Raw genomic sequence first — 144,179 nt, 5'->3', positions numbered from 1 at the left:
CCTCTTGCTATCAGTCAACAAACCTTCCACCCCGTACACCCCTCTGAGTATACAGAACAAAGAAGTAACTAATAGCAGATGTTTCCTCATATCAGTCAGGGCAGCTCATATGGGTAGGCACCAGCTTACTCTTTAGAAATGGGCCTGAGGCCACTGTGTAAACAATGCCTGATGCTCCTTTTCTATGATGCCAGAAACCATGTTGGTTGAAAATGAAAAATTCAGTCAATCATCTGGAGGCATCCCAAATATCCAGATGTTTGGCATCATGTAGACAAAACAGCCAGATGATTCTAAAATAAATTTTCACTTTTCCAGTTAGAATATGTTTTGGTCTCCGGTAGTTATCAAAGGAGCAAACATGCCCAAGTGACTTCCTTGACAAAATGAGTTCCAGGTGGAATTAAAAACTCCAAAAGTCTGAAGAGGACTAAGGATTGTGGTTATTGCACTTGTAAGACTCTAAAAACAATAAAATCATTTGTGAATTGTTGTGAACAATAATCTGTTTTGTTGTTGGTCGATGCTCCCAGCTTTAACTGTGCTATTGGCTTCCACATCAACAACTTCCCCGGATACTCTGACATTCATTAGGCATGAGTCTGCATACATTGCTCTGCAATGATTTGAATGCCTTTTGCATACAAACCAATTTAGTTACCTGGGAGAATAAACATTACATTAAGGGTTACTGTGATTGGAGCTAACATTTATAGACCTGTATCTCACAGCTAAGACAACCCGAAGAGCCAAAGAAAGGCTGATCCTCTGGCAAATAAGTGTGAGTCCTCATGATACTGCTTTCGAGTCACCTGAAGAAAAATAAGCAACAATTTAACTAACAAATTAATAGGGAAACAAGATGTGGCAACCTCTGTGAGTGCTGTAGGGAAGAGGCTTAAGAACTGAGTCAAGAGAGTTTATCTAGCCCAAGAAACACTGAGAAGTGAAATGTGAACAACCCCAAGGGGAATCAGTGAAGGTAGTTTAGAATTTGTGTCTGAATTTATTAAAATTAAGTTTATTTAAAATTTAAGTTTACAAAGCCTATTACTAAAGCCCTTCAACATTCTACAGATATTTGTTAGTGATTTAATGTTATCCAGACAAATAGACGCTGTTGAAGGAATCAGTTGTAACCATTTGTGACCTAGGGAACCCTTGATTAAAAAATGGCAGCTGTTTTAGGAGCGTGGTCTCCAGGCCATGTGTGTGCAATTACTCAATGTTTAAATATGAAAACGTTTCCATAAAATTATCACCAGTTGGTTGAAGTTCATGGCAAGATTATCTTCATCAAGCAGGAAATTGATGAGAAAATTTTTGAGGTAGGAGATTAGTGATGCATGCAATGTGGAAGACCAGCAAACACAAACAGAGGAGCCTATATTATAATTGAGCAGCGATGATAATATCAGCAACAACAACAACAAACTCATCTCAAAGTAGAATATAGTCTAAGCAGAGAAGGGGTAACTCATTAAATAGCTTTCTACAATATAAATGTTAGTTTGTGTAGGAAATCACAATATTGTGTTGTTTAAAAAAAGTAGTATTTCCTTCATAGGAAAATTGGTTGAATGAAAATATCTTGTGTGTTCACTGCACCAATTACATTTGTAGCACATACAGTCATATATCTCTTGGCATTCGCCTGGCTAGTAACGTAGGGACTGCAGCAAAGGACCTTCAGCTCTAGAATTGCCTGATTGCTTTGGAGAATTGGCAGGTCTGTCTTTTCTATGTATAGGAAAAAGCTGGTATTCATGGGAACGGAACCCTTGTTTTTTAAATCATTACAGTCCTAGGTCTTGAAGAATTTTGTAAATTCTAAGAAGCAACATGTGGCTCTGCTTCTCTGAGGCAGATAAGGATATTTTTTATTTTAGAGGGAAGGCAAAAGTTGATGGCTTCCTGTGGGTGTAAGTTATTCCTTGGGAATCAGGATATAGCTGGGAGACCTGCTAATTCCCATAGATATCCTGTCCATTCACACACATGCATAGGAGTAATTAAGGTTTTGTGTGGAAAATTCTTTACCACATGATGCTGAGACCAAGTATATGGAATACACACTCACATTTGGTTATGATTAGCTCCCCCTAGTATACCATAAAAATTCATTCAAAGAACTAGGGTGCGTGCTGAGCAGAAGACTGATAGTTCTTTAAAGTTCTGTTCTATTATTAAATTTCTTCTGCTTTCATATTAAACTTCAATTAAATAGTCTCATTGGTTCATTGGAGAAGGTTTCCATTCAAAATGAACATTTGTCAGCAGATGCCTTTATAAACAGCTGTGGTTTTCCTTGGGTATATACAGCGTCATTATCCAGACCATCTGGCCATTCTACTGATGGTGTTTCTTATTTGGGCGCTCTCTCTGACAAAATAATTTATTATCTTTAATCTGCTTGACTTCAGAGAGAACTTCTCTCACACCTCATAGAACAACAACAACAAAAACAACAACAAAGTAACCTGACAAATTAAAAAGGTTACAGGAGATGAGCAGACCTTTCTAAAGGTTACTGCACGGCCTGGTTGTTCTTCCCCACCCACCTCTTTTCATTATAAAAATGTAGTGTGATTATGGAGAAAGGTCAACTTAAACACAGAGCAAACTACATTAATATTTTTAAAAGAAATTGTTTCCAAATTTAAATATTTTCTGGAATTTATTTGTTTGATTTATTGTTTCTTTAATTTCAGAAACCTTGGCCGCTGCTCAAATGATTAAGAAACAACAGCTTTATTTTTTCAGCACTTATCATGCTAGCCCATGCTTTACTTACCAGCACTTTCATTCAGATTGGCCTAAGGGTGGCAGAGAAGAGAGGAGGGAGAAGGTGTTGGCTTTAAAACTTCATCCATGAGTAGATGGATGAACCTGGGTTCATCCAAGAGGAACCTAAGAGCATGTACCCTTTTTAAGTTCATGTAAAAGAAGTAAATTTTTTAAATGCAGGAAGGTATAAGGAAGTAGCATGTACCTTCATATGAGCCAATATACAACAAATAAAATGGTTGTCAAAGAAAAATGTGAGGGGAAAAATGTAAGTCACATCCTTATAATTCTCTTATTATGAATATACAAATTATTACACTTTTATATTAAAGTCATATTTAAAGTTTTTAGCAAAATTATATTCGAAAGCAAAATATTGAATATGAAATAGTAACTTTTTAATTTTTTTAAAATCATGTTTTTTCTATTACAGTTGTCTCAGTTTTTCCCCCTTGGTCCTCCTCCACCCAATCCCACCCCGCCCCTGACTCCCACAGTCAATTTCTACTCTGTTGTCCATGTTCATGGGTCATTCATACATGTTCTTTGTTTAGTCTCTTCTCCTTCTTTCCGCCATTGTCCTCCTCGCCCAACCCACCTGGTCACTTTCAATCTGCTTCATGTTTCCATACCTGTGGTTTATTTTTGTTTGTTTATTTTGTTGAATAGATTTCACTTATAGGTAAAATCATATGGTATGTGTCTTTCACCAACTGGTTTATTTCACTTAGCATAATATTCTCCAGTTCCATTCTTGTTGTCACAAAAGGCAGGAGTTCCTTCTTTCTTTTTTTTAAAATGCAGATTGATTTTTATTTATTTTTTAAATGTCAAAATCCATTATAAAATATTAAAAAATTTAAATCCATTATAAAGTCTCAGCACTTAAAACCACATGACACCAGCACAGAAATAATCAAGTAGATCAATGAAATAAAATGAGCATTCTAGAAACAAATATATATATCTGTCTAACAGTGTAATATATGATTGAATTGATATTTCAAATCAATGGGGAAAATAAAGCATATTCAACAAATAAGGTGCATGAACCACTACTACTTGAAAGAAAACAAATATAGAGCCCTATTTCACACATTATACAAAAAATATTCAGGTCAGTTAAAAATCAATATATAAAATCTAAGGAGTTTTAGGAGAAAATACAACATAATATTTTTCTTACCTTGAAGTAAAATATTCAAACCCAGAATCTATAAAGTAAAATATTAACAATATGACTATTATTAAACATTTAAGACTATACAGTAATATACATATAAAAAAATTAAAGGACAAGTAATAGGAAAGTATTTGCAACACAGCTAAAAAAGGGCTAATAGATTTGTTTTGTTTTATTTTTAGGGAAAGAAATTCTACAAACAATCAAAAAATGGATAAAGAATACCAAAAAGCCATATAAAGCTCTTTTAAAATAATAGAAATAGGCAAGAAATATACAAAAACAGGTTTAGAGTCAACAAATAATAAAGTAACAATTAAAATAACACATCACTGTCACAATCAGATTAATAAGTATTAAAAATATTGGTCATAGCAAGTATTGGTAAGTGTGAAAGGAATTAGGTATTCATAGACTCTTTTTCTTCATCTTCTTAAAGCAGTCCCTTTAGCATATCTTGCAATGCTGGTTTGGTGGAGGTGTATTCTTTTAGCCTTCTTTTGTCTAGGAAACTCCTCATTTTGCCTTCTATTTTCATTGAGAGCCTTCCTGGGTAGAACAGTCTCGGTTGCAGGCCTTTGCTTTTCATTACTTGGAATATTTCTTGCCATTCCCTTCTGACTTGCAGTGTTTCTGTTGAGAAGTCAGCTGCTAGCCCTACAGGGGCTCCCTTATATGTTACTACCTCTTTCTCCCTTGCTGCCTTTAGGATTCTGTTTGTCTTTGATATTGGTCATTTTGATTATGATGTATCTTGGAGTGAGCCTCATGGGGTTCCTCTTGAATGGGACCCTCTGTGATTCCTGGACTTTTGTGACTTTTTTCTCTCCTCAATTAGGAAAGTTTTCCATCATTATTTTTTCAAACAGGTTCTCTATCCCTTGCTCCTCTTCTTCTCCTTCTGGTATCCCTATTATATGGATATTGTTACATTTCAGGCTGTTGTGCATTTCCCTAAATGCCTCTTCATTCTTTTTGAGTCTTTTTTCATTTTCTTGCTCTTTCTGGGAGCTTTTTTTTACCTTATCCTCCAGATCGCTGATTCCTCTGCTCCACCTAGCCTGCTTTTGATACCGTCTACTGTGTTCTTCAATTCAGAAATTGTATTCTTCATTTCCTCTTGCCTCTTATTGATAGTTTATATGTGTATGTGTGTGTGTGTGTGTGTGTGTGTGTGTATACTGATATAGTTTGCAGTAAGTTCCTTGTAGTTTCCCTGAGTTTTGGTTCTCTCTGAGCTCACTGGGCTCATTGAGCTTCCTTAGAGCTGTTGTTTTGAACTCAATATCTGATAGTTTACTTGCCTCTATTTCATTTATTTCTCTTTCTGGGGATTCCTCCTTTCCCTTGGACTAGAGGTGTTTCTTTGTCTTCTCATTATTTGTGAGACTCTTCTCTTTTGCTTCTGCTTCTTAAATTGATCTGTCTTGATTTCCTGACTTTGTGGTGTGAACTTCTAGGGTATGAGACTGCTATTTTTTCTTTCTGGATCTGCCTCTGATGATGTCAGATGTTGACCTCATATGACCTTAGGAAGTCTGTTCAAGACTTCCAGGAATCTACTGTCTGTTGCTGTCTCCTTCAGCTGTTAATCCAGTCACGCTGCACTCAGCAGGCCAGCTTAGATGCCACAGGGTGGGGCAGAGACCCTCCTAGGGGTGGGGTTATTGTGTCCTCTCCTGCTACTTCCACTCAGAGGAGTGGCCTGCCTGAGCCAGATGGCTGCTGCCCTGTGGGGGAGGAGTCAGCAAACGGGATCCTGCCAGCTACTCTCTCCACTCTCTCCCTAAAGCCTCCATCTCCAGTCTCTCCTCAAGTGTCTCTAGATCACTCTGCGCCCCCTTTAGCCAGGAATTCACTATTTGTGGCTGCCACTCTTACTCAGCAGTCAGGCTTTAGCACTACCTGGTCAGGGTCAAGTCCCTCCTGGGGGCGGGGCTATTGTGTCCTTTCATGCTCTTGCCACTCAGGGGAGTGGTCTGCCTGAGCAAGATGGCTGCTGCCGTATGGGGATGAGTCAACACCGGGATCTCGCTGGCTACTCTCTCAATTCTCTCCCTAGAGCCTCCTTCCCCAGTCTCTCCTCAGGCGTCTCTAGTCCACTCTGCCCCCACCTTTGCTGGAGACCAGGGTAAGTGGCTGAAAATCAAAATGTATGCATTGGCCCTTTAAATGGCTCTTTGCATCTCCAGCCACCTGTCTCTGGCAGAGAGCAACCCTACCACTTTTTGCAGCTGGCTATTATCTGTGTAATTTTTGGGCTCTGGTGCTGTAGGCTGGAGATCCCTGCTGACGGCTTAGACCCTGCTCTTCTCAGGGGGGGATCCAACCGGCCATTTAAATATCCTTCTGGTGCTGCCACCCATGGGAACCCTGCCTGTCTTCTTGAGTCTCTACCACACTCCTTACCAGTTAGGTTGTGCTAAAGCTAATTCTTCTGTCTGTCCAAGGTTATAAGGCATCTCTCTCGCTATTATTCAGTTGTTTGTTCCAGGTTATTTCTCCACAACTTAGTTGTAATTCTAGATTGGTCCTGGGAGGAGGTCAGTGTGACTTCCACTCACTCCTCCACTATCTTGATTCCAATCTCTAAATAGTAACATTTCTAAAATGAGGACTGAATGTATCTATGACCTAAAAAACCCAGAGGGATCCCTTGACCATTATTTTAAAATGTAAATAAAAATGTTTATCCTCTATAATGTCAGTGAAAAAAGTGGGTTTCAAATTGGGGAAAAATAGAAAAAGTTCATTTAAAAGGATAAACTATTTTATAAAGTTGATGATGTGGAAAAAATAAAGGAATCAACATATTTAAAGTACTTTGTACTTTCTGTATATTCATTCAAATAACCAAACCCTCTCTTTATCCATAGATTATTTAAAATATACTTATTCTTAAGTTTCTTATTAAGTATTTTAGGAGGCAAAGATACATCATAAGAGATAAATAGAGGAGTGTTGAACTGCTTCTTGAGAGAAATTTAGGTGCTGAGAAGTTCTAACATTCTCTTGTGAATAATACATTGTATAAGAATTTACACTTATCAAATGATCAGCAATGACTATTAACATCACAGAAACAGAGACAACCACACATTATATACCTCCTAATGTGGCAGAATCCACCTATGAAGTAGTTTTGCTTAAAATATTATAAAATGATATCTAACACTGATTAAACCACTCTATCTAACACTTTAAGGAAATATAGAAGAAAGAGACACATGCAAAGTTACACCCATGAGGAAGCAATCAGAAAATTTTATGTGTGGGAAACTCTAAAAGAGAAAATACATTTTCTTTAACAAAAAGATAAATGGAAAATAATACAAGGTAGAAAAGGTACTTATAGATTAAAAGAAACTTAGGAAATATCTCAACCAAAATACCCCAACCAAACCAAAACTTTTCAATGAAGTTCTGTTCTGTATTCAAGCTCCACCCTTCAACCATGACCACTCTGTTCCCATAGACTGCCTCACATGATCCCTTGCCCTCAGACTCTGGGTTTGGCCAACAGGAAGCACTGTCAAGAGGTTTAGCATAAAAAAACTTGCCTTTAGAGTAAATCCCAAACAAATTTGGTTTTTCTCTATTGTAACCAGAATCACAGAAATTACACAGAATTTCAGAGTAAAAAGAGATCATAGAATTTATAGAATCCAGCTCTTCCAAAGCAAAGCATTCTTTAGAGGAGTCTCTACCTTATGTTTCCTTTTTTTCCAAAAATTTCCTTCCAGACTTCAGCAGGTTTCACTTTTAGAAAGTTCTTTTTTTATATGAAACTTTCTATCTTTTCAGAGTTCTATCCATTGATTCTATCTACTACTCTGGACCTTTAAAGATAAAAGCCCAATTTTCTCCTTATGATAGCACTTTAAACATTTTATGATATTACTTTGTCGTCTCTTCCCTACACTGGAAATGTTAAAAAACTGTGCCCGAAAAAAACACTTTTTTAAGCCCCACAGAGCATGCTGAGCAAGTCTTTCTCCTGGTGCTCATTCTGCATGAGAACTTTCTCTGGGAAGGCTACGTTACTGCACTACCATTTGTGACGCCTGAACCTTCTGTCACCTGTGAGCGCCTTAGAATCAGTGGCTGTATTATAGATCTTTGTATCCCCAGTGCCTGTCCTAGTTATTTCATTTTATTTATTTTTAGACAAATAAATCGATGAATCCAGTTACTCCTCTTTTAATGTTTTGAGTGTACATCTTTCTCTCCAAAATGAGCTCCACAGCTTGATGACATCTGACTAGTAAAGAAAAGATTGAAGCCATACTTGTTCAACATGGAATATCATATTCCCTGTAATGTAGCCTGAGATGACATTAGCATTTTCCAGCAACCATACCTACTATTGACTCCTATGAAATGTATTTTAACTTAAATCCAAGTTCTTTTTGTTATATATTATGTCCAAATGATACCTTCCTAGTGTGTATTGTTGCAGGAACACTGCTTGTTTTTAATCCAAATATGAGAATTGATGTTTATCTATGTTACTCATTTATTCTTGCTGAATCTATTGAACCATTCTTTGAAATCATCTTGGATTCAGATACTATTATCCAGTATATTTGTTATCCCTCCTCCTTTTTTCTTTACTAATTATAAGCAAGTCTTCATAATTCTTTCTCCAATGTATTGATAGAAGTATTAATTTATTCATTCATTTATTCAATGACTATTATTTCATAACCATAAGCACTATTCTAGGTGCTGAGGATTCAATGGTGAGCAAAAGAGACATGGTCTCGGTCCTCATGAAGCTAATATTCTAGGAAAGTGGCCTTCCAACTTTAGCATGAAACAGAATAAACTGGAAGGCTTGTTAAAATATAGATTATTATAATGGTGTTCACCCTCAAAGTTTCTGACTTAATAGGTGTGATGTATGTGGGGAGTGAGATTTTGTGTTTCTAATAAATTCTTAGATGATGCTGGTTTGGGGCCTACACTTTGAGAACCACTGTTCTAAAGAGAGAGATACTCTTTTTTTTAAGTGCTCTGACCAGGGATCAAACCCACAACGTTGGCATATTAGGACAACGCTCTAAGTAACTGAGGTGCCTGGCCAGGGCCAGGTGAGATATACTTTTAATTACTAATCACTTATAAGAAAATGAGGTCAAGGACTAAGGACAGATCCTTCCTTGTAGAATACCTCAAAGTTTATTTCATTTTACATGTTATTTGTAAATATAACAAAAACAACAGGTTGACAATTATGGTAAAAGCGATTATCCAATATATTGTGGAGGAGTCACGGGCATACTAATAAAAAAATCAGACTGCTCTTGGATAAATTAATCCATTAATTCAATTGAAATAAAATATTTAAATTTATACTCACATAGCTGGAGTGCTTTTTTAAAATGATGACTATTACATGAGATGAAATAATATGCTCTCAAGTGTTTTGTTCAGAAACTAGTAAATCTCAAACATTCTATTACTATGAATGAATAAACAAATGAGGATCAGAATGATAAGTGATCTTCAGATCAGCAATCCATAGATAAGTGATAGACCCTGGACTAAAACTCAGATTTCCAAAGGGGAACAGAGTCAACAGTGTATGTAGAGCTGTGACAGCTTGTTTCTGTCATTATCAGCCTCTGCGATGAATTTGTGAGTTGCCTGAAGGTGGAGCACGTATTTTCACAAGTGCAGTCAGGCTTAGGCACCTTGTGAGATACAGAGAATGCTGCATCTGAATCTCTTGGGAATTTCCCTTACACTCAGAGCCTTAACTATTTCTTGGCAGAAAGCCAAAGAATTGAACAAACTCTACTGGTAACAGCTGGGATCCGGCAGACTGATTTTAGAGAAAATTCAAGGGCTGGCCCACCCACATGGATCTATTTGGCCAAGCTAAAATGTACTCTGTGTGGACTTCCTACCTAGAGTAGGGCACTGAGGAGATACACAGTGATTTTTAAAGGTTGAAACACAGGGCCCTCCTTATAGCCTGTATGTGGGTGCCATGCTTCCAAAGTGACAACTACACATAGACCTACCACAATGGTTTCTTTGAACCATCCCATGTGCTGTCTGGGAATAAGTCTAATAATTTGTAAACAAGCTTACTTACTACTAGGCTAAAACCTGCCCACACGCTGTCAAAACTTCTAGCACTTATTAGCTCATCAGATGAACAGTTGAGTTCTCAAACACTCAAATGATTTGGCTTTCTTTATGTCAATGACTTGAATGTTTTGAAGTAGAAACATTTGTATTTTTTTATTTTTTGAGTCTTTGCCTATTTTGAGCCCACTAATAGCTCTTATTCTATTAGTTTACATGTATTTATCTACGTTAGTAGTCTCTAAGTCCTGTAAGGATGAAGGCTACTTTATATTGTTTAAATTAAAGTGAGGTGAAATCAATTTTATGTTGAAAATCTCATACCATTACCTAAACAATTGAAAGAGTTGGGGTGGTTCTCCACATTCAAAGGGGTGAGAAGTGGTTTATATGCACAATGATAAAGCAGGCTGCTACAGACTGAAATGTGTTCCCCACAGGTTCATGTATTGAACGTCCCCTCCCCAATGTGCCAGAGTTTAGAGATGGAACCTTTGGGGGAAAAGTCCATGAGGTAGGAACCCTCATGAGGACATTTGGCCCCTTACAAGTGTAGACACCAGAGAATTTGCTCTCTCTTCCTCTCACTCCCTGGCCTGTGAGGACTGGGCAAGAAGGTACCTGTCTACAAGCCAGAAAGAGAGCTCCCACCAGAAACTGACTATGCCAGCACCTTGATATTGGGCTTCCAGCCTCAAGAACTTTAAGAAAATAATTTTTGTTCTTTAAGCTGCTCAATCTCTGACATTTTGTTATGTTAGGCCAAGCATTTTCACTGAAACTTTTAGATGAATGAAACCATCTCAATGAATAACTCTTAGAATTTTTCTGCAAATGAAACAGACTCAATTTGATTTTTTAAAAAAGACTAATTGAACTTTGGATATTATGAAGACATGATCTGATTGTTCATTTTTATTTATATCATTGCAGATATGATCTTTAGAAAAAAAACATGATGACTCTAAATGACTTATCATGCAATGTCCAAAATCATCAGCAGTGAGAAAACAGTGGGAAAATATGCATTTTTTTCTCCTTTCTTCTGCAAGAGAATCATTGACATCCAAAACAACACCAAGAATCATAACTAATTAACTTGGACATGCCATTCTTGGAGTATATAATTGAAATGCCATACATACTTCCCTGAACTACAGCTGTATCTTAACAGAACATGATGGGAAACTAAGTTGTCTAAAAGATTCTGAGGGCTTAGAAGGATACTGATTGGCAGGGAACAAAACAAAGCCATCTTCTGAGTCAGTAAGATGTTCAGATTTCCAGTAAAGATCCCCCAAAAAACTACCCCAAGTGTATTGACAGTCAACTGCCAAAACAACAGCTTCTCTGTTTTCCAAAGCAGTACTTGTGTACAATCCGTAAACAAACTGTCGAAGACATTCTACATCTGGACAACACAGTTGCAAAGTTAATTTTTGTTGGGAGAAAACTATACCCCTGGTTTCAATTTGGGTCCAATTTTGATCAGGGAAGAATCCTATTGTGGGCATTTCTAATGTTTCTGTGGACATGTGCAACAGTACTACGAACTGCCAAACAGAGATGATTTTGATAAATAACATTGACACTTGAAGTCAAAGAGAGACTAAAGACTTTGCTTTACAGGCTGTTTAGCTACATGGACCAGTGATCTAGACATCCATCATCCCATTATAGATGGGGTTTTAAGGTTTATATTATAGAATTAACTTTTTTAAAAAATAGTTAATCCTTTTATTTATTGCGTGCACCCTGGGTTAATACTTGATTAACCTTGCTATCTTGGATACTATACTTCGAGGAGGAGAAAATTTTAGACTCATGGGTTTTGGTATCCATATTTGTCTCTGGGTGTGTGTACCTGGACCCCATTGTATTATATGCTGCCCAACTGTTTTGTCTTTTCATTTTCCCCTTTTCCAGTTTCTTTCTGTTATTTTTCAGTTTTTTTCCTCTCTGCTTAGATTTTAGCTTCACTTTATTTTGTATTACTATTTTGTCTTCAGTTCTTGGTCGATCATTTGAGATCAAGATTGCTTTTGACTTTCATATCCTCTGAATCATTCATTATTTTTTCTGTATGTTCCAGCAGATCTTGGAACTATAGAAAATTACTGGGTCAGCCATTCCTGTTTCACTCTTCAGTTAAATTTTCTCTCTTTTTGGGGGGTGGGGCATTTTTTTAATTGTTGTTTAAGTATAATTGTCTCCATTTTCCCACCACCACTTTCCCCCACCCCACTCACTCCCACCTCCCATCCTCAATCCTTCCCCCCTTTGCCTTTGTCCATGCAAGAAATAACTTTCTTCTTCTTATGTGTGCTCCTAAAATTTTGGCAGGCTCCTACCAAGGAGGTGATGCTAACCAGTCCATGAGGACCTCTGAGCTGGTTCTTCTGCCTCACAGAACAGCAGTGAGTTACTCACTGTTAGAAAGGGGTAACCATTATCATTGAAGAAGTCATGATCGTTCACTCATTCAGAGCATTTAAAGCATTAAAACTGTCTACCTAATCCTTCTCTTATTCCTGCTATTATTGAGGTCCATTTAAACCCAGTGTCTCCGAGGCAATGATATCAGTGAAGCAGATCTCTCTTTCTATTGCAATCCTTTTTAAGTGAAAAATAAGCACATTCATAATGACAGGTCTCACTAGAGGATACCTGTAATTGAGAAGAAAGTGAATAACTTTCATGATGTTGCATAAACGAACCCATCTAAAAATCAGATTCTTTCAACCATGCTCTTAATCTTTCCTATTTCTCCCCTGAGTAGGCTATGGTCAACTGCATAACACAGCACAGCTGCCTTCTGTTCTGTTGTTGCAAAGGACTCTTGATAGTTTCCATCTGCAGTTAGGACCACCTCTGAAGTCGTCAGTTCATATTAACTGTCCAAGGAAGAGTCAGAGGAGCCTTCACTACTCAACTATTAGGCATCACCCCTGTACACCTAGGTTAGCAGCTTTCATCACCATTCTCACGGAGGTGGCCTTCCCTTGACATGTAGCTAGGCTAAAATGTTTTAACAACGTGGGTTGAAGATGTTGGCTTTTTAAATTTGAGTAAAGCCAACACACAAAATTCAAAGTTATAAATAGATGCATTTGAGAAGCTATTTTTACAAGAGTTGAAATTTTGGCCAGAGACTTACCACAATTTCCCTAAATAGTGACAGCTCCCAACATTAAATGTACTAGTGCATAGAACCTGTTTTTACCTGCAACTGTACAGAAACATAAAAATATCACCTTTTATATTATATCAATATTTCATACTCTTGAAGTATATTGATTCATGTTATCTTAATAACAATTTTATAAACTATATAGAACAAGACTGGTGCCAATTTTGTAGTTGTAGAGTGTGAGATAAATTAAGTGACTAGTATCAGGTCTTACCAATTGGGAATTAAAATCAAGACTTGGATTTCAGTTTCAAGACCTTTGTGCGTTCTACTGTACAGTGTCTTCCTCTGAAACTCCCCACCTAAAACACACAGTGTCCACTGTTATTTAAAGATTAAGGATCAGGAATCCTATGTATTAAGGATTATGAATACTAACTCATAACCAACAATAATGGTGTTTCTATGACATGCATGTTTTTAAAATATCATCAAAACTGTCCTTTTTTTTAACCTCTGAATGACTAAGTTATACCTTAAATATATCCAGTGGACCCACTCCCATATGGGAAATATGAAGACCTATAGATTTTCTGGTGCATTATTAGGCAAAATTTGTTGTTAATCTCACATCAGCCTGTAATCCATTTCTAATAACTGGGCTTCTTAAGAAGTTATGATCCTAAACCCATGCGCTAAATCTCTCACCTCTTGCCCCAGTCATCATCTTGCTTTAATGCAGGGCACTTTAGCTCCTATAGATGGAGGGCCTTTTCTTGTCCTGATAGGCCCTGTATCTTCAAACAGCACTCCTCACCCCCTGCCCAAGCACTCTCACTGGTACAGCAAGATGCTATTGATGCAGATGTTAGTCGACTTGCAGGGATCAGGAGGGCTGGTTGGTGGAAATACCATGGATTCTGGAGTCTGGCCATCAGGTGTTTGAATCACTCACTCTTCACTTCTAGAGATTAGCTTTAATCTCTCCCACAACTCCATGAGGAAGGTTTTCAATTTCCATTTCACAAATTCTGAATCTAAGGTAAGTCACTAACTTCCTGAAGTCTCAGTTTCATAATTCATTAAATGCTACCATTACTACTGTTACCTAACCAGGGCTACTCTAATGTTGACCAGAAATTGAACTGCCTCCCCGTGATCATTGCTTTCTAGGCTTTGTAGATTTCCTGCAGGTCCTACAGCACCTGTCAAGTCTCGAGGTCCCCCTTCTTCTTGGTCAGCTCTCTTATATGACAATCTGGACTTCCAGATACCCTAGAGACAGATACAAATTTACAAATTTTTATTTGGGAAAATAGTTTAGATGAGCACTTTCTTGGCATAAGTCTAAAACAGCAAACACATGTTATATACTGTGAAATCTGAAACAATTCTCCACTTACATTCGGTTCAATATTCCATATATCATTGCCTCCTCTTTGTACTTGAAATGAGCACATGTTTACTTTACCTTGCTTTATTTTCTGTCATAGTACTTATCAGTCATTGCTCTCTAGCATTATGCTGTAGGTCTGTTTGTTTGTGGTCAGATTCCTTTTCATAAACAAAGGCTCCTCCTCATGCAAGGAACGGTGTCTGTTTTGTTCATCTCTTTTTCCCCAGCACATAGAGAAGTACTTAGAATACATAATTCCTCAATAAATAAAGAAGGAAGAAAAAAGAAAGGAAGGAAATAAGGGAGTGAGAGAGGCAGGGAGGGAAGGGGAGAGAGAGAGACCATGTACGGGGTAAGGATGGAAAGATAAAAATTTTAATAACTTTGATAGTAATGATTTTTAAGATTTATTGAGTACAGCTCTATTCTATTCTAAAATTGATATGTGTTAATTAATCTAGTGATGTAAATACATATTAAGAGGTAGGTCAGATTGGAAAGCTGAGACATAAAGTTTAAGTAACCTGTTTATGGTCACACAACTCTTAATAGGGGACTTAGCATTCAAACACAGGAAATCTAACTCCAGATTCTGTGCTCTTAATCTCTACAATGTTTTGCTTCTTCTTAGTAGGTTAGAATTCAGTAGTATAGAATTCATTCACAGAATATTGCTATTGCTATCAAAGCAAGTGGCTTTAAAAAGTGACTCTAAGAAGGTTCTCAATATTGTTACTGAATTCTGTAAACTCAAAAAAATCCTTTTTCTTTAGGCAAATTTACAGTGAACACTTGAGATAAGAGGACTTGGAGAGAGAGAGAGAAAGACCAGGCTGAATCACATATTTCTTGTCCAGATCTGATATAAACTAATAAATCACAAACAATTGAGAAGACATCCTCAAACAACTCTGAGGGTATTTCAAGGAACCTTCCCATCTGGAATCTGTGCTGATTCTTTTCATATTGTATTTCCCCAAGGATGACTCACAGGAAATTGAGGTTTCAGAAATATGTTGTGTTTTTTCTACCTTCACTGCAGAAGTTTTAAAGATAGTGATTTTGTGGTTGTGTATTTTCCCATTAAGTTTTAAGAAAAATTCACTTTTCAACTATTTTTTAAAGATTCTCAAATCATAAAAAACATTGATGCATATGTGACAATAACGATGATGGTGATGTTAATCTTATTGATTCTGGTAAAAATATTCCAGTAAGTGAAGGTAAAAAGAGGGTTAAAAAACTCAATAACTCATGGATAATAGATAAAATTGCAGTTAAAAAACAGTTGTTGAATAATTGTTTTGTTTTGAGCTATGCTATATATTGCGAGGAGTATAAAGATATATTGCTTCACCCCTGCCTTAAAGAATACACAGTCTGCTGGAAGAGATGGAGGTAGACCAGTTGTCTCCTGCAGGGTGTAAAGGTGGTGGGTAAGAAATAGATAGAAAGTGCAGTGATCACATATTCACTGGGATATTATTAATTCCAACTGGAGGCTCACTAGAGCCTTGTAGAAAGGTGGCATTTGAAATAGGTCTTAAGAGATTGTATCGACTCTTTTTAAAAACACCTTGAAGAGTAAAGAAATTTGTAAAGGTGGAGATGGTGGAGCAGAGTACATGGAGGAAGCAGTCAACTCATAGGTCTTTTTTTACTGCCCCCCTCTCTCACTCCCTCCTTCTCTTCTTCCCTTGTTCTCTCCCTTTTTGGGAATAAGGACACCTATGAGGACTGTGGTATGGGATGCATTTTCATGAGTGCATTGGCGTGCTTACAGAATGGAAATGATAACACAGGTCTTGAAACATTCACCTCAAGTCATGGTCAGAGAACCACACCACATGCAAATGGTACACCAATACTCCAACTGCACCCCCTAAGAGAGCCTGGAAGATAACCCCTCATTGAGCTATTGAGAAACACGTGCATATGAAAAGCACCTGCAACTTCGTAAAGCTCTGTGATGACTCTGTTCTCTAAGAGGATGCCTGAGAGACCAACACTCAGTATCATTAAAGCATCATTCCCCAGAGGCACTACCCAGCCACCCGCTAACAGACTCATGCCATTGGATTCCTTCCCACATGGCTACAGGTCTGTCCTCACAGGAACAAACACATGTTCTGGATGTGGGTTTTCTTTGTTGCATATCAGATATTTTCCAGAGCCACCATTCATGGACTTACAGAAGGATTTTTTAAAATTGTTTTTCATTTGTCATGGTATTCAGCACGTTTCTACAAAGAAAGAAAGGAAGAGAGAAAAAAAGAAAGAAAAAGAAGGAAAGAAAGAAAACTCATTTTATAGCAAAAAGGTAGCAGTAAACTCATACCTACTGGATTAATTGATTTTGCCTCATTCCCTATCATCCTGAAGCGTTGTCTTGATATGAAGCTGGAATAGCATACGAAAGTCTCAGCAATGGCATCAGTTGGAAGACACTGCTTTGAAAGGGCTGGGGTTCTATTTTACAGGGCACATTATATGATTTGTATCAGACTCATCTTATGGTGCTATTTCTCCCATACAGAAATCTGGGAATCAAGGAATGGAAGTTGAAGCAACTCCTCTCATTGTTACACTGAATAAACCACACACGGAATTTTTTGGTTCTTATTCCTATAACTTTGAGCACTGATGATTTAGAAATTTGGCTCCTAAACAAGATATTCTTCCACCAGAGGAACAACAGTGATTCCGCTAAATCGGAAAGCGAGACTGCCATCTCACCAATTTAGGCTCCTTGTGCCACTGAATCAACAGAAGAAAATGGGCCTTAGTCTGCTGGATAGCGTGATGGATCGCAACTTCTATGACGAGATTAGGCTGAAGTTATCACACGAGGCAGGAAGGGTTATGTCTGGGGCTTGGGAAATGCTTGTAACATTTCTTAGTACTTTTATGTCCAACCATAAAAGTTGATGGAAAACTACTGCAACAACGAAAGACAAACTCACTAAGGATTCAGATCCTTTTGGAAATGAATTTGTATCCCTTAACCAGGGATGGAGCCTTGACCAGCGAAGCTGAATCAGTGGAAATATGGAATGCGTATTAGAGGAAGGAAGAACAAAATATTTGGATCGAACTGTGACTGATTTCAAGAAGTTATATGTAGAGCCCCCAAATGAATACACTAGTTATTATACTTTGTATCTTTTCATCTTGGGTTGGGCGCAGGCCTTCATGAACCACTTTTCTGCTTTGTCATCTTGCTCTGTTAGTCTCTGCCAATAGAGGGCGCCAGAGGTAGACGCTAAACCTGGATAAAGACGTGCAAGAGAATTGCTCTTTCCTGTCAGGTTCCTGTGGGCTATTTATCCGCTTCTCATTTCTGTCACCTCAGCAAAACTTCTTTATCCTGGAGTAGGGGTTTCTTCATAGAGCAGTAGCTGAACTCAGATTGCAGTGTTTTTGAGACCTGCAGAACTAGCTCACTCATGCTTCCCCTCAGAAACTTCTCCTGCCAGAGCAGCACCTCCCACTCAGAGGTCAGGGTCTGAGCTACATGGAGATTGTTTTCAGGTTTCTAAGTTTTAAGAATTTCACCATCATCCTTTTCTGTGTCAGTGCTGCGGGTGGTAGTGACGTCTTGTGGTTGCTAGGTCTGTGATATTGTGAAGTTCTTTTTTTACATTTTCATTTTCCCTTTTTTACATGATTCTGAGAATAATTCACTATGTTAACTTCAACATACAACTACATTCCAATATAATTACATTGAACGTAAAGGAAACTTACAAAAGCAAAATAGCTCACAGGCTAGGAGGTTGGTTTTACTTTTTCCTGTTTGTTTGTTTGTTTATTTAAACAAATGTGCACTAGGATGGTTCAAAGTAAGGCAAATGCCATCAATATGAAAGCTGCAGTTTGCAATATCCCTCATCTAGAACGCAGAGAAGATGAATTAGACAGAAGTGGGAGTCATTCTAATTAAATAATCTGGACAAATTAGTTTGCAGCATCAAACCTGTTCATTTAAGTTTCCTTTCTCTTAATAATCAGAGGTTCCCACGTTGTCTCCAGTCTCTTTGTTGTGTTTTGTGTGAGCTCCATCACAGAATGGGAACTTTTTGGACCTCCAACAATGGTGAGACACAGCAGTATTTCCCAAATCCTCCATGCCAAAAGCACGCATGATCTTGGGGTAGTCTTTTTGAATGTGAAAGCTAACGATAGATTTGTTTCAATGACCTTTAACATAAAATCTTTTGTATACTAGATAACCAATTGCAGCAATGGTAACTTCTGCAATCTATTCAGCTCATAGGCTGGAGTCATACGCTGAACACAAACAGGCCAGCAGAGACAGAGTGAGTCAGGGTGCAAAAGCAGCCTTTCATTGTCTCAGTTATCAACTTTATTCCTGGATAAAAATTTGTTTTAAGTTTTCTTTGCCTTTTTTTTTTTTTTTTTTTTTTTTATGCTCTTGACTGGACCTCTGCTAATATGAAACCTTAGAAAGTGCATTGAATTCTGTAAAGAAGGGCAGGGAACCATAGATAGAAAGAAAGGAAAGGAAATATGACAAGAGAAGCAGAGAAAAAGGAAGAACCATACTGAGATAAATTAGGAGAGTTGGAAGAGAGAAAACAATTCTGGGGTCTGGGAGTCAGGGCTGGTGGTAAAGGCCTTTTAGGAAAGAGGTAGAAGGTGGTGACGTACATGGTTTTGCTGCATGACCTGACATGAAATTCCTCTCTGTGCCTTTTCATCCAAGGCTGTAGTGAAGATTATATTACAGTTCATTTTGGGTGCTTGGTTATGAATGTCTTCTCAATGCCACACTTAGCAGAGACTGAACAGATGGCACACCTTTACAGTGGTTATATTTTGCAACTACAAGTGGACATTGGACTCTTAAGTCTAGTATCTGGAGCTCCCCAGGCACGGTAATGACCCCAGAACTGAGCCAAAAGGGAACTACCGCTGTTGCTCCTTGGCTCCTCCATGTTAGTGCAGGGGAGTGGGAATCGGCTCCGCATGGAACAGGACGGTCCTCTAAATGTCACAGGCACCTCGCCAAGGCTGACTTACTTCGTCAGGGCTTTTGTGACCTGGTCACGGTGTACAGAAAATTTGACTTGTTTGGGGTTACGTGTGAGTTCAGTAAATTAACCAACTCTCAAAAGTCTGGTGTGTATTTCCTGGCTAGTTTTTCAACCAGATTTCAACAGATTTATCAGTTTCTTAAGAAATCAAGCCTCTCTAGAGGGCAACAGTTTCGTGGCAAACATGTTTCAATCACTTGATTTCAAGAATTTTCCCCTGTTCTACCAACTGAAACGGACCTCCATGAACATGCAGCGGGTCTAACCGAACTTTGGATTCCTGGTGGAGGATGCTTGTTATCAAAAACTGACAATTGTGGGAGGAATGCAGCAGAGGGTGCAAGTTGAGATTGAAAAATGATAATGGCAATTTGAGATTAGAAAAATACTGCAGCTTCAGTAGAGTGTTTCAGTGTCCAGCATTAGGAATTATTTGAGTGTTCAACATCAAAAAAATCTCAGTTTTGAGGTGGCTAGCATGGCTTTCTTTGGAACAGCCTATGACTGAGTAGAGGGTTCATAATTACACATGAAAAAAGACAGAAAAGGTCTACGAGTTTCTTCTGGCATAAAGGAATTGTGTGGAAGGACATGTCACAGGAAGTCCGTCACTGTGGCCAGCAGGATGGGACGTTCTGATTGGAGGCTTGAGGCAATCACGTAGAATGGAGGAGGAGCATTTCTCTGAAGAAAGCTGGGGTACTGTCTTGAGAGGAAGGGTGGAAAAGGTGCAAAACAGAAAAAAGTAATGGCTAGCTACTGAAAAATTGCATTAAAACAATCATAACCCTGGCCAGGTGATTCAGTTGGTCTCGTACACCCAAAGGTTATGGGTTCTACCCCTAGTCAGGGCACATACCTAGGTTGCGGGTTGGATCCCCAGTCCGGGTGCATATGAGAGGCAACCAATCGATGTTTTTCTCTCTCTCTCTCTTGAATCAATAAAAACATATAAAAAAAAAGCGTTATAAAAGACTCCCGGGTGATTTGCATCTAACTTATTCACACAAGGAGCAAAGAAAAGTATTTTATAGAGTTCCTAAGCCTATGTACAATGTTTCTTGTATGTTGTATCTTCCTCATAATATTTTTCATAGTGCATGGCTGGATACTTTCTGGACATGCCATAATAAAATGACATAATACTGAGCCACAAAAAGAATGAAATCTTACCATTTCTGACAGTATGGATGAGCCTAGATGGTTATTATGCTGTGTGAAATAAGTCAGACAGAGAAAGACAAATACCATATGATTTCTCTTATACATGGACTTTAAAGAACAAAATAAATGAACAAACAAAATTGAAACAGGTTCATAAATACAGAGAAGAGATTGATGGCTGCCAGAGGGGAGGTGGGTTGAGGGATTGGGTGAAAAAGGTGAAAGGATTAAAGAGTGAAAATTAGTAATTACAGAATAGGCACGGGGATGTGAAGTACAGCATAGAGAATACAGTCAATAATATTGTAGAAACTTGGGCCAGGTGGGAACTGAAAATATTGGGGGAACACTTTTTAAAGTACATCACTGTCTAACCACCATGCTGTACAACTGGAACTAATACAAAATAATATTGAATGTGAACTCTTATTGAAAAATAAAAAAAGAAAATGTACTTATTATACTGTATTCTCAGCTGTTCTGACATTTTTCTGAATAAATAGCATTCTGAATAAATAAATACCAAAGCAACCTTCCTAGACCAAATAAAAGCTAGCGTAGACTTAACTGTAACTAGTTATTCAGAGTTTTGGGTGTTACCTTCAGAATAAAAGAGAAGAAACTTAATTATTAGAATTTTGTTTATACATGCACTTAAAGTAATATTTTTTTAAAATTTACACCCTTCCAGACCTTACCAGAAAACAACCTCGTAAACAGAATTGTTAAAAATACCCTAACGTGAAGCAGGACATTTTGTAAGGCAGAAAATACACAGGAGCTAGTGATAACCCTCAAAGATCCAGAGAATAAATATAAAATAAGTGAGAGAGGAAACACAAGGACAGCAGCGGCCTCACTCTCCAGACTCCAACCTCAAGCTAAACATAATTTGGAAAAAAAAAAAAGGTCTGGAAACCTGGGTGCCTGAGCACATGCTAATCGTAAAACTGCTGAGGTCCTCCAGAGTGCTGAAAATAAGTGATTATTTGTAAACACAAAGAATTAGAGAACAATGTAATACTAATATCAGAATTTAGTGTTTTATCCTGAGTCTCTAATGTGTAACTTTGAAAGGTCTTAGATTCAGTTATACTCATATATTCAAACAGGTGATGTATATATAATAAATTTACATTCTCTTTGAAGTGGTATCTTAAGAAAACAACAATGGCCAAAATAACATTAAACTTCTAACATTGTCCACTGAGCTCAACCTGTGGCCTCCCCACCAAGAGGATATCCTTTTGACAAAGTCATTCAGTTCCTTAGAAATTACTCTTTTATGTAGGGACACGAGGATGACTGCGATCTATTCTTAACGAGGATGACTGCTATTTATTTTTAATTCCTTCTCTAATAAAAAGTTGGCAACATATTCTTCCTTAACTGAATGCCTTATTTGTAAAGAACAAAAAGAATCATGAGAAAGCAAGCTCCTATCTTCTGCACACATCGCCTGCCCTGCACACACCACACACAACTAGTCTCACAACTTGCACTTCATATAAGGTTGCCACTGTTGCCACAAACAGTGGTCACTAAGTGCAGCCCCAAGGAACAAAGTGATGATGACCTCCTGTGACACTCACAGAAGTTGAATAGCACTTCCCAGTGCTGTGGCCAACGGTGGCACGTGGCAACCCCAGCGTGGAGCACTAGGAGTACCTGCAACCCTGTGTCCCAAAAGTCACAAGTAAGTCACAAGTAGGTTGGTTCACAAAACCTGCTTTACCTCTGGGCTAGTTATAGCATTTAGATATGCAAAAATAGATTGGCTTGAGGGTGCTCAGCCAGGTGAGTTTGAAGTCACATACCTCAGTGTAATAAGGAAAACATGAGGACTGCCTATGGCAGGAAAACTGGCATCTTAATAGAAAGAGGAAAGGACTGGACCCTAAAAAAAATCTCATTAATGCTTCGTTCACTGTCTCTTCTTATAGATTGTGATACTTTTAAGTATAAATTTCAGATAAATCTATAAACAACATATATGTAATTAATGAGGACTAAAAACTGAGAAGTCTAATTCTTACTAGCCTGCGAGTAGTTAGCCTACATCAAGTTTATTCTTATCTCAACCAATGTTCTAACTCTGTTTTCTTTGGCACACAGGCAGTAGTGAAAGGGGCACACATTTTATAGTCCAAGGACATTCGGGATAGAATATCATCAGTTCTCTTGTTTATTCCATGTATTATCTGAGTAAATTATTTGGTGTAACTAAAAGACATAGTTTGTTTTTTTTTTTACTTGTAAAAGAAGAGCAATAAGATCCGATTTCTTGGAGTCTTGGAATGATTAAATGTCAATATTTATAAAGTCCCTAATAGTGCCTAAAATATAATAACTGCCCAACAAAACTCACTGCCTCCCCCTGGGTGCCAAAGGAAGCAGACAAATCAAACATATCCCAATCCATCCAGGCAGCGATTCAGAGATTTTTACAACTCGTCAAGAGAGTGAGATTGCATATTTCTGAAGCTTGGTATGAAAATTCTATGTGAATTTGAGTCTTGGCTATAATATTATTTTTTTATTACATGAGTCTTTTACTGTGAGTTTCCTCAATATTTTTGGAATATAATTTGAATTTGGAATATAAATTAAAAAAACTGGGAAAATGACAATCAAAATGCATTTTCTACAAAGATGTTAACCCACTTCCATGGAGTTGCTGACGCTAGTCTCTGCTGGAAATACAAGATCTCAGAATTCAAGCAACTTTCACAAAACAACTACAAGCCAAGCAACTGACTCGCTGTAGAGATTAAACAACATGTAGCTGTAATATATATATACTTGGGAAAAATTCTATTTTAATAATTAATAGCCAATTCATCATTCCACTACTATTTAGTACATGTTAATATCTCTCATCTGTTTTGTGCCTGCTCATATTTATGCTCTGACACCCAGGTGATCAGTCTTTCTTGACTCTAGATTTCTAATCTGCTTCTGAGACGTTGTGGTTAGAATTGCCTTGGAGACAGATAAATAGCTACTGTATGGGAAGTTAGAGGGACAGATATTCTACCTGGAAGCATGCCAGCATGCTTTCTAAAGATCTTCTCTGAAAAAGTGACAACTAAGACGTGCCAAACATGTTTACAATCTCCACTGAAGGGAATGCCACTCACAAGAGAACAAGTGTCACGACACCTTTTGTTCCAAATATTAATGACCAGCGTGCTCTGCATTTTTCTCTCGCAGCCTTGAATGGATCTCGGTAGCCTGAAATGAGGTTGAAAATGAAAGTAACTGAATTCTTCTCACGTCGGGACAAATGGAGCACTCATTCCTCCCACTGGTGATATGAGTCTGTGTTACTTTTCATCTCTGAATGGCTGAATCAGTCTGTCCTTAGTCCTTTTCTATTTCCATTTCTATTTCTCATTGTAATAGATAGATTTTAATGGCTCAGGAGATTACAAAAGAGGGCACTTGACCTTGAAGGCATGATGGTATTAGAAATTTTTTATCTTAAAGGGGTTATTCAGTTGCAGCCATGTATTTGTCATATGGGGAAAGTGAGGCTCACTGTGCTCGTCCTTGTCACCAGGCTGTCATCCAAAGATCCTAACATTTCTCAATACATGAACTATGTCACAAGCTATGCTCGCTTACAGGAACTGAAAAGAATTGCAGACTGCAAAGAACAAGGTGCCAAGTGCAAAGACCAAGAGGGCAATGGGCCATCGTGTGCAAAAAGGACCATGTGCAAAGGGGCTGAGTGCAACACAAGAATAACTATACGTGCCTGAAAGACTTTAATCATTCCACACCACAGGCTAGAGATACAGAGGGCTCCTCCCAGTCGGCAAGAAGCTGCTACTAGAGTGTGAGCTCACTCTTCTCCAATCTTTGAACAAAGAACGAAGGTTCTGCTCTGCTTTCCCGAGCTCAGTCTTGTTCTGTTGGTGAGAACGGCTCTGGGCAGAAGGACCTTGGTTCAGGTCCCCAGCTCAGAAGGGTCAGTAAAATCATCACACAATAGTGTGATCTTTAGGTATTAGCGGGATTAGGAGTAGAACCCTAGGATACTTTCCAATCCACCATGAATAGTTCTTCTCAAGTTCAATCTAACTCCCTGAGTTTTATTTTTTATGCTAAATGTCCAATGGGACAATTTTCAACCAAAATTATCATTAAACAAATTTCCTGAATTAAAAGAAATCGTGATTTTTTTTTTGAGTCCTTAATTCAATTCTATTTAATGAACAGTGTTTAAAGGTCAGTATTTCAGTCATAATATACATATTCTGGTTCAGAAAATGATCACCTTGATTACCTTTTGACTAGATCCATGTAATATAACAGGTCATCTCTGGCCAATGAAAAGGCCTGGTGGTTGGTTTATTGCATGGAAAGAGCCAAAACATATTCTAACTTCCATTCTGTGTCCTAAAATCTTGATGATATGACAATACAGTTGAATCCCTCAAGCAGTCGAAATACTTTCTAGGTTAGAAACCTCTTCTGACTCTGGCGTTCAGAAATATTCATTAGTCAAAAGCTATATAAGGCGTATTAAATCACTATGGATACACCTTTACTCGCATAAAATGAGGAGTTGGGACAACAGTGTAGCAAAGAAGAAACTGCTGTATAATTTACATGTTACTTCAGTAGCCTTTTAATTTGAGGAAAGAGAGAGCTCAGTCATATTTTTCCAGAAACTCAAGGATATACCTATTCTGGTCTCTAATATATTTGAAATCTAGAAGAGGTTTCATCTCTTCCCCATCGCAGTTGGCAGAATGCGTTTCTATGGGGGACGTTGGGTGAAGAATGACGGTGAGTTTATGGGAGGAAAGAGAGGACACTTTGCTGCTCCCCAAACACACCTCCTTCCCACGGCCACGTGTGGCTGCTCTGCCAGCACCCATGCTGATGACAGGTGAGGAGAGGAACCTAGGGAGAGGGAAGGATGGCCTTAGAGTTTAAGGCTGGGGTTGAAAACTGGGCTCCTTCTTGACCTAGGGAAGGATTAAGGAAGAAGCAGAAAGCTTCACCATGTGGTTTGTGGTGGGTGGGCCTTCGATGTTTGGAAGAGCCGGAGCTACCCTCCAACCTCAGATCTACACGAGATCGGCTGCAAGGGCAGGAATCTAGGCTCAGGAAAGGAGCTGGGTATTTCCCTGTGGGTGGTTCCCCTGAGGCATGTGTATAGAGAAAGCATCGCTGGCACCCGCTGAGACTCTGGCTTACCCCAGGGGTGCCAGGACTCAGCAGGAGGGCTCCCTGGGATAGAGCTTAGCATAGCAGGACAACCAGCAGCTGTGGCATCTGCTGATCTGACCTTGCCATGTGGTTCTCCTGGTGCATTTTAGGCATTTGTTGGTTATTACTATCATGATGGTGGCTATTAGAATGATGAGGACGTCATCCTGGGTAAGGAGATGCAAGACTCTACAGATACCCAGGCTACGGCTTAGCAAGGACTGTGACCTGCGGAATCTTATGCTCGTTTGTAAATAGGACTTCTGGAGAAAATATCGAGCCCAACAGGCATTTGGGGGACAGCCTACCTTGGAGCAGACCCCTTCCAAAGCCTCTCGAGCATAACAAAAGTTAAGAGCTTGTGATGACATCTTTCTGCCACACCATTTTTTATGTCTGCTCCATCAGTTCCTCCTTCCCTTGTCTACTTCGTCCACTTGCCTACCTCCGTTTTCTGCCACCGCCCCCAAGCACACATTCCATAAAAGCTTAAGCCACTGTGTGCTATGGATGAACAAAGCACCTGTCTTCAAGGAACTATAATTCAACACCATAAGAAAATACGTATTATATAAATTATATATGAACTCCCAACAAAAGAAAAATAGGTTCTCTGTGAGAAGATTAGAAGGTATTCCTATTTCAGAGCATCAAAAGATGTATACCAGTAAACCACTATAGTCTAAGATCTTTTTTCTTTTCTCTTTGTACCCTCAAATATTGATATAAAACATTTCTTATACCCAGTGACCAATGGTTTATACACACAACACTCCATCAATTTTGTCTCTCTTCTTTGGACAAGGTTTCAGGTGTCATTACTAAGTATACTAAACTCTTCAGGTTGACTCTAAAGCTGATAAAGCTTTAAGATGGAGTCATAAGTACTTAATCACTATAGCTATTTTTAGCTTGCCACTTTTCCATCTGACATCTGTGGATCAGCCTTAGGTTTCCCTCTAAATTTCGGGAAGATTTAAGAAAGCCTTGTTACTCTGGAACTCTATGAGTAAAGATGAGTTGTTTCAGTTAATCAGATGTACTTATTAGGGATTTGCCTCCTACTCTTACCTAAACATTGTGTGACTTAAGCCGAACCTTTGTGGTTGCTCTAATATCGTTTATTAAATATTAGTGCTTACCTGCCATATGCTGTTCAGCTGTGACAAACATACAGGGATTTGCTGGGAGAAGAGTTAAGCACTGAGAAGCTCTGAGAATTTAAGTGAGTTAGAGCAAGCACACACAAAAAAGTCAATGTTATTTTAAAAGTTTGCTTTTGTTTCTGAATAAGGCCCCTGGCCATGTCATTACTCTCTAGGAGGAAACAAATATTGAAGTCTGGGTCAGCCCAAGGCATGACCAAAGGGGGTTAATGTACCCTCGGCACCCTCGTTTCGAGATCAGATCCCCTTCCCTGTTGTCCCCCGCCCCTCCGTGAGTCAAGGTTCCTGCTGCCCCAAGGCCATGCCCGATGTGGTCTCCCACCTCTGCCGGCCCCCTTTCTCTGGACTGGAATTACTTTCCAGGCTCTGACAGGATTTTTGTCTGCTCAATGCCAAGATCAGAAAGAAATACCGATTTCAGTTCAGTCTGGTGGCTGTCACTCAAAACCTATACCTAATCCAGCCACGTGGGCTCATTTGTGTATATGGGAGCAAAGGGCTGTAGGTAAAACCTAACATGGTTTTTTAACAATTCAATTTCTCAGTAAACTATTGAAGTCTGGAAGCAAAATTGCTTTTGGGGCTATTCCCCATTTTGCCACCAACAGAGGCACAGCTTTAGCAATGGAGGAGTCGCAGATGCCACCGGCGGTGCTCCGCCGGAGCGACCCCGGTAAGTAAGGCTCGCGAGCAGGGGGCTGCCCGGAACGGGCCTGCCTTGGGCTGGCCTCTGGTCGTGGGTTCTGCGCTTCGTAGGGGAACGATTTCACAACCCGAGTCCAGGTGATTTTGAAGGTACGTGTATTAACGCTGGCGGCAGTGAAAACAACGAGGACTCAGGGTAAAAGACGCAGCTGGAGAGAGACCAGGCAGGGCTCTGCTTCGGCTCCCTACAGACGGACGTGGTAAGAAAGAAGTGAGCCAAGGCAGGGCAGCCTTTAGCTCACAGGGAAGGCAGAGAAAAGGGGCCCTTGGAGACTGGATCTTGTGGGGACCCTTAGAGGTTAGGAGAAAGCACAACTTTCGTGCCGGCAAGGGGCATGGGCATGCTCTAGAACGAGCCCCCCCCGGGGGTCCTTGTCCTGAGGGTTTTTATCTCTCTTCTTTGGATGAAAATCTTGGGGGAGAGTTTCAGCAGATTATTCATCAGCTTTCAGGTGTGTTTTTTATATGATGATGCATCAAGATGAGCATATGGGGGGAGGGCGTTGGGGATGATTCTTTGGTCTGCTTTACTGTTTTACTTTTATTTGGGGTCTGTTTGGCTCTAATGGGGCTTTGTTATTTGTTCCTCTGACTTCATCTGTCCTTGGGTTTAGCTGGCACAAATGGCATTAATTTGGTCTCTGCTCTCTATTTCCCGGACCAGGGTGATTTAAGCTATGTGGTCCGCGGTAGGGAGGAGAGGTGTAACCATTTGCTCTCAGTGTCCTTGGTTGGGGAAGATAAGGTCTTGCAATTCACTGGCTGGCTGTAAGCTGTTCAAAGGGTTCGGCCTTGTTTAATTTTCTTGTCTCAATTTCCCCATTCCACTTGCCCAGGGATTTTCCCAACTGCTTACCTTCCTACCGCAGTGACATTGAACGAGAGATGGCAGTGCCTCGTGAGAGACACAAAGCAGAGGAGACTGACCAGGACACTTGTTCGTGGGCACATGGCCGACACCTCTGGGTCGGGGAACAGTATTCACCAGAAAGCGAGGGAAAGATCCCAGAATGTAAGGTCTTACTAATGACGTGACCCCACTACCCCCATACGGTCTGACGACAACTGGGGAACCTGGTCACATAATCAACGCGTCTGAAGCATCTCTGTATATACAAAGTTTTTTTTCCTCCCTAAAATTATTTCCTTGGGCTAATATCCCAGAAGTGAGAAGAATATATAAACACTGGGGTATCATTTATGTCTCTTTTGGAAATACATTTACTTCTGGGGTTTTTAACAGACAGTTTCCTTTAGGAAACCAGTGGGAAATATGTTTTGGAGCAAATGAGATTTCTGAAACCACTAAAATTTCAGGCTATATCAGTCTTCATATTCTTCATTCTCAGAGGGCTGGCACTAATTAAAGTCTCCCTTTACTACTTTAATTGATCAAAGAAAGAGATATGGCTTCTGAATAGATGTAATTGGATATGCCGTAATTATACCAACTTATTTGAAATGATTGCATCTATTTTAGTTTCAGAGTCATTAGACATATAGGTTCATTTAAAAGGTAAGAGAAGATTCCTGATACATTTGGTTTATGGTCAGCATCACCCTTGGGCTATTCCAGAACCTTTCCTGCCCGTGGGTCAGACCTGACTTGTTCAGTTTTTTCTTTTTTCCTATTTAATAATGTAGTCCCTTTAGGATCTGAAAGGTAAATTATTCCTTTCTTGCAACTGGGCAGCAAGATTGAGTAGAATATGTTTACCTGCAGAAATTATTCTTAGCAGCAGAAGCAAACTTCTACAAATAACAACACGGAGATTTTTATCCAGATACCCTTTAAAAAACAGTGTAATGAAGAGATGCATATTTAGTGTCATATCTAATATTTTTAAAAATGAGAGACATTATTTCTACTTGTATTTCCATGGTGAGGTGCAGTTATGATTTCTTGCCTGTGGTACAACACTTCTTTTTCACTGAAACCATAATTAATATTCCATGACAATTTGTAAATAGAATGAAAGTCAAAAAACACAGACCCAGGGTGACTATGGCGTAGCCACAAATCATCTTTAAAATTTCCTCATCACTTTTTTCCATCAGTCACACCAAATTATTCCCTTTGTCACAAATACACTTTTGGTCATAAATGGCAAGATACAAGTCTATATGGGATCAGATCGATGGCCAGGCCAAAATAAAAGTGGGAGAATTCTGGGTTTCTGTAAGAATCTGAGCACAAGCGGCCATATTAACTACAGTCATTTTAATCAGTCAGTGGAGACCTGGACAAAACCAAGTTAACAGGAACCATCCAATACCTTTACTGGTGCTTGTCTTCGTGTCTACTCTGCCACCTCCTCACAGAGTTTGTGGGGTAAACTACCTGGGGCAGTCACGTGGGTGCCCCATTCAGAGATTCCTCCAAGAAAACCTGCTGCACAGCATAGCACTGATTGACAGCTTCCTGTGTGCACATTGTTTGGATTTACCATGTCATTTACCCCAAGCCTGACTTCACTCAGCCTGCTCCCAGTCAACAGCTGCAGGTGTGGGGATAATAAGACCAGACCATTGCTGCCTGATGTGGAGTCTCCCAATGACAGCCTTGGTCCAGGGCCTTCCACTTTTAAAAGCCAACCTGGCTTCTGCTGCTGAATGTCTAACTTGCCAGCAACCGAGACTGACACTGAACGCCCAATCAAAATGACCAACGGACTGCTTGGTGGCAAGTTGATTACGTTGGGCCCCTTCGACCCTGGAAGGGCCAGCAGCCTATCCTCACAGAGATAGATGACTACTATAGATCTAGATTTACCTTTCCTATTCACAAAACCTCATAATGCACCACAACCGTGGGGCCTATGGAATGCCTGATCCACAGGCACGGGGCACCACATAATATAACAGCTGACCAAGGGACCTACTCCACAGTGCAGCAGGGGCAAGAGGGAGCCCGTGACCATGACCACAAAACCCACTTGTATAACTCACCACACCATTCCAAAATAGCTGGCTTCCTCAGTGACAGGAAAAGCTCAGAGACTGAAAAATCTACTTCTGTACCTGGAAGGCAAGTCAAGACTGAAAAAAAGAGGCTGGCCACTCCAGTCTGGCAATTCATAGAGTTTATTAAGGTGACTTACTAACGAGGCACAACTCAGGCCTCCACAGGACAACATGGATATCCTCCATACTGCGTGGCAGGTGCTAAAGAATTATACAGAACAGAGCAGGATAGATAGGGGTACTAAGGCATGACTCACCCCAGATGAGGGGAAGATGCCTTACGTGCTCACCCAGGACCTAGTCCAGGAACCAGCATGCCTGGAACGTAAGGGAGGAGGGGAGTGTCTCCGGGGGAATATGTAGGAAGACATCTTTGTTCTGACCCAGATTAGCTGGCTCTAGCTCAAGGGTCCGGCAGTGATCACAACTCTCCTCCACAATGACTGTTGAAAAAACAATGTTGAAAATTAATTTTGAAAATACAGCACAAGCAGCAGCTTAGAAGCAACAGTCTTCAAGGATGAGGTGCTTTCCTTTGGGTGCAGTGTGTCCATTAAATCACAACCTCTATGTGTTACTGCGTCCTCACCGCAAGGGTACAAGAGCCTGAAAAGCAAGGGATGGAATCACTTGCAGCAATTCACTGGGAAACTTTCTGCTTCCTCTATCTGAGCTTTGCAAGGTTGCATATTTTGGTCCCCAAAGAAGGCACAGTGTTGTAAGGTACACAATAAGGATCCTACTGGAAGATAAACATTGGCTGCTGCCAGGCACTCCAGCCTCCTTGTGTCCAGGGTTCAGGAGGTGAGAAGAAGCACCATCTTGGTAGGAGTAATTAACCCGAATTAGCAGGAGAACGTAGGACATTTTCATACAATGGAGACATAGAGGACTGTGTGTGAAACTGATGTAATTCACTTTTGTGTCCCTTGGTGCTCACCCATCCAACTGTGACTCAAAATGGATGCGGGCAACAACCCTACCTGAGATGGATAGATTCTGAGCTTTCAAAAATAAAGGTTTGGATCAAACCATTAGGTAAGCCACCATGACCTCCTGAGAGTGAGGGAAATTTAATATGAATAATGGGTTTAAAAAAACCCCAACAAGTACCAGTTGCAACCCCAAGACCAACAGCATAAATGAAGGCTATAGGCTTCCCTTTCTATTGCCCTCTGTCTTAGAAGTTTTATATCCACAGAACCAGCTCAAAATGGCCCTATGCTATTAAACGAAATACTGAATTGCTTTTCAGAGACCACAGACCAAAACTGCAAGTCATGCAACTGAAGCATGCGCAGAGGAGAGAACTCTGACCTCCTGCTGCACCCACAATCAAAGTCTTGCTCCCCCACCAGAGACACATGGAACCAAAGGACTGGTACATACTCGGAAGCTGAACACCTGAACCCTTTCAGAAGTAAGGAGTCCATTGTCCAGGAAGATCCTGTGTTGATACCCCTTTACCATAAATGGCCAAGGTCCAGAGTGCTCCAATTAAGACGCCCTGCCAGCAGTTCTGCATACCTATTTCCCTATACTATTAAAAACCCTCCCAGAACCCTGGGTCTGGGAATTCAGGCTTTTGAGCATCAGGTTCCTGTTCTTGTGGCTGGCACCGCTCATGATAAAATAGCCCATCTCTCTCCACTGCAATTCTCAGTGTGTAGTGTTTGGCTCTGCTCTATAACAGTTTCCTCTTAGGAAGAGAAGCCCAGAGGAACCGCGGAGGAGGAGCTCTCCAAATACGCATGGGATAATGGACTATGGCCACGGGCGTGCCCTGCCCGGATCTCCCTTTGCAGAAGCTGCGGCAGGGCACGAGCTTATTGCCTCCAACTGCAACGTCTGGGTTCCATTCACACCTCTACCTGGCTGTTCCCAGCCAATCTCTGAACATAGTGGGTGTATTAGAAAAAGGTGATTTCTGCCTGAGGTAGAATTTCTTTAATGGCAAACTATGCCTGGGGATTGCTCATCAGCCTGGCCAGAACTTTTAAAAAACTACTATGATTTGAGATTCTTCTTGCCCAATCTTTCCTTCCTTCCTTTCTTCCTTCCTTCCTCCCTTTTACAGATACCAGACTAGCACTGCAATCAGTAGGCACTCCTTGAATACTCCTGTTCCCTCCCCATTTATACTTCATAACTGCCAACCCCCAGAAAGAGGAGACCTGCCAAGAAGGACTCCTGATGGCTAATCGGGCACAAATTTAAAAACAGAGCCTAGCAGCCATTCCTAAACAGAAGCCTCTCACACAAGCTGCACTTCAGGGAGAAGCCCTGTACTAAGCTTGCTGCCTCCTGCACTGTCTCCCTTTGTCTGGGCCTGCCTTTATATAGGAGTTCCTGAAACTGTATTTCAACCAATAGGATGAGACTTTCTCCATCCAATCAGCGCTATGCAGTTCTATTCCCTCCCACCTCCTGCTATTAACATTTTCACCCACCAATCAGAGCAGCTTCAGTCTGACCAATCAGGGCAGTGCTTCTTGGACCCATCAAACTATAAGGATTTGGAGTCCTCATTTCCATGAGGACAACCCAATCAGGGACCAGGGGCGGGAACTTCTCTCTATATAAGTTAGCTCCCCTCTGGCTCGAAGAGCACACTTTACCTTTCCATCAAAGAATGAAGACTGTGTTTCCAGGGTTAAAAGAGCAAAGACACCTCCCCAGAGCAGAGCTGTCTAGCAGGAGAGGGGCCTTGCGCCAGAGCTTCCTCACCCCAGGGCCACCTCACAGCCGTGCTGTGCCGCATCTCTGAGGTAACGTAGCTCTAGCTCTACCGAGCTGTTCTACAGCCATGGTGGTATCACAGTCGTGTTGTATCATAACTGAGCCGTTTGCACTGAATAAAGTTTCCGTCTTCATCGCCTCCCAAATTGTGTATTCCTGTTCGTGTTGAATTGGCACCACTGACCATCGGTAGTATTAGAGATTGAATTGTCTTCCCTCAGAATATACGTGGAAGTTCTAACCGCTGATACCTGTACAGGTGACTTTATTTAGAAATTGGGACTTTGCAGACGTAATAAGATGAGACCATGAGGGGAAATCCTTAATCCACTAGGATGCTGCTATCCTTTCTAAGAAGAGAGATTTGGAAGACACAGGGAAGGCAGTCAGATGAAGACAGAAGCAGAGATTAGCGTTGTGATACCCCACGCCAGGGGACGCCTGGGTGTACCAGAAACCGGAAGCGATGTGGAGGGGCTTTTCCCTAGAGGCCTTGGAGGGAGCATGGCCCAGCCAACACCTTGACGTCAGACTTCCAGCCTTGAGAACCCTGAGACAATAAATTTCTGTAGTTTTAAGCCACCAAGTTTGTAGTATGTTGTTATGGGAGCCTTAGGAAACTAATACAAGGCTTTTCCCTAGGTAATCGCTTGCGTATCTAACCGTTATCACACCTGATTGCAGGAAAGAGGAGGAGGAGTAAAAGGACTCCAAATAATTTTACTTCCTCCTTAATGTCAAAATCATACTACCCTCACTGGTTTTATCTAGTGTATTAGTTCTTCCATAAGGTCTTCTGTGAATCTCAAGACAAATGAGATTATATCTCCTTCAAATCTAGTAGTTTCTTTATAACTCTGATGACATGTACCATTTAATGCCTTGTATTCTTTTTTGTATATATCTTAATAAAATTCTAATTAAAAACTAGTATGTATCATTTTTAAAATGACATTAAACTAGACATGATTCTTTAAAATATTTTTTCCAGCGAGCTTAATGTGTGACATCCAGCAAAAGCCAGTTTTATGTTTTCAAATAAATGAGAATGGCATTAATATGAGGTTCTGAAATTCTGAGATGGTAAGTTGTGAGAGACAGGAGCAATCTGTTTAAATCTATGGTATAATGGGGTACATTAGATGTATTAGAACATGAGATGATGTATTTATAGAGTCTTTAAAATAAAGTTTAAATAACATATAAAGTTAATTCTTCTGTCGTATTTAATCCAGTTCTGACTTATTTTGACTTGTGGTTTTTACTGAGCTATCCACATACTCCACATGATTTCTTAATTATTTCAAGCATACATCTTTAAAATGACTGGTCAAGAACTCTCAACAGTGTCCAGCTCCTTGGCATTTACACTGTCGTCATCACTGTGCTTTGCTCAACTGAGAAATCGCACCCAAACAAGAAGTAAACATCATCCTTGATCTTTTTTCTCTGTGAAGAGCCATTGTCACCCTTTTATCTGAAAGCTGGAGGGCCACATAGCAAACTATAATATCAGAATCCACAGTAAACTTGTCCAAGTTCATGCTACAGTGCACACCGATCTCTTCTAGCTCTCAGAGGGCAATTGACACACCACTTGTTTCTTACGCTGGACAAAAAGGAGTTGTAGATCTGATTAGAAATGTTATTCATATGAAATAATTCCTGATGATAAAATATATGTAATGGCATGTAATAAATGCATACTTAAATACCAAGCAAAGTGAAATGTGTTTCACTTATTGAGAACTGATAATATTGTACCTATACCTTCAATGATCAGTTTTCCTTTCTTTTCTGAGAATTACATTTTTAAAGTATGCGTAATAGGTTATGAACTATCTGAGAAGATCTGTTCAAAAATTATTTTATTAGCTCACCTTGTGAAAACCAAAAATGATTTTCTTAAATATGTAATGAGGTTCAGTTGGTTTCATCATGAGTATTGGTGTCTAACAGATCTGTGCATAGATCGCATTCTGCTTCCATTTTTGAAGATTCGTAGACTTACAAATTCTCAACAACTGTCCACAGGGATGCTGCCAGAGGCCACATCCTTATCTTATCCTTCTTGCAGCTGTTACCGTTCTCTATCTAAGCTGGGGCAATACTATGGTCTAGAATGTTGTTTAACCATAAGTGCCTCCAACCATGACACACTATACATAGAATGAGTGTTATGTGAGGAATGAGTAAGATTTTAAAAAATATTTGGATATAGCCCCAGCTGGTGTGGCTCAGTGGGTTGAGTGCTGGCCTGTGAACCAATTCCCCGTCGGGGCACATCCTTTGGTTGAGGGCCAGGTCCCCAGTAGAGGATGCGCAAGAGGCAACACATTGATGTTTCTCTCCCTCTCCTTCTCCTTCTCCTTCTCTTCCCCTCTCTCTAAAAAGAAATAATCTTTAAAAAATATATTTGTATAATTTTTTCTCTCTAAAAGTGTGAGAGATATTTGCAAAATTGGGGTTAAAAAACAAAGATGATACTTGGTCAAATTACCAATTTATATACACAACCTATATTTTTTTCATTGTCTACATTTCCTTGAGTGAAAATAAAGAGTATAATACAGCATTTTCCCAATTATGTTCCATTCTACAGGATTATTAGCTATGGTAATAGGTATTATGGTCGAAGCTTCTGTGGTCAAGTAAAGAAAATGATGGGTTAAACCATTTGTGGGGTTTCAAAATATGTCCAAAAATAGCACTGTGGCTTCCTGCTTTCTCTCCTGCAATCACCCATTCTTTGAGGAGCCATTTGCCTTGCTATGAGGACCCTCAAAAGTACTGTGGGGAGGTAGGTGTATGTGCTGGAGACTGAGTCCTCCTGCCAACAGCCACATGATGGACAAATCATTGAAATAGACCCTCTTACCCCAGTCAAGCCTTCATGTAATTGCAACCCTGGCCAATGGCTTGACTGCAACCTCTTGAAAGACCACCCAGCTAAGTCATTCCCTGGTTCCTCATCTTTAGAAACTCTGTGAGAGAACAAATATCTGTTTTAGGTAGCTAAGTGGGGCTAATTAACACATACAAGTTCTTTGCTGTAGGACTTCTCAAAGCCTTTAGCTTGCTAATGTCAGTTGTATATCTTTAAGGCAGTTGTACATACTATGTGATGAGTATATCCTTTTTTTTTTTTTTTTTTTACTACGAAACATTCTTCCTTTTCCAAAGAATCCTGAAGGGTAGTGTTTCACTAAATATTTTTGGGAAAGACTTATACAAGGCTTTGATTCTTCACAGTCACGTTAACAAGAGATCCGATTCGCTTGGTTAAGTAACAATTTCAGAGCAGTCAATTTAGAGAAGTTTGGAAAAGCCCAGGCGCACTAAACTAAGGAGTGCACTGGAGTGAAAAGCATTCCAAACCTTTGATCTTCGGTGCATTTCCTGCAGCGTGCAGCGGGCAATGCTACACCTAATTGGCAGGAAATTATCAAGATCTGATTGAATAGACACTTTTCTGCAAAGAGCCATTGCCAAAATAATTCATGAAAATTAGAGTCCCTCATTGTGATGTTTGGTCACGTTTCATTGCCAACTAAGACATTTTCAAACTGCAAATGCTAAGCCTTTATAGTTCAGCTTTGCCATGTGGAGGGCATCCATAAATTAGTAGGAAATATACTTTTTAATTACTTCATGGAAATTCAACCTCCTTTTAGTGCAAGAAATTGCTACTTAGATGAGAATGAGACCTTTTCAAACTACCCTGTTGCAGGAGGCTTCTTCAGAGAGCCTAGGGGAGAAAGACTCAAAGAGGATCTACATGAATCTCAGTGTAAAAGGGTTTTCAGAAAGGCTTGTTCTTAGGCTGTTAACCTCACTAACGCAGGCTTGTGACAAGCATAGCACATGGAACTGCTTACTATCTGATCACTTCCGTTGGTTATGATGGTTGCCCACAGATGGACAATGTAAGAATTTCAGGCCACAATGTTAAAAATGGCTTTAATTCCACTTCATATAATCACGGGAGCTCTCTTTTTAGTGCTTACATTGAGTCAAGTCCCTTCAGAAGGAATTGCAGGCAACTTACCTACCTCCCCTCATTTGGTTTCATGCCCTGGGTTTGAACAAAGTTTGGAGCTGAACTGGAAAGGTTTCACTTTTCATTTTGGCTGCCTGGAAACCAGGAGTCATACAAATGGCTCAGTCATCACCTCTGTATATAATTTTTTTTTCTTCTATTTCTCTCCACCATGGACCTTTCTACTCCAATATATAATTTTTACAGCTACCTTCGAAACAGAGCTCGAGTGAGCGACTTGGTGCCTGCGATATTTGGAGGTGGATGCTCAGGAGCAAGGGAGCAAGGGAAACGGGTCTCCCGCTGGGCAGAGAACGAGCAAGGACGGGGTCTCAGCCGGGATCGAGCCTCAGCCTGGTCCCACAGAGACGTCTGGAGTGTAAGTTGCAGCACCTTAAAGAATACGTCTGCCTTTTGTTATCCCCCTGTTAATTATTGGCTGTTGGTTGCCCACATTGGGGTGGGGCTGGGGCTGGGTAACCTGCCAGGGAGGTGGCTTCTAACCTATAGAAGGGAGCTCCCCAGAAAAGGCGGTAGCTGGGAACTGTTAGCGTACAGCACTCAGAGCAGCTGGGGCGGGGTCCGCAGCCCAGTAAACTGGGATTCAGGTCAGACACCAACAGTATCCATGAGAGTTGTCATGTGCATTTTCATTTGTATTTTTCGATTTTAATGTGTGAATTAGTTAATTTTTTTTCCCAAGAAGAGAAGATGTCCTGCCAGCATATGGTAAAATTAATAGATCCAAATGAAGTAATGTAGGTAGGGCTCAAAAAAAAAGTGTACAAACAGTATATACACTCTGCTGATGAAAAGTGTTTGCCGCAAAGAGAATGTACACAGTCGTTACTATAGGACCAGCCGAGAAGTGATGCTTGACCAATGCTTAGGTTGAAAGTGTTCAAAGACCCTTCTTATTTAATCCATATGAGAGGGATTTTTGGCTTGCAATAAAACACACCTAACCTACATACAGTATTTAAAACTGGGATAACACTTAGATGATCATTATCAACATTGACTCTGGAGACTTCACCTTCTCATTATTAATGTGCAGACTTCTAATGTAAGGAATCCCCTCATTTCCTTCCCAACACGGGACTCCTGACTCGAGCTCATCTGAGTACTCTAACTGCCCATGGAGGGGTTCCACTTGTGTGACTCAAAACACCTGTCTCCCCCTCAAACCTCCTCCTTTTTTCCTGAAGCCCATGCCCCTCATGTACCAGGAGCCACCGGCATCCACCCGGCGCCCCTGGCATCGTTCCGACCCGAATCCCTCTCTCAGGGACCTCGCAGGTCCTCTGACCTTCTGCCATGTGGTCACATCTCTCCTCTCTGGATCTACACCACACTTTTGCCAGAGCAATCATTCTAACGGTAAGTTTTTATTTTTTTATTTTTTGAGAGAGAGAGGGAGAATCACTTATTTGCTGTTCCAGCTATTTCTGCATTCATGGGTTGATGCCAGATTGATCATTCTATAAGCACAGATCTGTTCACATTACTCCCTATTTTAAAGTTTGAGATTACTCCTAGCCAAGATTCTGTGTGTGATCTTTCCGGCCCAACTGTAGGCCGTTTCATGGGGGAAACTGGTATTATGGAGGAATCTGCCCTTCCTACAGTCAATGCACTGGAATTTTCTGGAAGGAAGTGCAGGCAAGAACTTACACACAGCTACCTCCTTACTGGGGCCTCAGTTGAAACACTTTTCTCCACCCTGACTCAGCAACTGTCCACTGCCAGCCTCTCCCCCTTTCCTTCTGCCTCAGCCTCTCCTGTCCATAAAAAAGCAACAAAGAGCCTTTTGTTCAGGGCCCCTCTGCATTGAGAGGCATCTCTCCATCGGTGCTGCCTGTCATTGTCCTACCCATTCCTGTGGTCTCCTAGACAGCAGATATTTGTTTGGATTCGTATTTCTAGTGATTGGCACATTAAAGGCCCTTGAAAAATGTTGACTTGGTAAACCATTTGTTTGCACAAACAATGTAATCATTGGAGAAATTCATACACTTGGCTAATCTACTTGTATATATCCAGACCTTGGCAATGTTAGAGTTGACTTTCTCAGTGCATGTGTAAACGCTGAATTGCTTCACCTGACCGAGAAACAAGATGGGTTAGTTAGATGTCTCGGCAGGATCCTGATGCTATTGTCTTTTCAACTCTCAAATACTTGGGCATTATAAAATTTGAATCTGAACCAGACATTGCCACTTCCTGATGCTTATTTAAAGTTTTTAATAAAAATACAGAAACATGCAATCTAATGTAATAATATTTAGAAGTCTAAAATGTTTTTAAAACAAAGGAGAGAGTAGGATAAAAACTGTCTACGTATTATTCTGTCTTAATTGGAATCATGTAAAGAGGATACCATCTACAAAGTCAGGCATCGACTGAATGTAAATCAATGTTTATTCTGAGTTAATTTCAAAATTATACCATGTAAGTGACTAACATTTTCTGTTGGATACAGTTCAAAATGTGCCTAGTAATGGATTTCTTCCCAGACTGTTTATAAATTTGTTTAAGCATGAAAAAGCTAAATTTTATTTGGCAAGGATAATAAATGAGCATTTTGCTTTCCACTAATAAAAGGCATCCATTTACTATTAGCAAATATGTTTTGCAATTAATTTCTAAGCAAATTTTAAAGATTAGATTATGATTGAGAAGCTTTGATAAGTATCTATTGTGAACCAAAATTTGGGAATAAAAATAATGAAGCCCTTGCACATAAGGAGTAAGAGTATATAATAATGACAAGTTATTATATACTGCAAGTCTGTCTAGTTAAAAAAAAGACTTTTTTATACACAATGGGTAACTAATACTAGCTTGTCAGCTGATAGGAGAAATACTTGCTGTTTGTATCCCATTTACTACTAAGCCAGTAGGAGAGGACAGATAAATGCTTGTGGAACTGAAAAAATTTAGTTTCCTCATACACAGAATCCTTCAGATGATTACAACAGTTAACTCTGTTTTCATCTTCATTCATCTGTTCATCGGGTATTTTTTGAGCATCTACTATATGTACTCTGCTAGTATCTGGAAATATCACAGTAAGTTAGAACCAATGAATTACATTCTAGTGGGAAAGGCAGATAATAATCAAAAAAGAAGAATGATGAATATCTAATCATGACCTATGGGAAATAGGGTTTTATAAAGTATATTATAAAGGTACCTGAATTGATACCAGGGAAGGCTTATCAGAGAGTGATACTTGAGCTGGGCTCTGAAGGATGAGTAGGAGTTTGTTAGGTGAAAATGGCCGAGAAGCAAAAGGAAAGCGAGTATTCCAGGCAAAGCAGACAGCATCAGTGTAACCTTGTGATCCAAGGGAGAAATCCAGTGAGGCTGGAATATAGAGCATCAGAGAGAATACAAGATGAACCTGGAAAGGAGGGCCCAAGGGAGACCAACAGAAGGCCATGTGAGGGACTGCAGTCTTACCCCTGAAAAAGTGAAAGACAATTAGTGGATATAAACTGGAGGATAACACAATCGGATTTGCGCACTAAAAAGACGCCCTTTCATCAATGACAAGAGCAGAGAATGATACAAAAGCGGTCAGAGCAGAAGGTGAGATGTGGTGGTGGCTTGGATTAAGATAATGGCTGTGGACGAATTCAAGACATTCAGGATGCAAGTCAGTAGGGCTTGGTGACAGGTGGGTGTGGAGTTGAAGGAACAAAGAAAACACAAAGGATGACTTGCCCAACCAGATAGATGGCGGTGTCATTTGCTGAAATAGGTGACCTCAAAGGAGAGCGAGGTCTGGGGAAATATTTTAAAGGTTTTGGATATGTTGAAGTGCCTTTGAGAAGAGGAGGTATCTCATGGGAGCTAGCTAAATGGAAGTGGCGCTCAGAGGGAAACCAAGTCTAAGAATGCAAAAGAAAAAGAACGATGAGTTTTTGGTGAAGGTACAGGAGAAATACTTTGGAAAGGAATGACAGATGAAAAGTGAAAAAACAGTTGTAAATTGAGAAGGACTTAACACAGTGAACATACTTTATAATGCTAATACTGGAAAATAACAATTTGTTTATGAATAGTAGAAATAGTAAATAAGAGTTTGGGCTTAGTGAACGAATGGCATTAAATCAAACAACATAGCAGAGTCAAAACTTCTGGTCATTGGCACTAATCCCTGTCTTTTAGGAAGGGGGTCATTGAGATCCAGTGGGGAGGAATCGTGTGTGAAACAAAAGCTGTATAAGGCTTTGAGGGGGGTGGGAAGAAGAAGGCACACGGAGCCTATGAAGCTCCCCATTATGAAGATGATCACAATGAGTTACTCTCAAGAGTTTCTGTCAAAAGGAATCATTTTACTCCTTGCCATTTTAGAACCAACACATGAGCATGTGCAAGACCAGGAAGTTTCACTATAAGAGGACGGTTAAGTAAACTCATGCTGAAGCCAAAATCATGTATGAATTTTAATGGAATTACGGGTATTCAAGTAGAGACAGTTTTTACTTCACACATATGCAAATTTATACTAACACTTTACTAAAGAATGCAAACCACAAATAAGTTTTGACTTTACTAGAACAGCAAACATTTGTTTAAAAAGGAAAACAAAAGTAAAAGTTGGTCTAGACCTCCGGTTCTTAGGCACAAAGAGCTATCTCGCGTCTTTAAAAATGTCTGTATTTTTTTGGTATTTCAGCTAAAATTTTCCTTACTCTGTTTAAACTTCTAACCTTAAGAATCAAAGAATTCTATAGATTTTCTTACACAAACCAAGGTGGGAGTTGGTCTTTTTATATGTTACATGTTCCTTAAAATATGAGAAACAAAGCCCTGTGCACTGCTTTCTCATTTTTTTTTTTTGAAGATATAAATTATTCAATCCCTTCTTGGCTTTAGAAGTTTCACTCTTTCCTGTATTGCAAGAGTGAAATATTACTGAAAAATAGGTTGTGTGACATGAGCTATGTAGCAAAGTATAGACTTATGTAATAAATGGAAAGAACTCCAAAATAATCACTTTTACATTTGATGCAAGGTGGACAGAGAGCCTTGTACAGAATTCATGTCAGATTTCACATCAGAGACTTCCTGATCTTTGCTGTTCTAGTACATAATTTTTTTTCAAATATCCTTTAGGGAAAAACTACTCATTCTTAAACTGGTCCAGCACAAAAAGATAATAAGCAGCAGCTCATTAGAGAACTCTATGTAAAAATCATTATCAGCATTCCCTATAAGAAGTAAACAAAATAAAGCTTGAGAAAACAAAATTGTTATTATATGTATGCTTTTTTAGATTTTCCCCCATACTAAGGATGATGTTGAGGGCCAGTTTTAGGATATTTACTGAGCATCAAGTTGCTTGGGAATGAATAAATAAATTTATGTAAGACACTGACAAAGTATATCTTCCAAATCTTTGGCATACAAGGTCTAGAAAGAAGACTGGTTGGCAACAACCTTTTTCAGACCTCAATGCTGCCAGTATGTTGGTTTTTTTCATACAAAAAGCACTCATCAGGTGCCTGTGTTCAGCATCCAGGCGACTTCAGTGTCAAGACAAGATCTAACAATGGTAAAATAAGATACTGATACATCATAACTTAATAAAAACAATCTTGAATTCATATGCTTTTTAAAATATTTCAGAATGAATTTCAGGATATTTTAATTAACAGCCGTCAAAAGGAACATTATGCACATATTTAACAAGGGTGATAATACTGCATCAAAAATATTTATTGAAAATTTTGAATGAAGGAGCCACAAAATAACTCAGCATGGAAAGAGACATCCTGGAGTTAGACTTAGTCAGAACCAGACCTAAATTCTCAGCAGCAAGCAGGAGACTCAGAAAATGCTGACTTTAATTACAAACTTTATTTGTCAGTACAATTCACAGCTTATACATGGTGCAATCCACCATACGATCTTTCAGAACAGTTATTGAGGAAATGGATGTAGCTTTCTTTCTAAAAGAGCCTGACCTTCTAAAATTTCAGTTAGAATTTTTTAAGTTTATAAAAGTACCTTTAACAAGTTAATTGAATATTTACATTTTTAGCTTAAATTTAAATTTTGGAAAATAAGCATCTATTGTTTCTTTCTTTTTTTCTTTAAGATCCTGGGCTTATTATTAAGACTCTAATATGAATGCCACCTATTTAGCTACCCCCCAACAGTAAAACAAATGTTTTGCAATTATGTTTAGGGAAACCATTTTCTTTCTGCATTTTCAAAATTATATATACAATGTACAGCAGATCTATGTATGAAAATAAAAGAAAGAGTAGCAATCTATTAGGTGCCTTTACTGAATTTCCTCTGAATTTTGGAAACATCCAAAGAGTTACAGGCTATAAAATTAAACTAAAAAGGATTATCAGCCTTTTCTATAAAAAAAAAAAAAGAGAAACAAACATCTCTCAAGATTTAAATTGTGCTATAACAGCTTTTTCTCTAATGCCAGAGATGAGTTATGCCTGCAGTCTGCACTTTCCTTGGGCAAAAATCACAGTGGTCCCAGCTCCCACTTCAATAACAAGGCCAGAGGCACACCCGCGGGAGGTTAGGCCCGTGCCCAGCCCTGCCTGTGAGCCCCTCGCCCTGCCCCCGCCTGGCAAAAGTCACCCAAGGAAAAAAAATCATATAAGCCTTTCATACAACAAAAAGCAAATCGATGCTGGCAGTATAATATTTATTAGCAAATGCTTGTAACACACTGTTTTGCTACCTTCTTTTCATCAGAATGGTAATTCACACCAATTTTCTTGTTGCCTCCAATAATATCCATTTGTTACCGTTTTCTTCTTTCCGCTTTCATTCATATATATATATATATATATATATATATATATATATATATATTTTCTTCTTCCACCTTTAAAAATGTATAGTTATTAATAAATGATAACTTCCAAATACTGCCAGGGAAAAAGAGACCAGGAGCAGCCAATTTTACCGACTGGGTAATCATTACACTGTATAAATGTACCGCTGGTACCTGAGTCAAATAAATAACTCAGAGGGGCCATCTGGGCACCTCCTTCCTCTGCAGTGCCTTTTACGCTAGGGTTTCTGAGTGTTGCTTCAAATTTGGCATCTACTCCTTCTTCGGGAATCATCACTTCAGTCATTTACACACTGTTTCCAGCAAGGTATGGTATTCAAATAGGATTCCTGGGGTAAAGGACTGCAGGTGAGCCTAGGGGTGGGGCGGGGAAGGAGAAACCACACATTAGCTAGAGAGGTTCTGTTTCTTCCTAAGATAAGGCACTGACAGAAAATTTCTTAGGTAAAAGGCTGCATAAGAATCCCTTGCCATTTACAAAAAGAAATGTTGTCTTCCATAAGTGGTCCATATCTAGGCTCAGTTAGGTAGACCCTGAAAAGTTAAGGGCTGATCCCTCGAAGCTACATTATTACCAGGAACAATTATAATTCATTCTGAAGCCTTGTGGCACATTAGGGGAAAAAGAAGAAAAACAGTCTGGGCACAAAAAGGCATCAGACATCGCTTGTTTTATTCCACTGGTCAAAGAAAGTGGACCGTTCAACAAGCATCATCAAAAAGATAGTGCTGGCTCAGAATTCCAGATTCTCTCGGTGGTAGATGGCCATGATGGGTGTATCTCTTTTTCCCCCCTTTGGAGTTCATGCACAATTTTAAAAATGCTACCAGCAACAGTCTTAAAGAGCATATAGAAGTCCTCACCTATGGCTATGCCTAAGGCTCTTCAAAGAGAAGGCTACTTAATATTCTCAATAACAGCAATCTCCTCGCCTGCACAGTGTGGCGTCAATCCATTCAAATAGATACTTTCAGTTTTCAGTAAAGGAGGCAAGACATCCCTCTCGCTGGCTAGGTGGTTCACGGACAGGGTCCTCCTACAAGGTGTCAGCTCCTGGTTGTGGTTCCCGGCCAGTTCTGCGGAGAGCTTCCGCTTAATGGAGGTGGCGCGCTGAAACTTGTCATAAATCTCCACGCTCAGCCGCCTCCTGGTTTCCTTGAACTCGGCCGTGACGTTGGCTGTCCACTCAGCAGCATGGGCTCTGAACTCTCCCACCTGGAGCATACAGGCAGAGACAAGGCAAAGAGAAACCAACAGGACAGTCAACGTGTGTGCTTGGCCTCCTGATCTGGTTGGATTTGCCGGGGGGATGGTTTAAAAGAAGACTAGCCTGTTGTCATACTGGAGGCCTGAGAATTATGTAATGAGGTCAGGTGTGCAGAGCCAAATAGCATTTTACTTAGATACAGCTCTAGAAAGGAATCTGTGAACTTACACTCTTTCAATCAAATTATATTAGAAGTATGAAATGCGCTTGTTTTTTTGCACACAAATCCTGCTGTTGAAACTTCTAAAGCTGTTCTCTAAAAAAAGAAGCATTCTCTAACCTTTTAAAACTTTGTGCTATTTTTTTCATCTGTAATTTCAAGAAGTCTTTGGGTACAGACAAGGCAATAGAAACAGCAGGGCTGAAGAAAAGCCTGGACTATGACCCCAAGTGACCCCGCTGGTTCTGACAGCACTGAAGCTGCTTGCATGGGATGTAAATTCACATTTTAGAGGCCAGAATTGGTGTGCGCGGCAACTTCGGACCCAACCCCGTGGGGCTCAGTTAGGGAAGCTCTGTTTACTAAACAAGCACTAGAATATCTTGGTTTTGCCTTCAGGGGAAGCAAATGAGAACCAGCAAGTCCACTGTGAGACCCGTTTTGGAGAACAAGTAAGTCCAAGGAACTGTTTCTCAGCACAGGCCTGGGGAACTGGTACAGTGGGTCACTCAGCCTGTCTGGGCTCTCATTCCCTCAGCTGCATTTAGAACAGGCATCTTCGCAGCACACACCTACCAGCACAACTGGGCTAAAGGGCTTCATCCCCCGCTGCCCCCACCCCCGCCCCCCTGTAAGAGCCTGTGGAGTTATCGTTGCGCACTTGCCTTTTAAGGGTTAAAGAAAAAATATTGCCAAGGCTTAAACATGTGCATAGTGTTTTCTCTGACCTCTATAAACTTATGTCTGCACTCTCGGGGCTTAAATAGAACAATGACTAACCCCCTGGAAAATGCTATAATCCTTTCCTTAACCACCTAGGCTTCAACAATCTAGACTTGCTGCTAAAGCATCTCCACTCTGGAACAACTCCCCCATTCCCTCTGTGCTGGCCTTTCTGCTTTCAGCCTAGGGAGTCCCACTGAATTCATTTTTTAAATTTTTTAAATTGATTGTACTTACTTATTTCTTGAGAGAGGGGAAGGGATGGAGAAAGAAATGGAGAGAAATATCAGTGTATGGTTGCCTCTCATGCGCCCCCTACCAGGGACCTGGCCCTCAACCCAGGCATGGGCCCTGACTGGGAATTGAACTGGCAACCCTTTGATTCACAGGTCGGCACTCAATCCACTGAGCCACACCAGCCAGCGCTGAACTCATTTTTTAAGCAAATAGCTATAGCTGTTTCCTTTTTGTTATTTTAATCTGTTGATTTTTTTGCTTTAAACTTTGATATGAGGAGTGTAACTGTTGGTTTCCGCTGCAGCCTGACTGTTAGTGCCCTAGCCCCCTAAAATCCATATGCTGAAATCCAAACCCCAAAGGTTGGATGGTTTGAGGAGGTGGGGGCCTCTGAGAGGTGATTAACTCATGAGGGTGGAGCCCTCATGAGTGGGATGAGTGCCCTAATGAAAGAGGCTCCAGAGAGCTCCCTCGCTCCTTCCTCTGTGTGAGGACACAGCTCAAAGGCTCCAGCAGCTCAGCCATGCCGGTGCTGCGATCCTGGACTCCTAGCCTCCAAACTGTGAGAAATAAATGTTTGCTCTTCATAGGCTACCCAGTCGGTGGTATTTTGCTACAGCAGCCTGATCAGACTAGATCAGTTTCTAAATATTTATGCTGAAGATTTAAATTATGAGAGGGGATATCTGTGTACATATATTTCAATGTGACATGTACACATATATACTTGGATAATCATAGATGGGAATGTGTGTGTGCACAACAAAATGGAAACCGTTCCAATATCTCTGGGAGGTAGCACAGAGCAGATCAGCTCTTTCTCATCCATCCATAATTACATATACACACACATCTGATCTCCTTTTTTTATTTTAAAGAGGCCTTTTATTTTCTGCTTGTATTCTCCTAACAAGAAAAAACTGCTTGTTATCTGCATCTGGTTTTGAAAAAAGCAAAGCTGGAAAAATGGAAACTTTGTGGTACATGTAATTGGCAACATCAAGCATTCCTTAATCACTGAGGCAACTGCAAGGGAACCTGCAGAAGAGAGAGCAATTTCACACAGACAATAGCTTGGTGGCCACCAGAGGGAAGGGGATGGCAAAGGACAGCCAAGGGCAAAGGGCGCCAAATAGATGGTGATTTGACTTTGGGGGGTGGGCACATAGTGAAACATACAGATCATGTATCACAGAAATGTGCGCTTGAAACCTATATGGCCCCATGAACTAATGTCGCTCCAATAAATTTAATAAAATAAAAATAATAAAAATATAAAATATCAAAAAAATAAATTTATAGCAATTTAGCCTGAAGCATCTCACTGCTCCTGTAAGGGACCCTGTCCCACTATACTTAGGAATGGGAGAGGTTATTGAATGTTTAATTCTGCGTTTCAGGGACTCTCTGGCTAGAAAAGTATAGGCCATATCACTCAGAGTAAGAAACACCTAATCATCCCAAACACATTTATCAATAACTTCCCCCCACAACCATTTGTGTTCTTTTCCTGTTTACCACTCTGCCTTTCAATTTGGATTACGGGTTCTGGAGTTCAGAGCCTGTACTTATTCACTGGTGTGTCTGGTGCAGAGAGAACCCTCAGTAGAAACTTGCTGAAGTGCACTGAATTCACAAATGAACACTACCTATAAAGTTTTGAAATATTATTTGTAATACACAAAGTTAAGAGAATCAGTTGCTTCTCTACCAGTTTCAGTTTAATTTTAAAGATGTATAATTCCAGCCATCTTAAAGATTGTGCTCAGATACATACAGAAAACCTAACTGATAAGGTCGTGAATAAAAGTTATTTTCAAACATGTTATTAAATGCTCCTAGTTTACACTGCAAGCAGATAATCCTAAATGGTGTGATATTTGTACTTTACAATAAAACAATAATTATTAATGAAAAAGTTAAATATCCCACTGACTTTTATTTTCACCTTACCAATGATTTTATAAGAAAGGAATTACCCTGTTTTACTTGAGAATTCAGATATTTCTAAATGTAAAAAGAACAAAGGTTCATATACTCTTTTCTAATGTGAGGTTTTCCTAGTAGTGAGGTTAAAGGGAACAGGAGAGGATCTACATTTTTTGTTTAAATAAGAGCCTGGGAGAAGAACAAGAACCAGCTACTACATTCAGTTTCTTCCCACATAGAAGTGATTACCAAAAACAGTCGCCACCGGCCCAGAAGACAGTCATCTGAGGAAGCCCCTCCACCACATCTCCAGTCTTGGGCGCTGTTAGAGCTGATGGACCTAAAACGAGCTCTACTCCATGGGTTATATTCTAGTTACCAGCCTTTACCACCATGACCGGAAAGGCTACTGACATTTCCTAGCTTTGCCTCCCCTTTTCTTTGGAAATGGTCTCTTTTTTTTTTTTTTAACCTTAAAAACGTCTTCTTAGTAGTCATAGTAATAGACTTTGCTTATCCAAAATTCAAATGTTCATCTACTTACTTGCAGATTTTCTATCTCCTCTACCTAGAATTGAAGTTCTATGTGTCTCCTCAGCACCTAGAATGTACCTGGTGCGCAAAAGACTTCTAACAAAATAGCTGTTAAATGAATAAACATATTGCTGACGATGCATGTTCTCTGTAATTTCGCACCTCAATGATACAATTAGCAATAGTGTGGCACATACCGCCAAATGGTTTTCTTCTCTGTATACTAATTCTCTTCCTCCTTCATTTGATTATTGTTAATATTTTTCAAAAGTTGTCTTATAACCAACACACTGTTTTGCAAATGGCTCTCCCCTCAACCAACTTGAGTCTTTTTCTGCCTGTTGGCACCCATTATCCTACCTTGCAGTCATGCCAGCTGCCTAGCATTCCACAGGATGGACACCACATGCTACTACTGAAGGGCTTTTGGGTGGTTTTTGTTGTTGTCATTGGGTGTTTGTTTTGTTTTGTTGGCTATTGATACTAAAACTTCAGTGAATATTCTTGGATCCATGTCTTTGCTAATGCGTCCAAGTGTTGCTAGAAGTAGAAATGCTGGTTCAAAAGACTAATACTTTCAGATTTTGAGGACCCTGAAATTTCTAATTCTGACTGGTTTCAAACTCAGGGTTTTCAGTAGCCCCAGTATTTCTCCCTTCTGGACACTCAGGTGACCTCTGTCTTTTCACAGACAAAGAGCATCTGATTATAGGTGCCTGCCTAGAAAATTCTTTAAATATTTTAATCATTGCAATTTTAAATTTAAGTGGTCAAGATAAACTGGGCAAAGAATAAAAATCTTCCTTAGACTTGATTTGAATTTTCTCGAAAAGCAAGTTTCACAAAGCCACCACGATCCCTTGGGTCGCACTAATGACACACACACAAAGCTTTCTGTAGAGCCACGTGCTTCTACAAATTAGTGATTCCTGCAAATTAGGAAAAGGCTGAATGCAAGGGAAGCTCAGACTTGTCTGAGTCCATAAACTTCTTTAATTTCTTATCTTTAATTGCGCTCACTCTCTGGAAGTGTCTGGTATTCTTACCCACTTTGGGGGACGTGTTTTTTCTAATTTCTCTAGCATTCCCAAGGGTGGAAAGGTAAGCTCTGTAAGTCATGAGGGTTGTAGCTGAAAAAGTCAGGAACCAGGAAGGGAGGAGGTCAGCAGAGGTGGGGAGGAGGGGCGAGAGCCTCCAGTTCCAGCTCTATTGCTCACATTCTGGGTGACCACGGGCAAGCAGTTGTGCCTTTTTTGAGCTTCAGATTCCTTATCTATGAAATAAGGATGATAATAATCTATCTTACCGAAGAAACAAGTGATGTATGTGTACATCAAAATGTAAAAAGCTATACAATGACTAATTATGATAATAAGATTGTTGGTGATGTTATGGCTTGCCACAGGTATTTTTAAGAGCCTAAAGGAGAGGGCCAGATACGGAATAAGTGATATAAAATTGCAAAAAGGGGACCCGCCACCGTGGGATATAATTCATAGGCTCGAAGATTCCAGTGGCAGCATGGCCTGAGGTCTCCTTGCAGGTCACACGAGAAATGCAATGGATTGCCTAACCCTTGAGTTACGCAGCGGGTGATGTATTTTATCAGACAAAGGAAGGCCATGGCAAAAGAAAGTTTATATTTACCTTATACTCATTACATAACTGGAATAATAGTGAAAAATATAATAATGAATTATACATACAACTCAATAAACATTTACTCATAATAAAAAGGACCCTCGTTTTTAAAACAGGCCTATGCCAAATGAGGATGGTTTTGCAAAATGTGCTAGACATACTGGATGGTACACAAAGTGATTTTAACTAGTACATGAACACATTTGTCTTAATAGGTTGAATATTTAACATTTAAAAATACATATGTAAGAAAACAAGCAAACAAACAGGTTTATGTCATGGGATCGCATAAAATTTTCTATGTAAATGATGAGGTCTGTCTGGAAAAAGTCTAGCCATTGTTAATATAACAAGAATGGTTTGCATGACGTTGATGTAACCTGGCAGCCAAGGAGAGTGGACTGGAATGGGCATGCATGAACAATGACGACTTCATTGTACTGGTCAGTAGGGGTGGTAGACACTGTTGAGTGAGCATGTGTACTGTGTGGTTGTCCCATTCAAAATGACACAGTAGAGCAATGAATCAGCATCACGTTTTTCATTAAGCTTGAACATTCCTCCACAGAAACTATTCGGATGATTCAACAAGGTCACAGCTCTGGGCAGCTGGTGACTGGCAGCTTCATCACAAAAATGGGCCCACTCATGCATCCCATCTCATGCAGAGTTTTTTGGTGAAACATTGAATCACCCAGGTGACTCAGCCCCGCTAGAGCCTAGATTTGGCACCCTGTGACCCCTGGTTTTTCCCAAAACTAAAATCACCTTTGAAAGGGATAAGGTTTCAGACTGTTGGTGAGATTCAGGAAAACACGGTAGGGCAACTGATGGCGATTGGAACTGTGTGAGGTCCCTAGGTGTCTACTTTGAAAGGGGCTGAGGCATCATTGTCCTGTAAATAATGTTTCTTGTACCTTGTATCTTCTTTAATAAATGTTTCTATTTTTTATAAGTACATGGCTGGATACCTTCCGGACAGACCTCATATATAGTACCTACTGTGTGCTGGTCATTGCTCTTTTAAAAAAAAAGTTAGCTAATTTAATTGTAATAACAACTCTGTGGGGAGAATTCTATTATGTTCCTCCATTTCACAGAAGAAGAAACTGAAGCTAGAGAGGTTAAAAAACCTAAGACACCCAATGTATATATAGCAAAGCCTGGATTCAAACTGGGAGGTTTAACTCTCGCATAGTGTTCTGTCTCACCAGTAAAGATTTACTAATTCTAAGGACGAAATATCTTTTGGTGAGTAGAAGGAAAATTTACACGATATGGAAATGCATCCTATAGCAGGTAATATTAGGGTGAGGATAACTGCTATATTAATCCAAAGAAACCGGGAAAAACAAAAATTGACACATAACAGTATGCACTAGGGCTACTTAACTAAACCACTAATGGTATCTGTTCCCTCTCTATTGTGCCCTTATTTTCTACTGTTCTTTATGATACTAGATTTAAGAAACATAGTGCTCAAACTCAAAGCTTAAAAATAAGGAAAAAAAAGAGAAAAAGGTTTTAAAAACCAAACCAAGACCATCAAAATAAACATAAATTTCTTATTCCTATTCCTTAAAGAGAAATCCTGACCTTACTGAATAGTGATGTGTTCATTACTGGTCAAATAACACAATGTCCTAAAAAACAAATTCATATCCCTTAATGATGATAAAATTGTATGTTCAAACCCTGAAGGTGCTCTTTCCTGTCTTCAAAGAAATTTAGAATTCATCCTTATGCATTAAAATACTTTTTCATTGGATTTTTATTTTTAAAAAATTTTTCAATTACTTAAAAGTATCTCATTTCCCTAATGCTAATCAATCTACACCACTTCACTGAGGACCCAAATTGAGCAAAAATAGCTCCTTGAAGGATTACAATGAATGTTCCTGCAGATCATGCACTTGAGTCAAAGAAGAGACCTCCCCCTGGACTCCATGTACAGTTGACTTTCAGAGCCCCAGGCGATCTGAAAGGGAGAGAATGGAGTGCTACCGTCGCTTGCCCTCTAAACTCTACTGGAACTGCTCTCATCTGTGTCATTAAACTCAGTGGATCATTCTCTGTCCTTATCCCTGCTGACCTTTACAGCAGCAAATAGCATCTCTCTCCGGCTACACCCTCCCTCCCAATCAGTTTTCGCTCTTAGTTTCCAAATCAGCACACTCTCATGGTGTTCTCTTACCAATCAGGTTAATTCTTCTCATCAACTTTGCGAGCTCATTTCCTTTTACTCTCCTCTTAACTACCTTTGTTCCTCATTTCCCCTGGATGATCATATCTTCCAATTGTTTCAATTGTCATCTATTGGCTGATGACTCCCAAATCCATAGTCTAGGTCTTATCTCTCTATTGAATTCTGAGTCTGTATAAGTGACTTCTTATTAAGCATCTTCACTTTAGATGACTTCCAGGCATCTCAAAGTCAGCATATCTCCAAGTTAAAACATTTAACTTCTCAAAACTGTTCTTACTTTATTTCTTGTAACAGTGATTAGCACCATTAACCACTAACTTTTTCATGTTGAAATTCAATATCATCCTTTATTCTTCCTCTCACTCAATCTCTCATCAAATCAACCCCGAGTCTTGCTGATTTACCTCTTCTCTCAATTCCTTCACTACTCTCCATTCCCATTGTCACCAGTGTGGTCTTGTCCACCATTCGGTCTCATGTGTATCACAGCAGCAGCCTCCTCACCAGACTTGGGGACTTAATGACATCCATCTCCCTCAAATGTAGTCTCCACACAACAGGTGGTATGCCCCCATAATAAAAACGAATCGATCAAGTACTTTTCTGGCATAAAGCTGTTCAATAGACTCCCATTTTATTTAGAATAAAGTCCAAACTCTTTAAAGGGTTCCTATGTGCTACCTACTCGTTCAGTCTCAATTCTAACTGCTATCCCTCTCAGAGCCTACTCTTGGGAGCCATCCTGAACATGTCTTAATTCTTACTAAATGCCACTCTTTTGCCTTCACTCATTCATTACTTATTACCCTCTCTGCCCAGAACACTGCTTCCCAGTCTGTCCCTAGTATGCTTCCTACTCCTGCTATACGAGACATCCTCTAGGAGACATTCTATAACCCACTAGGCTGCACCAGGGTCTTTTGCTATTTGCACTGACAGTGATGTACTTCCCTTGCACAATTTATGTCATCTACTAGTTTAATTGCTTTGCTGGTTTCCTGGCAGAAGAGAGGATATGCCTGCTATATCCTATTCAGTATTTCCAGAACCTAAAAGAGCGTATGCAGTGAAAATGTGGTACTTGTGGGATGAATGAATGAATGACAAGCAAAACAAACATGTTTTGGATACACGTGTCAGTAAAATGAGTGTTTCTAGGTGACTCTGATGGAATAATTCTGTTTCTCTTGGGAGACAGATGCAGCCACGTCAATTCATAGTAAAAGTCTGAAGTAGTTTCTTCAAACATTTTAGTCTTTGTGGAGCCTCCTCACCATTTTAAGAAGACTATGATGCTGCTATTATTTGATCCTCAAAATGAAGAACATCATGTCTGTTGCCTACATCTTTCAAACCAAATTCCCTTTTCTTTCCCTTCTCCCTACCAGCCCCTAACCTGCTTCCTCATTCCCACCATTGTGCATGACAATGCTTGATTAGGCTGTCTGGAACCTGGGCGTCCTATGGAACGTGACTTTTAAAGAAGCATTAACACTGTCAGTTTAGAAGAACCACTAACGTATATGTCAGCAATCATGAACACTTATTAAGCATCTAATAGCTTTTCAAAGTAGCAAAGTCTCATAATGACAGAGGTGTAGTATTTGCCCACCCGATAGTGGGTTCAAATCCTACAGTCCTCAGGTTCTCTAGGTATCTCAGATAATACAAAAGGCCCTGAAAATCATAGCAAGATAAGTTAAAAACAAGTGCTTTCCGTATACTGACTCTTTTGGGGCAAGTTTCCTATCACATAAAGTTGATAGGATGGCCTAAGAAAGATAAAAGTTCACTATTCGAGAAACTTGTAATTTATTAAGTTTCTAGGGAGCTCTTTTGTATCCAGACAGAGTATTTATCCCTCCATTGACTCCAATCAACCAACAACTTGGCAGGTTTCTTAAGGGTGACGATCACCGTCCTATTTCCTATCAAGTTTACCCTTCCTTCCCACCCACTCACATCTGAGCATCTTGGGCAGTAATGTCAGCAAGAGTAATTTAATAAAGAGTGTAGTTTTCCCAAGTAGATGGTAAACTTAATGACAGAGCCTGTGCAGCCTGTTTATTTTTCCTCCTCATAAAGGTACTCAACATGGTAATGGGAATAAACTAGAGTCCTGGTACTTTCCGACTGACCAGTAAGAAGTCTGGGTCCGCTGCTGACAGAGCCCCTTCCTGTGCAAACGCGCTCAGGAGCCCTCATATGAGGCTATTTGCATATGTTCTATATCAGGGAGAAGATTTATAAACCAATTTTTAAAATCACTAAAATGTTCATACCCTTTGAAAAAAGTAAGTAATTCATAGAAATTTATTCTGAGCAAGAATTTCCACCAAGGGAAACAGTAAGAATATGGGAAGATATTCTCGGAATCACATTTTCAATAGCATAATATTGAAATTAATAAATATCATTTAAGAAATCAGTGTTTAGAGGAGTCAATCAGCTATAGAAACTATTTTCTACTATTCTGATTGTGATAAGTAAAGTGATAAAAAATAAAATTATATTTTTATTCTGATAACTATATAAATAAATGAATGCATACGGGCAAGGATATTAAAAGTAAAATATGTAAAAACATAAAGTTTGGATTTCAAAACTCACCTACTGACTATCTCTTATGTACCAAACCTGGGGATTAATGCTGACTTTTCTTGAGTTGCAGAAATTTTTGAGGAGTTTTTTTTTTCCTTTTGAACCTCCCCTTACTGACATTATAACATTACCCATGCAGATTTGGTACGTGGCATATCCAGCCCTGAATCAGCCTTATGAGGGCACAGTTCTCTATGGAATGCTATTTACTCGCTCAACACACATGTCAGAATTAGACTGCAATTTCCACTGACGGTGTTTCTTATCCAGATACCTAAGTAAAAAATAATACCTTGAAAGAGTCTTTAATTTTTAGTGACATTAAAAAAATGACAAAAATTGTGAGTCTACAAAATGAAAAAGGCAACCTGTGGAATAGGAGAAAATATTTGCAAATCATATATCTGGTTAGTAGTTCATATCCTCAATATCAAAAAAAGAAGAAGGAGGAGGAAAGGGAGGGGGAGGAGGAGGAGGAGGAGGAAGAAGTAAGAAGAAGAAAGAAGAAAACAAACAATCCAATGTAAAAATGAGCAGAGAATCTGAATAGACATTTTGCCAAAGACATACAGAGAGCCAATAGGTACATGAAAAGGTGCTCAGCATCACTAAACTTCAGAGAAATGTAAATCAAAACCACAATGAGATGTCACCTCACACCCGTTAGAATGGCTATTATTAAAAAATAAGAAATAACAAGTGTTGGCAAAGATGTGAAAAATAGAGAACCCTTATGCACCGTTGGTGGGAATTTAAATCGGTGCAGCCACTATGGAAAACAGTACAGAAGTTTCTCAAATAATTAAAAATAGAACTACCACATGACTTGGCAATTCCTTCTCTGGGTATTTATGCAAAAAATAAAAACCCTAACTCAAAAAGATATATGCACCCCCATTTTCATTGCAGCATTATTTACAATAGTCAAGACACAGATACCATCTAAGTATCTACCAATGGATGAAAGCATAAAGAAAATGTTATACACACACACACACACACACACACACACGCGCGCGCGAATGGAATTTTAGTCAGCCATAAAAAGAATAAGATCTTGCCATTTGCAACAACATGGTTGGACCATGACGACATTAATTGAAATGAGTTGGATACAAAAAGACAAATACAATATGATCTCATTTATATGTGGAATCTAAAAAAAAAAAGCAAGAAAGCTCATAGATACAGAGAACAGATTGGCGGTTACCCGAGATGGGGGATGAAGACAAGGTGAGCAAAATAGATGCAGGTAGTCAGGGAGTCAAAAGATACAAACTTCCAGTTATAAAATAAATAACTCATCGGGATATTAACATACAGTATGGCAATTATCATTAACATACTGTATTACATATTTGAAAGTTGCTAAGAGAGATCTTAAGAGCTCCCGTCACACACACAAAAACTTATGTAACAAGGAAAAAATTATGGAACAAGAAAAATGTGAAGAAAGGTGTTGACTTATTGTGGTGATCATTTTGCAATACATACTAATATAGAATCATTATACTGTACACTGTAAATAAATCAAGGTTCTATGTAACTAAACCTCAATTTTAAACATCCTGAAAATATGACTGAGAATGTTTGAGGCAGTATTTCTGAATTGTATCTCTAATATACTGAAGTATAATTCATTCTACTTTACACTGAGGTGCGATGAAAGATAATTCCCTGTCCTGATTTTTTATTCGTTCATGATTTCACTTCTGAAAGTCTCCTTATTTCTACTGCAGGTCAGTCTTCATGGGAGTCGTCTTAGTAACAGAAAGTGTAACGCGACCTCCAGAGAATTTTCAGTGCTTTCAGTTTGAAAACTTTTTAAATAATGCGGGTTTTTTAAATGCTTGGTCTTTATCAGCCGCATTGCTAAGGTTATTTTTCTCCTAAGAACTCTATGAAATGCCAGCAGCATATCATGCCAAGAGAGTCAAGCGGATTCATGAGAAGTGCTTCCTTGTGTTTTCAATTTCCCTCTGATCTGTTCCTGAGCCATATTTCCATGACAGGAAGACATAATCCAACCCTGACTTTTGATAAAAGAATAAATTCCAAGAAGCATGTCATCTAAAAGTGTCTGCTCCAAACGGCAGAAGTCACTGTCTCCCCATCAGCTGGGATTGCCTGAAATGACACTGTTGAATATTAGCTATTATGTAATAGGCTGTACGATTTTAAACCATGCTGTCGCATGAGCCCTGTTTTCTACAAAATCTAACAAACACTCACCAAGAGGCTGAACATTATGCCATTTTTAACCCTGCTGCCTGATTTATCTGGATGCACCTGTGAAATCCCTCAAATTGAGAATAATTCTAATTTATTGGTAACTGTTGTATTTTGATCATTAATAGATAACTAACAGTCACAATTTGCTAATATTCTAAGTTGTCCGTTTCCAGAGATGACTATCCCAGCAACACTTTTCCACTTGCTTGCAGGCAGCTACCTTGCAGTGCAAATTTGTTGTCTGATTTGGAAATTCAGCAACAGCAGCTCTGCCTGTCCTTTGCAGCAAGATGGCAATTCAACGTTTCTTTCTCTCAGAGCACGTCCACCAATCCTTTCCCTTCACTCTCTGCCTTCTCATTCTCACTTACGTACAAGGCCATTATTTCTGGCAATCCTACAATCTTTAATAATCATTTTCTCCCTACAGGTCTTACCCTGCCTCATCTCTATTTTCTATTCTGACTCTAATTTTCCTTCTCATGTAGTTCTCAATTAACTATGAATAAGAATCCTGGGTTCTAGATTAGCTGGTTGTTTCATGGAGTCATAACTGGGTGAGGAATTCTATCTGAAACTCCGTAAGATTTTTTTCCAATTGTCAACAGTCAACTCAAGCACAGCAGTCCCCCCGGCTTGTCTGCGGTTTCAATTTCCTTAGTCTCAGTTATCCACAGTGAACTATGGTCTGAAAATATTAAATGGAAAATTCCAGAAGGAAACAACTCATAAATATGAAATTGGGTGCTGTTCTCAGTAGCACAATGAAAACTCCTGCTGACCCACAAGGGACCCCCAGCGTCTCCATGCTTGTAGACACTTTCCGTCCATTAGTCAGTCACTTAGTAGCCATCTCGGTTAGCTTACCGACTGTTGCGGTATCACAGTGTTGTGTCCAAGACACCTTTATTCTGCTTAATAATGGCTCCAAAGTGCATGAGTAGTTTAAACTTTACCTTAGGTACATATATATGGGGAAAAAACTGGTATATATGGGGTTCAGTACTAACTGTGGTTTCAGACATCTACTTGGGGGTCTTGGAACATATTTTCCATGAATAGGGGAGCTGCTATATTTACAGTACTTGGAAGAGCTTTAATTTTTCTTTAAAAGTATTCTATTTATATGCAGATCTCATCATTGTTTTTGACGTGGGCAGAATAAAATGGATATAAAGTCCTTTCCCTAAGGGACATTTTCAAGAGAACCTGAAGCAAAGCAGAGCATTTAGGATTTCATGGCCACTAAGTAACTCTCTTCACCAGGAATAGAACTGAAGGGGTTTTTCTCATCTTGGCCAATGCTGGTTCCTGTCCCTTTGACAGTGGGGTTTTAATTTACTTTTCTCTGATGTTTCTATACCTTGGTGACTGGAGAAAAGTTAAATATTGAAAGCAGGGAGATGAGTTGGAAACATTAAATCTGTAAAAATAATTTGAGGTCTGCTTTGCATTCTACTTTCAGAGGTTGCCTAGACTATAATTCCTGATAATTATCATTAATTCATTTTCTGAAGTATTGACATTTCATTGTACTGTTTAACTGTACTGGTAAAAAGAATAGTTCAAATTATTCTCTTTACCGACCAGGTTTAAAAAAAAAACCTAAAAGTAATTACTAAGTGCCACGTTATCTTGACAGAACAGTACATGATGTTTTTCTTTGGTTTTCAGGAAAGTATATGTAATATTCATAAGGGCTCCTTAATCTAAACTGCTTTTTTTAGTTACCAATTTCTCTACTTCTTATCATCACACATATTAACATATTGTATAAAGATTAAGCACAATAGTGTTAATAAAAACAATGTCAAAAAAATAATACTAAAATCAATACCATGATTTTAAAATACATTTCTTCTGAAAATGTGAAAGCGTTATATATCATGTTAATATGTTTATAGTCAATAATATTATAACTATCTATGGTGCCAGTTGAGGTACCAGAAATATTAAGGGAACGTTATGTAACTATATGATTGTCTAACCACTAAGCTGTATACCTGAAACCAATACGTAATTTTAAAAAGGAAAGAGAAGAAAAGATATATATACGTATGTATAATGAGAATAAAGCAATCACTGTAAGAGAAAGGAATTACAAATATAAAAATGCAGAAAACTAGAAGGAACTTATGCTAGATTGAAATTAGAGATATCAGTATGAACTCATGGTTTTCAAGGTATGTAGATATGAAATAAATATAGGTGGAAATGTACAGGTGCATAAATATAAAATATGTTCCTTAGCTCTGTCTACTTGGAGTACCAGCAAGCAGCAACAACCCCATTAGCAACAAACACCCAATTCTTCATTTCTAAATACGACCATCCAGTAAAAGAAACCATGATTCTTTGGAGAAATGAATGAGTCCAGGGGTGGGGCAGAGAAGTTGTTTAAGTTGAGCCTGGAACATCTTCCTGTGCCGGAAAGTAAAAAAAGTTCTCCCAAACTTTGGGGATATACCAGAAGGTCCAGAACCCAAAAGACAGCTTGAAGGCTCTCCATGGCCAAGGCAGGGACAATTTAAAGATCAAAATAAATGATGATTTTAACAGATTATAACCCACCGATTACAGCAGAAATCCATGAGTCTGTACTGATGTAAGTAAATAAAATTTAAATTGAGAGTTATGTGATGAAAGGAACCACCATAAAAATCTCAAAAGTACCTCCCCACAAAATATGTGTTAATTTTACAAAGCAACTTTACAGTGAGTATAAAACTAACTGCTTGGCCTTTCAACTATTTACCCTAAATTTATCAAAATATTTAAATCACACAGATTGATGCATAGATATCAAGTTCATTCGCTAAACTAAATGTGACTGTTTTCTAATTTCAAACCGTTAAATCCAGTTTGTGCTCTTGAGATGTAAGCACATGGGAAGTTCTATTGCAAGTGGTGCCAGAGACGTATTCTTTTTTTCTACGAAGTCAAAGGAAGAAGTCATATAAGTGCCTAGGGCTGAAGCAGTCCCCGATCAGGTGCACTGCCAGAATCAATGTCAGCACAAGTTATAGACGAGCAGCTGGAGAGTTTTGGAGTGAGAAGAGGAAGATGAGATGTGACTACTATGGGATGTGAGAAAAAAACAAGTCTTCATTTTGCTGTTCCTTGTTGCCATTGTTTTCAGAGGTCCATGCATTTAGCTCTGAATATATGCTCTATCCATTTAAAAGGATCATACTTAAACTTTGCAAATGAAATGTGGGGGGAAATATTCAATGTAGTCTATGCAGATCCAGGAAAATTTTATTTCCAACTTCTTTTTCAAAGGGGCAATTGCTTCCAGAAGTTTCTCTCACAGAGTTAACTCTCCCATGTAGAGTTGCTTGGGTGTGGGTGGTCAACATTTACAGAAATCCTCTGAAATAATTGACAACCCACAGTAGCGGTTCACTTTGACAAAGATGAAATGCAGGAAGGAGCAACAGCAATATAATGTGCAAAGATACCCCCCAAGAGCGGCTCCGGGTAGGTGACACAGTAAGTAACGTGAATCTACACATTTACTTCACTGCCTTTGCAGTGAACTTTTTTGAGCTTCTGTTTTCTAACTCTTTGAAATATCAGTTAAGGCTAATAACATTCTGGGAGGCAAAGCACAATCTACAGCATTAGCACAGAAGCAGCAGCTTTGTTTCAAAGCAAGATTCTTAAGTCTCTATTCCATGATGTAGACTATAATCTGTGTTATGATATGAGTCTATAGCTGTGCTGTCCACTTCAGTGGCCACAGCCGTTGTGGCTACTGGAGGCTTCAAACAGGGCCAGTCTGATTTATGATGTTTTGTACGTATAAAATATATACCAGATACTGAAATTTTATTAGAAAAACAGTACAGAATACCTCAATTACAAATTTTATATTATTCAAAATGATAGTAGTTTAGGTATATGGGGTTAAGTAAAATATATTAAAATTAATTTCATCTGTTTCTTTTACCTCTTTAATGAAGCTAGTAAGAAAAATTAAAGTCACATATGTGGCTCGCATTTGTGTTTTGCCTTGATTTCTATTAGATAGCCAGGTCCGTAGAATGCCCTTCCTTTGCACCATCTTTAAATTGGACCATACAGAATTATGCTTTTATTCTTTTATGAAAGTGTAGAAAAAGTTTCAGGAAAAAAAGTGAAAGTGATCATGCATTTTTTGGAAAAGATTTCCCCTCACTCAATTTCAACAGGTAAAGGTAGCAGAGAGGGTCTAATAATGCAACGTATCCACTGCACAGAGGCACGTGTTCACGGCCACCTTTCCCAAACCCAAGAAAGCACTGCCAGATTTGTTCTCCAGCAATGGGACTTGCTCTCTCTTCTAAGCGTGCCATTGCATTTCAATGAACTTTGCCAAACTGTAATGAGGCTGTCTAAGAAACAGAAAGAAAGACAGGAAATAAAAGAAGGGACAGGGGAAATATTGAGAAAGTGACAGCAGGACAGGCCAGCTCTCATCCTGGAAGACCGTGGGGGTTACCCTGAGTGTCATCCATGCGAGATCAGAAATGGCGTGGAGCCCTGGCTGGTGTGGCTCGGTGGACTGAGTGCTGACCTGAGAACCAAGGGGCTGAGGGTTCAGGTGCGGGGCAGGGCACATGCCTGGGTTGCAGGCCAGGTCCCCAGCAGGGGGCGCGAGAGGCAACCGCACGCTGATGTTTCTCTCCCTCTCTCCCTCCCTTCCTCTCTTTCTAAAAATAAATAAATAATCCACTGATTACAGATTTAGAATTAGGGAAAAACAATTCCTCTGAGTGTATGGATAAAACATAGGAAGCATCCATTGTGAGAGGCAAGTCAAAGGCCTCTATTAACAAATGCTTATGAACCATATCTGGAAAGGCAGCATGATGGGCACCCACACCTCCACCCCTCCCTGCGGCAGCTGGAGCTGTCAAGAGCACCTGCTCAGACTACAGAAATAGTAAAGAACGCTACCCAGAAAGACAATGAAATGAAACCCTTTCTTTTCCACGGCTAATTTCCCTGAGCAGGCTGGCTTTCATATATAGCACGTATGATAGCACTTTATGCTTCAGAGAACATGATTTGATCTATTTTTGTCTATATCCATTTAACAGACAGCTGTGTTATAATGAGTTTCTATTATACCTTGGTTTGGTTATTTTATGAAGCTTGCACTACAATGAGTACTAAAGGGGTAAGGAAAATTCGGGAAAGTGAGAAAAGGCGGGGAGAAGAAATGACAAATCCAAACCCCTCTCCAGGTACCTTGCCGGTGTTCCTTATTATTTTTCATCTGATAATGACTGCAAACCCAGCTTCATTATCGCTCACTTTAAACCAGTGCTCAGAGCGGGGAGTCGGACGGAACTTTTACCCAGGTCCGATGATAACATCTTCAGGGCTCATAACAAAGCTCTCAAAGGCTTTAACTATTCCCAAATTCTCCTCTCACTAGCCTTCTTATCTTCCTTCAGATGCAAAACTTGGCTGCTTGTACATTTTGAATCATGGAAGGTAGAAAAGTCCAGGGAATGAGGAAAAAACAGCCAGTTACCATAACCAATTCATTTTTCACTACTTTAAAAATCTCTTCAAACTGCTCGGCTGTCAAACAGAGAACACAACACACAGATGATTGCTTTGTGGGATGAAATACCCGGCTACCTGAGAGCTTTAGAAAATGTGAGAATATCATACTATTCGTGAATGCCAAATGTGGACAAATGAAACATTTTTAATAGTACAGAGGTTCAGAGTGGCAATGATGAGATACACACATCTAAAGTTGTTTCTAGCCCACCTGGAAGTGTTAAATGAGGGATGCTTGCAAAGATTCACAAAGACAGTAGGAGAAATGGGTTCATCATATGCTATTTATCAAATATTAAATTCCAGAACTTCCATATTTCCCAAGTTTTTGAAACACTTCTGAGTTACGTGCTTTCAATGTACAGCGCTTGTAAACAGGAGAACCTACAGTTTATTTGGCAAGGTAGGCGTTCTAGAGGCAACTTCAAATTATATTTCTAACTCCTCCCCTGTGTTAAGGCAGTACTGTTTTGTGAGATCAGTAATACCTTTAGCGTATTACTAGATAACAATAACTATCACTTCTACTAACTCCATTTCTTACGATGCTTATAAAATTGGGGGAAGTCTTTTGTAAGGTTGCGTCTGCTTCTCTGAAATAAGGACAGCACCCTGACTTGGTCCGTTTCCACCAGTCCTCCTTCCCAGACCACTGATGACGGCGTCACTGCCCCACTGCACGACAAGAGCCGCTCGAAGCATCAGAGCTTTCCCACCGGTCCTATGGAGAACAAGAAAACCTCCGTCTCCCTTGGATATAAAGCTATCTGAAACATTTTCATTTTTCATAGGCCTTAAACTACATAACATCCCAAAGCCAGGAACATTTTTATTCCAGTCAAACAGAAACATCACACAGCATGGATGGACCTTAAGGACATTATGCTAAGTGAAATAAGTCAGAGAAAGATAGATAAATACTGGATAATCTCACTTATATGTGGAATAAGAAAGAAAGAAAAAGGAAGAAAGGAAGGAAGGAAGGAAGGAAGGAAGGAAGGAAGGAAGGGAGGAAGGGAGAAAGGGAGGAAGGAAGGAAGGAAGGAAGGAAGGAAGGAAGGAAGGAAGGAAGGGAAGGAGGGAGGAAGGAAGAGGTAAATAGGGAGAAGGAGGGAGGGAAGGAAGGAAGGGAGGAAGGGAGGAAGGAAAGAAAGGAAAAGCTAGTTCATAGATACAGAAAATGGATTGATCATTGCCAGAGGCGGGGGCTTGGTGAGACAAAATGGGGGGTGAATGGAGTCAAAAGGAACAAACCTGCAGTTATAAAATCAGTAAGTCATGGGATATAATATACAGCATGGCAACTATGCTTAATAATACTGTACTGCTTATGATTTATTTATTTATTTATAGGATTGCACTTATTTAGAGAGAGGGGGAGGGAGAAAAAGAGGGAGAGAAACATCAATGTGTAGTTGCCTCTCACACGCCCCCTACTGGGGACATGGCCCACAACCCAAGCATGTGCCCTGACATGAAATCAAACCTGCGACCTTTTGCTTTGTGGGACAACACCCACTCAACTGAGCTACACTGGTCAGGGCTGTACTGCATATTTAAAAGTTCCTAAAAGAGTAGATCTTAAAAGTATTCATCACAAGGAAAAAAATTTCAACTATGTGTGGTGACAGATGTACCTAAACTAGACTTATTGTGGTGATTGTTTTGAAATATATACAAATATTGAATCATTATGTTGTAGTCATGAAATTAATATGTTGTATGTATTTCAAAATATTAAAACCTATAAAAATTAATGTTATTAAAAAGACTTGGCGATATTAGGAATGGAGCTAGGTAGGTACTTGGGAAAAGCACATTCCTGAAGGAAGGAACAGTCAATGTGAAGGCCCTGGGGCAGGGCGTGCCTGGTGCAGGAGGAACCCCAGGAGCAGTGAGGCTGGAGGGGACTGAGCAAAGACAGAGAATAGTAGGAGAAGAGGTTAGGTAGGGTAAGGGGGGCTCGATCATGTGGAACCCTTAACGTTATTCCGAAAACTTTGACTTTCACTCTGAAAATAATGGGAAGGCATCAGGAAGCTTCTAAGCAGAGGAATGGTATCATAGGAACTGTTTCAAAGGATGACTCTGGCATCTTGGTTGAGATCAGACTTGATATCAAGCAAAGGGGGAAGCAGGAGACCAGTAAGGAGGCTTTTGAATAATCCAAGTGGGAGCTAATGGTGGCACAGAAAGGGATGAAGAGGTGAGAAGTGAGTAGATTCTGGATACATTGATCATCAAAGCTATAGGACTGAATATTTTTTTTCAGATCAATGCTACTAGATTAAATGAAAAATGGAAAAGAAAGTCAGGGATATCACCTTCTCTATGCAGTTTCCCCCAGTTCATCCAATTATATTTAGTAATTCCATTTCTGTGCACCAAGGCACAAAGTGTACTTCCTTTATACCTCTATTGTGGTACCTATCCTGTAGTAATTATTGGTACATGTTTCTGCAAATTTCCTATAAGTTTCTTCTCTAGGGAAAATTCAATGACTTTTTATACCTTTATTCCCAATATCTAGTAACCTGCCCGACACACCATCAGAATCAAAACATGTTTGATGAACAAACCAATCAATGATGAAATGAAGTCACTTGTGCTATGTACCTTTTGCAAGTGGCACTAACAGTCCCCGTCATGCATACCAGAGCCACAACTCAGTAAAATTCTATTTCTTTTAATCTGAAACAGACTATACTTACTGCCTTTTGTGTAATTCACATTTATGACAAAGTTTGCATGTTGCAATACACATAGCTCCAAAATAGGAAATCAATTTTTATCCTGCCCTGCTTATATATATATATATATATGTCCTTGAAGCCTTTATTGCTCATTCAGAAATATGTATTGAACACAAAACAGTAGTTCTTAAACTGAATTTATATTTAAGCCAAGTCTATCCAACAGGCTCTCAAAGTGTGGCAGAAATGACATAAATAGGAATAAAGATAAATGTGTGTGTGTGTGTATTCATATATTATGTATAAAGATGATATATATACAAACACTAGATGGCATAAAAATACCCTCACTAAAATAAATATCTTAGTTCCTCAGAATAGTACCAAGAAATTGAAGGGTCCATCAACACATAACAAATCTTGGCATTTGTGAGAAATTACATGAAAAATATTACGTACATACATATAGTATCTAATTTGGGAGATAAATGTCTTTCTACAGTAAGATTTCCTGGTATGATTGATATTTCTACTTCACTTTAGGGCAATGTTTCATGCAAAAATTTTGCTCAAAATATAATTAAGTGCTTGTTGATATATAGAGATTATGAAGTAGTAAAACCAGAGTGGCTATAAACAACTATGTGCAGCAAGGATAAACAGCTAGAAGATGTGAGAAGTGTTGTGTCTTGTTTGTTTACTTCTAAAGGTGAAAAAGCAGACATTTCTGGGGTCATAAGCAGCCTCATATGCTGGAGCTAGAGTGTCTTTTTGTAGCTGGACCCCCCTTCATTATGAAGCTGACTACTTTGGAGAGTATGTTTGTTTGTTTGCTTGTCTGTATGTCTATTTGTTTGTTTAATCACAGACACAGAAGTCAAGTACCTATCCACTGTTCATAGGAACAACCTTACCTGAGGAAGTAATCCATATTAAACTGCTTCAGATTTAAATATCCAGTATCATGTTTAATAATTTAAATGGCTACTGCCATTTTGGGGGAGAGTATATTTGCATGTATTATATATATTACACATACATATTGGATATTGTATTATTATTGTGTCAATCTGGTCTTCTACTGATTTGGTCTCTGAGTGATAAGCAAACCCTTGCAATATGCCACCAAACCAGGGGTTTGAGGAGCAAAGATGCCCAAGAGGAGCCCCTTTGAGAAGATGACCAATGGACTCTAAGAACAATATTAATAAGCCAGCATGAGGTTTTCCTTTTCTGTTGTGTAATTCCTTTAAATTATCCTCAAGTCTTTCATAAAGTTATACATTGGTTCAGCCACACATTAGCTGGGTTAGGGGAAAGGGTGGGGAATGGATATTCATGATTGGAGCACAGTGGCCCCCAAGAGAGCTTCAGTGTCAGAAGCAGATATGACATGGCCAAGTGAGAAAAGGTTTGAGCTACAGTCTAGAGTGACAAGTATAACAGATAGACTTCCAGAACATCCAAGTACAACAAATCTGTATTTGAGTTGAGATGAGATAATCAATCTATACATAAGCAAAATAGAATCCTGAAAAGTTCTCAGCCAAGCAATAACTAAAGAAAGTATACCAGAAATGTCTAGCCAAATGTGATTTGGCCTAGTGTATAGATCATACTCTAATGTATAGATTATAATAGGAAGATTGTATTTGTAGAAACTGGCTTGTAAATATAATTCCTTAAAATATTAGGTTGAACCATATGGAATTGTGATTCTTAAAGTCAAAAATACCTCATTATAAACAACTTCATATGATTCAGCCTAATAAATTTCAACATACTGTAAAAGGACACCCTGCTCCTTTATATCTGAGATTACTTTGGTGTTATGCATTGGTTTTATGAAACACCATAAAACCAATCAGTTGAAGGTTCTTTCTTTTGAACACTTACATATGAAATGATTCAATATTATTCAACATCTGAGATTGCCTTTTTACAGAAGCAGGAGGGTCTGGTCCCCACACAACATAAAGTCCATCTACAGGTTCCTTGAAAAGCAGGTTTCTCTATTTCACTTTGACTCTTACCTGATGTTTCTATTTAAATAAAACCACTAGGAAATCTTAAATAAATGCAGATAATATAATATTTGAAATAATATAATACAGATAATAATATCCAAGTCTTTCAGAGACTTGGAACCTAAACTGAACTAAAAATAAATTCACCAAATATTAGCACAGTGCATAAAGTTTAAAACCCCCAAACGATGATGATGATCATAATGATGATTATTTTAACTCTTTCTTGGAATTAGAGCAACAATGTTGATGGAGTTTTACAGGATTAGTAAGGATAAAAGAGGTTAAAATCTAGAACAAAGAGCCCCTTAACCTTAGTGGTTTCAAGGAAAGGTTCAGATCTCACTCATGCTAAATGCCCATGACACATCAGCAGGGGCTCCAGGCATTGTGGCACCTCAGGGACCCAGGCTGACACAGCACCATGGTCTCCTATGGTCATTGTGCCAGAGGCAAGTAAGCGCTGGAGGGTCTCACAGGCACAACTCAATCTCCTTCTCATTTTCTCACACCAATTCTGCCTGCAAGTCATTAGCCAGAACTATCCATATGGCTCATCAACCACAGGGGGAAAGGGAAGTGCAATGCTAACGTGTGTCTGGAAGGGGAAAGAAACTGAAATATTTCATAAGGAAGAAGAGTTCACCTTTGTTCAGAGAGAGGAGATTTTATATCTGTGTGTGTGTATGTGCATGCACATACAGACATATTATTCATTGGAAGCTGTTCTTGGATTCAAATCAGTTTGAGACAGGAAGAACTAAATTGCCCTACCACCACTATGGTGCCACACACTGAACACTGAAGAAATCGCAAACTGTTGTAAAACATGATCAAATAATCCATCATCAAACTTCAATGTCCCCCTTCCCCTCCAAAAATAAACCTCTCCGGTCAAACCAAACACAAGCAAATATTCTTTTAGAAAGCGCTGTCTATGAAGAGTAACTAAATGTAAAATCATTTTGTTAACTCATGTTAGTAAACACACTCGTGTTTTCATCACACACAGATTTTATTTTTCGTAGACTGTGATTGATTTTAGCTCTGCATATGGCAAGCCTAATATTTTGGTTTGATGCAGAAAATCCAAAAACAATTTTAAAAGCAAAGTTCATAGGGGCTGCTTTCCCTAATACAAATTCTCAGAACAAATGACAGTCTCAAAGCAGTCAAAAGAGATAGATAACATTATGTCTCAATGCATTAAATCCCTATAATGTGCTCTCTAGCTAAAGAAAATGAAATTACTTATAAAGTGCTTTGAGGCAAAAAACTATTAACTTACTTTCCTATTATGAAGAAATGAATAGAAAAAATGACTCTGAATTGCCATTACCAGATTGCATTCTGTGAAATACTTGAAGCAAAAAGAAGATACAATTTATAAACAGTGAGAGTTCCACCTAAAATCTAAAAAAGAAAAAAAATGGGAATTTTCCTGCAGGTGTTTATTTTTTAAAGTAATAATTGAAATACTTTTTCTTGGTTTCATAAGAGGAAAATACAAATGGATTCTACCCAGTCACATCAGGATACCAGGAAATGCATGGCTCTAATTCAAGAAAAGAATTAAGGTAAGAGTAGTGGATGGGTTTAAGAAACATTCAATGTAGAAATTAGTTTTCAAGTCCACAGAACATCCAACATATTTAAAATTCCTATACTAACTTTTAAATAGGTTGTTATGGGTTCTGGGCTTGCTATTAACTTCCAGCAATAATATAGTCGAATGTCTCCTTATTTATCTTTTTGTTTGCATTTACTTATCATTTCCACCAAATAAGATGTTCATACATGTAAGCACTCACAGCATTTGATGCTCAAATAGAGCAATATAATGATGATATAGAAATGGTAATCTTAGAACACTACAGGATTATTTGATTTGGGAAAATATTTGATACTAACTTCTTCCGAAACCCATGAGGAAAAGAACAAGCCTGTAGTAAGCGGTTAGCACATTCTATACCCTACCCACTGAATCTCCAAGCAATCTCATAAAGGAGGCTAAATCTCATTGTATAAGAAAATGGAGACTCAGAAAGATTAGGTATTTTTGGTGAAGTTTTCACAGCTAGTAAATAGTTAAGATAGAATTAAATCTCAGTTGTATGGGCTCCAAAGCCCATACATTTTTCAGAGGTCAGACAAATTTATTCTATTTATTTAAAAGATTGTTAAAATTGTACATTTTAAGATTCCCTGATCTACCTATATGGTAACACAATTAGACCAAACTATTCATAAAGTTCTTCTTTGTAGCTACATAATAACAGATAGGTTAGATTCCAGTACTTACTTCTAATGTGTTGATATTACCTATGTATAAAATAAAAAGAAGAACAAAAAAATGACAATAACAAAAACACATAAACAGTTTCTTGAAGCCTTGGAAGGCGGCATAGCAAAAAGGCAAGAAGGCTGGGCCCAGGAGTCAATACAACTGGGACGATTACTGATTCTACCACTGACCCACTCAGGAGCTGCGTGACCTTAAGCAAATCACTACTTATCTCGCTGTGCTTCAGTTTCCTTATCAGAAATTATTATTTGACAGCTGGGGACTTTACATCATTATTTTATTTAATATTTTAAAAAGAAATAAAGTATATTCCAGAAGAAAAGTATTTCTACTTTTACCACGCTCAAATCCTATGTTTGGCATATGTTTTGACTTATAAAAACTTCCTAATATTGGGCCCTCAAAGGTTCACAACATACAACATGATACTTAGACTATATAGACACATACTTTGGGGTTTTGGTTCTACAGAAATGATGGTTCATAAAATTCACTTGGATATTAGACATATACTCATATATGAGAGTTACTGTTGCCTCAAAGCATAATTTAAGTCATATTATTATTTGATATTATTTGTTCTCTTATTTTTATTCTCCTTTCCAATTGCTTATTTACTAAATAAGAAATAACTTTCTGAACCAAGTCTATGACTGGAAAGAGAAGGAACTTTCTCCTTGCATGACTAGGCAGGGCCGAATACAGACCAGTAGATGAACCGCAAAGTCTGATTGCTCTGTCTGTTCCCCAGAGCATAGAGGGATAGGAAACAGAGACCCGTTATACATACCTTATTTTTAATAGCCTATTGGGATACTGCTTGCCTCTGTTTTATTTTATATACCTTAAAATATAAACCTGTAAAGTCTTATGATCATTGTATATTGTGCTCAACAGTCATTCATAACTGCTTTAGTATCTCAACAAGAGAACAACAATAAAAAATACCAAGAAAAAATTGGAACTAAAGAGTAATTCTCCCTCTCCCAAATATGTCAGAAATCAAAGCAATGACTACAAAGTCTGATGTGCTCTCTGAAGATGGGAGGGAGGGAAAAGGAAAACGTAAAAGCAGGCTATTTTAAGAACTAATCAAAGACTAAGTGCCTTCTTATTCAAAACTCCTTTTTCCATCTCTAAAAGTAAAAGTAAAAACAAACATTATAAAGGCCAATAAAGAAATGCACCACCCTGTAATCCTTTTAATACAGAGATCGGCCTCAACCTACTTCTAGAACCTAACAGAGTGCTCATCACATAGCCCTTAGTAAGGATCTTTCCAATGAATGAGTAAATGAGTGACTTAGGAATGATTTGACCTTAAATAATGCCCTAACTGGTCTCCACGCCTCAGACTCCTCCCTTTCCTGCTGCTTTGACACTCATTCCACAGCTCACCCCCCACCCCTACTGCCACCATCCACATTTACCGCATACGCGTGCCCCACAGTACCCCGGATCCCGGCTGCTACACTGCACCACTCCAGGAGGCACTATTCACAGTTTCTATTATTTGTGCTCCAAGGGCTCCCATTTCCAAAAAAAAATACACCATCAATATCGCCCTTTGGGACTGTGCTTGATGTGCCTACCCAGAGAAGTACCCACTCCACTGCGCATTTCCAGGGGGGCAATGTTTATGTTTTTTTCTACAGAAGTGGTGTCCCTGGAACACAACCTTATTGAAAATTTTAATTACACTGTTTCTCTATTTTATGTTATTTTATCAGCCTTTCCTTGGATTCCATTTCTTCCCCTATGGTCTTTAGCCATTCAGATCCATTCCTTTAGCCATTTTTTCTTCAAGACCTCAATGCCTTTGACCTTCCAACAGATCCTTACCACAGATCAATTTATTTGGCTACATTATTTGCAAAACAATCCATTATAGTCTCTGCATTCACCCACTCAAATGAAGGTGTTCCTCCAGGTTCCATTTTTAGCTCCTTTTGCCGACTTACTTCACAAATCTTCACTACGGGAATTCATCTGTACTCACAACTTCCATTGGCATGTATGTCACGATCACTCAGAGGCTCCGAACAATCTCTCCAGCTCCCTTCCTTCTGACATTCCAGTCTTGCATATCCAGTATCTACACTTGAATCAGCCACCTGAGAATCTAGCACATCCCTCAATGAAAACATGTCCAAAATGACATTCTCGATCCTCCCGTCTCAGAATCTCTCATTTTCCTGTGTTTTGTAATACCACCCAAAATGAGGATGATAAATGTCATCCCCCTTTCTCTTTCCTGCTTTAATCCACACCTAATGGATTACCAAATCCTATTCCTTCTTTCTCCCAAATAATTTTGAAGTCCCTATTTAATTTCTATCCCACTGTGATAAGATAATAGACCCCTATTCTATTCAATAATCTCTCCCAACTGATTTCCTGAATCCAGCTTTGTGTCTTCGCCATCTTCCTCTCTGTGGACAAGATCATTCATTTCCCTACTTGAAATCCTTCAATGGCTCTCTGAGGTTTTCAGAACAGTCTTATTTCAAATGGCATCTAAAGCCATTCATATTTAAAGCACTTCTGCCATAAAAACTAATGATAAATTCCTCCACTACAACTTTTCCAGGGCCCAGGCTGCGGCTGCTCTTTAATTGCCCATCTCCAGACAAGATAAAGATCCACCAAGTTCTAGCTTTTTCACAGAAGGGAGCGACCCTTGGAGAAGATCAAATACTCTCTCACCAGGTAACCAGCAGAAGAAAACTATATGCCTCCATATTCTCAGGTTCCTTCATAATGCTGGGGGCAGATAGTAAGTTCTGGAAACAGCCTTTCAAGGCTTCTTGGCACCAGACCTTCCCAATCAAAGGGAATTTCCCTAACATAACCTAACGTCAGCTTCCTAAAGTGAGCATCTGCATTTGCATGAACACCTCCAGACGAAGGAAATGACATTGGTTAAGAAGTGACGTTTGGCCACGCGCTCGCTGGGGCCAGCCACAGCGCCACAACACCGGCAGGCTGCGGTGGGGGCTGTGGCGGAGTTCATCTCACAAAGGGACAGGAACATTCCAAACACTTTGTTCTGGTACATGTACAAAAATACAAGACTGGACAAAAATCTAAGACTTTCCCACTCAAGGAATGTAAACAGTAGCAAACTGAATTATGTTTATGCATAGTCAGGATGCGCTAGTCTCCCTTCTTGCTTAGGAATTTACCTTCAGAATTTTGTGATCACATCTTCTTTTTATTACACCTGTCTCAGATATTAGTATTATTGAGAACACCTAAATAATCTTTATTTTTTAAATGGAAACCTCGGTTCCTCAGAAGAGGGTGTATAGCTTCATAGAAAAAGATAATTAGTCATATTAATTTTTAGTGTTGAACGTGGACCTACTTTCTATTAGAGCTTAAAAATAATGAAACAAACACTTTTACAGAAAGTCGTATGTCTCCATGGAAAAATTATTGAGGTCATTCTATTTTCCTTGAGGAATGCCTATCAACTATGATTATATGCAACACTTCTGAAACCATGCAGTGTTGTTCCAACTAACCATCTCCTCTTCAAATAATCCAGCTGGATTAGCCATACCAACATGCTTTATTTCAGCATGTTCATTAAAAGCTATTTCTTTTTAATTCTAAACATATTTTCATTAAAATTAGTGTTCATTAGAAACAGAACGTATTTTAACAGAAATAAGACCACATATGATTAGATCTATATGTTTATACTTAAGCAATAGATCACACTTGTTTTTTAAATATAATATAACCATATTATTTGTTATAAGATTATTTTTTTAAATCATGTAAGATTGGAGATTATTATTTGTCACAATATTTTTAGTCAAGAAAAGCACGTGTTAAAGGGAAGAGCTGAGGGAGGGAAGGAGAGAGGGGGCAAGGGAAAGTGGTGGGGGGTAGGCAGAGACAAATGTATTTGAAAAAATAAATTAAAATAAAAATTTTAAAAAAAGCACGTGTTTTAGTATTTTCAACTGAAAATTTGATGCTATATTATACTTTGCATTTTTTATATTCTGTACTAGTTACATTTTTTAATAGGGAAGATTTCAAGTTATCAAAATTATTTAGCATTTTCATCCATCAAAATTGAAAACTAGAAATAATCTTGTCCCTTCTGAACACTTAGGAAATGTTTAAAAGTTAGAGTTGGAATGATTTAGGTTAGAAGGTAAGGAATATAGAGTGAACATTCACCTGGCATGGTTCATATAGGTAAAGACGACAAATAGAAGGTATTTACTTGGTTCTTATTTAATTGTGCCCTTTAGTGAGTGATTTCAAAATAAGAATGATCTAATAATCTTTTCTCCAGTGCTGTAGAAATTCTAATAGCATTTCATTTGTAAACAGTTTGATCCTGATGATCTATTGATAGATAAATTATAAATTACCTTTCCCTTCCTTTCTTCACATTTTCTGTTGAATTTGTGACCTGATTTTGTCATTCCCCTAAGCTGCATTTTAAATTAGAAAACACACATCTGCTCAAATTGACAGTTCCATTTCAACTGGCTTAACTGTCTGGAGCAGCTGCAGCTCCAAAGGGTTCACATGAACTTCCTCATGGCCTTTACTCACACGAGCTTCCTACAGATGCAGTCACCAGAAAGAGCATGTTGCTCACAAGGCTAGGTAGAAGCCAAAAAAAATAAAATAGTTTACTACTTCTCAGTGTTTAATAGCATGAAAACACAATGATACATCTCATACTTTTGGTTGAGAATTATAAAGATTGCTCAGAAGTAGGCACACAAACCTGTTTTTCATATTAATTAAGCCAATTAATGTAGAAATTCAACTTTATTTCAAAGAATGGTGTCATGGCCTGAATTGTAGTCTCCACAAATTCCTAAGTTGAAGCCCTAACACTCAACGTGATTATATTTGGAGAGAAGGCCTTAAAGTAGGCGGTTAAGGTTAAACGAGGTCATAAGGGTGCAGCTCTGATCCAACAGCATGGTGTTCTTATAAGAAGAGGAAAGCCACCGGAGCTCTCTGTCCATGCATGTACACACTGGAAAGGCCAAGCGAGGACACAGAAAGAAGGCCACATCTGCAAGCCGAGGAGAGGCCTCCCAGACACCATTGTCGCTGGCCCCCCAGCCTCCTGAACTGTGAGAAAATGCATTTCTGTTGCTTGAGCCACGTGGTCTGCGGTGCCTTGTTATGGCAGTCCGAGCACTAGTACAGACGGTTATCTCATTGCTCTGGAAAAGTGTGCCAATGCTTTGCACCGGTGAGTGCTATCCCCAAGACCACTGGTTTCTAACATACAGCTTTTAAAACTTAAATCAAATGTTCTTTAATATTTAATTAAATATACCAATGTAATAGAGATAAAAATTTTCCCCCGTTCTAAATGTGCCTTAGTGGCTTTCTAACTATGATCCATCCACAATATTAGTATGTACATATGCATGTATGTATATAATGTATAGTATGTTCATAATATGTATGCAATATATATATTTCACAAAATAATACTTTCCTTAACTATCAGAGATATATTCTGTTCAGTTGTTTTATTTTTTTTTTTAAATGCATATGTGTGTTTTTTAGAAACCATTTCAAAGAAAGCCAGTTTATGGCTGGATGTTTAAGAAGTTCTCTTTGTAGCTATGTCATCTAAAATAGTTCCTATTTACAGTTTCTTTTTTCCTTAGCATCTCAAGATCCTTAAAAGTACATTGAAAATACACTGTAGTGAAAATAACCACAATTTCTCTCTCTCTCTCTCTCTCAAACTATACAATTTCAAAATCAGATTTAAATTTTAAACTTTCAAAAATGTCATGAGCCAAAATTAATATATTAAGCAGCTAAAATTTGTATCTAAAGAAATTGGCCAAAGTATACAGCTTTGGAGCACATATGTGTGTGTGCACATCTGTAATAGCACACATTTATGTAGACATAACAAAAAAAGGAAATAAATTGACTAAAGTAAGAAAAATTTAATATATAATACATTCACTTTTTCATGCTACAAATATCTTGACACAAATATTTCCTATTGTACTTTTCTTTATGGAATAAAATTTACTTTGTTCCTTGGAGGAAAAAAGAAAACAAAAGAGATATAATAAAAAGTAAAAGCATTTTAATTACATCTTTTTTATTACAAATTACCCTAAGCACCTAGATAGCATCTGGAACATAGAAGTATTTAGTATTGGTAAGTGAATGACTTCTCACTTACATGGTAGCCCAGTACAACAAATTCACACCAAACATAACTATTTTTAAAAGTAAATGTGAAAAATGTTTTTTTAATTTTTATCAAGTTAGCGAAATAGAAGTGTTTTTCACAAGCTTCTGAACTCTCACCTCCTCCTTCGTCTTTTTCGATATCACGCGGAGCCAGTCTCCAATCATGCTCAGGACGGCAGCAAAGTAAGCAAGTCCCACGAGGATCCAAAACCACACGACAGGCTTGTAGAGGTCTAGATATTCAATGTCCGATCCACCTGTGAGAAAGAAAACAAAGTAGAGCGAAAGAACTACAAATTCACAAATGTTAACAGCACAGACGTTTGCTAAAATTACCAGCTGAATTGTGGCTTGTAAAACAGCAATCATCTTGTCAATTGATCCACGCTACTTCCTTCATATGGGATTCCTCCTTTTCCCTCCTGTAATCCTTGCTTATTTTCCCAGAACCAGTTAAATACATTTTTTGGAAGGAGACATTTCATGAATTCCCCAGGTCATCATGATTTTTTTCTTGCTCCATATTTCTTTTTTTATTTATGACAATGTGTCTTATCATTAAGTCTAGCCCTTGACTCCAAGTTCTCTTTCCACCTCCATTTTAACAGGTAGAAGACAGAGATGACACATTCTTTTGGTATGCATTTAATTGAGTAAAATTAAACCTTATTGCCAATCAACCCATACTAACTAAACAATACATGCTAAACAATCAATTCAATGCCAACCTGGACAGACAGTGGTTCTTATTTCAAAATCATCAATACAATAAATTGGTAACAAACGCTAGAGATAATGCCTCGAAGGGTCTCATTTAAACAGCAATTTGCAGGTGAAACAGCCATTCACTATTCTCTAACTTTTCAGAGAAATTCCCATGTCTGTTATAAAGTTAAACCTCGAGCTCTGAAGAAAAACAATCGGCAAAAGAGCTCTTTTGCTTTATTTTAATCTTTATTTCTCTATAGGTACAATAACTGTACCCATGAGAATGTGAACACATTTCAGCACATTCCTACTTCCGCACATACTGATGGGGCACTTATTAAACCCCAAACACTGAACAGGGATTTTTTTTCACAAGAGATGGAAACAACTCTTTCTCTTGAGAAATTTGTTATTTAGCCTGAGAAAGCCTCACAGACAATTAACCGTAATGCTGTGTACCCAGTGACGGTGAAAAGGAATAAAACCGTGCTAGGAGAGGACAGAGAAGAAAGGATTTTTACAGTCTTCCAGAAGGGGGAGGACGGAAAACAATTCTTGGTGATGAGGCTCAAAAGAGAGAAAATTTAGATGGAAATGTGTGAGATATTCAAAGGATTTTTAGGAGTCGCTAAAGCTATCTATGGATGAGTGCCAGAGAGTACATGGGTAAAAGAGAAGGCTAGAAAAAGTGTGTTGTGTTGGGTTGTGAGGAGCAGCTCCTGCCGAGATGGGGTGTAGGTAAAAAGACAGGTGAGTCCTGCCCTCATGTTTGGCTCTATGCACAGAAAGACCTAGTGGCAGAAAGGAAGAACCAACAGGGCAGCCCATTAGAAACTTGTGTTCTGTACAAGCTAATAAATCATTGTGCCTGAGTTAGGGCTGGAATGGGAAAAAGGGGCATTTTAGAGGCAGAATCATCAGGCATGAACGATCAGTGTGCGTCGCTGTGGGAGGTGAAGGGAGGGCTCTGGAATGGCCAGAGGCCCTCACTTGGGAGATGGTGCCTGCAACCGAACAGGAAACACGGGGGAAGGAACAGTGGCCAGGAAAGACAAAAGTAACTTAAACTGGGCCATGACAGCTTCGGCGTGTTTGAGACGCATGCTGGTGCGAGAGCCAGTGGGATCCTTAAACACAGACCTAACGTTAACAGGGCAGAGCAGCAGGTAAAGATTTTAGGATCAATAGCACAGAGACTGGGATGTTTCACAAGGAGCCATCAGTATACTCGACTGTCAAAAAATCAACCCATACAACCATAAGAATAGCTAGTAAGTAGCCACTATACCTTAAAATCAGATATAAAAGTTTGGCCGTACCATTTCTCTATATAAATTAGACTTCGAGTTGCCTGCCATGACATGTTCAAACATTAGGGGGTCAGAGTAAAAAGAGACCATTTTTCTATCAGGCATATAATGTTAACTTCAGCTTTCATTTGGGAAGTCGTTGTAAGAATACAGTTTCAAAGTAAATATTACCTTCAAAATATTGTGAAAATTTCCACTTTGTGCAGTGTTTCAAAAAAATATATATCATTTTTGGGAATGACTATAGAGGCTACATGCCTCTCCTGAGGGCTGGGAGTTGGGCTGGGAGTTGGCCTGTGGGGGATGCGGCTCCACGGAGTCACAGTGGGGACTACAGAACTGTGTGTGGGGACTTGTTCTATGAGAGGCTCACTAGTGAAGTCTATTTTTCAAATATTTCCATTTTAATAAAACCAAAATGACATTTTTCCAAGTACTTTCTCTTTCAAAACCAGAAAATCTTCATCCAAAGAGTTGTGACTCATTTAACCCTGACATCCACCAAGATGATGATTTTAGAAGTTAGTTCGTGCTCAAGACGACTTTTTATGTATTCTCTATTCTAAACAGGATGTCACCGTTTGAAAAGAGTCAGTTAGCTTAATCACTAAAAGGTTTATACTGGGGTAAAAATGTCTACCCCACAAGTGTCAGTGGATTCTAAGCCATGTTTGGGGGACAATGTTTTCTCATTCTTAATTGCCACTCTTGAAATGAAATACCAGCAGTCAAACGATCTAGGAAAAACCAGTGTATATGGGAATATTGTCAAACACCTCACAATCCTCTTTTTGATAGCTAAGGTTGATGAATTAATTTCCACCATATTTAATTCACTTGAGCCAAGAATCTAACCAAAGTTATCTGTAAGGTTAAAATAATTTGCTAAAGGGGCCATTGGCTTTGTTTTTAAATTAGAAAACATTCAAAAATTGTCTTGGCCATTGTGAGCATTAATTTAATCTAGCTAATATGGCTCCATGCAGGAAACCTTTCTGTGGGTCGCTGGCTTGCTAAGAGCGCAGGGTTATTTTTCGATCCTGGCTTCACTCCCCATGTGTCCCCTCCGCCAGATCCACCCTGCCACTCCGTCATTTCTTTTCCCCCTCCACAGACTCCTGAGGCACAGCCTGCAGGACGCTACAGCCCACTGTCTACTCTTGGGTCCTCACGCACTTGGCAGGAATAGTCACCTCATTGCTGTTTTCTTCAGTGCCACCAAAAATATGCACGCGGATCTTTTCCATTTTAAGAGCCTCCTGGCTAATCATTATAGAAGAGCAATAAAAATAGCAAAGAGGGGTGGAAATACAGAGGTTTCAGGAATCATATAAACTTTTCCAAGTTGTTAAAATAAATCTCTTCCTGACTCTCAAATGATATGTGACAGCCTCTTTTAAACAGTGCCATTTCTCTCTGGACTTCTTCCTGGTGCTTAAAAAAGGAAACCAGCCAGAGCCTAATCTAATCTAGCAGATTAAACTACAGGTACTAAAAAATGTAGCCCAGGAAGTGTTCAGGCTGGCATTGGTGCTTGGGAACACGTCCTCTCCCCATACAGGTTTCCTAAATAGTGGAGGGAAGCTTCATTCCTACTCTGGACATTTCTACCGACTTGGGACCGGACGACTCGTAAAACCACTGCCCATAGACTTAAGCCACGTCTCTAGCGGTCTTAATCAGTAATTAAACTGATCATTCAATTGCCATCACTGTCACTGTCTGTTCAGAACTCAGAAGTGAAAGGCAGGTGTGTATTGGCTCCTTGAAATCTCAACAGTATGTGTGTCCACTTTTCAAGAGAGAAGTCACAGTTTTAGTAGGTGAAATAACATGTCAGGTATCACAGGAAAGGAGGCAACAGAGCTAGAATTCAAACCTACGCCTGCCTGGCTCCATGTCACGGGTCTGGTCGTCCACATTACCTAGGATCCCATCATTTATCCACCAGCCTTGTTTGCCCGCCCTGAATGGCAGACACCTCGCTAGTGCTAGAAATGCTAAATCAATCACGGTGTGCCTCTCCTCTTCCAGAGTCTTACCTGGAAACCAGGCGAGTCTGAAGATAAGAATTATTTCATCAGAAGACTCCTTACTTTGCTGCTGTCATCACTCCAACAGTTTCTAGAAGGTGGCCCTATTCTCCTCTAAAGAACTCGAGTATACAATGTACCTCTACCCATAAACTTAATTTCCTTTCCCTATGATGCTCCTGGGTTACAAAGAAAAAATTAAAAATGGTGATGGAAGGAGGCATGACTTGAGGTGGTGAAGACATAAAACAATACACAGATGATGTATTATAGAATTATATACCTAAAACCTATGTAATTTTATTAACCGGTGTCATCCCAATAAATTAAATAATTTTTTTTTAAAGTAGATCTGTCATGAGGATCATCTAGCCATTCTGGGCTAAGTCATCAACTCTATGCCTCTCCTCTGAATTTCTAAAATGATATATGTTTATAAAATATAGACAGAGCCATATAGCTTTGTTCTAAAGAAAATGAGGAGCATTTCTTGCACTGGTCTATAAGTATTTTAGTTTAGATATCGAATACAGATTTCAGGGTTTTTTTGGTTTGTTTGACTTATTTTTAATTAGTAAAAGTCACCCTGCCTTTAATATGGAGAAAAAACACTCTCTGCTTTAGTATATTATTCCTTTTTCATAGTAAAGCAATTTTAACAAAATGAAGTGTTTTCTCTATGCTTCAAGGGCTACAGGGCTCTTTAGTAATGTTGTAAATTATTTTCTTTTTCACAAATGGAAATATGACTTCAATATTAAACAATAGCTCATTCACTAAACCAAGCCTTTCATATGCTCTAGTGAGCCCAAAAAACACAAGGCCAAAAAAGGGTGAACCTCTCCAGCATTTGAATCTGTATTTGGGGAATTTCAATTTCAGCTTTCAAGATGCTGTCCATTTCCTGTTAGGTACTTGGTCTAAAATTAGGAAAACTGCCATTAGAATGTCCCATGATCATAAAGAAAGAAAGATCAATACATTGTCTCACTCATTCATCCTTTATGAGGGTGGAAATGTACAGTATATGAGATGTACACAGTTGTTATACCTAGAAATTACCTTTAAGTCTCAATACAGAGAAATTGGGAGTCTTTTTCATCAAACAGTAAAATGTACTGCCAGCCTCCCTAAGCCATAGCTACTAATCACTGAATGACTTCTCTTTTTTTTCCTCCATATGTTTCTTCAGTGCTTCTCTGTATCCATTTTGAATCCTAGAAGTTACATAACTTCTTGGTTTGTCCACAGTCCCCGGGACTTTGGAGCCTATTGGGTCAAATCCTATTCAATTAATCATGTAGACAGCTATCAGTTCTCTTGTGAGTTCTCTTGAGAATCACAAGCTGAATCAGGGGTGTTCCAGACTCCTGGTAGAATTTACCTGTATGCACACAGGAATAACTACCAGGATTGGTAGGTAATGTTCCTGGATTTTGAACATTCTGTCCCATAAAAATAGGCAATCATTATTACCAAGTGCTAAGCACAGGATGGAATGTACAATATGTGCTCACCAAATATCTGAATGAAGTAATGCATGCATGGATGATATAACACATCGCCCTAGTAGTCACACACACTTCTCTTTTCAATCAAAGCAATTTCTCTGAGCCATTGTGGTGGTAATGGTGGTACTGACTGATCTTTAGTGGACCTTGCTCCTCAACAGGTACTTTGCTTGGTATCTGTTGAATTCCTGGCAAATTTTCATTCAGTGATCAGCTCCATAATAGCAGTTTTAATAACTGGTTTTCTGCAGGTCTCTACTAGAACAAACTGTTTTTAACAAATGAGAAGAAAAACTTGCCATGGTGTTTCAACAGATTTATATGTTCTTATGATAAAATCCCCTTCCATGAATTAAGCAGACTCAGAGCACACCAGTCAATGAGTCATGTTTCAGTTACAAGAGAAAGCAATAGCGAACCTACTGAAAACTACATTTCCAGTAATGACTTTGAAAACATAATTCCCAGAAAACTTAATTCTTAATATGAGATATATAAATATATTTTTTCAAGTCAAAAAATCTGATGCTGACTAACTCTACAACTTTGAAAATTTGTAAAAATTTAGTAAAGATAAATGCACCAGAAGAAGAATCTTATCTGGGAAGAACCCCAGTTACATTTTCTATATAGAAGACCATAAGGCACTAAACATAAAGCCTGATTTACCCAGTAAGCATACAATAACTATGTGTGAGATGAAGAAAAATTCATTATTCAACTAAACATACTAAATTTCAATGATCAAAATTCCAAGAAGATATATTTGGATAACTAAATAAATGTATGTTCAGATGGAAAATGTGTTTGCATAATATCAACCATGAAGATTTCTTGGAACACTTAAATTTTGGGCTAAAACTTTTGGTTTTTATTAGTAAATGGTAATATGAACTCATTGTTTTGTGAAAATATAAATTTGCATCTGGCTTTCACTCATTCATATTATCTCTTATGAACTAACCTGGTTTATGAAAAGGAATATTTCTAAGCATTTCATTGAGCAGCTTCTAAACAATTTGTGGAAACTGATCTACTCTAACCCTAACAGTATATATTAAAGAGGACACTAGCTTTTAAAAATATTTTAAATTGTGTTAAGTTGGTAATTAATTTGACTTTTCTCCAATTTTGAGGAATCACCAACTATTTTTTTTAAATTATGGACTTAGGAGATTAGTTGTAAAAACAAGCCTGAATAAGTAGAATTCAATTTTTCACACAATTCCATATAAGTAGCTCTCCGTCTTTAAGGTAAACATGGTTTAGCAACTTATTAACTCCAGGCTTCTCATCTAATAAAAAAAAGACAAAAGTTAAGAAGCAGAACATAGGAAATCAACAGTTAGCTCTCAAATATAATTTTGCCATTAACTTTAACTTGCCTCTATACATGTGACTATATAGTCTAAGCACTGCTCAAATCAAGCATATGACAGTATGCTAAATAATTTACTTTCTTCTCACCTTTGCGGGAGGGGTGTACTGCATGCAGCACTCCCAACAATAGGGCTATGATTGTCCACATATAAAATAAAGGTGTTGCAGTGGGTCAGGGCCCGCACATTCTCCTTAGCCCTAGAACACTGAGCTCTAGAACTTTGGGCCACCATGAGGAAGCCGACACCGATCACTGAGGTAGCCCACCAGCCACTAAAACTCCTCCCTCGCATACATGTAAATATAAAATTAAAATTTGCTGGGAGAGCTCTTCCTACAGAAAAATTACTAAATGTTGAATTCCTCTGTTCAGTCACATACACACAGAAAGCCAAACGCTAGGTTGTTGTGCCCTAACTAGCGGTCCCCGAATACTTTTGACTCATTATCACCAACAATGAAAAGGTCTGGCTCATGCAAATTTAAATATATTTATTTATAAATTAGAAATCTATTTTGTGCTAATTTATATCATGTATATTATGACATGTAAGGAAAGAGATTGAAGAGTACATAGAAATAGGCATTGTTCTGTTTTCTTCCCATGGTAGAAAGTCTTATGGGGAGGAACTTCTTGCTCATTCCCTGAGGATGAGCTCTGTTTCAGAGTTCTGGTCTAAAACACCACTTTTTCACTTGCTGCTCTTGAGATGTTCCCAATAGTTACAAACATTTATACACATATCACTTTCCAAAATGTACTACTTTTCTTTCAATAACACAATGGTTTGAAGACTGCAGTTCTTGAATTTGTGTTCAAAGAAGTTCCATACAACAGTGTGAGTGAACCCTAATCCTCCTCAGAGCAGGGTGTGCAGGCTTGAGAAGGGCGCCAGACAGTGAGTGCGCGTTAGGAGAGGTAAGGCATTGCTTTCTTTGGATATTGATAGCCCAGCAGAAAGATAAGAAGGTTTAAGTCACAGCAATGCCTCTTGATTTTCCCCAGCAAATACATCAAAATAAAGTGAAAACACTATCAGGAGCGACATCCAATAGCAAGAGTGAAGGTTCTAAAAAAAAAGTAAACAACCAACACTCCCCAGGTGGGGTACTTGCCTTAACTCAATGACTAATTTTACTTTATAGTCATGAGACACCCAGAACCAAAGACTATTTTTTTATGTTGAACTATATAAGGCAATTCTTTCCCAAGATGTTTTAAAAAAAACTCCTAATTTTTGTTTTTCCAAAGACTTTTGCAAAGGGCACACATTTCCTACCCAGCCTTTGCCAGATACTTGCCCCCTCATCCACATTCTCCTGCCAAAACGCTCCCTGAGCACAAGACCTAGTGCGTAAAGACTACAGTATGAGGAGCAGGGTGCTACAGTCTCACAAAGGCCAGATTAGCTACAAAATACATAAATTAAGGAGAGAGAGATAAGTCAACAAAACTAATGTCGATCTGCCTCTTCTCTCATTTATCTTTCTCAGCATTTGTCACTTCAATCATAGCACGTGGCTTTGTGAATTCTTAGCAAAGGGTATTTCTAGCACTTTTCATTATTGCCTCTGTAAAATTAAAATAATGAATTCAAAGGGGGTCACAAAAAATAAAGCCCTCGTAATAATAAAGATGTGTATTACATTAAACTCAGTGCCATGCAAATAGCATTTTGTTACTGCCCCCCACAGTCCTGTGCCATGACTCTACATTGCAGGGTCACCAATAGGCACAAGATGTTTTCATTGAACTTCTCTCTGCGGGCAACGGGCAATGAGACTGGATGCTAATGAAATCCACATGACCCAGCCAGCTTCAGAGTGTTGAGCTCTTAAGGTAAGTTTTAAAAATATTGTTTTTCATCTTCTACAAAACCATAAAGTAAAAATATTTGTCCCTTTTTTCTATGCCAATTTACACTGTGGTCACAAACGTACAACATTATTTTAGGAGTCCACCCACATTATTTATTTTTATAATTTTTGTTTCTTTAGAGTCTCAGGCCATGTGGGCCTCTGGACTGATAAAGTCTGCCAACTGTTGAAAAAACAAATACACTGTATTATATCATTGGAATTTGCTAAGAGAGTAGAACTTAAATGTTTTCGCCAAAATAAAGGGGGGGCGGAGATAAATATGTGAGGTGTTTTAATTAACTAGATGGTATGAAATACCATGATGTACACTTTGAATATCTTACCATTTTATTTATCAATTATATCTCAATAAAGCTGAAAAATAAATAAAACTATGCATTACCATAAAAATAAACATTAAAAATTTAAAAAATATATTACAGGCAATACAATAATGTTGGCCTCAAAGTAGAAGATGCATCACCTCATACCTATATACTCTAGTTTTTATGTGACCTTGTTAATTATACTTATAAAGTGGCATAAGAGCCTACGATTAACACACCACAAGTATAAGTTTTCTTATTACTGTGTCTCGCTTTCTCCTGTATTAATACACTTGCCACTTCTACTTAAATCAAATTCACAGCTTTGATGAGAGGCGGAAAAATGGATGTTTTAGGACAGAAGCTCTTATATGGAGGTACAAATGTCTGAGATTCTTCTCTCCACATTTGCTCATTGGAAAACTCAAAGACCCCCAGCAGAGTGAGTGCCCCCCGTCCCAAGGCCTCCTTGCAGCACACAGATGTGTGTACATAGCACTTCTGACCAAAGCAAAGCTTCACTCCTGAAAACATTCTCATCTTCAAGGACATTATACATTCCCCAGAAAGGAAGGCCTTGCCAAATTACACTTATTAACCACTCAATAAAAACATGTGAACTGTCAGCCTCTCTGAGATTTTATAGAACTATACAAGATATTCTCTTTCTGAAAATATTGAAGTAAGAAGTCTGGGTCAAGAAGAAACAGTAAATAATCAGAAAGTATGAAACTTTCCTAAAACTAAATTTGGCCGGTGAGTTTATTCTGGAAAATTTAACGGCACATTCCTACTATAATATTTGGCATGTTTTTCTAATACTCCAAACTAATTTTTTTTTAAAGAATGGCTTAGCTTTTCAGGAGGTGGTCAAAATGATCCACGATAGTACATTATTACATTACTGTTAACATAATTATAATCTATTTAAAACTGAAGTTAGAGCAATAATAATTAAATAATATAACAGGGGGAAAAGAGAGTTGAAATGATAGAAATATTAAGTCCCGGGAACTATAACAATAAAGCAAGTAGCAGTTGAAATAACATATATAGAAGAGAAAAAAATTTTTAAAATTAATGAAGAATGTGGATACTTTAGCTAAAGCTAAAAATACTGTCCTGAGAATTAAACATTTAAAAAGGTAAATATTTTAAAGGAAAGAAGTTTTTAAGTAGCTAAGAACATCTTCTAAAGTGTATAGTTGTTTTTTCAAACTAAGATATGAAAAGGCCTAAGCAAAGATAAGTTAAATTCTTGTAGCACTTAAAAATAAGGGGCTGATGTTAGGTTTCTGAAAATAGGGTGGGAATATAAAAGTCTGAACAACCAGCAATCAAGTCTTTTCCATAGAATAAAAAATGTTCAACTGCATTCATCTACTTACCTCCACTGTCATGGAATGACTGTTTCTGGCTTTGTTGCTACTACAGATTTAATTGTGTCTTCCAAAAATATGCATAAAAGTCCTAACCCCATTACTCTGGAGGTTAATTTGAAAATAAGGTCCTTACAGATGTGTTAGTTATGATGATGTCATACTGGATGAGAGTGGGCTTTTAATACTATATGACTGGCGTTTTTTTGTTTTTAATATGATCGGTGTTCTTATAAGAAGAGGGAAATTTGGACACAGCAACAGAGACACGGGGAGAAAGGACAGAGACGGCAGGGAGATGGGAGTGATGCGGCTGTCAGGCATGAACCAGCGATGACTGAGGGTCCCCAACCTGGAGCTGGACAGAGGCAAGGAAGGATTCCGCCCAGTCTCAGAGGGATCACGCTGCTGCTGGCACCTTGATTTTGAACTTCCATGAGAGAATACATTTCTTTTGTTTACAACCACCCAGTTTGTGACGCTTGGTTATGGCAACCTCAGGAAACTAATATAGGCACTGTGTTGTATCGCAAACCCAAGTGAAAAGCCTAAGGGCCATGGGTCAGGACAGCAAGGTTTGTGCCAGGAAAAACTCACCTGCAACATAGTCACCAAATCCAATGGTCGTTAAAGTGATAACCACAAAATAAATGGCGTCCAGGGCACTCCAGCCTTCTATGTGCTTGAATATGATTGCGGGCAGAGCAACAAAGAGCACGCAGCCAAACAGTATAAATATGATTGTTGAGATGATGCGAATCTTGGTCTGACTAACATTCCACTTCTAGGGAAGGGAGAGAGAGAGAGAAAGGGGAACTGACTGAGATTAATTGATCACTGGTGCATGCACAAAGCTAATCTATATCCACACCGTTATCAGCAAACTAGCAAGTGAAAAGGTTGTTTTCTTCATTTTTATGATTAATTTTCTATTGTCTTTATAAGTAAAGACAAAATTGGATATAACATAAATAACAAAAGGATACTACTTTTGTCTTATGTAGCTTTACAACAGGTAAAATACTCTCAAAAGTCAATTACCTTTGCCTTGAGAATAGAATTTCAGATTTACATCATTCTTTTGTTTACTTGAACTACTCTTAAAATATTTTTACTCTATAGGCATACAATTGATTGCAAGAGAAACACAAACTAGAAATATATGAAAACAGAAAAAAATGAACCATGAATTAAATATTAACTACTGATAATTGGTAAGATTACTCCCTCTCACTCCTATCACATTTTCCATTCATTATTCAATGGATTAAAGGGTAATATTAACAGACTTAAAGTTCACAGTTAATCCCCATAAGAACCAGAGGAACTGTCTCTCTGTTCTATGGCCTTAACCTGCAAAACGAAACACGTCAACGATGATATATTAGCAAGGATAAACAGCTGTCATCAGATTGCCCATATTTTTTCACCTCTTTCTGTTATCAATAACCTCCACAGTGCGACATTAAATAAAGTTTGTAATGAATGCAGTTTATCTCCAGATCTCCTTTTGAGATTAATCACCATACATTTTTTCATCTCTAAATCTGTCCCATCCAGTGTGAAAATCATAGGTCACGGCCCCGCACCATAGATGAACTACTGAATTCTGGAGGTTGAAAATTTTCTAGTAGTGAAGATACATGAAACCACTGAATGGAAAGTGAAAATAGAAGTTTTTCTAGCCCGCCATCCTTATCATATATCTGAGAGTAAAAGAAATCACATTGTAAAGTTCTCAGAAGCATTTAGTACTGAATGCTGAATCACGTCCACTGGGCTTTATTCACTAATAGGGCATGGAATTTGTTTTATGCAGTGATGTAGGCGCAGCATGAAAAATACTACCCAGCATCCCATAGGCACCCAAAACTCTGTTGAATAAATGAACAATTCAGTACTACCAAGTTCATGTCACTAATACCACTTCTCAATTAATAAAAATACAAATTATTTTTAATATCAATATAAGAAAAGTATAATACCCTAAAAAGGATAAAACTTCTGTTTTGGAATAACTATGCATACTCCATTCTAAATATTTGAGAGTGAGCTTTGAACTTATATATGAAAATGCTAAAAACTGGAACTATATTTTAAACTTAAAAAGAATACTCAATAGTGTTATTTCATCCATAGAGTTAAACATAAAATGCTTTGTGGAAAATGTTGTGAAAATATAAAACATTATTGAATAATAAATAAAATGCATTTGTAATAGTGGTAACAGTAGTAATAAATAATTTATAACCCCATTCTCTAACACAATTATGTTCTTTATCCATAATTTTCTTCAAGAATATTAGTTTATAGTCATGATGATGGTATTACCATTTTTTACTCAAAATTCTAATTGAAGCATTTTCATTTTATTTATTTTTTCTATTGAATATATGTCCATGAACATCTTCATATATATTACTGTTGGTTCTACTGAATTACATCCCTTAGATAAATTTCTATCAATGACATTGCTAAATTAAGTTATATAATCACCTTTACTATGTTTGCTATATATTATGATGTCCTTCACAGACAGGCTATTTAAGTTTACAATGACACCAGCAATGACCAAGGGTACCAAAGCAATTTTTAAATAACGAGGTGTAATCAGTCTTTACTAGCTAGGTTAAGCTTTAGCTTCTATTATCTCTAATTCTTACAGTAATACCTCATCATCAGTACCATTATTCACATTAAATGAATGACACAATGGAGAATATAAGTAGGAGACAACATATCTGAATTTTGAACTTGTGACTGTCAGATTTCTACTTTCTATGCATATTTTAGGGTTTTTTATGCATTAATTTATTCATTCAGGTAAGTGAAAAATAACTACGCAATGCTAATAGGAGTACCTGTAAATTGTTATGGAAAGTCCAATAATGAATGCCTAAATGTAATTTAGAAGCTAATAGAAAGAGTGTAATATTTTAATAGATTAAACAATAACTACAGGTAATTAAAAGGCTATCATACTTACAATGAACGTATCTTCCACTTTTGCAATTCCTTTTCCAAATATGGTCCCTAGTTGATCTCCAACTCCAGCCAACAAAAAACCGAAGAGGGGAATTCCCAGTAAGGCATAGATGATACAGAATATTTTTCCCCCTTCCGTTCGAGGTGAGATGTTTCCAAACCCTAAATACATTTAAAAAAAAGAATTCAGTTGTTTATAAAAGAGTAAGTTTAAAATACATGACTACAAGGTTGATTAAAAATTCCTAAATATTTTATCAGTAATATATTTCAACTAGTTAAAATATCTCTTTGTTTTACATAAATTTTTAATATATTTTAATATAAAATACTTATAAGCAAATATTTCAATAGTCTATATAGTATAGCAGTTATCCTGCCATTGCTGGTGTGGCTCAGTGAACTGAGTGCTGGCCTGCAAACTGAAAGGTTGCTGGTTCGATTCCCAGTCAGGGCACATGCCTGGGTTGTGGGCCAGGTCCCCAGCTGGGGGCATGGGAAAGGCAACCACACATTGATGTTTCTCTACCTCTATTTCTCTCTCCCTGCCCCTCTCTCTAAAAATAAATAAATAAAATCTTTTCAAAAAGTATAGCAATTGTTCTAATTAAACTAGATAATGAAAACTGAGGGGGCAACACGGTAATAAAGCAAACACTTTCATTAAATGTACTTCTGTCTCTCTATACTGATAATCCTGTTGACTATAAGGCTTTCATTGCCATCTACTGAAAAGAATGTATTGTGTTAATGGACTAAGATTTGGTCGTGTTAACCATACATTTTCTCCCTGTAACGTTTCCATCTTCCCTGTCCTTCTGCTCAGTCAGTTTGGTGTTCGTGCTAGTCAGCTCATCTCCTGAGATTTTTTTTTAATGTATCTAATTTTCAAGAACTTTGTCTTTTTTTCATTAGCCTGCTTTTATTCCATGAATATAATAATTTTATTCATTTCTTTGTTGTTGGGTTGTTTCTTTTCTTTTCTTTTCTTTTTTTTTTTTTTTGGTCTTATATCACATGTTAACTCAATTCCTTGAGAGAAGTCCTATGCACCCATTATTTTGGTGAATTTCTTCAAGTGTTTGCAAATTCCTGGCCATATTTTCATCCTTGTAAGCACAGTACAACACTAGATTGGTTATTTGGACAAAGCATCACTCCTGCACACTATCCGAGAATAGCATCTAACAACTTCAACCCTGCCCTGTGTTCCAACATCAGCAAGTGAAGCACCAGAAACAGCAAGGCCTTGTCAACTCAGCAGGGTGGACTCTTTTGGCATGAGTTCTCTGATTATCCCAGGGAGTCCTGCTAAGATCCAACTCTGCTCTCTATTGCCTCTCCAGATAAATAACTACGTGGCCTGAGGCAGGGCGGGCACCTGAGTTACCCAATTCCCTCCCATTTTCTCTTTTTGCGCAAGAGGACAAATATCTTTAGTCACATCCGTAAGAAGTAACCTACCTCCCAGAAGGATCAGGATCAAAAATGAACAACTTTTTTTTATGTTGACTGTGGTATCGCTATAAATAGTTTCTATCGTTTAAAATATAAAAGCCTAGCTGTCCAAGGGCTCTATTTGATCTACACCATGCAAGTTAAAAAGGCGTAAGAAATAAGAGCTCCAAGTTTTCCTCCTTACTGGCTCAGATTCAACCCAGAGGCTACTGGAACAGCTTCAGATAAGCAGACAGAGAATTTCCTCAGGAAGCCTCTTTACATCACCAATAAACTGGCCCAAAATCCAAAAATAATTCCAGATATAAAGAGATCTACCTTTCGTTGATCAAAAAATTGACCCCATCCCTTGCAGCAGCATCTCCATACTGCGTTTTCCTTATCTCCATAGCAAAGTTAGCAGAAGGAAGATGGAAGGGGGTAGGAATGAGAGAGTCTGATGGTTCTTCTCTGAGTGTCTTCTGATTCACTGTCCAAATAGTTCTCTGGCCACCATTCCGCTGAGCTCTGTGGCAAACCTGTGCCTCAGGAGTGGCACCCCTTCCTCAGTCACCTCTTCCCTGGGCACTCAAAGCGTGACCCAGCAGTATTCGGACGCCTGCAGATCGCCACACATTTCCCTGGGTGACAGAATCAAGTGGCTTTTTGGAGGGCTGGCAAGGCGATAGTTTCTCATGTTTTCTTCCCCTCTCTTCCCTGTATACAGTAAGAGTAGACTACCTTCCACATGTTATAACCAGTGACTAGACACTAGTGAAATGACCTGATACTATTAATGGATTTGTGAGCCTCAGATGAAAAGTATCCATTGACTCTAAGCCATAGTTTGCCAAGCTTTTAAAATATTAATCTCTGTGACTGCCTGGACTTTCTGACCCTTTTTCCCTGGCCAGTTGGCGGCATCTTCATTGCCTCAAGGTGTGACAGACTATTATATAAGAAGAAAAAGAAAAAGAAATGGTGATATTGGTTTCTTTTAACTCCTACAAGAATGTTGTTCACATTCAAAATGTTCCTCTTTAAGAAAGCAGCTCTTAGTTTATGACATCGCATATGCATAGCAAGAGAGTTTCCAAAGAGCTTGAGAGCACAGGGCAGATTGAGGAAGGATGGAGCGTAGGGCCTTGGAGAAGGTGAGTTAGAGCAGAGACCAGAGGATCCAGGAGGGGAAAGGGAGGGATCCAATGGTACACAGAGCTGGCTTGATCAATTGTTAAATTTTCAGGAATGTTGCAAGTTAGTAGCTTGAAATCAGCTATAGCAGAAATATATATTTTACACTGCAGAATTAATAGGCACTACAGTCTAGGGCTTTTCCTCCCTCTACCACCAACTATTGACCAATATATTACAGAATAAAATAAAGTCAAATTTAAGACCATGCCATTCATTTGGATGGAAGCCCAGCCAATACCTGTAAGCTAACTCCTAGCATTTATATGCACAGAACAGCTATCATCTCTTCTTCATATAATTTTCAGGGAAGATCTTACCTTCTAGAGACAGCTGCTGTAAATCCACTGTAAGAAGATCATCTAGCGGAAGGCTCATATATGCCACCCCATCTGAATAGCCTCAAATGGACAGTTCATTTTTCTGACATAAATTATTCATACTACAGATAAATAATGCTCTCCTTCAAGCACTGTAAACATTTGTAGTTAATTAATTATTTGCGTTACATTAATTAAACAAGGAAGCCATTAGACTGAGGTGGTTCTAATGCCTTAGCAGCCTACTTAGGCAAACCCAAACCTAATCTAGTAAATGCTCCAAGGTTAAGAAACCAAAACCTAAGGATAACCGATCACAAACAGCCAACTGGGCTTTCCCAAATACGGCAAATCCTTAAGCTACAGCCAATCAAAGAATGTCCTTGCTTTGTTTCCACATCTTCTCTATAAAAATCTTCCCCTAGCTCCTGTAAGTGGATACCTTCTACGTACTTTCAGTTTGGCAAAGCACAATTCAAATCCATTTCTGCTCAAATATATTCTTAATATTTTTAATATGCCTCAGTTTATCTTTTAGCATTTGCAACAATCCATTTAATGTCTATCTGATTTATTTTATATAGATATATACATATATATATTTCCAAGTAGCTTGCTAGTTATTATCATTAACAACAAACAAATATTTCTTGACAGAAACCTAAAAAACCTCACAATGCTTTAGAAAGAGGGTAAGGATAAAGAAAAACATACAGGCTAATATAATGTTTCTGTGTGGAAACTCATAAAAAATTAAAATTTCTCCTCCATTAATTAATAAATTTACTACTTTGCAATCAAAATAACCTAGTTTTTAAATTTTACAACTTAATGAAGTGATTCTAAGATTCATTTGGAATGAAATGAAAAATAAGAGTCAATAAATATTTAAAAGGAAGACTAATATAAAGTTTACTTCCAAATTAAAATGTTGCTATCTATAGTTTTAATTAAAATTTTGTGGCAAATTAATAAATGAAAACAAGAGAAAACATTGGAAAGTTTCCCAGCATGTAAATGGATTTAATACTTGATAGTATGATATTGCAAATCAATTTAGAGGTTGACCATTCTGTAAATAATAATGGGGCAAGTAGCAAGCTACTTGGAAATAAATCATGCCCCTACCTCACTTTATACACTAAATATTATCAAATGGATTAAATTAGCAAATGTTTTTAAAAATGTGATCATAAAATGTTACTAAGACAGGAAAGTAGTTCTCTAAGCATAACTCCCAGGGAAGAACCAGAAAGAAAATGAAGGATAACTGTGACTACACAGAAACATAACAATGCTGTATACAGAATGAGGAGCAAAAACACTGTGGAGAGGCCAGACGTTTTTGCTCAAGCAGTGAAGACCCAAACATCTCTAGGGCTTTCTCTTGAAGTGGCCTGAATTCATCATGTCTACACTTGTGATTTGTCCTAATTTAGTCTTTCGCCACAATTTCTTAACCTTAGATTGTTATTTAAGAATATATCTATTACTGGAAAACTTCAAATATTCATAATGATACATTGATAAAACCAAAATACATTATTGGTTAAGTGTCCTTGGGATATTTACTGAAAGCTGGTCGAATGGCCAATTTTCACAAACAAGTTCAGTTCCATTGAAAAATGTCAGACTGAACTTGTAATAAGCAATTTTTTTGGATAATAGTAGCCTTTCTGTCCTCTGTGTAAGCCATACATAAAGTAACATAGCTCATCTGTGTAGACTTGTGGGCTGCAGCATACATACCTGGACGAAACTTAACTCTTAAGTTTAAACTTAAGCCAGTTTTCAATGTGAAGGTAGGAATTTATGATTACTTTTTATTGACAACAGCAATGATAAAAGCAAGAATAAATTAAAATTGCATTTATATAGACCCTTCTAGAGTTAAACACATTTTTAAAAATAAATATAAATAATTCTAACGAAAAATTTAGGATATCGGGTTCTATTATCCCAGTCCAATGGAGAGAAAATTTAGATAAGAAAAAAATGCATACTAGTATTTTACTCTGATCAATTCTGTATCATAACGTACTAAGCTGTACACAGGAAAGAAGAAATCATGTATCACCACAGCAATCTGTATGATTTAATTTTGTTCAGTGAAAAAATTCTCAATAAATATTATATGCCAATCACTGTGCTAGACCACACAAAGATGAAGACAACACTGCTTCAAACAGTTCCAACTCATTAATAAAATCAATTAAATATGCTATCTACCAAATTTCCTTTAAACATTAATGAAGGTAAGTACACAAATGAACAAAGATTTTGCTACACCAAAAACCAACCAACTGTAGCAATATGTATGTGGAAAACATTCCTATTAAGACACTGGGTTAAAGGCAAAAGAATTGGCCAGGCAGCTCATTTGGTTAGAGCATTATCCTGATATTGCCAAGGTTGCTGGTTTGATCCCTGGTCAGGGCATATATATAAGCAGCAACCAATGAGTGCATAAATAAGTAGAACAACAAATCAATCTCTCTCTCTCTTTCTCATTCTCTCTCTCTCCCTCTCTCCCCCACCCTGTTCTCTCTCAAAAATCAATAAAATAAAATGCCTTATAAAACACGGGGTTAGCATAATTTTGGTCCCATGTTACGTTTACTTTGATCTCTGAAAGAGCCAGCCTCCGGGAAAGTGGCCAAGTTAGGGCCATTCAAATGCTAAAACTATTTAGAGACCAGACATGCTCTCAAAGTGCAGCATTTAAGCTCTGAAGGTAGAACAGGCCCAAGAAGAGCTTTGAAATAATTCTACACCTGGACAACTGTATTCATGTCCTGTATCAGGAAATTCAGTGAGGACCCAAGTATAAACGAAAAGTCAGAAGTAAAGGGATAATGAAAAAGAGAATGAAATATAAACCATCCTACCGAACATGAGCCTCTAAAGTTCATAAATAAAGCAATTGCTAAAAAGTATAAATATAATCAGCATCTAAAACAGGAATTTATTTCGAGTGAAAATTTTATGGGACAGTATGAACTAAGTTTTGAAGGAAGTATAGTGGAATATCCAGAGATTTAAAAAAACAAAATTTATATTAAAATTTGCAATAAAAATGTATAAAATATAAACAGGTAGTTAAAAAAGTGAATAAATAAAAAATCTTAGAAATTAAACATATTAACTATTTTTTTTAAAGAAATAAAATAGATGTAATAGACTGATACAGGTGAGAAAAGAACTGGTGAATTTGAAGGCAATTCTGAAAAATTCACATGGAATATGACAAAGAAAGGGAAAGGGAATGAAAATAAAAACATAAAGGAGGACTTAGGAGACAGAGACATGGAGGACTGAGAGACCATAACAACGATTAATACAAGCTCCAGAAGAAGTAAGTGGAATGACCTGCAGGAAAACAATATTTAATATGTTGTTAGCTAAGAATTTTCAAGAATTGAAGACTTATGGATTTATATATTGAATGTGCACTCAGTTTTGAAAATGATAAGTACAAATCCACACTTAGACACATTATAGAGAAACCGAAGAACATAGAAATAAAAATAAAATTTAAAAAGCTAGCAGATAGAAGGAGGAAAAAGATATCTTACAAAGAAGCAACACAGAAGCAATAACAGTCATTGGAAAACAATGGAGTAATAGCTTTAAAGTGCTAATGAAACACCACCATTATCCTGAAATTTTATTTTTTGCTTAACTATCAAAATAGAATGAGGGTCTTATATTAGCAATTTTCAGATGTACAAGGTACAAGAAACTTTACCATCCAGGAAAATCTCACTAAAATAACCACTTAGGTAGGTGAGCCTGAGAAAGTATACACTTCAAAAAGAAAAAAAAAGAGAGCCCAGAAGGAAAACATAGCATAGGAGAAATAGACGTGAGCACAGAAATGAGAATTTAAAAAATGCCGGAAAATGTAATCAACTATTAACTACAAAACACATACATACACAAACACATAAATACCAAAGTAAAGAATTGACTATAGTATTAAAAAAAGATGGATTGGAGAATGAGGAGGTTTAATAAGCAAGTTCAGCAGCGTTTGGCTAAAACACTAGAAATATAAAGTATTAGCTAAAAATGTGCTCAAGAATAATGATAACCACTATCAGGCCAAGAAAAGGATAGGAAAGTAGAAAAAAAGAAGCTCTGACAGCCCCTCATCCTAAGTGTGGAGGTTTCCAGGAGTAACTGAGAAAGTTTCAGAGCTGGAACCTAAAATGCTCTCAAACAGCTGGCTCGTGTGGTTCTCACCGAAGTGGTGGAGTTAGCGACGGGAAGGGTCCCTCCACGGGCTCTCTCATCATCCTTTGAAATCTTTTCTGCACATAGCTTATATTTTCAGTTGATTTCTGAATAGTGCTTTTCCTTTTAAAAATAATCAGACTAGCTTGTTTCATGTCCCGCCCTACAGGAATTCAGGTGAGCGACTAACAGATAGCCAGCCATAGCGGCAACTCATTTTGTCTTGCCACTCTCTTTTAGTGACCTTTTCCTTTATACCTCACAAACTGTCTTTCAAAGGCTTTCTTCAAGGAGCATTTCTTTTTCATAGAAGCCCGCCCCTTCCCCAGCCCCCACATCTCCGCCTCGGGAGTGCTGGCGAGGCCCCTGCGCTGTGGGTCACCCGGACAATACCCTGCCGCGACACCATGGCCTCACCGTGACCGTATTGTTTGGTTTAAACCAGTCCCCGCAGGGCCAGAGTTCTCAAATTCCCCCCCACACCCAGATCCAAAAGCTGTAAGGTCTTTTAGGCAATGGGGAGCCCCCCTTGCTCCCCCAATGTTTTGATTTTCCTTCCGGCCTTCTTAAAAGTTCCACTGCCACCACCTCAAGACATCAAGGTAGCTGGACTGTGGTCTTTTCTCTCTCAAATCCATCTCATTATAGTTCATTCTCCCTAAAGCACCACTCCTTATTTCCCAATTGTTCTAGCTTCTGGTAACACCAGAGTCATTATCACTCACTGAAAAAAATAAAATAAAATAAGTTGAACTCGTTTGATTCCTTACATTTTTTATGTAGTTTGCTTCTTCTAAAATACAAAATTGGGGAGCAAACCCAAGAAAGTGATGAAGCTTCACCCTCATTAGCCTCAAAGTAAATCTTTCTCTGCCAAATTAGTATGGAGGATGATCCTGATTAGAGCGCTTCTTCTAGAATGACTATGGTATTATTACTATGTTACTATGTTTTCATTACTACTACTAAAATAATTCTCATTGCCAATAATAAAAACAATGGTCAACAGTATTGTTTATTGAACACTTTCATACCTCATGGACTGTCTTATAAAGACTTCCTTCATAGAGCATTTGTTTTCGTAGAAGCCTGCCCCTCTCCCAGTCCCCACACGCCAGATAGAGTGCTAATCCCTTTGTATGCTTGCTTAATTTACTGTTCACAGCCCTATGAGACTTAAGTACAACTAATTATTCCCATCCTCTGAATGTGCAAGCTGAGGTTTACTGAAGTGAAATATTGTGTTCAAGATTAAACATACTAAATGTTAAGGCTGGGATTTAAAAAGCAAGCATTTGAGACCAAGGCTATAGATCCTGTTCCTCAAACTTAAACGTTTTTCTTAATTATATAACTACAGAGTATGGATCCATACCTGGCCATGCATGCTATTCTGTCACTATTGGCTGTTTTACCTAGTCGCACTGGGAAGGAACATATAGGGACATCAAAATAATGTCTCTATTAAAGTGACTAACTCAAAGGGTTGTTTTGACATTTCATTTTAACTGTAACCACCAGACTTCCTCTTGGCCCAGAAGCCACCAGCCTGCAGTTGGAACGGCATTTCACGAGATGGCTCCCTTGCTACCTGTAGTTGCAATTTACATAATAAAATCCTACATCACAGTTGTAAATTTGCAATTTTGAGATATTTCTTAAGTTGTTTATTAAATGAGCTTCCACCAAACACTTTTGCTAACAAGATATAACTGCAGCTGAAGGTGGAGGGAGAATTCCCTTGCAAAGGAATTTTGCCAAAGATCAACAATAATAATCAACCTGCATATTGTTTCCTATCTTCCCCAGCTTTTTCTTCAATACGTTGGTTTGCATCCTATCCCTCATTCATCTATGCAAATATGGGCTCAGTAAGGGTTGGGAGGAGGGAGAGAGACCATGAGAGGGGAGCAGGCGTAACAGTACATCCAAATAATACTAGACGGTCACACCCTGTTCCACAGGTTGACAGCAGCCTACAGAGAACATGACATAGAAGTGATACAGCTCATCTCAAGATTCTTCTCAGTCCCCACAGGCCACTTTCTGTGAGAACACCTCACTTTTCTGGATTTGATCATAAGTGTTTAAAGATATCCATTTTTAAGAAAACGTGACCACTAAATGCTGGCCAACTGTTTTATCTGAAGCTCAAGCCAATAAAGAATAAACAGATGTGTTTAAGGTGTAATGAAACAATTCATGTAGAAATGACTAAATTCATGTGCTATTTTAACTCTCTCTTATTATCTGATTCTGCTCTTATCCCAAGATAACTTAAGCTTCCCCACATATTGACAGAGATTGTAAGTCTGGATTCTGAACTTTCATGATAATGCAGCTCCTGGAAACCACACATTACAAGAATTCTCCTATAGAAACTTCAGTAAAATTTGATGTTGTATTCTTGATCATACTTGCCATCAAACAATAAACCATAAAAGCAATAAATTAAACTGTATTATTTATTGGCAAAAATTCTCTCCCTGACCAAATTTTGGTCGGGCTCTTCTGAGTTCTCTTCTTCACTAAGCCTTGTGATCCTGTGGGCTCCATTGTGAAGTCTAATTCTAGCAAGAATCCTGTAAATCAGTTTAGCCAGAATTCCCCATCCTCAATATTTGATCATCCTTGATATTTGATGAGGTTTCTCATCTGCCACCATGACCCAGTGATATTTGATCACCCTGATGGGCCTTAAGCAAGAATTCTATTAGGTCATTTTAGCCAAAATTCTCCCTTATCCCAAATGTTTCCCCTTAGTAATTTGCAATCTACTGACCCTACTTCCTGCTCCTTGGTTATAAGTTTACACTTTGCCTTGTTGAAGAGTTAAGCCCAATCCTTCTCCCCTTTTAACAGAATTCCATTGCAGTAGTCCCTGACCTTTCATGCGAGTCCTGACAAAGTCTGTCCTACCATTCTTTAACAGTGGCATTGAATACTTTTTGAACAGTGGAATTGAACAGTGGAATTAACAATGGCAATGGTGGCACTGAATAATTTTTTCCTTAACACTATGGGCAATAAAACAGTAAAACTATGCAATTCATCTATTTTTATCAAATTACGCTAAAAGTAATAAAATAGATATAATAAATACAAAATTTATTTTTTTTTCATTTTCGAAAGTTGGATCTTGGTGGATATCAATCTAAATTGTCAAGAAAGCTATGTTATCTTTGATTTATAATATTTTCCCTCAATTGCAAACAGACTCATTCAAATTTATTTTCAAGTACAGTGAGGGCAATAACGCACAGTGATTAAGACTATAGGCTCTTGAGCCCAGATATCTGGGTTTGAATCCTAGCTTTGCCATTCTGCCACTGAGAAAGTTACTTTAAAAAAGGCAACCTCTTGGTGCCTCGGTTTTGGCATTTGTAAAAAGTAGTCAGGATCATGTGAAATAATACACATAAAGGAGTTAGTGTGGTGCTTGGTCCATGGCGAGTCAATGAAGTGTTAGCCACTCAACATCACTTTCTTGACCATAAATACAGCACGGCTCAGGTACTGCCACAGAGGCGCAGAGTAAGTGTCCACTGTTAATACAACAGAATGCTGGTAAGGACAGTGCTGCTGCTGCTCTCCCCCCAAGAAACAGCATTAAAGAAAGGAGGAGTTGAGCCAACATCCTTTTTCATGCTCTTTACTTTGGAGATCATACAGGAACAAAAACAGCTATTACCAATCAAACCATCCAGAATACTAGTGCTCTGAGTTACTGCAATTCACCTTTCCTTGTTCCAGCCAAGCAGGCACTGGCCACAATCACAATACTGCGCTCCTCATTGACAGGTGCTATACGTAATAATTGGGTCACAGCAAAGCCTGTTATTTCGGAGGAAGTACTCTGACATCACTTATAGGATTGCTAGACAGGCTCTTGTCTGAGATGACCTATTATTTTTCTATATTCACAATACAAATGGAGGCAGAAAGGGCACCTGGGGAGGAGGATACGGAGGGAAGAAGGGGAAGGGTCAAGCCAAGGAAAATGTATAAAGGACCCATGGATGAGGACAACCAGAGGCAGGGAGGACTGAATGTGGGAGTGGGGTGGGCAGGGGAGAGCAATGGGGGAGAGACGGGGACCACTGTAATTGAACAGCAATAAAGAAATTAAAAAATAAAACCATAAACAATAAAATAAAATACACTAAAATACATAAGAAGTAAAAGTTGAACTGGCCAATTGAATCCTAACTCCATCATTACACATATATGAAAAACTAAGGCCAAGAAAACTGAAGCATTGGCGATCATTAGTTAGTATAAGTTGAAGAGATACAACGTAAAGTTTTCAATTTTTGAGTGTCTGTATTTAATACAATTTAACTTGAAATTACAGTGTAAGAAACTATGCCTGCCCCTGGCTACTATCTTCAGGCAGTAATTCAAAACTCATCAACTGCTGTCAGTGTCAGAGAGGAGGACAGAGAGAGTGACAGCCAGCCCCCCTGGAAGATGCATAACTATCCAGGCATTGAACTTGAGTGATGACAGCTGAGGCTGGGTGACCAAAACCATTAAGACTCATCAGTTAAACTCAGTTTAAATTCGACATCCATTAGCATCTTTCAGGTTCATCTCTAGTCTGAGATTAGAGTCCCATGCATTACTTGATTTTGACAAATTAAGTATCTCCAAAATAATTTATTGCTGTATCTTTTTTTGTAAGATACACTGTAAAAGAATATTAAGAATGTATGTTTATATGTTTAAAAATTATATTCCCAATATCAAAAGAGTAAGGCCAAGCAGCTTCAACATCATATCAGGTTTTCTTACATAGTGTAAAGACATATATTTTACTTAATTTGATCATTACAAATTACTTGTAAATTTTCCAAAGGTAATGATAGCAGAGCCCCTTCACCTAGAAAGATAGAGTCTTGGTACTAAGTCTCTAACCATTAGGAGAGACAGGTAATCACTTAAAATTATGGTATAACTCATATACCTTACTCTTCTCCACTACAATGCAATATAGGTTAAAGATTACAGGTGTCAACACCACAGCCAGGATCTGTGGGTTTAAAACCCTGTTAATGCCATGTACTCGCTACATAACTTAGGTATATTCTTTATTCTCTCCATACTTTTATTTACTTATCCCAAAATAGGAGTAAAGACAGCAACTACCTTAGAGGGGTGTTGTAAGGATGAACATTTTTGAAATACAAAAAGCCCTTAAAATAGTACCTGGAACATACTAAGTGCTATATTTGTTCGCTATTCAGCCTGTCTATACTGAATTAGGTAGAAAGAATTTGTGCCCCCATCCCCACTCTATGAACTCTATGTCTACAGATTAGAAAAACAAATCCAAAATGGAAAAAGTATTGTAAAAAACTGGAAACAATATCTTTTAGATTCCCAATTCCCATTCCCAGCCAATTTTTCTGGTCTATTTTTCCCCTTAAGTCAATAGTATAATTAACACGTAACATGCTCTATGACTTCCTTATTTAGTATCTCATTAGTTTTTTGGTCTATTTATTTGATGTACTCAGCCACCTGGAAACTACTCAACAGTCACTCAGTAAATATCTGCTAAGTAAGTGACTAAATGATTAGGAAGAGCATGTCTCTGAAAATGGTATTACCGCACGACCCAGAATATGTTTGGAAACCACAGAGGAGAGAATAAAACATCATATCTGTAATTTGGAGCCTAAAACCAACAAAAAAATGAATTGACTGGGATCTAAAGACAAAATTAAGTAGAAAAAAAGAGATGGGCATGATAACAGTGAAAGGAAGCTGAATGTCCAATTGCAAAATCACAATCTGTATTCTAGATAATTAAGGAGAAGAACTGAAATAGTAGAAAATCTAATCAGTGCTGCAACTTATACAATAAAAAGATTTTCCAGAATTATAGAAAAGAATAAAAGTAGGAAGAATTTTAAGAGGCAAATTATATATAGAGAAACGAGAACAGAGAAACAACGTGAATATTGTCAGTGTCCATAAAAGTGAAAAAAAAACCCAAAATCATTAGTAGAATAATCAGGACTAGAAATAAAAGTTTTTCTTTAAAAAAACTAACAAAATAAATGAAAATAAGGCAAGATTAAAAGAAAATCTCTAATCTATAAAAGGGGGGAGGGGATCAGTTAAGGGAAACAGGTTACCAATAAAAGAAGAAAAATCAGGCCACTAACAAACTCCTCCTGTGTAACAGCAAATGACAATAGAAAAATAAATACAGCTGTCATAAGAAAAAGTTGTGATCCAAGAATTTTATCCCTGACCATGTGTGCAAGCAAACGAAAGCCATTTGCAAATATGTTTATTCCACTCACATAAAAAATATTGGCTGAAGACAATTTTTGTGGGATAAATCCTCATAATATCAATAAAGTATTTACATGGCATGCTGCATTTTTTTCCTCACAGTTTAAATGGCACATTTTAGATCTTATGTTTGATGACACAACAATTTAGATGACCAAATCATGTTGTTTAGAGAGTAAGTGAACAAAACTTTTTTTCTTCCTTCACAAAAGTAAAGCAGTATGATATAACTAGGAGACATTATAAATTAAATGACAAGTGCATTATGTAATGACTTTCTGTGTCTTTGAAGTTCATATTAAAAGGTCTGAGTTTTATTTTTATCTTTTTAACTTGAAAGACTAATAAGCCATCCAATGACAAATATCTATGCCAACAAGCTCAATTTATAACACTCATAAGTATTAGAGGATTAGAATGTTAAATATCTCTAAAAATCAGTAATCACAATATGAGAGCAACTACATCAAGCATATATAGAGAAATTATTGTAAGAAAACATGATCATAAAAAAACATGGTCATATCTAGTTATTTTCCTTCTTATACATTTCTGCATTTTTCTATTTTTATATCAATCACGTATTACCATATATAAAAAAGATCAATCTATATATGATAAATTTTTGATAGATAAAATTTGATAGAACAACAATCATAATTTAAAAAAACAATCATAGTGAAAGCACTATTAAAAAGTGGTACTGGATAAAGGAAAGTAAATAAATATATTTATTATATATGTTAATATAGCATTTAAATATCCAATGCAGCATGATAGTGACAATCAACTAATGATCATCAAAAAGGTAAAGATATGACATATTCTTAAACGGGAATAATATGCAGCTGCTAAAACAATGGAGCAAATCTTCAGGAAGTGATAAGAAAAAATTTTCAAAATATATTATTTTATGGAGATAGTAAGGTAAGGCACCTTTCACTTGTATAAAGACCATGTATGTATTAATTACACATATATACACATATACAAGGTCTGTCCAGAAAAAGTCCAACCACTGTTAATATAAGGAGAATGGTTTGTGCAACATCAATGTAACCAGGCAGCCAAGGAGAGTGGACTGGAATGCACTTGCATGAACAATGACAACTTCACTGTACCAGTCAATGGGGGCAGCAGATGCCATTGAGTAGATGTGTACTATGTGGCTGCCACATTCAAAATGACTGATCAATTAGAGCAACGAATCTGCATCATATTTTGTGTTAAGCTTGAGCATGCCTCCATCAATGGAATAGTTGATTTCAATGGAATAGATTCAGAAGGCCGCACCTCTGGGCAGCTGGTGATTGGAAGCTTCATCACAAAAATGGGCCCACTCATGCATCACGTCTCATGGAGAGTTTTTTGGTGAAACATCGAATCACCCAGGTGACTCAGCCCCTTGACAGCCCAGACTTGGTGCCCTGTGACTTCGGGTTTTTCTCAAAACTAAAATCACTTTTGAAAGGGAAGAGATTTCAGATCATCAATGAGATTCAGGAAAATATGACCAGGCAGCTAATGAAGACTGGGAGAACCGTGTGGGTTCCCTAGGTGCCTACTTTGAAGGGGACTGAGGCATTGTTGTCCTGTGTACAATGTTTTGTGCCTTTTATCTTCTTAAAAAAAAAGTCTCTTTTTCATATGACATGGCTGGACACCTTCTGGACAGACGTCATACACCAATGATTTCTAGAATGATAGCAAGAAACAGTAAACTGAGGTTGACCCTGTGTAGAAAATGAGAGACCGGGGGTCAGCCGCAGAGGGTGCACCTGTCATTGTATATTTTTATACTGCTTATTTGTTTCTCATTTGTTTAATTACTGTATACATACTCCTTGTTACATTTTTAAGTAAAATTGGATTCAAGTAACCATATCATTAATTCCTCACTATTTGCATGCTCACTGTTGCCATATAAAAGAATATGATTTACTTTCTATATTGACATAAACAAAACACCTATCTAGAGCTGCCTTTAAAATGTCTTTATCATAACAACCTCCTTCCTGTTATATAAATCCACAATTTCTACTCCCTAATTTATCCCCCCAAAAATATGTTGACTTCTTTTTCTGGCACTTAAATTTCATTTTCTTGAATTTTTTTCCCAAAGTCTGAATTTTTTAAACCCAGAATGTCATGGATAGAGATTGGACTTTAGTGTTTTTAATTGTAACATTTCTCATCATGTTATAGTTTAGAATCTGCAGGAGCTTGATAGAACTGAGAATATTTGACACTATAATATCACTCAGCTCAGCAACAGAATAAGATATTTTATTTTTAAAAAACATAGTTTCACATGGTTTTCTTTTGAGCTGTACTCTCAGTTCTCTAAGTCATTATTTAATCCGCTTAAACTACATAAACATATTGCTACTAGGTTTCTAATATGATACTTTCTCTTAATTTGTGAAGGGCCACAAAAATTACATTTTTCATCACTCTGAAAAGCGGAATTGTTCAAGCCAATAGTTTCAAACCCTTTGAGAATTAGGAACTCCTTTGAGTATCTGATGCACACTGTGGGCCCTTTCTGTAGAAGACACGATTACGAACCATTAAAGCTTATCCATGTATCTTCCAAGGGTTATAGAAATGAAGTCACAAAGCTTATTTCAACCTTTACTGATAAAGAAAGAGAGATGGAAAAATACAGCATATTCATTTTTTAAAAGATGAATATTATGTACATTGTAGTTCATTAAACATTATTAAATATATTATCCTTTGTGTTTTCATAAAATCCTGTAAGAGAGCAAGCACATTTACTATTATTCACATATTAGGAAGTTATTCTGACTATTCACAGGCAGGAAACAACTCAGAAAAGCAGCTCAATGACGTAGTCAAAATCACACAATGAATATACAAGGGTCCAGCACAAATAACGCCCCTTTTTCATTACAAAATCATAAGCATGTAATGCTGTAACATAACAGTATCACACTCAAGCACACCACATGACATTTTAGGTGAAATGTTCAAATTGTTGTCCAACTCATACGAGACATTCACATACCCTACCAACCACACTCAAGCAAGCCTTACTTCCGCTGGACCCTGTACATTATAATCAACACTCCAATCCAGGTCTTCTATTTACAAATTGCATTCTATTTCTTAGGCTTACCCTCTTTCCTTAGTCCTTCATTGGCAAACTTTTCCTGAAAGATTTTCAGGACACTATTTTCATCTGTGCAGGCCACATGACCTCTGTTGTAACTACTCAACTCTGCCGTCGTAGCACGAAGGCAGCCAAAGACAATGCAAAAATAAATGGGCGAGGCTCTGCTCCAACAATGACCTAACAGGTGGCAGCCAGGTCCTGCCCTTGGGCCATAGTTTGTTGACCCTCCCCATTATTTTGCCTCTACATCAAAAGTAAACTCAGTCTTTTAATTTTTTCTCCTAAATGGTTTGAATGTTTTTATCATCATGATTTTGACCTTACAAAGTGATCATTACTAAAATACCCTAAATGCCCATGAAATCCCTAAATAATACTGTCAATAACAGTAAAATCTCTGCAAGAAAAGCTCAGATTATAATTTTACAAATTTATTTTTAGTTTGAAATAGTTTCCCTGATGAAACCACTCTCTATATATAGGGAGATAGTTCCAGAACACAATCACCTTCAATAGTACAGTAGGAGCCAAATTAGTTTGAATATCAAATAATCTTAAAGGAGAGTATTCAAATCTTTGAAAAAGAATGTATTTCTTTCTTTGTTGATATCTGTAATATAAATAAATGTACAAAAGATACTATTGGGTCATTTTCATAAAATAACAATTATAATAAAACCAGGTTACTCTAAACTAGTGTACTGTCATTCCGTGTACAAACTATTGTCACATCCGTGATCTTATTTAACCTTCGCAACAACTCTGATTGTGAGAAGCGCTAGCCCCATTTGACAAATGATAAAATTAGGGATAAGGGAACTGTGATTTGCTCAAGACTACAACCCTAGCTCATAGCAAAGACAAACCCTAAACTTAAGTTTTCTGAAGTGAAATCTGACGTTCCTTCACCTCTATCACTCCTTTAGAAAAATAGGGAGAAATATTTTCACTCTAAGCTATACTATGTAAATAATACCAAGCTACGTGTCTGCATAAATATGTACAATGCGTTATATACTTGTAGTTTGGTATTTATTAGGAGATCATGTCTACACTTATTTTTTATGCATCAAATTAAATTACAGCACAGTTTCCATTAAGGTGCTGACAGACATCACTGAATTTACCTACTAATACATGCATTCTTTTTGAACAGAAGCTATTGAGGCAGATTATGGCATATTTTATACGTCTTCTTTTCTTTCTTCTTTTCTTGCTGCTTGCCTATAAGAAATTCACTGCATTAGCAGATTTACTAAGGGAAACCTAAGCATAGACAGGACACGTATAACACTCAACTAGCCCACAAAAAAGAAAAAAGAAAAAGAAAAATGAAGGTGGGAAGAGGAATAAATTTAAGATTAGCAATTAATGGGTATTTTTAGATTACCTGTGACTTTCCATTGTTCATATTGTCAATACAGCAGAGGACAAAAGTAGGTTTTCAGTTGTGAGTATGTGAAACAGTTTATTCTTGCATTATTATTTTTTAATTATTGTATTATTTTCCATACAAACAATTGTAAACCTACTTTTGCCTCAGCCTGTATTTCCCCCAATGGGACATCAGAATCAAGAGCTGGCTGCATGGAATTCCTTTTTGTTTAGAATCAGTGAGGTCTGCATTGTGCTTGGTGCGCATACAAACCACAATACTTACACATGACCCTCACTCAGCACAGGTACTTCTTTTGTAAATATCATGCTATATTTACAGTACCACGTAAATAACAATGCCAATTTTCCAAGAGTCGGATTGCACAAGTCTAAAAACTTTTTTTTAAAAAGGCTCGGAACTATGTAGCATAATTACTAGCTGAAAGCAGACAGGCCCACACAAATGTTATTACATTCCTTCCTTATCAAATGAAATACTTGAGACAGTTACAAAAAGTATTTTTCTGATAATCATCTCACCTAGTTTTAATCACATCCAGAGCCATACCTGCATAGCTGGTGGTCAGTCAGCTGCTCTATAAAATCTATAATTTATGACAAACAGTGCTGGATTTCAGTGGTTCAGAAGGCGGAAAAAGACAAGAAAAAGTAGTTTCTGTATTTATTCATGGCATGAAAATCATGATAATTCTTTGCTTCCAATTTTTGCATATTTTTTTCACAAAACTTGACAGATGTTATAGGAAACTTTTCAAAAGTATGCAGAGATATAGTAAAGTGTATTTTGTTTCAGAATATGAGCAATTCCTACTTGAACACACCCAAGATATGAATGACTACTATGCTGATACCATAGCCAGCCCTACTCCCACTGGGACTTCCAGTTTCTGTTAGACCTATATTCTCTTGCTCTGTGTTCTCCTACCAAAAAAAAAAAAAAGAAACCTTTTCACTCCAGATACCATTATATCCCTAATCCTTCCAACAAGCACAGGATTCTAGGATTCTGAGAACTAGATGCTTTGAACTGAACCTCTTTGTCACTGATGTAACATACATATGTAATAAAAAAGGTGACTAATCTATCTCATGATTGCTTTGGAGTCTACAACACTATTAGTGCAATAATTCAGCTTTATTGCCTATCAAATTTCATTTTGAACTCTGCAAACTTAACACATATTCTCTGAGACATGCATTTTAACTTAGGAAATAAATAAATCTACATGAAGATTTTGAATGGCAGAAACACACGTTGTTAATATCCCAAGATAGGTATTATTTCCATGAATTTAAGTCGATGAGAAGAGAAACAGGAAATCAAAAACTTAAAACAATTTCTTAATTTCAACATCTGCATTTCAACTGCCCAACACCTGAGTTCCCCGTTTTGGAAAAATAAGCATACACTTGAACAATCTGGCAGAAAGAAAAATGCAATGAGATTGTAGAGTTAAGGCTGGAAGTCACTTTGCAAGATTATTGGCCTTTTAAGCTGCCTCAAAGAACCTTAACTTTTCTTTAAAATGGGTTTCCAAAATCCAATATGCAGTTTTCTGAGAACAGCCAGGAGGCTAGTGAAATGCCACAGAATTATGGGTGTATGAAATTAATAAGATAACACCCAACCACCAAAGTTGCAATGACCTCATCCCCTGGGAAAGTGCTCACTGGCAAATTCTACACCACCGCTTCAAGTGTCTTCACTTCCAAGTTCAGACAGACGCTCCTTAAGACCACAAAATTGAACAGAAAACACTCCTACAATTTTTCCCTCACCCTGTAAGTTGCAGTTTTCCGCAATATCCAACAACAAGGTCCTAGACTCCTTGCTGAAGACATGTATAAGGCTTCACAGTTTGCAATATACCCTCTGAATTTCCAAAATTGGCCTCTTCTAATAAAAAGATACAAATCTGGATAAAAATCTGGAACGGTTTGTTCAAATTACTCCATATTTTTAATTTTTCCCCATTTTTTAAAATGTTGTTTATTATTCTAATCATTAAGCCTTTTACTACTTAGGCAAAATATGGGCTCAGAGTAACCCTGTGACAATTGTCCTAACCACATTAGCAATTCAACTTAGGTAAAAGCAAATTAAAAGTCCCCGTGGCTGGTTCAAAATACAGGAATACTAAACAAAGAAACTGCATAAATGAATTCAATCTCTATACTCAAGTGGTAGAAAACAAGAGTCCTTTGTAACTATGAAACGGCTACTCCAAGGAAAGGCTTTCCATAAGACTTAACGTGATGCTTTCGGATCATAGAGCTGCTGTAGACCATAGCGGTGCCCTTGAGGTTATGCATTCTGACACTCAGAGATCAGGATGATGGAGTGATAAGCTTGGGCAGACCTCAGCCCTGGCATTCCAATTTACTTTCCACTGGGGAAAATTTTATTATAGTTAATGCTTTCAGGTAATAAAATCATCCTCCATTTTATTCCAAGCTTTAAATTGACCTCAAAATGGAATACAGTTGTCCATTACATCATTTTGCCAATAGCCTCTCCTACAGTATAAGCAATTTTCGATTAGCTCTAAAATAACAAAGTTTAAAATACTAATGCCCCTATGGCAGTCTTCTCAGAGACAAGTATATGTCCATCAGTAAACTTTCTTTTTTTAGTCATGTATCTGTCCACTTTTCACCCTCCTCACCGTCACGTCCTTAGTTCAGGTGAGCATCTTCTCATCTATGGGGGAATGCAATAACCTTCTCCCTGCTCCCCTCTTTGCCCTCTGAATGGCAGCTTGAGTCACGTGATATCTCTCTCTTCTGTGTTTACCCTTCCTGACTTCCCTCTGAATTCAGAGTGTTGTCTTGACCTACCAGGTCCTACACACTGTGGCTCTTGTTACCATATTTTGCCATGTGTAATGCTCACCCACATTTCTGCGCGCAGTATACAAGGGGCCCATTATTATATCCACAGTATATAATCATTATACCCATGTATAATGCGCATCCTTATTTTTCCCTTAAAAATTTGAGCTAGAAAAGTGTGCATTATACATGGCAAAATACAGTAATCTTGCCAACCTTGCTTCTTCTAGCCTCTGACACATGGACCCATCCGTATTCCTTGAACATGCCCCAATCTGCCCTTTCCAGGGTCTTTGCCATTGCTGAGCCCTTTGCCTGAACTTGTTTGGCACTCACTGTTCTTTACCTAGCGGCTTTCTTCCCATCCTCAAGGTTTCAGCTTAAATGTCACCTGCTCAGAGGTCCTGATTCTGTCTCCTCTAGAACATCCCCCACCCTCTACCCAGCTCCACTATCCACTCGCTATCAATGCACGTGAACTTCTTGTATAGTATTTATGACCATCAGTAATGGTCTTGGTTTTTAATGTGCTAATAATTGATTGTTGGACTCTTCAGTCCTGATATGAGCTCTGAGAGGGAGCCTGCCCACCCGTATTCCTAGTCTGTCTAAATTTAAAAAAATAAACAAATAAAAATTGAAGTGGGGGGCTCCTAAAATGAAGCTTCCTCATTTATCACAACATATAAAATCTTGGCCATTTTTTTCCTCCTTTTTCTTCATAGGCTTGACTAGGGCTCTTTATGAATTGCAAGTTTGCTGCTTAAACACACACCTCAATATTCAACACTTTGACTCCTCTCTTCGTTGTTGGTCACCAAAGTCTGCTGATTCCTACATCTAATTATTTTCACATTTTGTCTTACTCTTACTGTTCAACAGCAACTCCGGTCGCCCCAGTCAATTCTCTCATGCCCCTTCCATGGGCACTGAAATGCCTCCTAATTGCCCTCTTAGCTGCCAGTCTCCATGTAGCCTCTTCCTGACAGACACTCCTTCTAATGTCACTTTTACCCTGCCCCTCATTTGCCAAAAATGAAAACAAATCCATGTCCTGTCCTACAGTAAGTCCAAAATTCACAAAACTCAAATTATAGTCAACTGTAGTTTTCCCATCTGAATCGGTCAACAATATTTCCGACTATTCCTTTAAACAATTCCTCTGGCATACTCAAATACTTACTATTTTATCATCAAAATAAATCAAGTTCATTCCTCTCTCTGCATTTTTGCGTAGCCACGTCACAGACTTGGAGGCTCTTTCCTCTTCATCAATCGAAAGCAAAACTTTTTCTTCAAAGCATAGTTCACATTCAACTCCTCTTATTAAGCCCTTCCTCTCAGTTCCAGCCCACGTGATCTTTCCTGTCTCAGTTCTTATGGCACTGAAACCATGGTTCCAAGTAACGTGGAATTATACCTGTTTCTGCTATTCTTCAGTTATTTCATATGTGTAAATTTTATCTTGCAAACTGGACTGTAGGCAGAAACCGTGTCCTTTACACCCCTGGCAATGGCAGAAGCAGCACCAATCCAACCAAAGGTACTTACACTGACTCACTAATTTACATGGCCCTGAACATGAATCCCTCCAACAACAAACAATGATTCTAGGCAATGGGGACCTGCAATTCCCAAATGGAACGTATTTGCCCACATGAATTCCCAATGTCTCAAATGTTCCCTTTCCACCTGTATTCACCTGGAAAATTCCTACTGTCTTTCCAGTCTCAAACAGGACATTTACTAAGGGAAGGGAAGTATTCCTTGCCGCTTCCTTACCTACCCACCTATGCCAATATCTATGGAAAGTGTCACTCCTGTCCATTCCCATTAAATGCTCTTAAATGCAATTGACACACTATATGGTAAATGCTTATTGGCCCACTGGCCCCTCGACCAGCCTGTACGCAACTTAAACGCAAGCAATTTATCTTTTATCATGAAAGTAGCAGAGTGATAGTTTTTTATTATTTGTTGAATCAACAAATGAACAAACAAAAGAAGTTAGTAATGTAATATATTGAAAGCGCTAAGAATTTAGTATGATAGATAACAACTTAGTATTATGTCATGTCTAATAAGCCAGAGTTCATACCATTTAGAATGCCTATTTGTTTTTAATTCCAAAAAGTAATTATTAAGCATCCACTATGTGTCAGGCACTGGGAATGGAGAAAAGACTCAAACCTCTAAAAATCCCTGGACCTCACAGAACTTGTGGCTATGGTGAGAGAGGCAATGAAGTATGGTTTTTGCTCTGATTGAGTTGGAAACCACAGAAGGTTCTGAGCAGAAGCTCCTTTCTACAGGGATGTTATCAGCGGGACGATGCTGTCTTGGACCAAAGTGGTAGCAGTTTGAGTGGTGAGCAGTAGTCAAATTATGGATCTCCTCCAAAGGAAGAGCTGACAGAATCGACTGAAAGTGAAGTATGAGAGAGAGAGAATGGTTAAAAATGGACTTTAGTCTGTACAACGGTGGAATGGTATTTGTGAAGAGTTTGGAAGGGTATGATTTTTGGAAAGAGGACATAGACACATGAAGAGATTCTCTAAAATTAGTCCCTAAATGTTCATAATCCATTTTGTGTAATGGAACTTCTCTTGGGCATATTCCCATTGAATAGCAGAGGTCACTTTGGCTTCTTAGGCAAATCAATAACATTGAATAAAAAATCTTGGACAACTGCAGCCAATGCAGTTCCATGAAGCACTACCTATATCAGGCATCTTATAAAACCCGCTGCAATTTATTCTCCAAAACTGTCTCAAGTTCTATTTTTAAATAACTAATACAATGTAGATAATGCTAGAAGTTACAATTCCTATGACTGCTAAAAACCACATCAAGGCTCACACAATTATTATCATTAGCAGTACTAGTAATTATACTTTAAATTTGATTGAATAATGATTTGGATATCAAATGCACGCCTATGAAATAGGTCAAAATTTACCCAGCCCTAGGCCATAACCTAGTGCCTAGGGTGTGCCAAACCTTTTGGCACCTCTGGACCACACTGGAAGAAGAAGAGTTGTCTTGGGCCACACGTTAAATACATTGCACTAAGTAATCACAAAAAAATAATCTCATAATACTTTAGTAAATGTACAATTTTGTATTGGGCCATATTCATAGCCATTCTGAGACACATGTGACTTGCAGGCTACAGGTTGGACACCCCTGATCCAGCCCAAGTTCAGAGGAGGTAGCCTTGACCTAGGAGTAAAAGATCATGAAATAAATGTGGATGACCTGGAATAACTTAATCCACCTAAAACTAAAGCCCGAGATGGAACAGTAGGAGGCCTGGGCTGCCAGGCAGCTACCTAAACAACCTAAATAATCAGTTACTGTGCTTGATGGCTATAATTTGAGGTAAGGCTGGTAATAATGGTTTATTTTTTTCATGTGTTAAAGGATATGTCTGCAAAACTTACTGAATTTGGGATTCGAAAAATGAGACTGTTTATAAACATGAGATGCAACAGTAAGTCTGTATAATGACTCAGTCTCTTGTGCAATAATTTAGTGGTGGTCACGATGAGTTATAACTTGGACTTCTGAGTTTTCATTGGGCAGAGGCAAACCATTCTCACTCAGTCTGTGCGCTTTTTTTCCTTCCCGACTCTAAGTAGTTTACACAATAAACAGTCATTTCCATAGTAGAAATGACCAAGACGTCTAAATTCCAAAGTTAACCTGTCATTATGGTTAGAAATCAAGGTTGCCATTCTTCCAGATTTTCACAGCCACACAACTTTTTGACCTAGCTAATGGAAATGTAAGAGTAAACACAGTTCCTTGACCTCATAACAAAGGCAAAAATCAACATGCTAAGGTATTTACTTCACTGGCAAGTGATCCAGCACAAAAGTATTACAGTGGATTCACAGAATGACGGGTCACTACAAATTCCTCTCAGAGGCAAATTTTAAGCAAGCGTTCATCCATAAATTGTTCATGTTTTCTCATTTAGGACTTTGATATAAAGTCCCAATTTGAAAACCTTTTATACTTTGTCATTTGTCACTAACATCAAAGAAAAAAATTAAAATTTTTAGAATATTAATTCACATCCCAAAAATCAGAGATCAGGCCCCTGAGAGGAAATCTCATCACAAGCATGTGTGGAAGGGCAGACCTTAGTTCTGCACATTTTTTCTTAAAATTCCTTCATAATTGTGATGAGCCTATTTCCTTCCCTGTCTTGAAAATTATGGTTTAAAATGACCTTTTCCCACTAAATAAGATGGCTATAATATGGTCCCCACAGCACGGCAAATACGGCTGTGCAATGGGGTCTGTGTTTATATCCTCTGGATATTTCTTGGGCACTGAATGACTAACAGGAGAGAAGTCATTCACATGTACCCATTCTACTTCCCAGAAGATGCTGGGTATGCGCACACTCGAGCCCGAAAAGGAGACCACATGTCATTATATACTCTTTCAACATAACAAATGACATGATTAAAAGGCAAAAGAGCAAGGGTTTAAATTTTAATTCTTTTTGTAATCCTCATAGTTCAGCATTTATATATGTATGCATGCTATTTGGGAAACACATAATGGATAAAAAGGAAGCTGTGAAGTAATTATTATAGACATATATAAAAACAAGAACAATCTGTTGAAATACTGCAGAGTTAAAATTTATAAATTGAAAAAGTTGATATCAAATAATGAAAAAAAGGTCAAAATTGTACTCCAATTCATTCTTTCTACAGACAAAGACTCAAAGATGCAAGAAAACTCAAAACTACTTGACCCCCCCCACAATTATAATTTAAGCCATTCCATGCAGTTCCTATCCATTAGTCAGATGTCAAATGCACTGCTCTTGAGTTTCATACATATTTTAAACTCAACTCACTATTCTAAAACAATAACTAACTCATTTCCACCATTCCTTGTTCAAACCTTTAAACCCTCTTTCCTATATAAATTTACTAAAATCTAGTTTCTACCATATATAGACCATTTGACCGACTGTTAAAAAAAAGTTCAAACAAATAAATTTTAGCTCACAAACTGTACCAAATTTAAAAAAAAACAAAAACAAAAACAAAATAAGTTGTCTCCTACCTATGGTTGTAATAACAGTGCCAGCAAAGAAGAAGGAACTTCCCAAGTCCCAGTGACTGATTTGATTGGAGGTGTTTCCTAACGGTATAATCCCTGCATTTATTGCTGCCACTATTTGCTGCAAGTTTAAAAAGAAATTCATCAGTACACATGAATCACATGAAAGCATCAAATAGCATATAATCCACCCCAGATGACTAATTAGACAAAGAGATTCAATTCTAAGATTTGGCTTTGCACTTAAAGTATACAAAATTATTATAACTTTATACTAGAGAATTTAATAAATTCAATTATATTTGATATTAAGTGAGTGAATTTGCATGAAGTTCATCATATGGTACCAATATACATTCATATTATCATCTATTAGCATATTTAGTGACTTATTTACATTAACAACTAAATGTAGCAATTTATTTTTAGTAAACACCACAGAATGAAAATATCAGATGGCAAACTGCAATTTAAATAATACATAATGGTTTCAAAACACACACACACACACACACACACACACACATATTTCCAAAGTCCTAATCATTTTGAATGTTACACATATGTAGCCAAGCCTGGAATGTGTGTAACTATAGAGAGTATATATCAATGAGGTCCAACAAAACAGGCTAAGATGAGAAGGCAAAGGCAATAGCAATTTACTGTCAAACTTAAGTCAGTCCATTTATATCTAGATTCTTATAATATCTACAGATTTTCGTAAGTTCTATGACCATGAGTATCACCAAAGACCCACAGGGAACAATCAGTCAACAATATTCACATAGGGACACTAGGCTCTGGATGTTGCCTTGAGCAGTACTAACAGACAGAAAGAGGATGACATTTTAATGCTTTTCAATCATCAGATGTGGAGGGATGAGGGAGGGAGGATCCACAAGCACTAAACATAGAAGAGAATCCGTTGGGAGACAATGTGCAGTAAGAGAGACAGAGATTGTTCGAGTAAGACAATTCTGTCAGAAATAGAGTTTTAGAAATCTTCATCACTTAATTTATAGGTTTTAAAATTAGCCCTAGCTGGTGTGGCTAAGGGGATTGAGTGCTGGCCTGTGAGACAAAAGGTTGCTGGTTTGATTCCCAATCAGGGCACATGCCTGGGTTGAGGGCCAGGTCCCCAGAAGGGGGTATGTGAGAGGGAACCAAACATTGATATTTCTCTCTCTGTCTTTCTCCCTCCCTTCCCCTCTGCCTAAAACTAAATTTTGAAAAATTCTTTAAAAAAGTAAAATAAAATTAGAAGACACTTCATTTTACAGGCAAAGAAACTAAAGATCAAAGAGGTAAGGTGACTTGTTTAAGGTTTAAAAGTTTATTGGTGAATGGCAAAAACTATACCATGTTAATAGTAGAGGCACTATTCAAGAAGTTACTGTCAAATAGAAAAAATCAGGTATTCTAGAGCTGAAATGCAGTATAGTCTCATTCATCTCATTTATTTTAATCTACAGGTTAAAATTCAACAGTTGTGTGTACAGTTAATTGAATTGTAATGCTTTATTTATTTTAACAATGACATATATTCATTGTAAAAAAGTTAGAAAAACACAGAAAGTTATAAAGAGGATAATAAAAATTATTCATATTCCAGAATCCAGAGATAATCACTATTAATATATTAAGAAATCTACTCCTAGTATTTTGCTACAGTTTTTACAGTTTTATTTATGAAATACATGAAATGTATTCTCTTTTAAATTATTATTCTACATGCATTTTTTTCCTTGTCATTACCAGATTTGTTTAATCACTACCCAGTACATAGACATAATGCTATTTTAAAATTTGTCTATTATAATAACTTTTTCATATAAATATTTTTTCATTTCTGAATATTTCCTCAAGAGAGATTTCTGGAAATAAAGTTGCCACATTAAAGATTATGAATATTTTGAAGCACTTAATGTATCGTTATCTAAGAAGGCTGTTACAATTTATTATTGCTCCCCCTCCAACAATTTATGATACTTGGCAATACTATTCAATATTATCTCTAATATTAATATTTTATGTTTACCAAATAGGCAAGAATTATTTACATTTACGTATCTTTTATTCTGAGTGAAGTTGATAACTGTTTCATTTATCATACATTAAATGCAAGCAAATATACATATATATACATATATTTACAGTACAATGAGGCTAGTTTTGAGTTAATTGATTTTTCTCATCTGACTCTAACTTTAATATCAGATAAGGTAGGTCAACCTTATGCTTCTTTTAAGAATGTTTTCTTCAGTCACTAGCCTATTATTCTTGCGTAAACTTTAGAATCATTTAGTTAAATTTTATAGAAATTTTCTTTCTCATGGGTTTAACTTATCTGTTGTTTAGACGTATGTGGACTCTATAAATTAAGGAGAATGAACACTATTATAATAGTGAAATTTTCACAGTATGAATCTCCATTCATTGAGTCCCCTTTAATATCCTGAACAGAGTATTTTTATAAACTTCACATAGGTCTATAAAGTTATTCTTAGGTATTTCATATTTTCCATTTTAAATTCTAACGGATTAATGTTATATATTGCCCATTCTCTGCACCAGCAATTCTGTTTTTTAAACCTCAAAACTACTTTACAGTCCTCAGAATTATTAAAGACATCCATGAGCTTCTGTACATGTGAGTTATAACTATTGATATTTATGATATTTGAATTTCTAATTTTTGAAATGTTTTGATTAATTCATGCAAAAATAACAATCCCATTATATGTTAACATAAGTAACTTATTTTTACAAAAAATAACTTTGTTTTCCAGAACTAACAAATGTTTAGTGAGAAAATGGGCATTGCTTTATAATCTGAAAAATCTCTTAAATGCCTGGGTTAATAGAAAACAGATTCTAATATAGGCTTCTGCCTTCAATACATTGGGAGACGACCTCACAAAGCCTTTAGAAAAATCCACTGTACATTCATGAGAGAATGAGAGCGGAAAGACAAAAAAACCTCATCTTATTAGTATTAGGAAAACAGCTTTGACCTCATCAAACCTCTGAGATGGCCTTGGGACCACATCTTGAGAACCACAGTTCTAAACTATTTCTAATCACTGCTCTGGTTATGTCTTTTATTTTGTTGATTTTGTTTTCTACCTAGAAAACCAAAGTAAGAAAAGTTATAGTTTTTTTATCTTTGCATCGTTCAATAGCTATGTTTTATTACTTTTGGTCTCCTATTACATTGCCCAGTATTGCAAAAGAAATGTTAAGTAAAAACAGTGAGAGGAGACTTTGTTTTTTGTTACATAAAATCTTCAATGGCTTTAGTGTTTTATCATTAAATATATTGACCATTGGCAAGAAAATGGTATTTAATTAAATAATTATGAGTGCAAATAAATAAAAAGGACAAATAAAACTTAAAAATTTTTAAATGTCTTTGGATATATCTTAAGATAGGAATATACACAGGCTGCAGACCTCTAGCCTTATAACTCCCAGGAAAAACTAATGTTTCCAGTAAAGATCAAGGAAGGAGGGGTGAGATTTAGATAGATTATAACTGCATCCAAAGTATATTTTTATGTGTTACAGACATTTCTTCAACACATTCATTTATTAAAAAAAAAATTATCAGTTGCTTATCGTGTTCGGAAATGGGGAAGCAAGAGAAGTAGAAACATGGATGATGTGGATGAGAAAAGATAAGGCACATCTTTAGACTTCACTGCTTTAAGTAAAGTTAATTATTTTATTGACTGGAAGCAAGCTAATACCTCCAACAACTGACTTAATATGGCCTTTATGACCGGCACCACTACTTGCTAGCCTGTTCTTTTGCTTGTCAATGATGAGGTGCAACATTCCCCAGACACTTGGATAAGATCCACCAATTATGTAAATGCAAAAGAAGCAAATGAACACTTACAAACAGTTATGTCTGGCAATGTGTGGGTTGTAAATAGTTATCACAGAGCTGTGATTATTGCAACAGAAGCTTGAGATGGAACTAAGAATATGTCAAACCACTATGAGAATGAGTCCACCATGAGGTCCTTTTTCTGGAATATTCTTGTACATTTATTTTATATTTTTGTACAAGTTCTCTTGGTCAACGTCCACAGGAAATTGAATGCCCTTGGCAAGTACACTGTCATAGATCTGAGAGTCTCTGCAATTTCAACATCAATTCAGGCCAAGAGATCATTTAACAAATACCTTCATGAGAACTGCTTCTGTATGTGCCATATTATGTGACTAAACAATCGCTTCGTCAATAATAAAATTTCACTTTTCCATTAATGGCCACTTTTGTAAACAGTCAAGTCATGTTGACAACTGATGAATAACTTGAATTGTTTAGATTAGGGTGAACTGAATGTTGGGTCCTATGTGTTTAATCCTAACATATTATTATTACCTGCAGGATTAAAGAAATAGAAATCTACAATAGAAGTAGTGTTTGGATTCATACTCAGTTTTGCTTTTCAGTTAGTTTGTAGTCAATAATAGAATGTACATAAGGAAAGGAAATTGAATATATAGTTTTAATCAAGAACAATCTAATACTTAAGAACTAGAGCTCTAAGAGGCTTATACCCATAGAGATAATAAAGGTAATTACTCATAAAATTATGAGTTAGTTTCCATGACAATGATGGCTTTTGAATCAAAGTTCACAGCATTCTACTATGAATTTGTGCGTTCTTGAATTATAAGAATGTCATCTGGCTTTCTGGAACTATAACCAGCTTTGACACCAAACATTGATAAGACACTTGTTTGTAATCATATGAAACTAGCACAGCCCTGGAACTCAAGGCAATTACTGACCATCATTAAAATATTCCCGTGAGTCTAACGAATGAGATAATATTTCTGGGACCATTGATAATCGAACAAGGGAGCAAATGTATTCTTGAAAGCCACACGAGATTAGCATATTATTCCAGAGAATACTCCAGTGTATCTCTCAGCTAATGATGATACTGGGTTGAACCATACACTATTGCCAATATCCAAGCACTTTTTGGCCTACAAAATGACAACTTACTATTAGCGTGCAAAAGAATGGCACTTACGTTTTCATGAATAGTGTGTTAAACATGCTAAATTTCATTGCAGCGTGATACTTATTACTGCAGCATTAAAGCTAATTCCCATAAGTAGCAAACTTCATAGCAAACCAATCTATAATGGTCTTATAATTCTACTGTGAAGAATACATACTTGTCAGTTTAAGTAAAACCCTACATGGCTAAGAATGCTATTCTGGGAAAACATAGACTAACTATTGAACACTCTATTTGATATTTGAGTTGTGTCCAACTTTGTATATATCTGAGAAATCAAGAGATATTATCTAATATTTAAGATGATTCCATTTTATAGAAGTAACTTTGTATATTCATCTTTTGATATCAAATATCCCGCACTAATATACATTCTAGCCTCCAATTAGATAAACTAATTTGAGACATGTTCCATGTAACTTAATTTTCAGAAATTCTGTAGTTACATGGAGATGACACTTTTTGGGGGGGGTTGGTATTTTTTTTTGTCTAGGAAAAATAGAAGCATCTACAAAAATAAAAAAAAATTCCTCAATTACATCATATATTAAATGGACTACAAGTACTGACAAAGGTGATATTTTTCTAAATCTAACATCAATAATTTTTTTCTTTCTAAAATATGTATTTCTCATTGCATGTGGAAAAATGATGAAGTAGTGTATTTGCATATTTTATACAGAACCCAGGTGATTAAATCATGCTATATTTAGAGTCTGGTAAAGAAGCAAGTTTTCAAGGTTTCCCCAGAGTATATTTTTTCAATGAGCCAGGCAATGTGCAATAATGTTTTTAATCTATTGTTTTTGTTGGAAATAATTTGAATCAGAATCTATTTCATGGTTTCTTAAAACGGCTTTCAAAGTCCTTGAATTTCTTTCCAAGTAATGGATGACCTAAGTTTAACCACACATTAATTAGAATTTCTTATAAAGCATCCTTCAAAAATTTTTAAAAAAAGATGATTTTTATAACTTAAAAAGGAGAGTATTTCCTACAGGAAGCAGTGTCTGTACACGACTTTAGAAAGCACCTCTAAAAACAAACATCTCGCTCACCTTTCTTTCTATGCCTTTCCCTCTATTTGGAGATTACGCCATTGCATGTCAAAGCTATTTTTATACAGACTAATGAAGTGTACACCTTTTTTACTTGCTCTTTTGAAAGTGTAAATTGATTTCCTTTAGTAGAAACAAAGAGCTTAAAATCCAAAATAGGGAACAATGGAGGAGAGTTCGTTGGGGGTGGATGTCATCAATAGAGCCAGAAGCAAGAGGCATACTGCTGGGTGTAGCGTTGTAGCCCCTGGTTATACCCACTTTGGAAGATTTTTATAATCATAAAAGTAATATACATAGTATTGGACATTTGGGATAATAAGAATAAGAAAATTACCCTTTGTAAAACAGTTTTTTGCAACATACAGGTATTTGATTTTTAGTTTTTTCAAAGTCATAATCATTACATCTGCTTTCAGATATTTCCATGTGATATAAGCATGCTCCAAGGCATTTTGAAGTCATCAATCTCTCACTTCATCGATGCCAACATCTACTGCGTAGCTACATGTGACATAGTTTACATCACCCTTCACTATCACTGAGTGGATTTGTATGACGGCATCCAAGTTCTGCGACCATTTTCTAAATTATTAGAGAGATGACAAGGACCGAACTTGAAACACTAAAATTCTGTTATTCGTGGAGTCCTGCGTGAAATGACACTGTGGTGCAAGAAGGCTAAAATGTGGTCGAGACCCCTGAGTCCTTGCAACACAAAAGGAGCCAGAGAAGCACATGTGAAGCTAGCACAACTGAAACCTGCACTTCCCCAGCTGTATGTGTTGTCATGAGCTCTCCTCGGTTCCATGTTGTTGTATGGTATATTAATGTTCTCTTAGAATATTAATCTCTCTCTTTCTCCCCCTTTAATCTTAGCATAAGCAGAGGGGCGAGGTTAATGAAAGAAAAGAAAAATAGAGAGAGAGGAGGTTAAGTGAGAAGTCAGGAAGAAACCAAAGGGCATATAGAAGGGAAACAGACAAAGGTTACTTAGATAACAAAGAAGAAATAGTTCTATAAGAATAAGGCAGGAACTTAATACAATTTATAGTCACTCTATCTAGGAAGTTCTTTTAAAAGAGGTTGTCCTTAAAATAGGATTTGTGTGGGTAGAAGACTGAGATCAAGGAGATACGGCATCGAAGATAAAATTTTTATACCATTTTGCCTAAGGCCTACCACACTAACCAGCATTTATTCATACACAGTTTCTAAAATCTAACATTCTAAACTGATTTAAAAAACAGTCCAAAATGGAACAATGGCAGTTTTACTGTCAATTACATGCATCCAGAGAATTCCCAAATGTGGAGATTCTGTTGGCTTTTTCCATAGAATGCCACTGATCTTTGCTCATTTGATTTTTCCACCACACTTAAGCCTGTATTTCCACAACATACACAAAGTTTAAACAGGTTTTATTGGTTTTAAAAATAGGTTTTAAAAACAAATGAATTTTTCTTGCCCTTCCTAAATATGTAACTAAAAGGTCATAACAAAGATTGAAAATCACAACCTTTGTACACACACGCATAACTAACAAAAAGAACAGTTACCCCAATTTGTATTTGAGTAAATCAAACTTCCCACAACCTGAATTAGTCATCAATAAAAGCCAAATATCACAATACTAAAATATTCTGATAATATTCTGATAGTTCCTGTTTCAGACCCTGTAAAATTTATGTATTTCTCAGTTCAACTGAGTTGACTCATTGCCATTAAATAAGCCCACAAGAAATGTCTGTGCTTTCAGGTTCGAGGTAAAATTTCTTAATACACCACAGATTAAGTTAACTAATGACTCGTTAACATTATGCAGAGAAATGGAAGTCTTGAAAAACTGTTTAATATGTTTATATTTCTTCTTGGTTCAATGTCACCAAACCAAGACATCAAAAATAGTATATGAATTGCTTCCTAAAATGGAATGATTCATACTCTTCCTGTCTTAGCTTCTTAGCTTTCCTGCAAGTTTCCCCCATCTTTCTCAATTACACACCCATATACTCACGAGTTAAAGTAAACGCTGAATTAGTTGAGATCTATTTTGTTGAGAAACAGGAATGTTACAGAATTTTTTATACTTCTTTCAAGCCAACTGGAATGACGGAACTACCATTTGATAACTGTCCAATAGCTACTGCACAAAAATGCAATTAAACCCTTCCCTCAGGCACCTCTCGGACTGACTTCAGAGTGTCACACCACGGCCATCAGCCGCGAAAATGAGCCTAGCATCTTCCCCCATGTTTCTCCATTAGTCACTGAGATGCTGCATTGTTCATCTTCATTCACACTAGAATTCCAGTCCCAAGAGCACTTCAGAGCACAGCAACCTCAGAAGATGCCACTGCTAGAGCGATCGTGGCGGGGAGGATGGGTCTCATGTCTGGAGAAGTATCAAGCTGATCTTCCCTTCTCCTGCCCTCAAAGCAAGAATGTGTTCATGCTGGTGGAACGAGCAGGTTATGTTTAAAACTGGACAGAGAGGGACAAGAATGAAAAGTCGCAGTAAAGCAACATGGAGTTTCTTGAGGATTCAGAGGATACATGAAGGGGGGAAGAGTGCTCGCATGAGGAGGTGACTCAATGGTTTTCAACTTCACTCACCTTTTCAATTACCTACTGTGCATCTATTGGGTGTCCTCTAGATAGCTATCTCTCCTTCAATAACTATATAGAACCAGCACTGTAAGACTGAGGTGTTTCACCACCTCATAAAAGTAAACCTGAGAGGCCTTGGCTGGGAGGCTTAGCTGGTTAGAGTATCATCCCTATACCCCGAGGGTTGGGGGTTCAATCCTCGGTCAGGCACACACAAGAATCAACCGATGAGTGCATAAATAAAGTAGAACAACAAATTGATCTCTCTCTCTCTCTCTCTCTCTCTCTCTGTCAAATCAATAAATAAAAAAATTTAAAAATAGAAAGAAATAAAAATAACCATGTTACCATTATCAATATGGTATCACATAACAGAAATCAGATACCTATGATTTAATCTTTCACAAAAGCTGAGGCATTGAGAGGCCAAACGATCACTGGTTCCAAATAAGTAAAAACAATAAAAACAAAGTAAATAAAAACAATATTTTTTTAAATTTTATTGCTTCACTCTCAGGTGTTGGTGTTACAGTTTCGCTGTACAATAGCTTTCACTGTCTACCTTTAGGCATATGCATAGCCATCCTTTCTCACTTATTTCTGTGTGAAAATACTTTAAAGGTTCTGAGCAATAAATCAATTTCTAATTGAATTTTTAAAAAGAGTCCATTCATAAGTTTGAGACTGGGTGAACACCCTGTTTATTTTATCCATATGTGTATAATGTGTCCCAAATGGCTGCAGGACTTGTCTTTTATGATTGTGTCACATACAGCCAATGTGTTTAGTGTGAAGCTAACTGCTCAGGAATCATTTGTGTCATGTTTTGTGCTTAATGATTTCTAAGCACACATAAATTCACTACCATGAATTTATAGAATAGCGAATCTGACTGCACATTACAGATCATGGGAAAGGGAATAAGACTGGCAGTAGCATTTGACAAAACTCATCCCTCCCACTTTGTAACATGTCCTCACTTGATTCATAGGCCGCCATGCTGTCTGCTCTCCTCCCATCTCCCTGGCCGCTGTCTCATCCCCTTCACCTTTGAGCCCCTGGGTCTGTTCCTCTCCATCTGTCCACACTCACAGGTGATTTCATTTAGTCTGAAGGCTTTAAATGTTACTAATATGCTGATAAGTCCCAAATGTACCCTTCACCCTGGACCACTACCCTGCTAAGGGGTCCGAAAGGCAACACAAACCAATAATTTGCCAAATTGGACTCCCCCTAAAACCCCTCCCCGCCCCCCACCCCCTCCCCCCCGCACCGCTAAAAGCTGCTCCATCCGAGTTTTTCCCGTCTCATTAACTGGCAACTTCATCTTGCCAGTTCCTCAAGCCCTGAGTCTATGAATCATCCTTGACTTCTTTTGCTCACACTTCACATCAAATTCTGTTGAGTTTATTTTTGAAATATCCCAACTTGATCACATCGACGGCTTCTGTCCTCATCCAGACGACCACCATCTCCCCTACCTGGGGTCTTGCAGTGGATCCCCAACTTCGTCCACATGCATTGTCTTCCTCACAGGACAGCCACAGTGGTCCTTTAAGGTTATAGCCCGATCCTACCCCTGCTCTGCCCAAGCAAGGTCCTTCCATGTCCCTGTAATTCACTCTGAGTAAAACCCAAGATCCCTTACTCTGACTTTCAAAGGCCTTGCAGGGATGTCCAACCTTTGGTGTCTCTGGGCTACACTGGAAGAACAGTTGTCTTGGGCCACACGTTAAACACATAAACACTAACGAAAACTGATGCGCAAAAGAGGTTTTAGGTAAATTTACGATTTTGTGTTGGGCCACATCCATAGCCATCCTGGACCAAATGTGGCCCGCGGGCTACAGGTTGGATACCCCTGCAGAATCGAAGCCCATTACTTCTTTAGCCTTTTTTCATATAAGTTCCCCCTTCACTCATTCCTTCTGACCATGTGGCCTCTCTGCCGAGAATATGTCTGCTTCTGGACCTTTGTTCTTACTCTCTTCTCTACCTAGACTATTGCATGCCTGTCTGTAGCTGACCACGTACAGGCATACCTGATTTATTGCACTTCCCTTTATTTCACTTTGCAGATACTGCATTTTTTACATTTTGAAGGTTTGTGGCAACTCTGTGTTGACCAAGTCTATTGGCAACATTTTTTCAGCAGCATTTTCTCACTTAATATCTCTATATCACATATTTGTGATTCTCACAATATTTTAAACTTTTTCATATTATTATATATTTTATGGTGATCTGTGGTCCATGATCTTTGATGGTACCATTGTAATTGTTTTGAGGTGCCGCCAAGCATATCCATAAAAGACAACAAACAACGGATAAATGTTGCCAGTGACAGGGGTCTCTTTCCCTCTCCTTGGGCCTCTCTATTCCATGAGACATCCGATATTATAATTAGGCAGTTAATCATCCCCAAAGGGCCTACGTGTTCATGTGAGAGGGAGAGTCACACATCTCTCACTTTAATTCAAAAGCTAGAAATTATTAAGCACAATAAGGAAGGCATGTTGAAAGACTTACTGGGCAAAAGCTAGGCCTCTTGCACCAACCAGCCAGGTTGTGAACACAAAGGAAAGTTCTTGAAAGAAATTAAAAGTGCTACTCCAGTGAACACATGAATGATAAGAAAAGTGCAAAAACCTTATTGCTGACATGGACAAAGGTTTAGTGGTCTGAACAGAAGATCATAGCAGCCACAACATTCCCGTTAGCCAAAGCCAAACCCAAGGCAAGGTGCTAACTCTGCTCAGTTCTATGAAGAGGCAAGAGAGCTACAGAAGAACAGTTTGAAGCCACCAGATATTGGTTCGTGAGGTTTAAGGAAAGCCAGCTCCACAACGCCAAAGCGCAAGGTGAACCGGAAATGCTGATGTAGAGGCCACAGCAAATTAGCCAGAAGATCCTGCTAAGATAATTCAAGAAGGCGGCTACACTAAACAACAGATTTCCAATGTGGACAAAACAACTTTCTCTATGAAAAACATGCCATCTAGGACTTTCATAACTGGAGAAGAGAAGTCAATGGCTGGCTTCAAAGCTTCAAAGCACCTGCTGACTCTCCTGCTGGGGGCTGATGCAGTTGGTGACTTTAGGTGGAAGCCAGTGCTCATTTACCATTCTGAAAATCCTAGAGCCCTTAAGAATTATGCTAAATCTACTCTGTCTGCACTCTACAAATGGCACAACAAAGCCTTGATTATAGCACATCTGTTGACAACATGGTGTATAGAATATTTTAAGCCCACCATTGAGACCTACTACTCAACAAAGAAAAGACTGCTTTCAAAATATCTGCTCATTGACAATGTACCTGGTCAGCCCACAACTCTGATGAAGATGTACAACGAGATGAATGTTGTTTTCATGCCCGCTAACCCACATCTATTCTGCAGCCCATGGCTCAAGGGGTAATTTCAACATTCAAGTATAGTTAAGAAATACATTTCAAAAGGTTATTGCTGCCACAGATAGGGATTCCTCTGGTGAATCAGCAAAATAAATTGAAAGCTTCTGGAAATAATTCACCTTTGTAGATGCTACTAAGATCATTCATTCATGGTTCATGGGAACAAGTCAAATATCAACATTAATAGGAGTTTGGAAGAAGTTGATTCCAACCCTCATGGATGACTTTGAGGGGTTCAAGGCTTCAGTAGAGGAAGTAACTGCAGACGGGATGGAAATAGTAAAAGGAGCCTCAAGATGGAACTGAACTGCTGAGGTCTCATGATCAAATTTGAACAGTAAGGAGTTGCTTCTTAGGGATAAGCAAAAAAAAAAAAAAAGAAAGAAAAAAAGTGGTTTCTTGAGGTGGAACCTCCTCGTGGTGAAGATGCTGTGAAGATTGTTGAAATGACAATGAAGGATTTAGAATATGACATGAACTTAGTTGAAAAAGCAGCAGCAGGATTTGAGAAGATTGATTCCAATATTGAAAGTTCTGCTGTGGGTAAAATGCTACCAAGCAGCATCACATGCTACAGAGAAAGCAGTCATGAAGGCGTCATTTGATGTGGTAGCCTTCAGAAACCACCACCCTGATCAGTCAGCACCAACAACAGCGAGACGAGCACTCCACCACCAAAAGGACCATGACTCACTGAAGGCCCAGATGACGGTTAGCACTTTTTAGCACTAAAGTACTTTTTAATTAAGGTCTTTATATTGTTTTGAGATATAATGTTATTGTACTCTTAATAGACTACAGTATAGTCTATTAAGTCTATAGTATAGTATAGTATAGTATAGTATAGTATAGTATAGTATAGTATAGACATAACTTTTATATGCACTGGGCAACTAAAAAATTTGTGTGACTTGCTTTATTATAATTTTTGCTTTATTATAGTGATCTGGAACTAAACCCACTACATCTCCAAGTCATGCCTGTATTAGCTTTCAGATCACCATGGTCATTCCCCCAATCCAGTGTACCATCATCAGAAGCAAGCTCCGAGCCCCCGGCTTCTTCCTAGAAAGGGAAAGGGTTGGAATGTGCATCGAATATTCTGGATTTTAGGGTGCTGCCTAAGGGACTGGATTCCCTCTTGCCGATCTCAGAGCTCTTATGGGACCCGGCACATTCTAGGTGCCTGGGGGACACTGAGAACAAAAATGAGCTGGGCAGCTTGCCTCTCCTCCAGAGGACCCATGTACAAAGACAAAGGCCAACGCAGCTTGGTGGCCTCTCTGTCATGGGGCAAGAAAAGAGTGGAACACATGTCAAACATTCCTGATTTGGGAGGAGCTACCCAAAGGAATGGTTTCTGTCTTGCCCAACTCAGAGTACTGACGGGATGCAGACTCTGGAAATCTGGGAAACACTGACAATAAAAGAGACTTAAGTGGATCCCAATAGCTCCAGAAAACTTGCAGTACTGCAGACAGACAGCAGAGGTAGCAAGGAATTACAAGGTCCTGAAAAAAAAATGGCAAATCCATCTAATTGGGAATTTATAAGTCCAGAGAGGATGAATCCATAGCAAAGGTTTGAGAGGCATCTCAAGCTGAGATGATTGGTGAAAGTCTCTTCCTGTACATGAGTCAGTCTGAGAAGGCTGAGAGAGGTGGCCATTTTTTCTAATGGATAGATCACAACACAAATTTACAAGGCACACAAAGAAACAGGAAAACATGGCTCAATCAAAGGAACAGAATATATCTCCGGAAACAAAGTTATAATAATATATGTATTAATGAGGTTTTAATGGATGATTAAATGGGAAAATAAATGTGAAACACACTTTGAAATCTATGAGAATCATGTGAATGAAGTGTAATTCTAATATGTGATTACTGGCTCACTGGCCTTCCTCCCTATTTAAACGCTGCTCTTGATCCTTGAAGCCATGCCATTATAAAGATTCTTTTATCAGAGGAAATTCTATTCAAAGGGGAAAAAAGTAATTTATTAGAGCCATGGGGTTATAAAGGTGAGTCATATGACAATAAATAATAGGCAACTTCTTCACTGAAAAATAGTGAATAAGCACAAAAATTCTTAAAATTGTTAAGAAACAAAAATACTCAACCACCAGTGAATATTAATAAAGCTAAAGTGGATTGCCTGTGTGCAGCAGAAACAAAAAAATTAGGTCATATATTGAGTTCTGTTTGTTGCCATTCCAAAAACAATATAGAAAAAATGATCAGTCTACACCTTCAGATTGTCTCTACCTGACATGACCTTCAAGGTATTTTCATATTTCTAAATAAATTTGGGTGGCAATGAACAATGGGACCCTTTATGGATTTTCACAGAGTCTCCTCCAGCATTGTCCTAATTCCGGACTCTTTTTTTCCTGTCCAAGGCCAAACATACCTCACTTCAGAGGGTAAGAATCAGATGCTTCAACCCAAAAGAAAAAAAAAAGGGATGAGGTGGAGGTAGGGATTAACAACAGGAAACAAACCTAACGCTCTTAAGCATCTAAATGCTTTACTTGGATTATCTCTTCCCAGCAACCCTATTTGATAGGGATTCTTTCCTCAGTCTAGAGAAATCATTTTTTAAAATATTTTATTTATCTATTTTTAGATACAAGGGAAGGGAGGAAGGGAGAGAGGGAGAGAAACATTGATCGAGTGCCTCCTATGCATCCCGACCCAGACTGAACCCACAACCCAGGCATGTGCCCTGACCAAGAATAGAACCAGCGACCTTTCACTTTGTGGACAATGTCCGACCAACTGAGCCACACCAGTAAGAGCCCAGATAGTCCCTTTAAAGCTCAGAGAGCAAAATTACTTGTTCAAGATGGCACCTCTAGAAAAGTACTCAAGTGGAGTCTAAAATACATCTACCTGATCCCAAAGTTCAGGCTTTACCTGTACTCCATGCTACCTCCAAGACAACCGACAGCTCTTCTTCTACAACCCAAGGGATATGGGAATTCTTCAAAGATTTGCAGTACCTCTTAGGGCTATGAGGTACAAAGAGAGAGAAGTGATAGTGATCTTATGTAGGAACAGGCTATGAGATGAGTGGGACAATGATATTGGTTGTCAGGTTTACTGTCACTACTGAAAAGGTTGCTATCATCTAAAACAAGTAGAGAATTCAGTATATAAGTATATGAAGAGCCTTTTCAAAATTTAAGTCAAATAAGTGAGATGCAGAGGTGTCCGACTGTGGTAGGAGCGAAATGAGAGTCAGAGAATATTAGCTTTGCTACTTTTCAATAAAACTTGAATAATAACTTGTATGTGTATTATATAAATGCAGAGGGCTCTGAAGAGCAGAGGTAGAAACTGGGAATTTATGGCAAGAGGAAATAAAAGAGCAAAGGTCTTAGAACAAGAAGCTGGATTAAAACCAACAATACTTTCTTCCCTCAATCTACTATTTCAACTCATTAGAATGATGTAAAACCAATTACAAGATGAGGAAAAATGCTCTCAACAACCAGTCAGATCTCTTCTTAAAAGAAAGCTATAGGGCTTTCTTCTCAACCAGGCTTGACCTATGTTTTATGCAAAAATTACAACCAAAAAATATAGCTGTCTCCAAGGAGTCTAACTGAAACGTTTAAGTCATTTTGAGATTAAATTTTAAAACAAAATGTTTGTCCATAAAGATATTAATGTTATAGAATAAATTAACACTAAACTAGTTTCTATTCAATAACTTTGTTTTTTTGTACAGTAACAGATTGCTTTTAGTTGGGGTCTGGAGAAGCAATAACCAATCACCTCCCTAGACACCAACAAAAGGCAGTTATCACTTTGGCTGATGGAAGATGGGCCATGAGAGGTGCCCATTGCAAAGGGGTCACACACCACAGACTCATCTTTCCTCTTATGATGGTCACTGCCACGATTACTGCACTTTGTCTGCCTTATGTGTCCCTCTCATCTGCCACAGCAAAGCTTCTCGGTTGGCAAAGATCATTTAGCCAGGGAGGCCTCCAGCAAGCTCACCCCATGTCTCTGGGTGTCCACTGGCAGCCCTAAGGCAGGGCAGAGGGAAAGAAAGCAGGGAGACGCCAGGACAGAAACACAGATGAGCTGCAACAGGGGCGGGTGAGAAGGAACCATGGGAGGGAGAGATCAGAGAAAAGGAGAAGAAGAGATGGCAGAAGTAAGAAGAGAGGGAAGAAATGTAGAAAGGAGACAAACTGCGGAGAAATAGCCAGCTAAAGAGAAGAGTGGTCTAGGGACTCTGCAGGCACACGAGGGTGGGCGGCTTTGTGCTCTGAGCTGGCTTCCCTAACTCTTATTCTTTCTTCCTCCCTAGAGGAAATGGAGGAACAACTGGTCTGTACCATTACCTGGATGAGTTCGTCCAGCTCAGTCGAATTGACACAGGAGTGTTGGGAAATGAACGTTTGCTTCTGGATCACAATGGTGGTTCTCTGTGAGATCTCGTGAGGCTGCTCCAACGCTTTGAACACGGTGGCTCCAATGATCAGGTAGAGGACAACCACCAGGAAAATCGTCGAGACCGTCTTCCATTTCATAACATTAATGGTCGTGTCACTCTCCACTCGAGAAGCAAGCACTGTGGGTTTCGTGGAAAATGAGAGCCTCGGTTTGGAGTTCTGAGCAGCAGATTTTGGATCCAGCAAGTCAGGTGCCGCCACTGACAACAACAGAGAATGAGGGTTAGGTTGGAGGAGATTAGAGGGATAATCAGTGGGCTTGTTTAAGGGGTCAGACAAGGTTGACTGAACCCTGTTCCTCTGCTGGAAGCTCTGGGCCATATATATGGGTTCAAGGAAAAGGGGCTGGGTCCTAGCTCTCTGCTGCTATTGGGGATCTACATGGGGAGGGGCGGGGAAAAACAGGAGGTGGACCACCAGGAAACATAAAACAAGTCAAGCATGCCTGAGGTCTTCCTCGTTAATTTCAATATTTCTATCTGTCCACCATGCTAGTCAACACTTAGTGAACTCCTAAGAGTTGACGATACTCAAGCAGATATTTGAAAACACATGAAGAAGGCTCATAGATCATTCTTCTTCTCAAGTACTTAACACTCTATACCACAAAATCATTATAATAAGGGAACTGTATTATAAGTGAATTTGTGATCCAAACCTTATTGCTCAAAGTAAAACATTAGCAATTTTCTGGTAATACATGATAATAAATAAACCACAAGAGCCCAATCATTTCTTTCTGCTTATCCTCTGAAGTAGGCTCATGATTAAGCATTCTCTAGATTTTGCTATTCGATCTCTGACATGTTTATAAAAATAAAAGTATTGCTACCCATTGTGGCAAAATCCTTGGTGCAGACAAGACATGACAAGTTTCTTCCACTTCAACAGTGAACATTATCAAGAAAAAAATTAAAGCTTTGTCTCACACCTTGGACCCTACGTGCTCTTCTGTACAAAGCTAATTGCTCCATTAGAGTGAATTTATGTGTTCTCTTACAAATTCCCATATACTCTGAGGTGCCTCTACAATCATTTATTATTTATCTCAGCTGTTCAAAAATATCATTAATGGATCCCTTTTCAGCAAATACAAGAGGTACTACATTTCCACTTGCTAAGGGGAAAATAAGTCATCTACTACAATGTATTTGATTGAAACAGCAACATTAAACCAAAGGGGTATTAGAATGGCCAAGAAATAGGGGACTTAAGCCACCAACACAGCTAGAATAATCAATTTAATGTCCATAATTGTTATACATATCAGTAAAATTAGTGTATATAATATAGGTTTAATATGAAATGAGAACCTAATCTGAAAGACACTTGTGGATAAGTATATGGAAATCCCTATGGTATGGCACCCAAATACCCTTATAGAAACCTGAAATTTCTTGACGATAGGAAGGGAATAGAGAGTGTCAACTTTCACATGGCTACATACATTACCTTCTTGACTACCACTGAGTTAAATGGAGAATTACCACAGTTTGAGTTTATAAAATAAATCTTCAGTGATCCATAAAAAAAAAAAAAAAAGCCTTGTAAACAAAACTACATGAGGCACCAGACCTAAGCAGTGTTGTAAATGATGGCAGATAACAGAGAGATCCTCACCCAGCAAACCTCTAAATGGTTCTGACTCTGAAGAGATGAAGTCAGAGCTCTGATGAGGTAACTGTACCTGTGTGTATGTGAATCTCCACATATGTACAGAGATTTCCTATGGTCCAGCCTCTAACTACAGGTATGTATGTATAGGTTTCCCCCCCACACACTCAGCTGCTCCGAAAAAAGCCCCGGACTAGTAGACACCTTTCACATCTAATGTTTACAGAGGCAACTTCACTCAAAATTAGCACTGGATATATGTTCAGTATTTTAATTTAAAAAAATAACTTTTAATAGAAATTCTGATATTGGCTAAAATCACTGTCATCTGCTATCTAGCCACCCCAGCTGACCTCCAAGCTGCATTATGAGTCTGAGTGAAAAATAAAGGTCATAATCTAAAATTAACTCATTTTCGAAATAAAAATAACAAAATCACATAGAAGCTCAGTATCTCTCCGAAGGAAGCTTCCCAAGCCTTTCTCTCCAGTTCTCCGTTCTTTCTTATTTCCGATTTTTCATATCAGTGGTTTCCAGTCTGTCGAACTGGAAAACCCCAAGGCTGTTTACCTGGATGCTCCCCAAATCCCACTTGTAAATCCCAACGCCAAACTAAGACCTTATCATTATGTGCTTTTGGGAAAAGGGGGGCAGATTTTTTTTAAAGAGTGTGTGTGTGTGTGTGTGTGTGTGCGCGTGTGTGTGTGTGTTAAACTAATACATGTCCTGATGGAGTTTATTTTATGCTATTGCCGTATTTTAAATTAACGTTAATACATACAATGCACATTTGGCAGACAGAACGGACACCAAAATAAAATAACAGCCGTTCCTCTCGGTCTCACAGGGGGAACCCTCTGGGTTTCCATCTCCGGCCCTTTGGCGTGTGATCAGGGAGAGGAGCTCCTCAGCACAAGGAATCAGAGACCGGCCCCCTCCACACACGCGGGCACATCACTACCTCCCCGCTCTGCCCCCCGCGCATCTTAATCCAGGTCTCCCGTCCTCACCCGGCTGTGTCTTCTTCGCTCTGATCCCGGGGTCAATGGACGACTCAGTACGACGAGAAACGAGCCTTTTTCAGCACCACTGCCTGTCCCACCACGCAACGGGCAACAAGTGTGACCAGGGTCACCACGCGTCCTGCCAGTCGGCTACTCCCAAGGGCTGACCCTCCTCCTCCTTCGGAAACTCCCCCCAAGGTGTCTCACGCCCGTTCCCGGGGCAGAGGCAAACGCCCCGGGCAGCAGCGGGAGAGGGGAGGAAGCGGCAGCCAGGGGAGGCTCGAGGACGGGGGATAGGTTTGCCTCCAACCGCAGATCAGACCCCGCACCTTGGACGGGAACCGTAGGTGGAAAACGTCCGCTCGCAGCCAGCGGGGCGTTCGCAGCCCTCCCGAACCGGCTGGGGCGGGAAAGCGCGGGGCGGGAGGTGGCGGGGGTCCCCGGGGTCTCACCTCCTGCTCTATAGCCGGCTCTCTCCCGCGAGGCGCTGGGAAGCATGAGGCATGCAGCATTCAAAATGTTTTTGAAAAAGACGGACTTGAACCTTTTACAAACACGCCATTGTACTCACTTCTTATTCAGAGACGGGCTGCGCGCTCCGAGCTGCACGGGCAGGCATTTTCCCCGGCTTTGTTTTACAAGGTGGGGAGAGCGGGGCTGGACGCGGGAGGGGGTGGGGGGGAGCGTGAGAAGAAACGAAATCGCGGGAAGGAGGGGACACCGGCGGGCTGGGCAGAGGGCGAGGCCGAGGCCAAGTTGGGCTCCGGCGCCGCCGCCCCCGCGCGCGCCTGCGGCCGGGCCCGGGTCACCCGGAGAGCGCGGGCGACCCGGGTCCCGCGCCTGCCTGCAGCCGCCGCCGCCGCCGCCGCCGCCGAGCGCTCCGCCCCGGGCTCGGCGCTGGCCCGGCCCCGGCGCGGCTCGGGGGCGGTCGGTGCAGCCCCAGCGGCCGTGCACCCCGGCGTCTTTGTGCGCGAGCCTCGCTCAGCCCCTCTTCGCATGTCTTTGTGTGTCTCCCCCGGCCAAGCCCTCCGTGCCCCGCGCGAGCTCTGGCACGGGCTCGGCCGCCCTCTGCGGCTCTCCCTTCCAGGCTCGCTCCCTTCGCCGCTCGCCGGTTCCTTTCCCTCCTTTCGGAACTCCCTCCCCTTCGCCGCTTCCCCACTCCCTCTCTCACCGCCCGGGCTCGCCTCTCCGCACCCCTCCCAGCCCAGCCCTCGTCTGCGTCGCCCCTGCCCGCTGCTCCCTTCCCAGTCCCCCGTCGGCCCGCCTCCCCGCCCGGGGACACAGCCCTTGGACTCACCTGCTGCCTCTTCTCTCGGCCCCTTCACTAACCCTGCCCCCTCCCCAGATCCTCACTTTCACTCTCTGGCACGCGGGGCTCCAACCCCTCTCCTTCCCAGTCGGTGTGCGTGGTGTAGAACCCACCTCTGGGGCTAGTGTCCCTTGGAAGTGAGCCAACTCCCCTCCCTTTGGCCCCCCCAGGGCTGTGCAGAGCGGAGCCCCTTTGGCGCCCTAAGACGTCTGCAGCGAGGACGGTAATGAGGGTGCTGGCTTCTAGTCTATGCAGCGGTTATCAAGTCACCAGCAGCGCCCACCCAAGGGTGCTTGACCCGGGCAAGGAGATCTGGACAGAATCTTCCGGACCAAAAGGATGGGGCACGCACCAGGAGCCAGGGTGAAGGCATCGAGGGATGCAGAGGGAATGGAAGAAAAATCGGGCAGGGTGTCAGAGCAAGACCCCTTTGCTGGGGACTGGGGTCGGGCTTGAGTATGACTCGGCGCTCCCCGCACACCTCCCCATCAGGAGGGATCCCAGCTTCACAAGTACTGGCCCCCGCGCAGGCTCGTGGACTGCCGCGCGGGGGCCGCCGAACTCGCCGGGACGCGTGTGGGAACCGAACCTAGAGCGGTCGGAAAGCGGAGTACAGGCTGCCGCTGTAGTAGGCGAGTCCTCGCACCACACTCGGGAGACAGCGGAACTTCTGTCTGTGAATCCGCTCTTCCTTTCCACTTTGGCAGCGGGGATCCCCAGCTGACCTCCACCCTCCCACCTCCGCCGCTGTATGAGACGGTTTATCTTCCAGAAAGGCTGCTTGACCGGGTTGGAATCTCTCCCTAGTTACAAGGAGAGCTTTCTAATGAAGGCTATAGACCGTAGACCTGAGAAACTAGTAGTGAAGGCTACAAGCCGTCAAGGAGGTAAGGTAGAGCAGAAAGACTCCTGATTGTAAAAAGAACGTTGTCACCCTTTTGCAAGACTGTGACCATTGATGATTTGAAATATCAAATTATTTTTTAAAATTCCGAGATAGATTCAGCACCTCCTTCTCCTATTAAAATTGTCTTCCTTGTTAGGAATGCCTTCCTGCTAGAATGGAAATATGTTTTTCCTTACTTGTGTTCTCAGCAATAACATAATCGGATGTCCTTTTTAAAATGTGAATCTGATCCTCTCGTTCCCGGACTTAAAAGCCTTGCAGACTCTCTAGGTCACATACAATGTACTTCCTGGTCACTTCTCTTTCATTCCAGACTCCCCCGGGTACGGTCAGTCCCTGACACACCTTCCCCTGTCCTCTCCCCAACCTTAAACGACTAAGACACTGTATCAGTAGAGCTCTCCATATAAACAGAACAGCAGAGTGTGTGTACGTGTAAAAGATTTATTTTAAGGGATTGGGTCATAGGATCGTGTGGCCTGGCCAGTCCATCTGAAATCCCTAGGGCAGTTCTGGCAGACTGGAAACGCAGTCAAGTTGATACTTGTCTTGAGTTTCTTTCCTGGGAAACCTCAGGTTTTGCTCGTCAGACCTTCAGCTGATTCTACGAAGCCTACCTCCATCATCTAGGGTAATCTTTCCTTAAAGTCAGCTGATGGGAGATGTTGGCCACATCTACAAAAATACTTCTACAGCAACACCTAGATAAGCATTTGATTAAATGACTGGGTACGACAGCCTAGTCTAGCTGACATATAAAACCAACCGTCACCGGTAATATCCTTCAGATTCCCAGGTGTCTGGGAATCTCTCCTGAATCCTGGCTATTTGCTTTTCAGGGCGACTTGTGCTTCCATCTTTGCCCTTGTCACATTGTTTTGTCACATTGACTTTGCACTTGTCACATTGTGTTGGGCTTTTTTAACCTAGATTGTAAGCTCAGGGAGGGCATTAGCCATGCCTTTCTGTTCCCTTCAGCATCCACAATAACCGGTGACAGGTGTTTGATAGACACCTCGATGAAGGGGTGAGTGCTGACATCATTCACCTGGTCTCCCTCCAGGTGTTTGGAATCAGAGTATCCTACATATATAGGAAATGAGGTGACCTCACCACCCTCAGAATCATTTTCTACCCTGTCACAACATTTTTGTTCTCTAGATGAAATGATCCCAAACAGTTTGGGTATTCTGTCTTGGGGTTTCTCTTTTTTCCATACATATTTTCCCTCTTGTTCAACAGCTTGGTGATTCTTCTTTGTTCCCTCTGGATCTTTTGCAAATTTAACCACATCTTGCCAAGCACTGGTCCTCTGGCACACTGTCTAATGCTTACGGCAGTAGGGGAGCAACTCATCGTTTAAAATGCCTGTAAAATGCTCCCCTTCTCCCAGACTCCTGAGATGTACGACTCCCCACCAGTCCCAAATGCTGAAATGCCATGGTCCCTCCTTTTCTTCATTAATTCATAGGGAGCCGTTGTCCTCCGAGGTTCCCTTTTGCATTATTCACACATTAAGGACACAGGTATGTGGAGTGTGTGGGGAGGCATGGATTTGCTTCACAGAGACATTAAAACAAGTTTTTAAAAACAAAAACAAATTTCAAACTATAGCATTGGCAGGAATCACTCCACCACTCCAGCCTCGGCCTCACAAATACTCTGAAAGGACCAAGAAACCAGTCACTACGCTCACCTTCCGCCACAGCCCCTTCACGGCCCCCTCAAGTAAGCACTCCTACCCCTTTAAGAGCCTTCTGGTGCCAAAGACGTATTCAGTCAAGGTCTCTGAAGTAAGAGTCAAAAAAAGGAAATAGATTAGTTTGCATATTACTGCAACTGGAGAGATGAGGAAATAGGATGGTTTGTCCTGCTTCATTTTATGCCTGAATTACTCAATGCACATAAATCCCATCAAAAGAGTAACAGAAAGACTAGTAGACTTGATTTCTTTTATGCTGCAGGACACTTGACACCCCTGCAGGACACAGGGCACTGAATTCTATTTGAATGGCTAGGAAAACCTGAAATATATAATTAAAAGATTTAGCTCCCCAAAATTCTGTACTGCCCTCATTCCAGTGCTTTCTTGCCTGTTGTTCTGCTCCAACGAGCAGCACAAAGTCTACAGGACTTCACTTTTATGTTCTTTTGGATTTCTGACTTTAACCTACTCAAAATTCCATAGTTAGGAAAATGAGCATGCCACTTGTCTTTCCCATAATTCCAATCAGACCTGGGAGTTTGGCATCAAAGTGACTTCTCCAGTATCCTAACTCTACTATTTTGGAACCACTTGAGTTTGAGGGAGTCTCTTTAGCTCTGGACATCAGTTTCCTCATCTACAAAATAGAGGTAATACACTGAACTCACAAGGGTTGTCATTCTTGACAACTCAAGTGAGTTGTAAGAATTAAAGTGAAACAACACATATATGTTTAACGTTATAGGTCCTCAAAAGAATTTTATTCTCTCCTGTGCTTGACTTAATGCCATGAATCAGGGAGCTTTTGGCCAAGCAAGACCACCAACAAATTCCAACTCCGTGATGAATCTTGCCGTTTATTTAATCTTCTGGATAACACAATTGCACGGGTCTATGATGAGGAAGAATAAATCACATTCATTCAATATTTTTGACTGACTGCTGGGTGCTTATCAGGAGCTCTGTGGCTATAACAAGGTTCCTGCCTTCATTAAGAGGGAAGGTGCTGAGTAAGTACAAAATTAAAACTCAGATACCTGCAACAAAGAGAATTTACATGGTGCTATGATAGAATCTAATGTTCAAGGGCCAGGGAAGACCTGGCTATGGAAGTGGTACTAAAGTTGGACCCTGCAGGTGGGCAAGGGCAGGTGGGGAGAGGCAGAGTATAAGGAAAGAGCTTCCTTGGAGGAAGGGACAGCGTGTGGAAAGCCTGTGGCAGGAAGAAGCCTGGAGAATTCGAGGAGCTCAGAGCGTGAGGATTGGTGCGGACACTGATCAAGCTGGAGAGGCAGGCAAGGACCAGGTCATGTAGCACCTGGATTTTAATTAATGGGACTTTGATGAATTTTCAGTAGAGGACTAACTTCATCAGATGGAATTTTTTAAAAAATCACTTTGGTTTCTATGTAGAGAACAGACAGAGGTGAACAAAAATGGAAGCATGTAGATGGTGACTCTAGACATTATTGCTTTAGCCCAGAGATTCATGGTGACTTGGATGGGAGTGGAGGAGAGGACACGAGAGGTGGTAGGAGATCCACAGGGCTCTGTGATCCAGTGGGTGTAGGGGGTGGATGGTGAGAGCGAGGATGGGCATTTTCCAAGAGGTTCTATTTGACTGCAAGCTTATTTGAGACAACAGTATAGGCAGTACTTGAGTGAAATGCTTGCCTAATATCCCTTGAAGGATATTCATCCCTGATTGTGGGTGCAGTGTGTGTCCTGCATCTCAGCCAACACAGTCACGATTCCTCAGTCTCTCCATGCCAACTGGTTTAGGCATGGCCTTGTGAATCATTCAGCCAATGGAATTCATGCCAGAGTTTCTGGGATAGGAAGCTTTCATGCTATGCCACTGACCTTGAACCTAAAAGCCTTGAAGGCTTTTATGCCAATAACAGAGGACTAGCTACCTGAGAATGGAGCCAATACAGAGCAAGCAGAACCAAGATGACCAGATCCAGGTGGCAATGTTTACTCAGTTGCCTAAATCATACTACACCATAAGCTGCACACATTTTCTTTTTGGATAAGCCAGTTTGGATTGAGATTTCCGACACTAGAAATCAAGAGTCCTATTTGGAACTTTGCAACGTTAAGAATTGAACAAGGTGAGAAATAATTTACCTGTATGGGCATCTCTAAGTTGACCCAGGATTCCTGCCTCCTCACATTCATGCCTTTGGATTATGCTCTCCTGTTGAACGTGGACTGCGAATGACTAGGATACAGCACAAGTGACAGGGATACCCATCCTTTCCTTGGTTAGGTTACAAAAAGACCTTGGCTTCTCTCTTGAGTGCTCTCTCCCTCTTGGATCAACACCTCTGATGGAAGCCAGCTGCCATGTCATAAGGCAGCCCCGAGGACAGGCTCACATGAGTAAGCCTGAAAGTGGCACCCCCGAGGTCTTCCAAAACCCATGTAAGAGAACACAGAAGCACATCCTCCTCCAGTTGAGCCATGAGATGACTGTCGTCTTAGACAACACCATGAGTGCAGTCTCTGAGCCAGAACCACCCAACCAAGCCTCAAGAAGCGTGAGATCCTAAATGGTTCTTGTTTTCAGCTGCTAAGTTTTGGGGTTATTTGCTATGTTGCAATAGACAGTAACACAACTTCTAAGATTTAAATCCCAAGGCAAGCTTATAAAATGTCAGGCAGACCTGAGCTATGCAAATTGCTTTAAGAAGGCAATTCCTAGTGCTAGCTGGGCAGCTCAGTTGGTTAAAGCGTTGCCCCACACATTCAAGAATCAACCAGTAAATGCATAAATACGTGGAACAAATCTCTCTCTTAAATCCCCCCCCGAATCAATCAATTGAAAAAGAAGGCAATCCCTCAAAATGATAACGAAATTTAATCACTTTGAAGTATTTGTGTCCCTAAAATTAGAATGTGCCAATTAGAAGGGCAGTTGGACGTCGCTAGAAGAGCAAAAAGGAAGAGAAGAGGTTGCTGCTAGCAGTGCCTATGCAAACATAGCCTGGAGCAGTGGGTCACAAACTTCGGAGCATATATCTGAATCACCTGGAGGGTTTGTCTGATGCAGTTTTTGATGCATCACCTCTTGGTGAGGCCTGAGAACTGACGTGAATAACAAGGTCCCACGTGATGCTGACGCTATGGTTCAGGGAGAACACTTTGAGAATCCTGGATGAAAATCAGGATTTGGGTCCATCATACTCTGATAGCTTGCAGAGGCGGATTTGGCACCGGTGAGAAATTGGGCTACTGGGCACCTCAGGTCCCCTGCCAACCAGTTTGGCAAATCACGGCCAGCACGGGAGCATGCTACCATTCCTCCTCGGTCTCACAGGTGCACAGCTCAGAAGGCCTCCTCTTTCACAGCACCGCCTACATGCATTCAGTTATTTATAGCATGAGCCATACTCGTATGTTCCCTTCCTCATTCAACTAGCATTTATTAGTTACCTACCATGTACCGGGAAGGCACTTTTCTAGCACTTGGGAGTATACAGTAGCAAGGAAGAAACACCAAATTTCTGTAATCCTGGAGTTTAAGTAAGGAAAGAATGACACTAGGAAAACCATGTCTATGTCTAATTAGTTCAATATCATTGAGTTGCTGAGAAGAATTTTGATGAAAGTACCTCACCTTGAAATATGAAAAAGTGCCACTTGCCATAAAACTGTGCAAAAGTTATCATAATCAGGCAGTTCATTTTGTAAAAAAAAAAAAAAAGAAAAGAAAAATTAAAGTCATCCTAAAATATATAACACTCAGCAATGTCTCTTTTTAATGGTTTTGTATATTACTCACTTTAAAATAAACACATATACAGAAAAATATGAAGGAAGATAATATTTTTAAAATGTAAATAAGAGTCTCCTTTATAATGGTATTTCTTAGTCCCATGTGATTTCTTTTTAGTTATGAAAATTCATGTAAGTTCAAACTTCCATCTTTTGTATATAAATATGAGTGTTTTAATCAGCACACATATGAGGATTCATTAAAAATAAGTTAATATTCATGTATAATTTTGTTCAACAGGGAATAAGATAAGGGGTAAGGGCATTGTAAAAGAAAGTAATCCTTATAAAACGGTACTCTGTTATAATAAGTTCAGAAAACATCAGAATTTCCTTAGTTTATGGATTCTCGCCCTAGACTGCCTTTCCTCTTTCAAAGCTGAGTATCATAAACAGTCACTAGGAAATGAACACTTTGCTAATATGTTTATAGACTTTAACATTTTCCACTTCTGGCATCACAGGTAAATACTCCACTAACAACAAATTCATTAGATAATTTTTTAAGTCTGCCAATATTAGGCAAATGAATCATATTAAATATGGTACTTTGTATTAAAATCAATCATAAATCCAGAGAGAACTAGAGCATTTTCAATTTTTCTTGATTGCTTTCATTACCTAATGAATTTTCAGCACATCCAGTACTGTATTTAAAACTTGTATTTGTTGTGAACATTTGCCAGTCCATCATTTTGCCTTCAACTGAGACCACAAATTCCAATAACAATGAATGTGGCTTTATAAAAACCAAATCAATTCAATTTCTTTTCTAAAATGAAGTCACAAGACATACAGGCAATAAAAAAGCAAAACAGAGATATGAGTGTTTAGAATCTCCTAGAGACATTTTTGGATGTGTTCAGTAACCAAAGGTCTTAATTTCACCATGTATTATTAATCTAGCATTCCCTTATATCTATTTTGTGTCTGTGGTTACGTAAGCCCTTGCAAGGATTGCCCAAGGCCATCTGCTAAGTTTATGGAAAAAATGAGAT

At 38.7% G+C, this 144,179-nt stretch overlaps 1 protein-coding gene across 2 annotated transcripts; it reads right to left on the bottom strand.

Annotated features, from left to right (window-relative positions):
* Positions 1–45,388: 45,388 nt before the first annotated feature.
* KCNK2 (potassium two pore domain channel subfamily K member 2) lies at positions 45,389–135,978 on the bottom strand. Of its 2 annotated transcripts, XM_054587527.1 has the most exons (8): positions 135,933–135,978; positions 135,492–135,569; positions 132,752–133,062; positions 116,264–116,381; positions 90,312–90,472; positions 87,923–88,109; positions 76,936–77,075; positions 45,389–45,706 (listed from the first exon to the last, which is right to left on the bottom strand). In XM_054587527.1, exons 1-8 carry the CDS (start codon positions 135,976–135,978, stop codon positions 45,389–45,391), a joined length of 1,359 nt encoding a protein of 452 aa, XP_054443502.1. The 2 variants fall into 2 exon arrangements, with proteins under 2 accessions (XP_054443502.1, XP_054443503.1); XM_054587528.1 differs by lacking the exon at positions 135,492–135,569.
* Between the last annotated feature and the right edge of the window lie 8,201 nt (positions 135,979–144,179).

Source organism: Pteronotus mesoamericanus, unplaced genomic scaffold, assembly GCF_021234165.1.
Source record: "Pteronotus mesoamericanus isolate MK-2021 breed Mesoamerican mustached bat unplaced genomic scaffold, CSHL_Meso_final scaffold_1186, whole genome shotgun sequence".
NCBI classification, from domain to species: domain Eukaryota; kingdom Metazoa; phylum Chordata; class Mammalia; order Chiroptera; family Mormoopidae; genus Pteronotus; species Pteronotus mesoamericanus.
The sequence above is the reverse complement of the archived record's forward strand: the minus strand, read 5'-3'. Positions and strand labels throughout refer to the sequence as shown.

What these genes read in the sequence shown, in the direction of transcription:
- KCNK2 (XM_054587527.1), bottom strand. Translation starts at nt 135,978, where the DNA reads ATGCTTCCCAGCGCCTCGCGGGAGAGAGCCGGCTATAGAGCAGGAG. An exon ending in ATCAGAGCGAAGAAGACACA is followed by an intron (nt 133,063 to 135,491) that starts GCCGGGTGAGGA and finishes TGTTGTTGTCAG; the next exon opens with TGGCGGCACCTGACTTGCTG. An exon ending in AGCTGGACGAACTCATCCAG is followed by an intron (nt 116,382 to 132,751) that starts GTAATGGTACAG and finishes TTAAACTTGCAG; the next exon opens with CAAATAGTGGCAGCAATAAA.